Source organism: Eschscholzia californica, unplaced genomic scaffold (assembly GCF_041429995.1).
Source record: "Eschscholzia californica isolate CP2 unplaced genomic scaffold, dmEscCali1.0.p SCAF_5, whole genome shotgun sequence".
In the NCBI taxonomy this organism is placed as follows: Eukaryota; Viridiplantae; Streptophyta; class Magnoliopsida; order Ranunculales; family Papaveraceae; genus Eschscholzia; species Eschscholzia californica.
Genome location: NW_028238472.1, coordinates 16,236,380 through 16,380,558, shown reverse-complemented (window position 1 = coordinate 16,380,558; position 144,179 = coordinate 16,236,380). Strand labels below are relative to the sequence as shown.

General features: G+C 35.6%; 7 protein-coding genes and 1 pseudogene across 10 annotated transcripts; 4 read left to right on the top strand and 4 right to left on the bottom strand.

Moving 5' to 3' along the window:
• The first annotated feature begins 4,213 nt into the window (after positions 1–4,213).
• Positions 4,214–8,679, top strand: LOC147537462 (casein kinase II subunit beta-1-like). Of its 2 annotated transcripts, none has more exons than XM_086641621.1 (5): positions 4,214–4,713; positions 6,074–6,292; positions 7,047–7,156; positions 7,253–7,415; positions 8,078–8,679. In XM_086641621.1, the coding sequence occupies exons 1-5, from the start codon at positions 4,470–4,472 to the stop codon at positions 8,206–8,208; spliced, it is 867 nt and encodes a 288-aa protein (XP_086497747.1). In that variant the 5' UTR covers positions 4,214–4,469; the 3' UTR covers positions 8,209–8,679. The 2 variants fall into 2 exon arrangements, with proteins under 2 accessions (XP_086497747.1, XP_086497746.1); XM_086641620.1 differs by having other exon boundaries at positions 7,253–7,418.
• Positions 8,680–33,919: 25,240 nt separating this feature from the next.
• On the top strand, positions 33,920–38,019 carry LOC147537461 (calcineurin B-like protein 1). Of its 2 annotated transcripts, none has more exons than XM_086642130.1 (9): positions 33,920–34,267; positions 34,441–34,582; positions 35,726–35,808; positions 36,552–36,611; positions 36,789–36,897; positions 36,977–37,029; positions 37,294–37,374; positions 37,463–37,575; positions 37,706–38,019. In XM_086642130.1, the coding sequence occupies exons 2-9, from the start codon at positions 34,504–34,506 to the stop codon at positions 37,767–37,769; spliced, it is 642 nt and encodes a 213-aa protein (XP_086498256.1). In that variant the 5' UTR covers positions 33,920–34,267; positions 34,441–34,503; the 3' UTR covers positions 37,770–38,019. The 2 variants fall into 2 exon arrangements, with proteins under 2 accessions (XP_086498256.1, XP_086498257.1); XM_086642131.1 differs by having other exon boundaries at positions 33,924–34,251.
• A 6,947-nt stretch (positions 38,020–44,966) lies between these two features.
• Positions 44,967–47,229, top strand: LOC147537460 (secreted RxLR effector protein 161 pseudogene; annotated as a pseudogene).
• Positions 47,230–53,164: 5,935 nt separating this feature from the next.
• On the bottom strand, positions 53,165–80,185 carry LOC147537459 (protein FAR1-RELATED SEQUENCE 5-like). Its single transcript, XM_086642779.1, has 7 exons — positions 80,052–80,185; positions 71,436–73,580; positions 71,126–71,180; positions 70,364–71,053; positions 69,441–69,503; positions 53,452–53,464; positions 53,165–53,370 (listed from the first exon to the last, which is right to left on the bottom strand). Exons 1-7 carry the CDS (start codon positions 80,183–80,185, stop codon positions 53,165–53,167), a joined length of 3,306 nt encoding a protein of 1,101 aa, XP_086498905.1.
• Positions 80,186–84,989: 4,804 nt separating this feature from the next.
• LOC147537458 (phospho-2-dehydro-3-deoxyheptonate aldolase 2, chloroplastic-like) lies at positions 84,990–89,661 on the top strand. Its single transcript, XM_086639953.1, has 5 exons — positions 84,990–85,802; positions 87,429–87,706; positions 88,499–88,778; positions 88,875–89,120; positions 89,223–89,661. The coding sequence occupies exons 1-5, from the start codon at positions 85,323–85,325 to the stop codon at positions 89,484–89,486; spliced, it is 1,548 nt and encodes a 515-aa protein (XP_086496079.1). The 5' UTR covers positions 84,990–85,322; the 3' UTR covers positions 89,487–89,661.
• Positions 89,662–90,604: 943 nt separating this feature from the next.
• On the bottom strand, positions 90,605–97,822 carry UGLYAH (ureidoglycine aminohydrolase). Of its 2 annotated transcripts, none has more exons than XM_086639955.1 (13): positions 97,555–97,822; positions 97,341–97,469; positions 96,769–96,856; positions 96,606–96,682; positions 95,784–95,823; positions 95,621–95,687; positions 95,166–95,251; positions 94,546–94,627; positions 93,956–94,012; positions 93,738–93,776; positions 93,063–93,133; positions 92,350–92,403; positions 90,605–90,908 (listed from the first exon to the last, which is right to left on the bottom strand). In XM_086639955.1, exons 1-13 carry the CDS (start codon positions 97,601–97,603, stop codon positions 90,839–90,841), a joined length of 909 nt encoding a protein of 302 aa, XP_086496081.1. In that variant the 5' UTR covers positions 97,604–97,822; the 3' UTR covers positions 90,605–90,838. The 2 variants fall into 2 exon arrangements, with proteins under 2 accessions (XP_086496081.1, XP_086496082.1); XM_086639956.1 differs by having other exon boundaries at positions 97,341–97,463; positions 97,555–97,743.
• A 9,149-nt stretch (positions 97,823–106,971) lies between these two features.
• UVH1 (Restriction endonuclease, type II-like superfamily protein) lies at positions 106,972–113,956 on the bottom strand. The gene is made up of 9 exons (XM_086641889.1): positions 112,863–113,956; positions 112,344–112,567; positions 112,113–112,198; positions 111,145–111,312; positions 109,780–110,571; positions 108,861–108,971; positions 108,518–108,778; positions 108,067–108,290; positions 106,972–107,402 (listed from the first exon to the last, which is right to left on the bottom strand). Exons 1-9 carry the CDS (start codon positions 113,717–113,719, stop codon positions 107,192–107,194), a joined length of 2,934 nt encoding a protein of 977 aa, XP_086498015.1. The 5' UTR covers positions 113,720–113,956; the 3' UTR covers positions 106,972–107,191.
• A 2,322-nt stretch (positions 113,957–116,278) lies between these two features.
• Positions 116,279–118,027, bottom strand: LOC147537455 (phospholipase A1-Ibeta2, chloroplastic-like). The gene is made up of 2 exons (XM_086642778.1): positions 117,931–118,027; positions 116,279–117,849 (listed from the first exon to the last, which is right to left on the bottom strand). Exons 1-2 carry the CDS (start codon positions 118,025–118,027, stop codon positions 116,279–116,281), a joined length of 1,668 nt encoding a protein of 555 aa, XP_086498904.1.
• Positions 118,028–144,179: the final 26,152 nt, after the last annotated feature.

Below are 144,179 nucleotides of genomic sequence, written 5' to 3'. Positions count from 1 at the left end.
TTGGCCTAAAGAAAAATCTTGTGTCGGTTTCCCAAATAGTTGATACAGGGAAGTATGTTTTATTTGGTCCTGATAGTGTTCAAATACTTGGTAATTTCAAGTATGTTGTTACTGATGTTCTTCTTTCTGGGAAAATGAAGAATTCTTTATATATTTTATCTGCAAGCTAAGCATATATTCGTAAGACAAGTCAGAATACTAGCCCTCTAGTGTGGCATGCTCGGTTAGGCCACATCGGTTTCCAACTATTGCAACAGATTTCTACAAAAAATTTAATTGATGGTATACCTCTCTTTAAAGGTTTAAATACAAATGTGGTATGTAGTGGTTACCAATACGGTAAATCTCACCGACTTCCTTTTCAGAAATCGATGAGTCGAGCTTCCAGTAAGTTTCAGTTAGTCCATTCAGATTTGACAGGACCTTACAAAACTCCTAGCTACAGTGGTCTTCAATATGCTATGATTATGGTTGATGATTTCTCTCGTTACACATGGATTTATTTTCTAAAGCACAAAAGTGAAGCTCTTTCTAAATTTATCCAATTCAAAACAAATATCAAGAAAGAATTTGGCTATAACATAAAGTGTCTACGGTCTGATAATGGGGGAGTGTCTGATGACTTCTCTACTTATTGCGAGGAACGTGGCATTGAACGACAAATGACATGTCCAAATACGCCTCAGCAAAATGGCGTGGCAGAACGAAAATTGGCACATCTTGGTGCAGTATGTTTGTCATGGTTGCATGACAAGAATCTTCCTGGGGAACTATGGGCAGAATCTATTCAATGTGCTTGTCATGTTATAAATCGATTGCCCTCGTGGCCAGGTAAGGACGTACCCCCTTTTGAAGCACTTTATAACATTAAACCAAATGTAAATTACTTTAGAGTATTTGGATCAGTTTGTTATGTTCATATTCCTAAAGGTAATCGAACTAAACTTGATCCTAAGGCTAGAAAATGCATTTTTGTTGGATATGACCCTCAAAGAAAGGGTTGGCGATGTATGAATCCTGAAACAAAGCAATATATTGCCTCTAGGGATGTGATATTCGATGACGTGTCAAGTTATTTTCCTGTTTCTGATGTGGGGAACAATACTACCTCTCTTGAGCCATTTTCAAATGATACCACTTCTACACAAAGAGGAAGTAGTAGTCCATCAAGAGGAGTACATAATCAGCAAGATACACCTATTACTTCTACAGAAAAAAGGAGTAGCAGTTCATCACAAGGAGTACATGAACAACAAGATACAACTATTAGTCGAAGAACAACCAGAGAACGAAGTCAACCTGATTATTTGGCTGATTATGAGGTTCACTTGAACTACTCTACTGTGACCTGTTGTTTCTTGATGGGATTGACATGTAATGATGAACCTTTATGTTATAAAGAAGCTCAAAAATCTGCAGAAGCAAATGAATGGACAACTGCTATGCAGGAAGAAATTAAAGTTTTACACAAAAACGATACATGGGAATTAGTACCCAAACCAAAAGATGTGGAGTTAATAACTTGTAAATGGGTGTACAAGTTAAAGAAGAAGGTAGATGGAACGACGGATAGGTATAAAGCTCGCCTCGTTGCACGTGGATTTTCTCAGCAATATGGGTTGGATTATGGAGAAACCTTCAACCCGGTTGCTAAGATGGTGACAGTATGAACTATTATTTCATTGGCAGCATGCAATAGATGGAAAATGTGGCAGCTTGATGTAAAGAATGCATTCTTATATGGCGACCTTGATCATGATATCTTTATGGAGCAGCCACAGGGATTTATTTCACAAGAGTTTCCAGATCACGTGTGCCGACTTAAGAAGGCATTGTATGGCCTTAAGCAAGCTCCACGAGCCTGGTATGGTCAAATCTCACAACATCTATCTTTCTGTGGTTTTATTTCTTCAAACTCAGATCCTAGTTTGTTCGTCAAGGTCACCTCATCTATGTGCATTTTACTTCTTTTATATGTTGGTGATATGATTATCTCGGGAAATGATAATGCTGAAATTTCACGTCTTCGTGATGAGTTATCTATTCGTTTCGAAATGAAGAATCTAGGCGAGGTCCAATCTTTCCTTGGCCTAGAAATTGTCAAAACAGATGGATATTTTGTGTCTCAAGAGTTGTATGCCACCAATTTGTTGAATCGTTTTGGTACGGGAGACGCAATACCATCATCCAACCGATGAAACCACAACTCAAGCTACAGAAAATTGAAGGAGAGCCACTAGATGACGCAACAAAGTATCGTCAGATTGTAGGTAGCTTGTTTTACCTAACTATCACAAGACCTAACTTAGTATATTCTGTTGGAGTTGTATGTCAATTTATGGAGAACCCTTGTGTTGGTCACTTGATAGAAGCAAAGCGAATACTTCGGTTATGTAAAAGGCACATTGTAGTTTGGTCTCCTCTATAAACCAAATTTATCTTTCTCTTTACATGGTTATGTAGATGCTGATTGGGCTGGAGACGTCATAGATCGACGCTCAACTACAAGGTACTGTTTTGGTATTGGCTCTGCTGTAGTCTCTTGGTGCAACAAGAAGCAACAAACTGTAGCTCTTTCAAGCACAGAAGCTGAATAAATAGCAGCAACTATGGCCACTCAGGAATGTAAAATACAATAACTAGAAGCGATGTTTACATCCTATTCCTTATTGCCCTCCATCAACAAAAATAAAAACACTACAACATCCTTGTTCAACTTTTTTTTTTCGTCCACCACCCTTTAGTGCAGTAGTTGGACACCCCCTCTTACATGAAGTCGTGGGATTAGCTTCTCGGTGGAAACAGTTCGCCACCAAATTTATCTCATGTAATTTAGGCAATAAATATAATAAATAATGTAATAAAATTGTCTGGTTTTTTTGGCCTCTTTCATTAATAGTTTAATTAGGTGGTTATCGTGTTTATTACATATTCATGATGTATCAATGCTTTGTACTAACAACAACGTAGTCGATTTCTCAAACAAAAAAAAAAACTTTTTTTTCTTTAACATTTTATTTTCTTTACTTGCTAGTCTAGCTCCTTGGATAATCTCGAGGCAAAAAAAAAAGAGTTAATTCCTATATGGCCCCCTACTTTGTGACCAGCTTCCTTTATGGCCCCTTTTTTTTTGTAAATTCAAATATGACCCCCTATTTTCAAGTAAATGTCCTAATTGTCCTTCCTATTTATAATTTTTCAAAATAAAATTAAATACATTCCACCTCTATCTCCACCTCACATGTCTCTCCACCTCACCTCTCTCTCTCCACCTTTCTTTCTCTCTCTCTCCACCTTTCTTTCTCTCTCTCCACCTTTCTTTCTCTCTCTCCACCTTTCTTTCTCTCTCTCTCCACTTTTCTTTCTCTCTCTCTTCACCTTTCTTTCTCTCTCTCTCCACTTTTCTTTCTCTCTCTCTCCACCTTTCTTTCTCTGTCTCTCTCTTTCAACCTCTCCCACTTCGTCTTCCCCGGCAAGGTCGCCGACTGGAAAATTTTCCGGCCGGCGACCTTAAAAAAAAAAAAAAAAAGCTCTCATCTCTCTCTCTCTCTCAAAAGATTCCGGCGAAGGGGTTACCCTTCGCCGGAATCTGTTGAACCAGACCGGTCTGGTTCAACAGAACAGACCCTTTGAAGGGTCTGCTCGAACAGACCTTCGAAGGGTCTGCTCGAACAGACCTTCGAAGGGTCTGCTCGAACAGACCTTCGAAGGGTCTGCTCGAACAGACCTTCGAAGGGTCTGCTCGAACAGACCTTCGAAGGGTCTGCTCGAACAGACCTTCGAAGGGTCTGCTCGAACAGACCTTCGAAGGGTCTGCTCGAACAGACCCTTGAAGGTCTGTTCCGAGCAGACCTTCAAAGGGTCTGCTCGGAACAGACCTTTAGGTCTGGTTCAACGGATTCCGGCGAAGGGTAACCCCTTCGCCGGAATCTTTTGAGAGAGAGAGAGAGAAGTGGAGAGAGAGAGAAAGAGAAGTGGAGAGAGAGAGAAAGAAAGGTGGAGAGAGAGAGGTGAGGTGGAGAGACATGTGAGGTGGAGATAGAGGTGAGGTGGAAATGAGGTGGAATGTATTTAATTTTATTTCGAAAAATTATAAATAGGAAGGACAATTAGGACATTTACTTGAAAATAGGGGGCCATATTTGAATTTACGAAAAAAAGGGGGCCATAAAGGAAGCTGGTCACAAAGTAGGGGGCCATATAGGAATTAACTCAAAAAAAAAAAAAACAGGGAAAGAGAAGTCTTGTTTTCTTCTCTTTTTATCAGAAAATATCGTCTTCTTCTCCCTTAACAATATATTCGATTTTTCCTCAACTCATTTATCCTCCTAATCAGATCAAAACTAGGTTTTATCATTCGCTGTTATTCATATCCCATCTCTGAAAACACAGTTCGATTTTGTTCATCATTTATCATGTTAGGAGATTAAATTATAGAGAGAAAGAGGGGAATAAGAAGCTAGATAAAAATGTATAGAGATAGAGGTGGTGGAGGAGGAGGATCGAAATCTGAGATTGGTATTTTGGATCGTAAGAGGATTAATGATGCCCTAGATAAGCAACTTCAAAAATCATCACCATCAACTTCTAAGGGATTGAATACCAGCAAAGATAGATTAACTATACCTTCTACCTCATCTGGAAAACAACAACCGCCACCTGATCACCGAGACACTCGTTCAGCTTCTCTTTCCAAAAATCAGGGTTCCGATGGTAAGTTCATTTTCGTTCTCGTTTTACACTTGAAATTTTACTTTTTTATGTCATTGTTAATTAATTTTTTTAGGGTTTTCATTTGCTTGGTTAGGGTTATCAGTTGAAATCATGTTTGTATTATTTTGATTTTCGTTTTCTGGACATGAATGCGTTTTTTCTATCGATTTGTTTTTATTAATGGGTTAGGGTGATGAATAAGGACCTCATAGCCAGTTTCTGTTTAAGGGGTAAGCTGGGTGTTAATTTAAACTGTTTTTTAGTCCAAGGGACTGATGATTGATTGATTGATCTCTTTGTTGATAGAATCTTCTTTCAGTCCTTTACGACGCATTTAGGTTCCTTTGTTAGGTTTGTAGCATGAAAGATCAGCATTGCTTTCTATTTACTTTTTTAATGCGAGGAACTGGTGGAAGCGAGGCTAAGCTCTAGGCTAGTAGTGTGACATTGTAAATCCTCCACCTCCATTATTCTAAAGCCACGAGATGAATTACCAGAACCAAAGGGTCGACGAGAGCTTTAGGGGTATTCAGTGAGAACTTACAGTCACTTTATTGGAAAATCACCATATCGTTTCCATCTTGTTCTACTTTTGAATCCTAGCCTAGGAATGTGTGTTTTGTGGAATCTCGGTCTCAATTGTTTAACTCACCAAGTACGATCTTGTTATTAGTGGGAGAACTATAATGTTCATTGCGAACTTACAGGTTGCAACCCGCAGTTGGCTTCATAATAATATCTTAGAGATGTATCCCTAGTGTCTTACTTCACTCTGGATCGAGACACCTAAAAAAATTCTCTCTTTGTCTGGACAAATGATAGGTTTTCTGTCCGCTGTATGGTGCAACTCACTATGTATTGTAAGCCCTATGAGACTGAACGGATATCTCGACTTCTTAGGATTCTTATTTTAGAAGAAGATAGCTGTGAGTGTTTTTTGGTCGGCCTAGTAGATCCTTAGGAATCTTGCTTAAGTAAAACAATGATACAATAAAAAGAATCTAAGGGATGAATTGTTTAGAGTTTCAGTGGTCTAAGTTGTTCCAGGTAGTCTATTCCGAGTTTCAGTGGAGTTACATAGTTACATGCTTTTAGTTGTGATCTACTTGATGTTTCTAGGCCGTACATATAATTGCTTAAAGTTTCCACAATATTCTACATCATACTACGGGGTCAACCATTTTTTTACATGCTTGGAACATTGTCATCTCTAATCTAGCTTGTGATGCTGCGGGATTCTTTGGCATCAATCCATGGGAACAATACTTTTGTTCAATTGGTCACAGAATGAATTCTATTTTATCACAATTGAAAATGACTGCACTGATGACTTAGTTAAGGTTAATGTTGTGATTTGCAGAAGAATCTGAAACAGACAGTGAAGAGTCAGATGTTAGTGGATCTGATGGGGAGGACACATCTTGGATATCATGGTTTTGCAATTTGAGGGGAAATGAGTTTTTCTGTGAAGTTGATGATGAGTATATCCAAGATGACTTTAATCTTTGTGGTTTAAGCAGCCAAGTTCCGTATTATGATTATGCACTTGACCTAATTCTGGATGTGGAATCTTCTCACGGTATCAATTTTCTTCGCTCTCTGCCCTTTTGATGGTTTCTCTTATAGGCTTATAGCTGCATCAAACATGATATTAGTTGAACTTCTTGCAGACTTTTATGTTATGGCTGTTGATTTACTGGTTTATATATATAATATATCCATACATAACCTTTGTTAGTTTTTTTTTGTTGACAGAACCTTCGTTAGTTTAGTATTTAAATTCTTAAACTTTTAATTGCACAGTTTTTTATGATGTAGGAATAAAACCATTTGCAAACCTAACTTTATTTTTGTCAACTAAAACAATCATGTCTATATGCTCTTTCGAATATTTAAAAATGTTTAAACTTTAAACATACCAAATTTATTGATTATCCTGTAATTCTATTTTACAGTTTCATACTCAATCAAGTATGTCATATGTGCGCTTCTGTTACCGAGTCACCTTTAGCACGAATTTAGAGAATATTAACACGGCAAAAGCCACTAAAATAGATTGTCCATGTTGTATAGATTTTACCTAATTTACGCGTAGTTGTAATAGAATCGAAAAAACTAGGCTTTTATAGATTTAGCTTCTGTGGATAGGAGTTCTTGTTACTCCTCACTAATATTCCCAGAATGGTTAATGGATGTTTAGTTCAACTCGACATCCTTGTGACACGAGTTGGAAAAGAAAAATAAAACGGAATTTATTGTGCAATAGTGCCATCTCCTTTTCTCTTTTGCTTACTTCTTTTAGCAAGAAGTTTAATTACTTGTGGCTGGCCCAGGTGATATGTTCACTGAGGAACAAAACGAATTGGTTGAATCAGCAGCAGAGATGTTATATGGTCTGATCCATGTCCGATACATATTAACTAGTAAAGGATTAGCTGCTATGGTTAGTTCTTGCTTAAATTTTTCTTGCTTACTGTATTCATTGTAAAACTATACTCTACTAATTTACTAACATAAATTCTTCTGATGACTTATTTAGTTAGACAAGTTTAAGAACTATGACTTTGGGAGATGTCCAAGAGTTCATTGCTGTGGACAACCTTGTCTTCCTGTTGGACAATCAGATATCCCAAGGTCGAGTACTGTGAAGATCTACTGCCCGAAATGCGAAGATATATATTATCCCAGATCCAAATACCAAGGCAGTATCCTCATCTTTTTTTTTTTTTTTCTACTATTTGCTTCTAATTAACATCTTTTGATTGCATTCTGTGATTCATGTTTCCTTTTTTCTTTGGGTTTAGTTCCTTGTGTAGAGTTTTAGGCTGGAATGTAGAAAACCTACGGCACTAACGGGACAACTGAAAATTTGGAACTTTTTCCACATATTGCAAGTGGATTCTTTAGGTAGTAGCAGCCAGTAGATGAGTCTTTCTTTGTTTTGTATTCTTATAGGGCATCCTGAAATCTAAATCCGTCTTATGAACTCCCTTTTGTTAGGGTTCCCTTCCGATAAAGTAAAAGATATATATAGAGAGAATAGAGATAGTGAGAGAGGGAGGGAGGTTGACCCTTGTTACTATGTATATATGGTAGGTGTTGGAATGGATACTCAGAGCCCTAAAACGATAAAAAGTTCTCTCTAGATTGGTATCGTGTGTGTATATATATATATATATGTGTGTGTGTGTGTGTGTGTGTGTGGAGTATGAGTACTTCTCGGTTATAAGAAAGCAATTAGTATATATTACATGGATTGAGCCACGATCGCCTAAGGATTCGCTTCGGAGTGCATATTATTTATAATGATTTATTGATGTTCAGCATTTTTACCTCTTCATTGTGCTTTCCTAACTGGATTTAGATATCGATGGAGCTTATTTTGGAACAACATTTCCTCATCTATTCCTAATGACATATGGGCACCTGAAGCCACAAAAAGCATCTCAAAGCTACGTTCCAAGGGTTTTCGGCTTCAAGCTCCACAAACAATGAGCATAGAAGCTATTCATCTCTATTATATTGACTTCTGATATGCCAACAAGCTTCCATGTGATGTTGTTCTCACTTCCCAGGTAGATCCGATTAATGCCTCAAAATGATTCACGTATTTTAGATATTACTGGAAAGTATCGGAAAACAACTTGTCTGCTATCCTGTCGAATCGATGAAACAGGAACTAAAAATGAGCAAAATGAAAAAAGAAGATAAAAAGAACCTGCCCATGTTAAGTTATTTACTTTCAATCTAGCCTATCCTTCTTAGAGTTATTTTCTGTGATTTTACTATGTAAAGTTGCCCTGTATTGTCAGGATATTTAGTCTTGGATTTAACTTTCTGATTTTGCTTTGAAGTTAAAGATCCTTACTAGCCCTGAATCCAGGGATAGGACTTATAAATGTCGTCTCAGATTGTGTACCAGGTTTCCATTTTGATGAAATAGTGCAACTTTAATTTGTGTTGGAACTTGGAAGTATATGCGATTTTTGGTATCAGGTATCTTATGGGATGTTAGGTTAAACTAATGCAGATTTACCAAAAACTTCGAATTCTAGAACTGTAGAACTCGTCAGAGAGTCATTTGTTGTAATCAGAATATGTACATAGTCTGAAGGGTGGCGGATCCCCATTCTATTCTGGCTCGGGGGTTGGGTTGTGTGGTAGCCAATCCTAAGCCCAAGTACTTAGGTTGAACGGCTCTGTTCTCCTTGAAGGTGTAATCCCTTATTTAGTTTGATCTTTTATTTCAGCATTTTTGCCTTTGTTTAGAAAGCCTAAAGATTTTATGCTAATATGTGTTTTGGGATCGAGAAGAAATTAGTGGTAGGTGTTATGACAAAAAACAAGCAATCAAGAAAAAGCAGTAAAGAAAGTAAACGACTACATAATACGAGAAATTTATGTGGTTTGGTTGATGAAACCTCTCTGCGCCTGAATGGCGTCCTCTCTGAACCTCTAGGTTCTCTACCACCATACTAGTAACCTGCAGTAGTTTTGGTGAAAAGATTAACCTAATCTCAAGATGCAGTCACCTTCATCACCAACAAACCTACATCAAGAAAGATCCGGTAAAAAATCAAAGGAAGAAAAAGATTACGAAGTAGTGAAGTTAATGGGTTCTCTATTGAGGAAGAACACCAGACCTGTTGAAGTCCCCCTTTTGGATTCAAATGCAAAATCATCTTCTGATTGGAGGAAAACTATAGCAGTCCAACTCATAACAAAGAAGACTTTCTCCTTGAGTGTTCTGGAAGACATAGTACTCAAAATGTGGAAACCCTTGGTTGAAATAACAATTAAAGAATTCAATGGTGAATCATATTTTATCCAATTCGAGAAATTGAACGATTTGCATATTGTACTAGAAGGATCACCTTGGCATATTCATGATGATCTACTCATAATAGGTAAATGTGGAAAAGACAAACCACCAACATACTACTTGTTTAACAAAGTAGACTTCAATATACAACTCTATGGTTTACCTATAGGTTACCTTACAAAAGAAGCTGTATACAAGATTTTATCTCAAATAGATAAAACAAAGATCATTAAGGAAGAAAGATACAGTGAAATGGGGAAGATATGCAAGAGCTAAAGTTGAGATTGATATCACTAAGGAGCTAACTACTTCTATTTCTGTTAGCCTTACAAATGGTATGAACGGCAAAATTGACATAAGATGCGAGAAATTGACTAAGCTATGTCATTTCTGTGGAACAATTGGTCACATAATCAAATTGTGAAATTCGATCCCAATTACTCGAAGCTATATCAGAAGATTGGTCCGAGGAACTCCAAAAAAAGGCCAAAGAAATGCTCGCTCCCAATTTCAGTGATAACATTAAAGCAGACTTCATGTAAGATTTAATGAAGGTTACAAATATCGAAAGGCTAACGCTAGAGAAGACACCTACGCCTACCGGAAGTATGCTCAATCACCGGCACAGGGAGAGGAATCAATGAACAAATCACATGGAAAATCTTTGCAAGCAGATTTTGGTAAGTTGCAAGTTTTAAATGGGACAGAATCGGAAACCGAAACGTCGCAATCGAGGCACATCCAAAATTCACCGAGAATTAGCAAAAGTAAGAATCTTCAGAACTCAGGAAAGTCTGTTGAAAAGGAACCTCCAGGAAATCAATGTCAATCACTGTAACGCCCCAAGCCTTAGCAGTTGCCGATATTGTCCCCGCTTTAACCACCTCACACAGGTACGGGGTTTTGTCCTTGGCGAAGGCACCACAAGCCTACCCAAAAGGCCTCGGTACTTACTAAGCTTGAGCTTACACATATAGCCAGTCTCTGGACACTCTTGTGAGCAATGTGGGACTATTACAATCCCCCACCCTCAGCGAAGAGTCGTCCTCGGCTCTGATACCACTTTGTAACTCCCCAAGCCTTAGCAGTTGCCGATATCGTCCCCGCTTTAACCACCTCACACAGGTACGGGGTTTTGTCCTTGGTGAAGGCACCCCAAGCCTACCCAAAAGGCTTCGGTACTTACTAAGCTTGAGCTTACACATATAGCCCAGTCTCTGGACACTTTTGTGAGCAATGTGGGCCTATTACAATCACAAACCATGGAGGATAATGAGGGATTAGGAAATAATAATATACTCATTGAGAATATTCTCTTAGTGGAACCAACCCCAGCACCATCCGAGTCGAGATACGAGAAAGACATAAGTAACTCAGGGCTGGACTCACTGAAAGAAATAAGTACCTCAACCATGGAAATCATGGAAATCATGGAAATAATTAACAGTCAACAAGGAGAAAAGGAAATGGAAACGATTAGCAGGAGACCATCTTATGACTACTAAAGATGAGTCACACAACTTGAAAAGGAGACAGAGACAAAGCTTTTTAATCCCTCATTATCCTTTTCCACTGCCTTACTTTTGCTAATCCTCACATTGAAAGAACCTTTTTAGACAGATGGATATCCCTTTTTTGCCTCCTTAATTGACTTTTGGCCATCTAAATTCCATTTTGCATTGTGCTTCCGACTTATGATTACACTTCGTCTCTGGTCAATGATTTTATGAGGCTGGTACAACTTGAAACAATGATTTTTTTTGGGTTAATTCCGTTTTAGCCCTCAATTTGTGACCAACTGGCCGTTTTGGCCCCTAATTGTATCCGGCAGTTCGTTTTGGCCCCAAAAAATTCCTAAATGGCCCCAAATTTTTTCAACCTCCCAATTCTACCCCATAGCATTTCTGTAATTATTTTTTTTCTTTTTCTTTGTCCACCTCATCTAACAATTGACACATCACTCTGTCCACCTCACCCTTCTTCTCCGGCGAAAAGTTGTCGGCCGGAATAAAAAATTCCGGCCGGCCACTTTTACCAAAAAAAAAATAAATTCTTCATCTTCTTCATTTCCCTCTCTTCTTCATCTCCTTCTTTCTCTCTCTTCTTCTTCTTTATCTCTTCTTCCTCTTTCTTTACCTCTCTCTCTCTCAATATAACTCCGGCGAAGGGGCGGATCCCCTTCGCCGGAATTATAGAGAGAGAGAGAAAGGGGTTAGAGAGAAAGAAAGGTAAAGAAAGAGGAAGAAGAGAGATAAAGAAGAAGAAGAGAGCTAAAGAAGAAGATGAAGAAGAGAGAGAAAGAAGGAGATGAAGAAGAGAGAGAAATGAAGAAGATGAAGAATTTTTTTTTTGGTAAAGGTTGCCGGCCAGAATTTTTTATTCCGGCCGGCAACCTTTCGCCGGAGAAGAAGGGTGAGGTGGACAGAGTGATGTGGTGATTGTTAGATGAGGTGGACAAATAAAAAGAAAAAAAAGATAATTACAGAAATGCCATGGGGGTAAAATTGGGAGGTTGAAAAAATTTGGGGGCATTTAGAAATTTTTTGGGGCCAAAACGAACTGCCGGACACAATTCGGGGCCAAAACGGCCAGTTGGTCACAAATCGGGGGCCAAAACGGAATTAACCTTTTTTTTTTTTGTTATAATATTATTTTAAGCAATATTGACTGAAAATTAAAAAACTGAAACCTAAGACCCTTATAGACTTACCATTAAATTCTCATTGATTAATTTTATCCAACAAAGGTCATGAGACCAACTGACATGTTTATTTCTGTCCTTTGCTGTGTGACTTCATTATTAGTACTTTTTTTTTTGTTGAAACATTATTAGTACTTCCATCATCTAATTAAAGGCTTAATTCTAATTTGGTATTTAATTTGTGGTCAACTAAAAGTTTAGCTCTAATCTTATCCAGTGTTATAATTCGGTTCTCTAATACAATCTTTCAATTTGTCAAACTTAACATCGGATATTTCCCTTTCTTTGTTGCAAACGTTTCCAAAATTATTTAACTCGTTCTCCCCTTTCTCTTTCACTATTTGATAGCTGTTGCTGCTTGCCTATGATCGATCAGTAACCAAATTTCTACAAGAAATTTTTTCTTATTTTTTTGCACCACCACTATTCTTCTTTCCAGACCTCTCCTCTCTTCCTCTTTTATCTTGAATATATCTCCCTTCTTTTTTTTTTCTCTTTTTTCTATTATTTTTCTTTCATCTTTCTCTATATGTCTGTCTAGCACCTTGTACCAGAAGAAGGAAAGTTCGTCTAAGTTTCGATCATGTTTCAACATGGAGATGTTGACCAAATATTGGTTCAAAATGGTTGTTTCTTCAAAATTGTAAGAGTGCGGGGAAGTACGATAGAAAGGTAGATAGATGTCCACTGTTTGTTTCTTGAAGATAGAGATGAGGTGCTTGCAAGTTGGAGATGATGATTGTGAGAGTGCGGGGAAGTATGAAAGAAAGGTAGATGTCCACTGTTTGTTTCTTGAAGATAGAGATGAGGTGCTTGCAAGTTGGAGATGATGATTGTCGTCCGTGCGACCACAAAATGAATCTTTGTTATCCGCGCGATCTCAAAATGAGATTTCACCTTTCTTGAATAACATAAAAGAAGGCAAGCTAGAACTATTTGCTTGGACGACTTCGATCAATTCATCTGTTCACGAACTGCTATTGTTTCAGCCCACGAACTGCTATTGTTTGTGGGTTTTTCTCGAAACAGTAGCAGAGAACCGATACTGTTTCAGGGGTTTTGATGGTACATGAATTTGACAATGAAGTCTCTTTCGGGGGGGTTTTGATACTTGATAATGCTCTCTTTCGAGGGTTTTGAATCTTGTGACGTATTCTAAACATTTTACTCTGATAGAAAAAGGACAATAACACCCCTAAAACACCTCAGCAGACTGAATGGCCCTTTGCCTTTATCGTTTTTATTTCTTCCGGATCTTTTAACTATATAGGATGAATAGATTTTTCTTCTCATTCTCCGTGCACCAGTCAACAACGACTATCTTGACTCGAAAAACTTTAAAATTTGAGAAATATTTCTATCAATTCGTACAAATGGAGTATTGAAAAAATATATGATACGTAAGTAAGAAAACATACCCTCTCAGTTGTAAAGTGTTCACTTAAGTCAGGAAATTCAGCTCTTAAAGGTATGGCCTCGTCTCCAAGCAATGATGTTTTGCAAAACTCAACTTAAATCTCTGAGATGATGTGGAAGCATTTATCACAAATATTCCCAAGAAAACATACATATTTTCTAGTGTTTTATTAAGGATTTTTAAGGGGGTGATAGTGGTTTAGGACATTGGAGGACATTTACAAACAAAATGTCCCGTAAACATTTCCGGACATTTATGCATAGACAAAGTGTCTTTATAGACATTTCAAGACATTGAGTTTGAAGACAAAATGGTTTAGAGACATTTCAAGACATTTGGTCCATAGACAAAATGTCCTGGAGACATTTCAAGATATTGAATCTAAAGACAAAATGTGTAGTGGATATTATTATTATTATTATTATTATTATTATTATATCTCACGATTGAATGAGAATTGGTGGACATTTATCATTTTAATATTATCATTATTGTCTAATCATATGAAATAATATATTTGTACTAATATATCAAAAATATATATTTCGACTTTGTAGACATCTGTGGATATTGATGGACAATTGGTGGACATCTATATAATTAGTATTGTCTAATCATATGAAATAATATATATATGTACTACTATTTAAAAAAAAAAATTCGACTTTTGTAGACATCTGTGAATATTAATGGACAATTGGTGGAAATCTATTATTTTAATACTATTAGTATTGTCTAATCATATAAAATAATATATTGTACTAATATTTCTAGACATACGTGGATATCTGTGGACATTGATGGACAATTATGTTGGGTTATGGTGTCTCCTAGTGTTCTAAGCGGAATCTCAGACATCTAAAGTCTAACACTAGTATTCCCAGGATCTCATGCACAAGCTAATAACGTAACTAAGTTAATTAGTTTGGTGATTACCTTAGTCGCTAGCAGTTTTCCCTCGAACCTTTCCAATCGCTTGAGAAGACCAAGAGCTCCAATTGTAGCTCCTCTACTTGAGACATCGAACAATCAACTTGATCTCCTACCTTGTTGTTTGCTAGAACTCCAATGGTGGTTAGATGAATAACACTTCTTCTTTGACTAAATAGATAGTTGGGACTAATTCTCTTTTACTTACTCTACTTGATGTTGTAGAATAAGAGAGCTTCTTGAGAATTCTCCACACCTTATTCAAGTCTTCAGAGACTTTATATAGAACCCTAAGGTAGATTCCCACCCTAATTAGGTTTCCTAAATGTCCTTTTGAATAAGATTTAGGAAATAGTTGAAAATAGAAACCAGCTAGTTTCCATTTTTCTTGATTTCCTTAATTCGGCCGGCCAAGATATGCCCTAAAAGGGCAGATCCGGCCGGTCCACTTAGGCTGGTCGACCTCTATAATGGGCAGATCCGGAGTGCATATTATTTATAATGATTTATTGATGTTCAGCATTTTTACCTCTTCATTGTGCTTTCCTAACTGGATTTAGATATCGATGGAGCTTATTTTGGAACAACATTTCCTCATCTATTCCTAATGACATATGGGCACCTGAAGCCACAAAAAGCATCTCAAAGCTACGTTCCAAGGGTTTTCGGCTTCAAGCTCCACAAACAATGAGTATAGAAGCTATTCATCTCTATTATATTGACTTCTGATATGCCAACAAGCTTCCATGTGATGTTGTTCTCACTTCCCAGGTAGATCCGATTAATGCCTCAAAATGATTCACGTATTTTAGATATTACTGGAAAGTATCTGAAAACAACTTGTCTGCTATCCTGTCGAATCGATGAAACAGGAACTAAAAATGAGCAAAATGAAAAAAGAAGATAAAAAGAACCTGCCCATGTTAAGTTATTTACTTTCAATTTAGCCTATCCTTCTTAGAGTTATTTTCTGTGATTTTACTATGTAAAGTTGCCCTGTATTGTCAGGATATTTAGTCTTGGATTTAACTTTCTGATTTTGCTTTGAAGTTAAAGATCCTAACTAGCTCTGAATCCAGGGATAGGACTTATATATGTTGTCTCAGATTGTGTACCAGGTTTCCATTTTGATGAAATAGTGCAACTTTAATTTGTGTTGGAACTTGGAAGTATATGCGATTTTTGGTATCAGTTATCTTATGGGATGTTAGGTTAAACTAATACAGATTTACCAAAAACTTCGAATTCTAGAACTGTAGAACTCGTGAGAGAGTCATTTCTTGTAATCAGAATATGTACATAGTCTGAAGGGTGGCGGATCCCCATTCTGTTCTGGCTCGAGGGTTGGGTTGTGTGGTAGCCAGTCCTAAGCCCAAGTACTTAGGTTGAACGGCTCTGTCCTCGTTGAAGGTGTAATTCCTTATTTAGTTTGATATTTTATTTCAGCATTTTTGCCCTTGTTTAGAAAGCCTAAAGATTTTATGCTAATATGTGTTTTGGGATCGAGAAGAAATTAGTAGTAGGTGTTATGACGAAAAACAAGCAATCAAGAAAGCAGTAAAGAAAGTAAACAACTACATAATACGAGAAATTTATGTGGTTTGGTTGATGGAACCTCTCTGCGCCGGAATGGCGTCCTCTCTGAACCTCTAGGTTCTCTACCACCATACCTGTAACCTGCAGTAGTTTTGGTGAAAAGATTAACCTAATCTCAAGATGCAGTGACCTTCATCACCAACAAACCTACACCAAGAAAGATCCAGTCAAAAATCAAAGGAAGAAATAGATTATGAAGTAGTGAAGTTAATGGGTTCTCTATTGAGGAAGAACACCAGACCTGTTGAAGTCCCCCTTTTGGATGCAGGTGCAAAATCATCTTCTGATTGGAGGAAAACTATAGGAGTCCAACTCATAACAAAGAAGACTTTCTCCTTGAGTGTTCTGAAAGACATAGTACTCAAAATGTGGAAACCCTCGGGTGAAATAACAATTAAAGAATTCTATGGTGAATCATATTTAATCCAATTCGAGAAACTGAACGATTTGCATATTATACTAGAAGGATCAGCTTGGCATATTCATGATGATCTACTCATAATAGAGAAATGTGGAAAAGACAAACCACCAACAGACTACTTGTTTAACAAAGTAGACTTCAACATACAACTCTATGGTTTACCTATAGGTTACCTTACAAAAGAAGCTGTATACAAGATTTGTTCTCAAATAGTTAAAACAAAGATCATTAAGGAAGAACATTCAGTGAAATGGGGAAGATATGCAAGAGCCGAAGTTGAGATTGATATCACAAAGGAGCCTTACAAATGGTATGAATTGCAAAATTGACATAAGATACGAGAAATTGACTAAGCTATGTCATTTCTGTGGAAGAATTGGTCACATCATCAAATTGTGAAATTCGATCCCAATTACTCGAAGCTATATCAGAAGATTGGTCCAAGGAACTCCAAAAAAAGGCCAAAGAAATGCAGAAGGTTACAAACATCGAAAGGCTAACGCTGGAGAAGACACCTACGCCTACCGGAAGTACGCTCAATCACCGGCACAGGGAGAGGAATCAATGAGCAAATCACATGGAAAATCTTAGCAAGCAGATTTTGGTAACTTGCAAGTTTTAAATGGGACAGAATCGGAAACCGAATCGTCGCAATCTGAGGCACATCCAAAATTCACAGAGAATTAGCAAAAGTAAGAAACTTCATAACTCAGGAAAGTCTGTTGAAAAGTAAACTCCAGGAAATCAATGTCAATCACAAACCATGGAGGAAACGAGGGATTAGGAAATAATAATATGCTCATTGAGAATATTCTCTTAGTGGAACCAACCCCAGCACCATCTGAGTCAGAGATACGATAAAGACATAAGTAACTCAGGGCTGGACTCAGTGAAAGAAATAAGTAACTCAAGCATGGAAATAATTAACAATCAACAAGGAGAAAAAGAAGTGGAAACGATTAGCATGAGACCATCTTATGACTACTAAGATGAGTCACACAACTTCAAAAAGAGACAGAGACAAAGCTTTTAACAATGAAATGGGTCAAAATAAAAAACCTTGAAAGATTGTGGAAACAATGAGCTCGGGGGCAGTGGCGGCAAACCCGATAAGGTTGCTCGATCAATGTTAGTCTTCAGTTGGAATTGTCGGGGGGTGGGGAATGCCCCGATAATTTAGTCACTCTCAACTCATTCCTCCGCGCAACTAAACCAGCCATAGTTTTCTCGTCAGAAACTAAACTTTCACAAATCTCATCGAACAAATGGATTACAAAGATTAAGTACCCAAACTACTACGTTGTGCCATCTATTGGACTGAGCGGGGGGTCTTTGGTTGTTATGGGATGACGACACAAAGATCAAAGTTATTACATCTTCTAAAAACCACATACACGTCAAAGTTGAATTAAATGGAGAGCTTCACAAATGGGACATGTTGTGTATTTATGGTCCAATAAATACAAAAGATAGAGAACAGTTTTGGGGGTTCATGAGATCATTTAGTTATGAGCAGACTAACCCATGGTGCGCCATAGGGGATTTCAACGCTGTACAAAATAACAAAGAGAAATGTTGAGGCTCGGGATTTGACAATAGAGCTGCAACTTTGTTCGAAGCATGATCAGTGATTGTAATCTCGTTGACATTGGTTTTTCTGAACCTGCCTATACTCGAGCAAACGGAAGATACGCAGAATTTCACATTAGAGAGAGGCCAGACAGAGTATTTACAAGCATAGAATGGAGGTTGAAATACCCTGATGCACAAGTAAAACATCTGCCCCGTTTTCACAGCGATCACGCACCAATAATTCTCAATCTATCGAAAATAAAACTAAGAGGTAACCCCCCCTTTCGCTTTGAGGCATTTGGGCTCAACACTCCAACTTTTTGCAGATGATTGAGAAGGAGTGGACTGAAACAAGAGGAGAATTTCAAAACAGGTTTCCTGATCTAGCAAAGAGAATTAAGCTATGGAGCAATAATATAGTGGGAAATATATTCTATACAGTAGAGGAAACAAAAAGAAAACTTTTAGAAATTCAAAAACTGCAGCCAACACAAGAGCTCGTTGAAGAAGAACAAAAAGTAAGCAAAATTATCAGAATTATATATCATGGAACAGAAATTCTGGGGACAACGAGCGAAGAAGAGTTGGACCACAGATAACGATAGGAACACGAAGTTCTTCCACCTATCAGTCTTGAACAGACGTAGAAAAAATCGAATCAACAACATTCGGTTAGTTGATGGAAATTGGTCTTCTGATCCAGAAAAGATTGCAAACATATTAGTCTCACACTTCTATGAGGCTTCCAGAGCTGAGACAACTGCACCACTGCCGCATAACTTCACTCCCAACTCAGTACCTTTAGAAGAGATACAAAACCAAAGTATTGGTGCTCCACCGACCAAAGAACAAATTCGAAGTGTGTTGAACGAGATAGGATCATGCAAATCACCTGGTCCAGATGGGTTTTTAGCATTATTCTAAAAAAAATGTTGGAATACTATCGGCGACGATGTAACTTTACAGGTAAAAGGTATATTCGAAACAGGTACCTTACCGAACAGGCTAAACCATACGTTTCTTGCTTTAATTCCAAAGAAACATAATCGGGAAAACCTTACAGACTTTCGACCAATATCGCCGTGTAATGTTTTATATAAAGTCATTACCAAGATTCTAACAAAGAGAATCAGTTGTCTTTTGCCTAATTTAATTTCACAGGTCCAAAATGCTTTTGTCCCTGGGAGTAGATAACATCATCATATCTCAGGAGATCTTTCACTTCTTAAAGCAAACATCAGCAAAATCTGAATCATTTGCGTTGAAGGTTGATATGGCAAAGGCGTATGACAGAGTAAATTAGGAATTCTTGAGTAGGGTGCAACAATTAGTCGGAATCAAAGACAACACACATGACCTGATATTGAGTTGTGTGTCAACAACCACCTTCTAAGTCCTTGTCAATGGTAGACCAAAAGGCGAATTTCGAAGTGAAAGAGGACTTAGGCAATGTTACCCCTTAAGCCCACACCTCTTTATACTTTGCTAAAAAATTCTCAGCAGATTAATAGACAAAGCTGAACATGAAGGGATATATAATGGTTTAAAAATTAACAGGTACGCCCCTCTTATTAGTCATCTGATGTTTGCAGATGACTTATTCTTCTTTGGGCAGGCTACAGAAGATAATGGCGACCAGCTGAAGCAGATACTAAATAGTTATCCAGAATACTTCGGGCAATTGATAAATTACCAAAAATCTGCAATCCATTTCAGCCGAAACAGTCCTGCAGACAAGAAGAACCAAATCATGTCAATCCTAGGAGTTACAGAAATGCTAGACTCGAATAAGTATCTGAGACATTTTTTACTGAAGCCGAAACACTTGTGCTGCTCTTACGATTTTATTATTCAGAAAGTATCGAACAAACTGTCAGGATGGATGTATTTTCTGTCCTCTAATATAGCGCCGAAAAGGGTAATAAATGAACTGGAAAAATATCAAAGATCATTTTGGTGGGGGAATGAAATCGATCAAAGTAAGATGAAGTATGTAGGTTGGCATAAATTGAAGAAGAATTTGAAAGAAGGTGGACTCGGAATCAGGGGTTAGAGTAGTGTAAACATGGCGTTGGTTGGAAAACTTGCGTGGCGATTCTTAAACGAACCCACATCAATTTGGGTCAATCCGTTGAAGGCTAAGTATATCAAATAGGACAATTTTTTGGAGCATAAAAGCCCATCATTAGCCACTAACACATGGAAAAGCATGATGAGTACGAGAAGCTACATTGAGAAAAGAAGATGTTTTGTTGTGGGTGATGGCAAGATATAAAAGTATGGAGTGACCCATGGGTTCCCACCATTTTAAACTTCAAGCCGGGAAGGAACTTGCTTGATGAAGAAGCCCCACAAGTATTCTTAGTATCAGACCTTATTGATCAGGATACTTATAGTTGGAATCAAACCTTAGTTAGAAGGGGTTTGATGATATTTTGGCGCATGAAATACTCAAGATCCCTATATCTAGAATCCGGCGAAAAGATAAAGTCATTTGGACTCTTACAGAGAAGGGAGAATTTTCATCAAAATCTCTATAGAACAATCACGATTGAGCAAACGTCGCCTTCCAACCAACAAAGCATCACTGTCGACTTCCAATGGTGTAAACTTTGGCAAAACAAGAGCTTAGCTCCAAGGGTACTTTATTTCATATGGAGAGTTTTAAACAATGCAATACCGGTGAAGTCTATATCAATGAAATTCAATACAACATAGCCCAAGTTATGTGCTTTTTGTTTCGAGCATGTGGAAACATTAATTGACCACCTTTTCTTAAGGTGTAAATTCAGTAAAGAAATCTGGTTCAAATCTCCGTTGGGGTTACGTACAGAGGAAAATCATTCAGTTCAAGAAATGATAAAAGAATGGTTGAATAAAAAATGAAACGTTGAAGGGATTAAATTGGGCATGTACTTGCTGTGGCAGATGTGGAAATCAAGAAATATTTGATGGAGTAAAACTAGACGAGTCGTGGATAATAACAACAACAACGAAAATGTATTTTGATTATGAGGATCACCAAGAAAAGGAGGTTGAGTCATTAAATCCCAGAGAACTACCCTTCGTCTCAGAACCATGGAAAACACCAAAAGCGAATGTAGTGAAGATCAATGTTGATGGCGCTTTCTCGGCAGATCAAGGAGCAACAACATGTATAGCGAGAAACCACCAAGGAGAGTATTATTCTGTGAAACAAAAACGTTTCTAGCAAACACATCCATGGAATCAGAGTGTAGATCGATACTACTTGGGCTAGAACTAGCAATTCACCATCTTCAAATTTGTTTCTAGAGAAGGCAACAATGCAACCCATTCTTTAGCAAAATATGCTTTTGAGAACAATGTAAGCAACTTATGGATGAGACTTACTCCACCTAATTGTATTAACAACTTATGGATGGGACTTACTCCACCTAATTGTATAAAGGATGTTATCCAAAAAGATAATCATGTGATGTTGAATTCTATTGAATGAATAAATGCGAAAGTCAATTTCATTATAAAAAAAAAATACGAGGAACAATGATGTGATGATTTTCACTCGGAGAAACAATGTGGTGTTAAGTTTATATAGCTAAATGGAAATCCTTTTCCACTGCCTTACCGCCCCGCCCCTTTTTAATTCCGAAAACACATGAATATCATTTACATTAATAACCACTCTAATAAGGCCATATCAAACAACAATCGACCGTGTTGCCAATAATAGGTCTAAAAGTTACACAAAATGTTGTACAATGTATGATACATTTTTCGATGTATAGCATACTATGTACATTTGGCATATTTTGTAGTGTATGATACATTTTGCGAAATATAGCATGAGGGGCACTCGCGTACCCTTTCTTGGTTGTTTAAGCTAAAATTGAAGTTGCTTTAAGTAGTATGATTTTGGGTTACAGTTGTGAGGTATAGTTGCGACTTTCAACTATAGTGGAGTAGGCTTTGCAGTTTCCTAAATTGAAGTAGTCTTCCGTTACCCTACTTTACGAAAGGAAGTCACTATCAAAGAGCTCGCCCTGCTGAAGTACCAAAGGTGTCCTCCGCATAGTATGTAAATTTGGCATTGTGCAAAGTGCAATATGTGCACCTCACATTGAAAGAACCTTTTTAGACAGATGGATATCCCTTTTTTGCCTCCTTAATTGACTTTTGGCCATCTAAATTCCATTTTGCTGTGCTTCCGACTTATGATTACACTTCGTCTCTGGTCAATGATTTTATGAGGCTGGTACAACTTGAAACAATGATTTTATTTTGTTATAATATTATTTTAAGCAATATTGATTTGTTATCATATTATTCTAAGCAATATTGACTAAAATTTTTAAAAAATGAAACCTAAGACCCTTATAGACTTACCATTAAATTCTCATTGATTAATTTTATCCGACAAAGGTCATGAGACCAACTGACATGTTTATTTCTGTCCTTTGCTGTGTGAACTTCATTAGTACTTTTTTTTTGTTGAAACATTATTAGTACTTCTATCATCTAATTAAAGGCTTAATTCTAATTTGGTCTTTAATTTGTGGTCAACTAAAAGTTTAGCTCTAATCTTATCCAGTGTTTTAATTCGGTTCTCTAATACAATCTTTCAATTTGTCAAACTTAACATCGGATATTTCCCTTTCTTTGTTGCAAACGTTTCCAAAATTATTTAACTCCTCCCCTTTCTCTTTCACTATTTGATAGCTGTTGCTGCTTGCCTACGATCGATCAGTAACCAAATTTCTACAAGAAATTTTTTCTTATTTTTTTGCACCACCACTATTCTTCTTTCCAGACCTCTCCTCTCTTCCTCCTTTATCTTGAATATATCTCCCTTTTTTTTTTTTTTTTTTTCTCTTTTTTCTATTATTTTTCTTTCATCTTTCTCTATATGTCTGTCTAGCACCTTGTACCAGAAGAAGGAAAGTTCGTCTAAGTTTCAATCATGTTTCAACATGGAGATGTTGACCAAATATTGGTTCAAAATGGTTGTTTCTTCAAAATTGTAAGAGTGCTGGGAAGTACGAAAGAAAGGTAGATGTCCACTGTTTGTTTCTTGAAGATAGAGATGAGGTGCTTGCAAGTTGGAGATGATGATTGTGAGAGTGCGGGGAAGTATGAAAGAAAGGTAGATGTCCACTGTTTGTTTCTTGAAGATAGAGATGAGGTGCTTGCAAGTTGGAGATGATGATTGTCGTCCGTGCGACCACAAAATGAATCTTTGTTATCCGCGCGATCTCAAAATGAGATTTCACCTTTCTTGAATAACATAAAAGAAGGCAAGCTAGAACTATTTGCTTGGACGACTTCGATCAATTCATCTGTTCACGAACTGCTATTGTTTCAGCCCACGAACTGCTATTGTTTGTGGGTTTTTCTCGAAACAGTAGCAGTGAACCGATATTGTTTCAGGGGTTTTGATGGTACATGAATTTGACAATGAAGTCTCTTTCGGGGGGTTTTTGATACTTGATAATGCTCTCTTTCGAGGGTTTTGAATCTTTTGACGTATTCTAAACATTTTACTCTGATAGAAAAAGGACAATAACACCCCTAAAACACCTCAGCAGACTGAATGGCCCTTTGCCTTTATCGTTTTTATTTCTTCCGGATCTTTTAACTAGGATGAATAGATTTTTCTTCTCATTCTCCGTGCACCAGTCAACAACGACTATCTTGACTCGAAAAACTTTAAAATTTGGGAAATATTTCTATCAATTCGTACAAATGGAGTATTGAAAAAATATATGATACGTAAGTAAGAAAACATACCCTCTCAGTTGTAAAGTGTTCACTTAAGTCAGGAAATTCAGCTCTTAAAGGTATGGCCTCGTCTCCAAGCAATGATGTTTTGCAAAACTCAACTTAAATCTCTGAGATGATGTGGAAGCATTTATCACAAATATTCCCAAGAAAACATACATATTTTCGAGTGTTTTATTAAGGATTTTTAAGGGGGTGATAGTGGTTTAGGACATTGGAGGACATTTACAAACAAAATGTCCCGTAGACATTTCCGGACATTTATGCATAGACAAAGTGTCTTTATAGACATTTCAAGACATTGAGTTTGAAGACAAAATGGTTTAGAGACATTTCAAGACATTTGGTCCATAGACAAAATGTCCTGTAGACATTTCAAGATATTGAATCTAAAGACAAAATGTGTAGTGGATATTATTATTATTATTATTATTATTATTATTATTATTATTATTATTATTATTATTATTATTATTATTATTATTATATCTCACGATTGAATGAGAATTGGTGGACATTTATCATTTTAATATTATCATTATTGTCTAATCATATGAAATAATATATTTGTACTAATATATCAAAAATATATATTTCGACTTTGTAGACATCTGTGGATATTGATGGACAATTGGTGGACATCTATATAATTAGTATTGTCTAATCATGTGAAATAATATATATATGTACTACTATTTAAAAAAAAAAAAATTCGACTTTTGTAGACATCTGTGAATATTGATGGACAATTGGTGGAAATCTATTATTTTAATACTATTAGTATTGTCTAATCATATAAAATAATATATTGTACTAATATTTCTAGACATACGTGGATATCTGTGGACATTGATGGACAATTATGTTGGGTTATGGTGTCTCCTAGTGTTTTAAGCGGAATCTCAGACATCTAAAGTCTAACACTAGTATTCCCAGGATCTCATGCACAAGCTAATAACGTAACTAAGTTAATTAGTTTGGTGATTACCTTAGTCGCTAGTTATCCCTCGAACCTTTCCAATCGCTTGAGAAGACCAAGAGCTCCAATTGTAGCTCCTCTACTTGAAACATCGAACAATCAACTTGATCTCCTACCTTGTTGTTAGCTAGAACTCCAATGGTGGTTAGATGAATAACACTTCTTCTTTGACTAAATAGATAGTTGGGACTAATTCTCTTTTACTTACTCTACTTGATGTTGTAGAATAAGAGAGCTTCTTGAGAATTCTCCACACCTTATTCAAGTCTTCAGAGACCTTATATAGAACCCTAAGGTAGATTCCCACCCTAATTAGGTTTCCTAAATGTCCTTTTGAATAAGATTTAGGAAATAGTTGAAAATAGAAACCAGCTAGTTTTCATTTTTCTTGATTTCCTTCATTCGGCCGGCCAAGATATGCCTAAAAGGGCAGATCCGGCCGGTCCACTTAGGCTGGTCGACCTCTATAATGGGCCCAAAAGTCCCTTTTAGTGTCTGACCCAATTTCCCTTTATTCGGGCCTTTGTACTATCTTTGCCCCATCTTTTTTTAGCCCTATTGGACATATTTGTGGATCTCACCCATGTTCATATGTCTCATCCCTCTAATTATATCTTCCGATCAAATTGACACTCTTTGGTGTAACCCGATGTAGGATCCAGTCGAAGTTAGCCGCGAATTACCCCGTAATTCGACGATCGTAGTTGGTTTCTAGCTAAACACTACGATCCCTTAATCGTTCGGACTTGATGATCTTCATCATTAATTGTCCTATCCGACATATCGTTCGCATTGCATCTCTGGTCGAAGGGCATCTCCTTCAAATTTGTGAATATTTATTATTGGCCGCGGCTTTGGGGAATAAAGAATAATCTCCGAGGAATAAAGAATTTGGTCAACAGGATTTACCTCAAGAGTATCTTTACTTTGAGTCCAAAACTCGACCTCATTATAATTTGCTCCCCACTCTTTATCTTCTTATTTTATTTTCTCTCTCTCTGTCTCTCTCAAATTCAATCTGAGATCTGCTTGGATTTATTTCTCCAATTCAAAAAATGTTGAAGAAGATGACTAAGGAGGAGTATATGATATTTTCATGTCTGGGATTTAAACTATAGGGATTTGGGTTTCTCAAAAAGTTCCTATGGAAAGATTTCAAGAGATTTTAGTAAAGATTAAGATAGAGAGAGAGAGAGAGAGAGAGAGAGAGAGAGAGAGAGAGAGAGAGAGAGAGAGAGAGAGAGAGAGAGAGAGAGAGAGAGATGCTACAAAAGCTGCTGAAATGGCGAAATCCAAATGAAGTAGCTTTTATCACTCTCTAACCAGTAATCATCACCTTCTCTCTCGAAGAGGAGATGTTACTCATTAATGGGCTAACAATAGTTGATTTAGCTACTAGGAACAAACCAGAGAAATTGCATTAGGATCATTCATATGGTTTACCTACAGTAGGATTTCACGTTTTTTGGGTCATTTTTTGAGGAGTTATGCCTGGTTTAACCCTAGGCTTGATGTCTTTTGGCTTGGTCGAGTACAGCTCCTGTGGAGAAGAAGCTGCCATGTTTAGGGTTTAATGTTGTCTTTTATTCGATTGAATGCAGTTATCCATGAAGCGATTAAGAAACAGAGATGAGATTACAAGACAAGGAGATGAAGCTTTACCAGAGGGGAGGGGAGAGAAAGAGAGAAAAAAATGGCGGTGATGGTGGCAATGGTGGCCGGAATAAAGGTGGAACGGTGGTCGGAATAGTGGTGGTGGGAAGTTGTGGTGGTGAAGATGATAAAGAAGATGGAGATTAGGGGTCAATGCTTGATCAAGTGAGTTTTTGGACTAAAATAAAATATTCCCCCGAGAATGTACAAAAAAGAATGGATTCCCTAGAGAATTTATTCCCTGGATATTATTCTTTATTCCCCAAAGCCGCGGCCTTATTATTTTAGTATTATCATTATTATTTTGGTTGATATAAATTTCAAATGTAAATTTCAAATATCCGTGAATATCTGTGGATATTGATGGACATTTGGTTGATATTATTTATTTTAATATTATTATTATCCGATCATATGAAATAAAATATTTTTATTAACATTTCAAAAATATATGTTTCGACTTTCGTAGACATCCATAGATATCTCTGGACATTGATGGACATTTGGTAAATATTAATTATTGCATATTATTATTATTATCATATGAATGAACAAATTTTTATTAATATTTCAAAATCATATTATTTTTTTTTTACTTTTGTAGACAACTGTGAAAATTGATGAACAATTGGTGGATATTTGTTATTCAGTATAGTATTGTAATATAGTAATATAAATATAATAATAACACAATAATATAGTAATATAATAAGAAGATAATATTATAATAATATAATAATAGTATAATATAGTAATATTATTGTATATTATTAATCTAATTAATTATTATTATTTTTATTATCTTCCTTACCGAAATGTCCCCAAGTGCCATCAAGTCTTCCAAATTTTTAGAAACATTTCTCTATCCAAAAGTTCTCCAAAAATTTATACTAAAATATCCCCAAATGTCCTTGAAGCTAATTTGTCTTGAAATATCCATAATTTCGTGTCTCAGACGAATAACAGAGACAGTTCGAGACATTTGAAATGTCTCAAACGGACAACACAGATAATTGGGGACATTTGAAATGTTCCTAATCAATAACATGGGCAATTGGAGACATGAAAATGTCTCCAACCAATAACATAGACATTGGTGGACATGAAAATGTCCTCTAATGTCCTGAACCACTACCACCCTCTAAGTGACACCTAAGTAACACAATTAATCTTATAATCAAAATACAACTTTTAGAGTTTTTATTAAGGTTGTGGGTGATTGTGGAGAAAGAAGAAAAAGTTTCTCTAAAAATTAAATTTTCGTGTGTTTGATGGTAATTTAAAGGATAGTGACATTTTCCAATTTTCTCTAAGAACAGGGGAAACTCTGACACTCCTCTCACTTTAGATTTTCTTCTCCTAATCAATATGTCATAATTATATGTTTTTCTTAAAATAAAACACATATTTTTCCTTCTTTTTGTCTCATTTTCTTCTTCTTATGTCCCTCTCCACCCATATCTAATGGAAAAATTATTTAGGCTTTTCCAATGATAAGATGAATATGAGTATTTTATTACCTTTATTTAATATTTTTCAAGTTTACGGTGATGATTTTCTTACTTGAAAATTTATAATTCCAATGAAACGGTCATTCCAAACATTGAAACTTCAATTGCAGAAGCTCAGAAAAAGAAGAACCTACCGGAAGTACTTTGGTTTTGGTATAAAATTGTCAGGAGAATGATTTATTTTATTTTATTTTATTTTATTGGAAATTGATTGCGATCTACAATAGTGACTACAATGGCTTGATACATCAAGGATGTGATAAGCACGATAACCACCTAATTTAAACTCTTACAAGAACGGGCCTAAATCTTAACTATGGCCTAAGGTCCAACTACAATATTTATATCTTAATAATCTAAATTCAATAAACCATGAAATCCACCTCCTATAGGAATTAAACTTGAGACCTCTAGGGTTTTGAATTTATGTCAACATTATTGACCACTTAAGCTACCAAATGTTGACACCAGAAAAATGATATTAACAATGAAACCTAAAAGATTTAAATTTTCATAAAACAACCAATTTTTTCACTCTGAACCAAAAAACAAAAATATGAAAACAATTCTCAAGAATCATCACTCTTAAGAAAATATTTCACTAAGAAATTTTACCCAATTATTTATCTTTTCGCCTTACTGTGATCAAACATAACCTAAGCGTTGCATTGGAGAAGCCTTTTTATAAGGTATTTCATAAAAAAAAAAAGTAAGACAAGGACCATTTACATATTCACTTTTCACGCTTGACATGTAAAATTTTTAGAATTTTTCTTGAGTGTTACATCGGAGATGCTCTGAAAAAGAGAATTTTCATTGAAATTTGTCATATTAGTTACTGTGTATAAGGTTAGTTCACAAGACCAACTACTTTGTCGTCTGTCGTCTGTGAACGATAATCTTTTAATTATGAAGACTATTCTTAACAAACGCTTATGTATTTAGATATAGTTGAAATAGAGAGAGTCGTAGGAAAAGAACATCAATAGGATGGAACCGACAAAGGACACCTCAAAAGGGAAAGAGCAAAATTACGAGAGGGAAGGGATGAGAACTAGGGAGGTGAGATAAAGGTGTTCTCTCGGCCAAACAAAAGAAAATATTTTAGGTAGAAATAATTTGGTTTCTCTTCGCGCACGACAAAGATGGAGGCAAGCTATTATTGCTGGATTATCATTCAACTTTTTTTATTTACAAAATTTTCTTCTTCCTATTCTCTTCCTAGAAACCACCACCTTCACTTCCAACCACCATCATCTCTCTCTCTCTCTCTCTCTCTCTCTCTCTCTCTCTCTCTCTCTCTCTCTTTCTATATATATATATATATATATATATATATATATATATATATATATATATATATGTCAAAGGGGAGCATCTCTTTTGCAGGAACCAAGAGAGGGAGATAGACTGGCAGTGAATGAGAAAGAGAGATGAAAGAGAAAAGAGAGATAAAAAGATTTTATTGTTTTAGGATCATCGACGATTCTGGAGACAACTCGATGTCGTGAAAAGAAGGGTGGTCAGGGTTTGAAAAAAGTTGGATTTTCAATACAAAAACATCATACCCAAATTTTTTTTATTTCCGAAAATACCTCTCATGAGATAATTATGGGGAGTGTGAGTTTGATTTATGACAAGAAAAGATAAGAAAACGTCGATGATTCAGGTAAAAAAAATCACGAGGTATAAAAAGTAGGGTGAATTTTATTTTGTTTCTTCAAAACCCCCTCCACTACTTTTTCTCTTTACACAAGCAAAGAAGAATAAATAGATTTAATTTTGGATGCTACTATATGCAACTTTAATTTTACTAAAGACAACTATTGGACAAAAATACTCAAATAAAACTAATTAAAATAGTGCCCTAAATTGCTAAACAACACCATAAACAAAAATCAAGTATAACCGAATTATCCTCCATACTATACACAACTCTATTTTACTCAAAAAAAAATTTTGGACAAAAATAACTAAATAAAACTAGTTTTTTTTTTTTTTTTTTTTTTTTAATTTTTTTATAAATAAAACTACTTACATATTGTCCTAAATTGCTAAACTAACACCACAAAAAAATCTAATATAACCGAGTTTTTCTCTAAAATCTAGGGGTTCAAATTTTTATTAGCATAACTAATTGTTCATAAATAAAATTTAATCGAACACTAAGCTAAACATTAATTAAATTTTGACAAATATTCAAAAAATATTATATTCCAATTAGAGCATCCCAAGCTGTAATTCGAGGTAGAACCCAAAGTCTCATTCGAATGCACAAGGTTGACAATACCGATTCCAACTAACATATAATCGTGGAACTGAAGCATTTTCTTTAAAAATTACCTTCACAAAGTGATTTCCCTTCTCAGATATTTTAAGTGGAATAATTTTTTGTCGTGCTTGGACCTTCCCTCTTAATGATAGATTAGTTAAAGAAAAAAAGATAGACTGTGTGCAGTACAAAAATCCGGAGTTTTTGTAACTTCTTTCTTCAGTAAAGCCGTTACAACAAACCCAAGAAATTGGCACCATTTCCCGCGCCTACAATTGGGGTTTTATAAGGACCTTTATTTTCCAAACGCCGTTACAAAAACCAAAATAATCCTGCCACAGTTGACGCTGGTGGCAAAACAGTTGTAACGGCTTATAGCCGTTACAAAAGGTTCCTATTATAACGACCCTCTTGAGTATGGCCGTTATAAATGTGAAACACCTAAATTAGTAGCTATTTCGTTTTATATCTTTCATCTTCTCTCCCTAACCGTGAACGCTAAATCCGATCGCACGAGAAATCTCGGTCTCCCTCTCTCGTAGTTAGGGTTCTATCCTGGTAAGATCTCTTTCTCTCTCTCTCTCATCTTTACTCTCTGGCCGTGATTTTTCTAAAAATCTTATCTCCTTCTAATAGTTAGGGTTCCAGGGAAAAGGGGCGAAAGGTCGATCTCTTGTTTTTCTTGGGTTGGTATCCAGGTTTAGGTCGATCTCTCGTTCTTTTGTAACGGTTTCTGCTCGTTACAGTTTTTGTTGCCACGACACTTATTGTAACGGCTGCAATATCTATAGTAGCGACTTCAAGCCGTTACTACTACACTTTTTGTAACGGTTTTTCCCTTGTTGTAACGGCTTTAAGCCGTTACAACTAGTCCGTATTTTTGTAGTGGTTATAGTCAAATTAGTAATCCTCTTTAAAACGAATTTCTAAAATACAAAATAGATTGTATTGGAATCAAATTAGTATTCATTTTTAAAAAGAAATTCTATCTATTTTATATTTATTATTTTCTGGTTTTATTTGGAGTGATATTTTTTTAGATTCTCAACAAAATATTTGCTAGATAACACCAATAAAATAAATTTTACTTTTTATTTTTAATAATTTAACAAACGAAAAAGTTGTTTCTAGTAAACAACTTTGTAGAATTAAAACATAGTTGTATTTAGCAATTTAAGATTCAACAAAATATTTGCTACATAAAACCAATAAGTCAACTTTTGGTGTCGTTTAGCAATTTATTTGAAAAGAAAACGGTTGTGTCTAGCAAATAGTTGTGTGGAGCGATAATGCAGTTTCGTTTAGCGTTTGTCTTAATTTTTCTTTTTTTGAGAAGTCACCAAAGATTACAGTTTATGGGCAAATTTTGATAGCGTGAAGTGAAGAAGTGATATTGACGGCTTCGTGAAAAAAATCTAAAATTTTCACCCAAAATCTTTTGTACTTCGTCACTTTTCTCCTAGTGCGACAACTTAAGAAAAGAGTAATTGTTTGGAAAATATAATAAGAAATCAAATATAATATTTATCTTATAGATATATAAGAACATAAAATACGAAAAATATATAGTTAATTCCTATTTAGCCTCCTACTTTGTGACCAGCTTCCTTTATGGTCCCCTATTTTCCGTAAATTTAAATATGACCCCATTTTTTCAATGTAAATGTCAGAACTACCTTTCTTATAAATATTTTTTTAAAATAAAATTAAATAAAAAACATGAATTTCCACCTCACTTCCCTTTCCACCAAACATCTCTCTCCACCAAACATGAAATTCCGGCCGACGACCTTCAAAAAAAAAAGTTTCTCTTATCTTTCTCTCCAAGTCACCTATCTCTTCTCCGGCAAGGTCACCGACTTTTGGCCGGCGACTTTAAAAACTTAAAAAACAAACTCTCATCATTCTCTCTCTCTAAAAACTCCGGCGAAGGATTTCCCCTCGTCGGAGATCTGTTCTTCAATAGATCAGATCTCCGGCGAGGGAAAACCCTTCGCCGGAGTGTTTAGAGAGAGAAAGAGATGAGGTTTTTTTTTTTTTTTTTTTTAAGTTTTGGAAGGTCGCCTGGTGAAAAATTTTCCGACCGGCGACCTTGCTGGAGAAGAGATAGGTGACTTGGAGAGAGAGATGAGAGAATTTTTTTTTAAAGGTCGCCGACCGAAAAATTTCTGGCCGGCGACTTTCGTCGGAGAAGAGAGTGGTGAGTTGGAGAGAGATGTGTGGTGGAAAGGGAAGTGAGGTGAAAATTCATGTTTTTTATTTAATTTTATTTTGAAAAAATATTTATGAGAAAGGTAGTTCTGACATTTACATTAAAAAATGGGTCATATTTGAATTTACGGAAAATAGGGGGCCATAAAGGAAGCTAGTCACAAAGTAAGGGTCAAATAAGAGTTAACTCAAAAATATATTACTTTTGCTTTCTTAAACCATAACTAGAACATAATAGAGAAAAGAAATAATGATCTTTATCTTAGATTAAATTTGAACATAACACGAAATATTAATTATCTATTTTCCACCTAAGTAGAAAATTGGAAAAAAAAAGATCACGAGTTATAAAAAGTTGGATTTTCAATACAAAAACATCCTACCCAAATTTTTTGATTTCCCAAAATACCTCTCATGAGATAATTATGGGGAGTGCGAGTTTGATTTATCACAAGAAAATATAAGAAAAGGTCGGTGACTCGGGTAAAACAAATCACGAGGTACAAAAGGTTGGGTGAATTTTATTTTGTTTCCCCAAAACCCCCTCCACTACTTTTTCTCTTTACACAGGGAAAGAAGAATAATAAGATTTAATTTTTCTTTTTTTGAAAAGTCACCAAAGATTACAGTTTATAGGCAAATTTTGATAGCGTGAAGTGAAGAAGTGATATTCAAGATTTCGTGAAAAAAATCTAAATTTTTCACCTAAAATATTTTGTGCTTCGTCACTTTTCTTCTCGTGCGACAATTTATGAAAAGACTAATTGTCTGGAAAATATAATAAGAAATAAAATATAATCTTTATCTTACAGATATATAAGAACATATAATAAGGAAAATATATTACTTTTGTTTTCTTGAACCATAACTAGAACAGAGAAAAGAAACAATAATCTTTATCTTAGACTAAATTTGAACATAACACGAAATATATTAATTTTATATTCTTTACCTAAGTAGAAAATTGGAAAAAAAATCTCTCTATTGTAAGTCAAAATTTCTTTAAACAAAAAAAAAGTATAATAAGAGAAAACATATTATATTTAAACTCAGGAGATCAGAATTAGAACCTACAAAAGAAATAAGTTAATGAAATCAAATTGGTAATTATTTTTCTACCATATTTTAAAGATTTTGTTTTAGTATCTTACCAATGAAAAAAAATCTTTGTTAATATCTACCACCTAAACTTTATAGTAAAATTTTTGTTCTCTTTCCTCTTTAAAATATACAATAATTTTGGTGTATTTAATGTTTTCTTGCAAGAATTTAAGTCAAAATTGGGTTGAATATCATTTCTTTTATTTTTGTATTTTAGCTAAAATATCGGATGATATAAATTGAAACAACCATAGCCGTTGGATGACCGACACTTAGCATGATATAGTTTCGTCAACCAAGCCCTAATAACTGACTTTTTATTGTTCCTTTTCCTTTCTCTCTCTCATAAATATGACTCTCTTGTAAACCTAAGCTCCCCCCATTTTGTCTCTCTCTCTCTCTCTCAATCTCTCTCTTCTTTATTCGAACAAAGAAGGGAGAATTTCTATCCAATTTCTTGTTCATTCACAATTGTTGATTTCTTTACCGATCAAATTACCGTCTCAGGGATCGTTCTCCTTCCTGTCGGAATTCGGATTCATAGCATTTCACTTGGTGTTTCTTCCATTTCAAACGCTGTTTTCATCTAATTCCGGTTGGAATTCCGTCTAGTAAGCTAATTTCTACTTTTTCAATCTCTTAGTTGTTTTTTTTCTTAGTTTTGATCATAATTTGAAATTACTAGTGATTATTGAAATTTGAAGGCATGATTTCATTTTTGCTGCTAATTTGGCTACAAAATTAGTAGTGGTCTAACCTAATTTTGATTTTTTCTTTGTTAAAGGGGTTTTCTTTAGGTTAATTGAAATGTTTTTGGAATACTATACTGAAGCCTAGGCTTTGGTCAATGGGCTGCTTCCATTCAAAGGTTAAAAAACAGTTCCCTGGTCATGAGGACCCTGTGGTTCTCGCCTCAGAAACAGCTTGTAAGCATTATTAAACCTTTAAATTCTTCATGTAGGCTTATTTTTTTTTGTCGAAAAGGGGTTCGTGTACTAGATACACTTGTTTATTTACTTTATTTACCGATTTATTACTTATTTTTTTTTTTGCTTATGAAGTGAAAAAGATGTCATCTAAATACTATTTTTATTCTATGGAAAAAAAGTTCGAAATTGTTATTGTTATCTTATTATTACGTTTGTTCTCCTACAAAATGCATTTCCATTTTATCGTCGTATTATTACGCTGAAAATTTGGAAATGCTTATACTTTTGACCTGGGTTTTTCTTAATTTGAATCAGGTTCCACATTCATTATATTAGATCAGGGTTTCGCTGCCATGTTCTTTCACAGTTCTATAAGTTGATTTACCTTTAAACATCAAAGAAAAATGCAAGTAGTGAGATGATTTTCTCACATGTGATGTAAACCTTCTAAGAATGATGTTTGTTTTCACTAAAGGAGGAGAATATGGACTATTACAAACTAGAGAACCTAAGAGTGGACTGAATTAAGGTTCTGGCAAATGATGCGTCACGTGTGTATTAACTATTTAGAACTAGAGAAGCGGTAATTTTTTCTTGTGAACCCTCAGACAATTAGGTTTGGAGGTACCCTTTAGGAATAATCCTTTTATATGCTAATGCTTGTTAACGTATTTTCTTGTGAATGGCGATGTACTTGTTAAAACCAATAGGTTGAGAGGCCACTCCAGTAGTCCACTAACGACAATTTACTGTTGCTAAAATCTTTATTATGGAAAGGTGAAATAGTGATCTTATGTTATTGGAAACTCTATCTTCGTACGCGTACCAACTTCCGAATTCCCTTGTCCGTTTTTGGATACTTTGGTTATTCAGTTCGCTAAATTTGACCTTAGCCTTGATTTACCCGTTTTTGGGTAAATTTCTATGAATGAACTAATTTCTAATGTTTAAGATTTAATCTTTTATGGAGATGAAATTGTTTGATAGATGAGCAAAGTGATTGTTAGTCATGTTTTCTTACTAGGAAAAAGTGTTTTTGGTATGGTGAATATTGCTATATGGGAGTAGCGGTTGCTACCTTAGTGGCTGCTGTTATTTCCAGTAATTGGACATCTGATCTTACTTCTGCTTTGTTTTCAGTCAGCGTCAGTGAAGTTGAAGCACTATTTGAGCTGTTCAAGAGCATTAGCAGTTCTGTGATTGATGATGGGCTAATTAATAAGGTAAGTTGTATTGAAATGTTATCTCGTCATGATTTAGATTTATTAAGGCTTTATCCGTCATTTATTTTTTAATATCATCTGTAACTCCAAACGTTTTATAGTCATATTAAGTTTGAGGATGATGGATGTCAATATAAAGCATGGCTAGGGAAAGATTTATATTGTTGTGATTATTCATAATTTTGTTTTTCTAAGTGGTGAAAGTTGTGGGGATGCTGGGTTAAGAATTTCAGGATATCTATTATTTGTGGCAACACACGAGGACAATTACTAAATGTTGACAACGAAATTGGCTCAGGATCTTGCTTCGTAGAACCATTGAATGCCTAATGGAAGTAAACTAGTTTAATAATTCATGGTCGAATATAATAATTCATTTTGGTATTCGTGGTTGAATACCTCAAAATAACACATGCTAGTTCTGGTGCTACTATTCGTGGTTGAATACAATAATTCAGTTTGCTATTTACTTGAACGAAACAGTTCCGGTTTATATCGAATTGTGGACATATTTCTTCTTTGTTGTGGAATTATTTGTCTTCGTTGTTCTCCCACTGAATCTTGTGATGGTGTTGTGCTTATTTATGTCATCTTTCGAAACGTACGTTGTACATCTGCTATCTTCATATATTTATAAAACTGAACTATTCTAGTCCTAACTGATAGAAAGAGCAAACCTTGCCGTGTAATGTTTTTACTAAATAAAATTGTGACATCAGATGTCATTTCTTTGCAATGTGCAGGAAGAGTTTCAGTTAGCTCTGTTTAAGAACAGGAAAAAGGAGAATCTGTTTGCTAATCGGGTACATTCTTATGTCCCTCATTTATTAGCTGCCATGACAAAATCGAGTACATATTATTTATTTATCTTCTTTATATTGTTAGCCTGCCTTTATAATGTCTCCTTACACTTCAATTTTCCCTCCGAATGTTCATAATTCTTATTGATGTTTCATTTGGTGAATACTCACACGATGTAGATATTTGACCTATTTGATGTTAAGCGAAAAGGAGTCATTGATTTTGGTGACTTTGTTCGATCTCTTACTGTCTTTCATCCAAATGCGCCTATAGAAGACAAGATTGATTGTAAGTTGAACTAGTTAACTATTTCTCGATATACTTTCTAAACTTGTCTATGTTTTCTAAACATCGTTCGGAACTGCAGTTTCATTCAAGCTTTATGATATGGATGGTACAGGCTTCATCGAGCGTCAAGAGGTATGTTTTTCTTGAATTAATAATTCATCTATTTAATCATGTCGTAGTTATTAGGTTCTTTACTTTCTTACTCAGAATGCTACAACTGTATCACTTGAATTTACATTTTAAGGCAGATGTTAACCTAGAGTAGTATCCCCCAATATTCCCTCTCATTCAAGTAAATGCGCTACAAGAGTATCTGAGTTTCCAAAACGAGGATTTGACACGTCAAAAAGTATCCAGGTTAAACATATGTTAATATATTGATTCATTGAGTGGCAGGTAAAGCAGATGTTAATTGCACTTCTATGTGAATCGGAGATGCAGTTGGCTGATGAAACAATTGAGATAATACTTGATAAAGTAAGTTTGACTATTACCAAAGAATCACCACAATACCCGATAATCTGATATATTATACTATTTTATTTTGATTTACGTATGCAAACAGACATTCATGGAAGCAGACGTAAATCAAGACGGGAAGATTGATAAAGATGAATGGCTCAACTTCGTTACAAAGAATCCATCATTAATGAAAGTCATGACCCTTCCTTATCTAAGGTAAAAGAATGTTCCAGTCGAGAACCTAACTGAATTTTTGTTCATAAATTTGGGTATGAAATTTTAGTGAACTAATAGTAACACCAGATCTAACTAGCACTTATTGTATTTCCTTTTCTGTAAATTACAGGGACATAACTACAACATTCCCAAGTTTTGTGTTTCATTCAGAAGTAGACGATATTGCTACGTGAAAGTATCAATTCGTCTTCATGGATATCTCAAGGAAGAGAAATGGGTGGCTATTTTCATTTTTTATGATAATGCTTATGGAAAAGAACATGATAAAAAAGGGTTAAACTTAGAAGGAGATGGTTTTTATACTCTTCGTTTTTTTTTCTTTCTTGTTTTTGTTTTTTTTCTTACAATATTGGGTAGAGGGTGAAGTTGATGATTGTGATTGAGGTAGAAAAATGTGATATTAAAGAGTTTGCAGGTTTTTCACTCCACTTTTAGATTTCACTTCGGAAGAGAAGGAGTTGTTGGGGTCTCTCCTTATATAAAAAGGATTCTTAATTGAAATAAGATTTCCATTATTCCTGATTTGAGGAGAAATAGAAGTTTCTATTTCAAGTCTAAAAAGGAATCCTATTTCTATTGGAATACCTCCTTATTTATCATTATAAATAAGGAATTAAAGGGAAGAAATTATTCATACTTTCAAGTAAGAGAGTATCATACTTTCAGTCCGAGAGTATCATACTTTCAGGTTAGAGAGTATCATACTTTAAGTCAGAAAGTATTTTCCCAGTTGGGAGAGTTACCGAAGAATGTTTAGTTTATCCACCATAGGTTTGGTGAAGAGTCGGTTAACCCTCTATTTGTTTAGGGAAGAGTTGTTATCCAAGAGTGTTTCCACACACCTTGAAGAATTGGTTAATCCTCTGTTTGTTTAGGGAAGAGTTTGTTTAGGGAAGAATTGTTATCCAAGAATGTTTCCACACATCTTGAATAGTTGGTTAATCCTCTATTTGTTTAGGGAAGAATTGTCCAAGAGCGTTTCCACACATCTTGAACAATTGATTTATCCACCATAGGTTTCGTGAAGAATTGTGTAACCCATTATCTAATCATAGTGAAAGATTTCTGGACTAGGTCCCGTGGTTATTTTACCTTTTATCTTCGAGAGACTTTTTGTCATGTTAAATAATCTTGGTGTCTCTGCTATTACTTTCACATCGTTTGTCTTCATATTCTTAAACAAGTTAATTAGGTTATTTTTCCTAACAAGTGGTATAGAGCTAAGGGTAGATTTATCGTTCAGAATTCGTGAATAAGAGTTGAATGCAGTTGGAATGTGAAAATTCAGTGGGTCTAAGATGTCCTTGAAGAAGAAGGTGTTGAAGATCAAGAAAATCCATATAGAAGACAGTACTTCAAATATGATGACAAAACCATTGCCTAAAGGCAAGCATGAACTATATAGTAGTATTGCTGGCGTTGGAATGGTGGATTTTTTCATAAGTCGGGAGGGGAGTTTGTTGGGGTCCCTCCTTATATAAAAAGGATTCATAGTTGAAGAAGGATTTCCCTTATTCCTTATTTGGAGAGAAATAGAAGTTTCTATTTGAAGCCTAAAAAGGAATCCTAATTCTAGTTGAATACCTCCCTAATTATCATTATAAAAGGGAATGAAAGTGAAGAAATTATTCATACTTTCAAGTCAGAAAGTATCGTCCCAGTTGGGAGAGTTACCCGAGAATCCTTTCAGATCATATCCTCTTTCTCCCCAAATAAGGAATAAGAGGATATGGAAGAGTTGTTATCAAAGAGTGTTTCTACACATCTTGAAAAATCAGTTTATCCACCATAGGTTTGGTGAAGAATTGTGTAACCCATTATTTAATTATGCTTTTTAGATTTACATCTTTTATCTTCATATTCCTGAACAAGTTAATTAGGTTATTTTTTTTTCTTAAAAAGTGGTATCAGAGCAAGGCTAGTTTTATCGTTCAGAAATATGGAAAGAAAACAGTAGTGCACTTTACACATATTTCAGGCGAATTTGTGTGAACGGGAGTTGAATCTAGTTTGAATGTGAGATATTAGTGGATCCAAGACATTATTAAAGAAAAAGTGTTGAAGATCAATAAAATCCATATAGAAGACAATACTTCAGATATGATGACAAGACCATTGCTTAAAGGCAAACATGAGCTATATAGTAGTATTGCTGGCTTTGGAATGGTGAGTCATTTCTATGAGTTGGGAATAGGAGTTTGTTGGGGTCCCTTCTTATATAAAAATGATTCTTAATTGAAATAGGATTTCCATTATTCCTTATTTGGGGGGGGGGGGGGGGGGGGGGGGGGGGGGGAATAGAAATTTCTATTTCAAGCCTAAAAAAAGAATCCTATTTCTAACGGAATACCTCCTTATTTGTCATTATAAATAAGGAATGAAATGGAAGAAATTTATTACTTCAAGTCAGAGAGTATCATACTTTCAGTCTGTGAGTATCATACTTTCAGGTTAGAGAGTATCATACTTTCAAGTCAGATTAGAGAGTTACCAGAGAATCCTTTCAGATCATATCCTCTCAGATTAGAGAGATAGAGATCAGAGAGATGAGAACAGAAAGAGGTCAGAGAAATAGAGATTTCTGAAGTGGTTCTTTCAAGAGAGACTGAAAGAAAGAACATTGGTTTGAAGAAAAGAAAATTATTAATCTTGTGAAGCAATTTAGTTTGTGTGAAACTTCTTCACGCTTTGTGGTAATCTAGGATTTGATCAAATCCCAAGGAGTAAGAAATCTTTATAGTCCCTTTCTTGTTTGATTTATCCACCATTGGTTTGGTTAAGAGTTGGTTAATCCTTTATTAGTTTGAGGAAGAGTTGTTATCAAAGAGTGTTTCTATACATCTTGAACAATTGGTTTATCCACCATAGGTTTGGTGAAGAATTGTGTAACCCATTATTTAATTATAGTGGAAGATTTCTGGACTACGTCCCGTGGTTTTTACCTTCTATCTTGGAGGGGTTTTTGCCACGTTAAATAATCTTTATGTCTCTGCTCTTACATTCACATCTTTTATCTTCATATTCCTGAAAAAGTAAATTAGGTTATTTTTTTCCTAACATGAATGTGAGAGAAAAAAAAACATAGTTTTAGTACAAGTTGCTTTGAGTGTAGAAATTGAAGTTGATCATTTATCAAGATTGTAAAAACGAAAAGTTGAAACCATTTTTTAGAACAGTTTTGAAATCGAAGGGAAGAAGAATTTTCCTTAGCGAAATGTTTTAAGGCGAAATTGATTCCCCGCAAAAACCTAGTCACTCCAAAAATTTATATTTGGAGAGAGAAAATGAGATAATCTCATATCCTCGCTCATTAACACAATCCGCTGAACTGCTAAGGTGAAGGTCGAGTGCTCCACATTGCATATAGAAACAAAAATACTTACAAAACTGTGCAACTTTTCAACAAAAATATTTACACCTCAGAAACAACAATTATATGTATGAGACTATGGAATGGAAATTTATTTGGAACATAAATACTACTTCGAGAATCAAACTATTCCTTTGGAAATGTTGTACGAACAATCTGTTGGCAATTTGAACCATTGCCTTGGTTCAACCATTGCCTTGGTTGAATTAAAATTAAAAGAGACACATTCCTAGGATCATGTCTCTCCATATAGATGTCTCTCCATATAGTCACAATCATCTCTATATATACATAATCCAGATTTCATTTTAGATAGAGAGAAAAATCAATTAGTTTTCTGAGTTTAGAGTTTGCATTAGAAGTCTAAGGAGTTAAGAGAGTTCTCTACTTATTTGGTTCGAAGTTTCTTGAAGAACGAAGTGCTGCGCTTCAAGAAGGTAAGACTGTTTTATCCTGGGAGACGATTCGTATATACAACCCGGCTTAGCACCATTGCGGGACGAATAACGTCTTAAGGAGAGAGTATCCAATACTCGACTCAGTCATAAAACTATTACTTGTTATTCTACTTACTTGATTATATAATTTGTCGAGCGGAATCGTTATCGAATTGTGTATTCGAGAAGGACAATTAAACTAATTAGTCCAACAATCTTAAGACGTTATTCCGTGTATCGGATTTCGCTCATCAAATAGTTTTACGGCCTTCTAATAATCATTGAAAACAAAAAGGAAAACAATTTACTATACCCTCTCTGTCTCGTTATTAGGAATCCCTGATAGTGACTCAATTCCATGAATTATAGGTAGACAGTGGCATTTCTCAATCTATTATTAGTTCAAATTAAAGCATACATATAAGTTTAGTCACTGTCTTCACTAAATCAAAAACCCCCATTGGCTATTGGACGAATACTATTGTTGTATGTTGAATAGGAAAGACACTGTTATAACTAAGGGAGTTAATTACTTTGCATGTGGGTATTAATTAATCTTGTTGTATTTGGGTCTGTTGATTATATTCAACTCAAAAGGAGTTACTTTGCATATTCACATACAATACTTTTGGAACCTAACAAGGGTAGTATTCAACAGAATAACTAAATATCAAAGGGCGTCAAACACATAAAACAGTAACATCAGTTTCCCTTGACAAAGGACGATATTTGCCTACATCCAAATTACTGTTTCTGTTCCTTATTTTTGAGTCTCATTAATATCTATGTATGTAATCAATCTTTATAAACATAGAGTAGTCTTATTCTTGCATACAACAATTTGAGAACCTTGTTGTTAGTATTTTCTGATTTGTATTACATATTAGAAGAGAAAGAATATAAGTGAAGCATCATCTTCTTTAAACGTATTCATTATTTATTCTATGGTATGAAACAAACATTATTTGTTATAGATAATAGATTGATCTGAGTTTCTGTTAATGTTTGTAAGTAATTCATTTACTTTGTAATTTCATATTTGGAATTATTATTTATCATCAAGACGGTATACAATTAAGAAAAGTGTACAATTTATTACCTTACTCTTATTAGTCTGTGAATTGTGTATTCAACAGACAAATGGCAAGCAATATTGGAAACAACATTTCTGTCCCTCCAACTCACGGAGAAAATCCTGAGAAGTTTCGTGGAGGAAAAGAAAAATATCAAGGGAACTCTAAGAAGTTTAAAGGGACTTGTTATACGTGTAACAAGAAAGGGCATCATGTTAAAAATTGTCGCTCCAAAACTTGGAAGAAAGTTTTCAAGAAGAAAAAGACAAAAGACAAAGTGAGTGATAACTTGTCTGATGATATTAAGGTGATCGATTTATGTGCCGTTATTTCTGAAGCAAACTTGGTAAATAATCCAAGAGAAAGGTGGGTAGACACTGGTGCTACTCGTCATATTTGTTCAGATAAAGGAGTATTCTCATCTTATAAAAAGGTGGAAAATGCTGAACCTTTACTAATGGGAAATTCAGCAACTTCAAAGATTGAAGGGAACGGGACAGTCATTCTGAAATTCACATCTGGCAAGGAAGTAACTCTGAAAAATGTGCTTCATATACCCGACATCCGACAGAACTTAGTTTCTGGTTCTTTATTAAGTAAGAATGGCTTTAAGCTTGTATTTGAATCTGATAATTTTATTCTTACTAAGAATGGGATGTATGTGGGAAAGGGATATTTAAGTGAAGGTCTATTCAAGATGAATGTAATGACTGTTATTCCTAAGATCAATAAAATTAATAATTCTGCTTATATTATTGATTCTGACATGTTAATAATGATTCTTTAAGAAGATTAATTAACATGGACCTTATACCTAAATTTGATTTAAATACCAATCATAAATGTGAAGTTTGTGTCGAATCAAAAATGACTAAGTCGTCTTTCCATTCAGTTGAAAGAGACACAGAACCGTTAGAACTAATACATAGTGATATATGTGACTTAAAAACGGTTCAGACAAGAGGTGGGAAAAAATACTTCATCACATTTATAGATGATAGTACCAGATATTGTCATGTTTACTTATTAAGAAGTAAAGATGAAGCCGTAGAAAAATTTAAAATATATAAGAGTGAAGTTGAGAATCAACTCGATAAAAAGATCAAAACTTTACGAAGTGATAGAGGTGGTGAATATGAATCGCCATTTGCTGATATTTGTGCTGAAAGTGGTATTATCCATCAAACAACGGCTCCTTATTCGCCTCAGCAAAATGGAGTCGCTGAAAGAAAAAATCGAACTTTAAAAGAAATGATGAACGCATTACTTATAAGTTCAGGATTACCCCAAAATTTGTGGGGGGAAGCTTTGCTTTCAGCAAACTATATTTTGAACAAATTGCCCCATAAGAAAAAGGATAAAACTCCTTATGAGTTATGGAAAGGAAAAAAGCCTTCTTATAAATACCTCAAAGTGTGGGGGTGTTTAGCAAAAGTGGCGATTCCTACACCAAAGAAGGTCAAAATTGGACCAAAAACTATCGATTGTATTTTCATAGGATATGCACATAATAGTAGTGCATACAGATTTCTCATACATAAATCTGAAATTCAAGACTTGCATGTTAATACGGTAATCGAGTCAAGAAATGCTACATTTTTTGAGGACATATTTCCATGTAAATTAGACGATGAGAAAAGTTCTCAAAAGAGGAAATTTGAGAATATTAGTAACAATGAAAATACAAACCAAAATGATAAAGAGAATATGGTTCAAGAACCACAAGCAGGAGAAAATAAAGAGGAACTCCGAAGAGGCAAGAGACAAAAAATTGCCAAAACATACGGTCCGGATTTCCTCACATATTTGTTAGAACAAGAACCGCAAACATACAAAGAAGCAATGTCTTCTCCTGAATCTCAATTTTGGAAAGAGGCCGTAAATAACGAAATTGAGTCTATCCTTCAGAACCATACATGGGAGTTAGTAGATCTTCCACCGGGGTGTAAACCATTGGGTTATAAATGGATTTTCAAGAGAAAATAAAAAACGGATGGTTCTATAGACAAGTACAAAGCGAGACTTGTCGCAAAAGGATTTAAACAAAAGGAAGGATTAGACTATTTTGATACGTATTCTCCAGTTACGAGAATAACATCAATTCGGGTATTAATTGCTATAGCATCTCTATATAATTTAGAGATACATCAAATGGATGTTAAAACTGCTTTCTTGAATGGTGAATTAGAAGAAGAGATCTATATGGAACAACCGGAAGGGTTTATAGTACCCGGTCAAGAAAAGAAAGTTTGTAAATTAGTGAGGTCACTGTATGGGCTGAAACAAGCACCAAAACAGTGGCATGAGAAATTCGACAAAGCCATGTTGTCAAATGGTTTTAGTATTAACGAGTGTGATAAATGTGTCTACACTAAATCTACTACCAACGGAGTTATAATTCTATGTTTGTATGTAGACGACATGTTAATAATGGGTAGCAATTTAGATATGATCAAATCTACGAAGAAAATGCTATCAAAAGTATTTGATATGAAAGATTTAGGTCAAGCAGACTTAATTCTTGGAATCAAGATATGTCGAACTTCTAATGGAATAGTTTTATCTCAATCACATTATATTGAGAAAGTTTTAGAGAAATTCAACAAAAATGATAATCAAGTTGTAAAAACTCCAGTAGACCTTAGTCTACATCTAACTAAGAATACGGGTCATAGTACTAACCAATTAGAATATTCTCGGATAATTGGTAGTTTGATGTATCTAATGAACTGTACACGACCTGATATTGCATACTCAGTAAGTAAATTGAGTAGGTTTACGAGCAATCCAAATACAAGTCATTGGAGTGCTCTAATAAGAGTTCTTAGATATTTAAGATATACTAAGGAGTATGGGTTACATTTTACCAAATACCCTGCAGTTCTTGAAGGGTATACTGATGCAAATTGGATTTCAGATACAAACGATTCTAAATCCACAAACGGTTATGTTTTTACAATAGGTGGTGCATCAGTTTCATGGAAGTCCTCAAAACAAACTTGCATAGCAAGATCAACCATGGAGTCAGAGTTTATTGCTTTGGACAAAGCTGGAGAAGAAGCTGAATGGCTTCGTAATTTTCTAGAGGATATTCCAATTTGGCCAAAACCAGTGTCTGCTATTAAAATACATTGCGATAGTAAATCGGCAATTGGCAAGGCACATAATAAAATGTATAACGGAAAATCTCGACACATACGTCGAAGACATAATACCGTTAAACATTTGCTCTCAAGTGGAATTATAACAATTGATTATATAAAATCAAAGGATAACCTAGCGGATCCGTTTACAAAGGGGTTATCGAAAGAGCAAATGTACAAGCTATCAAGGGGAATGGGCTTAAAGCCTAAAGTAAATGAGTAGATCACAATAGAAACCCAACCTAGTTGACTGGAGATCCCAAGATCTAGGTTCAAAAGGGACAACATAAATGTGAAATACTCGCTAGTAACACTGAAAGAGTCATTCTCTTACCCATTCCTAAGTATCAGTGTTGCCTGTCAGGTGATAGGATAAGCGATGCTTTTAATGATGCCTATATTCTTGAAACAAGTGGGGTACGTCAGGGTACTCTTCATAGGACATCACCTATGTGAGTGTAGAACTGATGCCGGTTCTATGAGAATGTCTTAAGGCGGAATTCTCTAAAGCACTCATGAATCCAGGAGTTGTCCAGGGCCGAAAAGGACACAACCAAAGAATCAAATATGTACGGAAGAAGTTGTGTGTTGGCTATTGTATCGACTTACTGCGAAAATTGAATAGTTCAAGACATCATGTTCACTAATCAATTAGTAAGTCCGGTAGTCATACACTAAGGAAGGTTCAAAGCCAAAAGCCACCTCTCCTGATGCAACAACTTCCATATGAACTCTCTTAGTCTGTATGCATTGTCAGTTTGCATAGTCTTCATATAGAATAAATTTTAATTCATGTGGGGGATTGTTGGCAATTTGAACCATTGCCTTGGTTCAACCATTGCCTTGGTTGAATTAAAATTAAAAGAGACACATTCCTAGGATCATGTCTCTCCATATAGATGTCTCTCCATATAGTCACAATCATCTCTATATATACATAATCCAGATTTCATTTTAGATAGAGAGAAAAATCAATTAGTTTTCTGAGTTTAGAGTTTGCATTAGAAGTCTAAGGAGTTAAGAGAGTTCTCTACTTATTTGGTTCGAAGTTTCTTGAAGAACGAAGTGCTGCGCTTCAAGAAGGTAAGACTGTTTTATCCTGGGAGACGATTCGTATATACAACCCGGCTTAGCACCATTGCGGGACGAATAACGTCTTAAGGAGAGAGTATCCAATACTCGACTCAGTCATAAAACTATTACTTGTTATTCTACTTACTTGATTATATAATTTGTCGAGCGGAATCGTTATCGAATTGTGTATTCGAGAAGGACAATTAAACTAATTAGTCCAACACAATCTACCTGTTAGAGACAAAATAGGAAAGTACATTGGTAACCTGTACAATTGTGTGTATTGTGACAATACTGAAACGATTACCCATGCTTTACTTCACTGATGTCACTCCCGCCCTATTTGGTTTCACTTCAATATTATTACGGATAACCTCACCAGCCTCCGCGATTGGATTCTTCAATGGAAGGAACTAGAAATGGAGAAAGTGAGACTTTATGCGAAAATATTATGGTTTATATGGAAAGCGAGATGTGAAAAATGCTTTTTCTTCGCAGGATCAATTGCCAATGCAGCTAATCAAGAGAATCAATAGAACATCAACAAGTGCGATTAACAAAAATACTAATACCCCCGTAGCAATCTCACCGCCCTGGAAACCACCCACAACCCCATTTCTCAAAATTAATGTCGATGCATCCTTCATCGCTATGTCTGAACCAGCAGGTATAGGCTGCATTATTCACGATGATCGTGCAGATTTCATCGCAGTAATAGCAGATACAACCAGGGGTCAAAATGCAGAAGAATGTGAATGTCGTGCGATCATTTCTGCTCTGCAGTGGGCAACCGAACTCCAAATTGAACACATACACATTGAAAGCGATAACCAAAGCTTGATTAGACACCTTTACAACAACAACGCAGCGACCCAATGGCAGTCAGACAAACATATCGACATCATCTATCACCTCAAGGATAATTTCGTTAGCATCATCTTTTCTTACACCCCTAGGCACAACGACGGTCATGCGGATAAACTAGCGAAATGGGGCAGACAGCACCGATGCATGCGCTCATGGCACTCCCTCCCTGATCTCTACAACTCTTTAGCATCCTAGACTTTCTTTCTTCTTCTCTTGCTTGTCGTTCTTTGTTGGTTTCTTTCAATCAAAAAAAAAAGATGAGTTTTCCCATAACTTCAAAATAAAAAAATCTAGATTGGGAGTTTCAAACTCTCTGAGATCTCAATTTTTTTTCTTTTTTGCTTCTGTCCTTAGTTTATTTTCATATACACCTACATAGTTGTGCCTTTTTTGTAAAATAAGTTATGCAAGTAAGGAGAGCCAGAGTGATATTCTGCCCGATCAATATCTCGGTTGGGGTATGTGACTCGCATGATTTAGATAGAGAAAACGTTTTAAATGATTCAAACAGGATTCTTTTTTGAATTGTCCGGATTCAGACGAGATATTGCTTGGGAGAGGAATGTTTTTTCGTAAGAGCAATCCCAACATTAGGGGTTGAGGCTCCTAAATTTAGTGTTTGGGAGCCCCAACCCAAGGCGCTCCAACCAGGCAGCCGAAGGGGCTGAGAGCATTGTTTTGGTGTTTCTAGCAATTTTCAATATAATCTTTCAATAAACTAAACTTTTACCCTTTCATATAGGTAAAAGTAGTTTTAGCTTTTCTCATGTATTTGAGGCTGAGATGACTTTGCCTTTGTAACTTTACTAGGTAAAACCAGTGCACATAAGATAAGAAAATTTTCGTTAATTACAAAGGGTATTGGGTATGGAATAAAATTTTGGGAATATGAAATTAAAATAGTTTGGAATCCAAATGAAGTTGGTGATCTTCATAAAAAAAAAATGAAGTTGGTGAACACCTTAAATTCACAAAATTGATTTTGATATATTAAATCTATTATACAAAAAATCAATATGACTAGGACAAAATAAATACTCCAGGTGATGATTGGGCAGGCACGTGTACATATGTCATGGACAACAATTATCTTTTAAGTTTTTTTTTTTTTTTTTTTTTTTTTTTGTTGAACTAGCTTACATAGATTAAATAACAACGTTATTACAATACTTATTAACTAAAATACAAGGTACATTCTTCCACTCTTTGCTCGCGTTTTTCTTCCTTGCCCATTTAGCTAATTTGTCTGCGCTGGAATTGAGTTCTCTTTTAATATACTTGAATTTCACTACTTCGAATTCTTTTCTGCTTTCTCGAATTCTCCGGATGTGGATTAAAGATTGCCAGTGGATAATGTGATGTTTATTGTGAAGATGTTTGATGAGATTGATATTGTCGCTTTCTACAATTATATTCTTGAGTTGATTAGCTTTCGCCCATTCGAGGCCGAGTAAGATTGCCATCGCCTCTCCTTCTTCACTGTTTCTGGCTCTAGTGGATTTTACTTTCGCTTCTATGAATTTCGATTCTGCATTGTGAACAATCAAGCTAATTCCCACATTGGAGGTTATATTAGTAAAAGATGCATCAACATTCACCTTAATAAAATTCTGGGGCGGGGGTTGCCATTTCTCACTAGAAGTATGTTTGATTTTCTCCTCTTTCATATTGATTTTTGGGAAGTTTTCGATCATTCTGATTATTTTATTTAGGTCATTGATTTCATATTGAAAACAATGGTCACACCTCACTTTCCATAAAATCCATAAAATGGTCGAAAAGTGAATATTTTCTCTAGTATAGCAAAGATGAATATGATTTTCCCAAGAGAAGATCCAGTCAGATATAGACGTAATATTTTCAGATATAATATTGTAGTTAAACCAGATGTTTTTAGCCAAGGCGCAGTGTAAAAGAGCATGTTCAATAGATTCTATACTAGTGCAGTTGGGACAAGTGGTATTATTGTCGATGTATTTTCCGATTCTTTCCCTAACAGGGAGAGCTTTGGTGCAGATTTTCCAGATGAACATTTTGATTATCTTTTAAGTTATTCCGTTCAAAGGAAACCTCAAAGTTAGTAAGATTAATTATGTTTTAATCGGCGCCCTTCAATCATCTTAACGGGTTTATACCCAAAATTCTTCTTCTTCTACAGCCGATGAGTCTTCCTCGTTCCCCTTCAATTTCTTTCAAGCTTCTCAACCTTCCACAACCCTCTTCCTCTCTCTTTCCCGCCAAGCTTCTTCATTCTCAGTTTTAGAACTCTTCTGGTTTGGCTTCAAAACAACATCCTCAAGATGTACCTGGGAGTAGTGTTATTTAAAATATCCACCCTAAAAAGAAATCATCCACAACAAACCCAATTGAAATCATCCACTTCTTGATTTAACGCGAATGATAGTTTTTTGTTTTAATTTGTGCTCTCTGACTACCAGGAGACTTAATAATTCCATTGAAGGCTAATGAAAGAAGAGAGAAGATGAACTACCATTACCAAATATGTTACTGAAGTTCATAAAATTAAGCCAAGTAAGTTTCTCTTGATCATTGTTAGCCAGTTTTGTGATTTCTGCTTCAAATATGTTCTTGCTTAATTGTTATCTACGGACAACTTGGTTATTCATGGTTAATTTTAAGTGGTTTAGATACAATGTTCCTTGTAATCTTGGCCAATCTTGGTGAATTATTTTCCTTTTAAGTTAAAGAACCATGTTATCAAATTGTTCATATTTACATAGAAATTCAACCTTTAATATTTATGCATCTTCTGGTAAGTACATACCAAAAGGTGTTTGATGAAATACCTTTGTAGATGTATGGCCATTGTTAATTGATTGGTAATAATATAAAGTTGCCAGTTTGATGGAGATTTGTTTGTTGTTGAACATATGCTAATTCAAGGGTTGAACCTAACCAATAAACAACTTTATTTAGGTTTATCCCATTTTGGGCATTTTGATATTCATGGTTGTTCAATTTAGCTCGCGCACATTTCATCCTGTTTCGTAACTTTAATGTGTTGGGTGGATTACTAGGGCCTGAAACACCAAGAGTCAGTTTTACAACTCAATCCGATCAACATCTTGCGGTTAACTCAATCTCTTATGGTTGAATACTTATTTATCTTCCTCTTTTAGCTGTGAAAAAGCTGCACAGGTAATATTTCAATATAGGGATATTTTGTCTATCTATATACTTAAAATGAAGGTTTATTTCCCAAATAGCTCCCAACTTTGTGACCGGTTTCCTGCCTAGCCTCCTACTTTATCAAAAATATCCAGATGACCCCCTTTTTCAGATTCCGTTATAACACCGTTAACTAGTCACCACCTCTCTTTACCACCTCATCATCTTGACTGGCGAAGGTTCTCGGCCGACTAATTTTCCGGCCAACGACCTTCAAAGATAATATTTTTTTTTTAACTCTCCTCTCTCCCTCTATACAACTCTGGCGAAGGGGAAGAGCCCCTCCGTCGGAGAAACCAAACCTTGAAGGTCTTGTTTGAAACCAGATTCGGTCTGGTTTGAAACCATCAGAATCTGGTTAAAACCAACATGATTCGGGCCTGGTTGGTTTTAAAACCAGACCATAATCTGGAAGTTTTCCGGTCTGGTTTTAAAACAAACCAGACCGAAATCTGGTTGGTCTTAACAAGATTCCGATTTGGCTTCAAACCAAGCGGAGATCTGGTTTAAAGAACCAGATCATGATCTGATTTGAAACCAGATCTCGGTCTGATTTCAAACCAGATCGGAATTTGGTTGGTTTTAAAACCAGATTCCGTTCTGGTTGGTTTTAAAACCAGACCGGAATCTAGAAGTGATGATGGAGAGGTGATGAGTTGGATGAGAGAGAGGTGATGGCTAGTTAACGGTGTTGTAGCGGAATCTGAAAAAGGGGGCCATCTGGATATTTTTGATAAAGTAGGGGGCTCGGCAGGAAACCTGTCACAAAGTTGGGGGCTTTTTGGGAAATAACCCTAAAATGAACAATCATGGAAAAATATCAAACAACATTTGGAAAAGGGTAAAAAGAAAATACTACCACTAACAACCATCCTTGTAGGGGTTCAAGTGCATAGAAATCAACTTCTAATCGTTTTAGCTTGTAGGATGCTAACATATGAACATTAACGAGGCTCATCTTTCTCAAATTCTTATTTTCCTTCCTATTTTGAACAAAAGTTCAATACTCGCACAGTTATAAATATTTGTGATTCTTTTAGATGCATGAATTCCATTATAACCAGGACATAAAGGATGAAATAGTTTTTCATTTCTTTAATCTTTAAAGTTCTTTTATGTACCTCGATAACGAAGTTCGGTCAATGTGATTGTTGCTCTTATACAAGCCACCCATGTATTATAAACCAAATTTCTAAAGAAAATAACATATCTAGACCAATCCCGAATAGGATCCTTCAAACATGATAGATCTGGACATTTTTCTTGCATTTGTAGTTTTCTCCAATATTTTATTCTTTTGGTACTATTTGAAAATCAATGGGGAAACAATCTTCTCTGTTGCCAACAAATTCTAAAGAAATTGTTTTTGTTACAACATGTGGGGTTACAAGTCCATGCGTAACAGTATTTTCTGCGTCAGAAACACTATTGGTTTATTTTCAGCATTTAACGAGTATAAACATTATATTGAAAAATGAACTAATATTCATGCTTCATACATTATTGAAAATTATTTTCGCCTTATTTTCCTCCTTTGCTTTGCATGTTCTTGGAATTGCATTAGACAGACCCTAATCAAGCTAGGTGTGTGTCAATTCATTTATAATTTTTAGGATTTTTGAGTTTAAGGTCCAAAAATAGGGAGGGTAATGAGTCATATATCCACTCCTAAATCGATAAATAAAATAAAACCAAAATAAACCGAAAATGTAAAATAAGTCCTAAAATCAACAATTTGATGGGCCCCATGCATCAATCCTTTAATCATCTCTCATTTTTGCCCTTTCTTAAATATTTTTTAACCATTGGTAAACCAAAGGTTTATACTGGTTAAGTTAATAACTCTTTCCATAAATATTATGAAAGAATATTTATGTTGAATATTTAATACCAATCTTTATTTCCATAAACTCCATAAATGATTAACCAAATAAGTGGATATTTAACAAAAAAACAAGTTGTCCTCTCAAAAAAACCAGTTTCTATCTATGTAACTCTATATTCTTTGAATTCAAGAAAGTATATTATTTCTAAATCCGTTGTATTTGATTAAATTAACCTACCAAATCAATGGATATTTACCTAAAACGAGATGCTCAATCCCAAAAATAAATTTCTCTCTCTGTAACTCTTTGTTCTTTGAACTTCAAGAAAGTATGAAGTTTTGATTTGCGTTTTATCTCTACCTCGATCTAATTAGACATCTACAAATTCGTTTGTGAGGTATGTCCAACTTAAATTGATCGTTGGAATCTATAAATCTCTATTACTACAATCTTCTTAAAAAAATTATTTATTCTAACAAAAAACTTATATGTAACATTTTTTATCACTTTTTCGTGAAAAGTGAATGTTGAAATCTCTATCAATTCAATATTTTTCAGAAAAAAGTTTTATAAAGTGAAATTGTATTTGCTACATTTTCTGTATTCTACTAAAAGACAGCCGTGACGAGATCTGAACAAATCCATTTTGAAACTGGATTCCATCTTCATAGGTATGAGTGGTGACGACAGAGCCTGTTCTTCCATTCCAATAGCTCTTTTGGCGTTCAACAGCAGGACCAGTAGAAGATTCTACAGAGGCAAAGGCGGCTTCAGCAACAACACCCGTTGAAGCATCTGTTATGAATTTGTTACAACAGGTTAAAGAAACAAATACTATTTTGTTAGCATCTTATTGATTCTAATAACATTTTTTACATTCTATTAGCATCTGTTAAATGTATTTATTACAGTAGGTTAAAATGCAAATACTATCTTTCTAGCATCCTATTGATTCTACTAGCATATTCTACATTCTATCAGTATCTGTTGAATGAATTTGTTAGACTTGGTTAACAAATACTTTTTAGTAATTAAAATGTATAAGGTGAAATTGTTTTTGTTACATTTTCCGTATTCTACTAGCATTTTATCGATTTTAGTGAAATCTATTATGAATTTGTTACTGTAGCTTGTGTATGAGGTATGCTCATTTCCTACCCACTCTGTCAATCTCATTGATCTCACATGTAGTTGCGGTAGGTGGTCGATAGATGGTATCCCTTGTCAACGTGCCATGTTGTGCATCAAGAATTATGATGGTGATACGACAAGTTTTTTTGATCATTTTCACCAAACAAGCGTTCGTCAACATTTATCACTATTATGTCTACCTAATAGCAAATTATGATGAGCCAATGGAGTACAGTGATGAAACAAGAACACTACCTCCGTTAACAAAGAGAAAAACCGGGAAGACCAAAGACAGTAAGAAGAGAAAGCTCAGGAAACATACCCAAAAAAATGAGGGTTTGCGGTCGGTGTAAAAAACTGATTTATCACAATAGTGCCTCATGCACGACAGCTATATAATAATTAAACTTGAATTTTGATTATGCAGGTTTACTTATTCTGCTAGAAACATAAATATTCTACGTATGTCTTTTATTTTTTTAGAGAATTTGATCAATGTTACCAGATTATCGTATTTAAACAAGAGGATTTTCCTATTTCCTATTAAATTTTATCAATGGTTACGATATTATCGTAGTTATACTCATAGGTATTTGGATCAATGTTTCAGTTGGTATTATGATTTGGCTAGAGTAAGTTACACAATGTTCGAAAAACTGAGAAAATGCTGGTAGTTTTGGTGAAATTTTGTCAACATCTTACTGGTATCTTAATACATATTGGACCATGCTTGAAAAATTTGTTTGATGTTTCTAGCAATTTAGCAATTTTCAATACAATCAAAGCAGGTTGTTTTAGCCTTTGTTATATTTTAATCAAAATGTCCAGATTTTTGATATATTTTTGAACGAACTATTTGTTTCCTTAGTTATATATGTTATCAATGGATTCAACATTAAGTGTTTGAGTTCATCGACTTTGCCCTACCACGTATTATATGTGTATAGTTTCAGTAGTGTCCAAGAAATTTGAGTAACATCTTTATCGTATCTATAAACTTGTTGAACGACATCTAAAATATAATATAATTGTGGTATTATAGAACATTGATAAATAATCTCATAACTGCTCAAGATGTTATTCAAACTTAAAACATAAACATGTTTGCTACGTTTTATCACATAGCCTGTTACAAAATACAAGTTAAAGTACTTAAACATTTTTTTCTCCATATATCCTTCGATTCATTCAACAACAACCAAGTTAGTTCACCCCTCTTCCTTTGCGCTAGTGTTGTCCAATCATCTTTTGGCATCTCGTTAGGAAAATGTTTATAGTTCGATTCGATATAAAGTTCTTCCATGTGCAAAATAACATAAAACCCACAATCAGGCCTGTCAAAGTTCAAACAACAAACCAATTCAACATCTTTGTGTTGTAACCATTTATGCGTTTCTATAAGAAACTAAAAAATGCTAGTCAAACAAGTCATTTTTCTTATAAAACCAATTTTGAACAGTAACCATTTCAAGGTTCTATGATAAACTTCAAAATGCTAGACAAAAAAATGACATTGTTTTTACAATCCAATTTATTCTCTCATTTTTTTCCCATATCACACCATGTAATGTTCTATGGTTGTCAAAAAATCAGGTTTGACAGGTAACCATTGATAAAGTTTTATAAAAAACTTAATAATGCTAGACAAAATATTAAGTTTTTATTGAAAGTAACTATATTCTGGATCTAACACTATGCTTGAAAGTCTAAAATACAAAATCCTAAATTAGATAGAACTCTAAATTGTCGGTCTAAAATAAAAAATTTAAGCAGAAGATGTAGTAGTAACTACAATTTATAAAGAGATCAAGCTTCATATGTTATTTCTTCAAAGAAATTACACAACAACAGAGACAGGGTAACCATACAAATTTTTTGTTGCATGCAAAAAGAAACATACTCTTCACCTTGAACTGATTTAGGGTTTTGAAAATAACTTCCATTAAACTACTTCGAAACAACTAAACCCTAGAAATTTCTTATTAGCTAATAAATTTCAGAAAAATAAATCATACTTAAAGTTGTAAAAATCAAAACCTAATTCGTTTTGAGTTGTAGAAATCAATCTAAATCATAAACAAAGTTGAAGGAACAACAAAAATGATGAAAACCAAAATAACTTACTCTTCACTGTTGATGATGATGAACGAATCCAACAATGGATTCTCCCTCTCTCCTACTTGATGTTCTCTCTCTCTCTGTTAGGTTTATTTTGGGTGTGTTTAAGATAAGAGTTTCCCTCTCTCTCTCTCTCTCTTCGATTTGATTTTTGAGGAAAAGGCAACTTTTTTTTGGTTATTTTTTAGAAACAGAAAAGGCTACTTATTTTTGTTATGCTAAACGGAAAAGGCAAATTTTTCCGAAAAAAGAAAGTTTGTTTTTGAAGAAATAATTTAATGAATCTCTATATATTATGGTATCTTTTATTTTGGGTTGTTTTTTTTTAACTTAGGATAGGTTAGGCAGTAAAAGAGAATAAGAGGATAGACATATAATTTACTTTGAGTGGATTTATTTTCTATTTCAGATTATCTTTGGTCTCTAGACTCGTTGATCATGCGATTTTGGATTTAAATCCCATCCCCTGTAATTTTTATTACAATTATTTTTCATTTCCTTTCTTTATTTCTAACCACTTCATTAGATCCTCTCCTTACACGTCTTGCGTTTCTTTCCTCTCCACCCCCTCCATTTTTCTCCAACTCGCCTCAGCTATTCCTTTACCAGTTATTTCTTATTATTTCACCAGTTATTTCTTATTCTTTCACCATTTCATCAACAGGGTTGTATATAGAATATTTCCTTCCAAAGTATCATCACAAAAAAGTAGAAATAAGTTTTTCAAGGTTTGCTATCTCATCTTTTTATGGGCTCCTATAAAAAATTAGTAATATTTTTACCTAATCAGATCTGCTTACTTTCGATTCTTCTTTTAGGGCTCTTTCTCCTGTGATCTCTGTATTCGTGGATAATAGGCATCGAGATTGATGGTGACGATCTTTTCAAAAATGTAAAAGGGGAGAAGAAGCCACACTGACTGCAACATTACTCTATTCATCTTGCGAAACTATCTTCCACGTAAGAATTTTTAATTAGGGTTTAGTTGTTGTTCATGTAGATCATAATTCTCTAATGTATTATATGCGTTGTAGATTATGAAGAACGGACATGAAATCATCTATATGTAAATCTTTACTTTGTTTTAGGGATGAAGTCTAATAAATGAATGAAATCAAGTCTATATAGGATTGTGCATTAATATTAGTATAAATAACTTTAAGTAAGTTTTTTTCCGTGTCTTGTTGGTGATGCATCACGATAACTTAAAGAAAAAGGAGTGTCGTGTGTTTTGTAATTGGTCGAAGGTTATTGTTGACTCTTCAAGCTATGGGTTCTTATGCCCTATTAGATTCTTACATTGAAATTAGCTTCTAAATGCACTATTCTTATGGAAAGTAAGTAAACTCGTTCTTAACTTATTTGAATTTTGTAGTGTTAAAGTGAGTGACAGTCTTCAACGAAGAATTGCATAATGAAGCACTTCTGGATTCTTGTAAGTTATTGACGACGGATGTGGTGCATACTTGAATGTTTGGTATTCAGATGGTCTTCCCTCTTTAGAATTAATTATATTAGCTATCAACATATTCTACTGATCCATGTTGTAATGTTGTTTGGTATTTCTTTCTTCGTTTTATAATTCCTTATTTTTGTACCCCTTTGACTATAAAATAGATTCGACATGTAGTTGGATAAAACTATATTTGTATGAACGTCGGTCTCTGAGTTACATTATTTTATTGGTCAAATGTCAATCTCTTCAGAACCCCACTCTTTTCTTGACTAATCGAACTGGATGATTTCACGTACATCGATGAGGATGATTGAAAAATGAATTGCACAACACACTAATGGTAGTATTCAACCTTTGCTACATTTTTGTATGGTAATGAAAGCTTTGACAAGTGAAATGTGGTGTTTGAAACGCAATATTTTTAAGTATTCCGGATGTATTCATACAGCTTATGATGTGAAAATTTTGCATTTGTTTTGTGATTTAAGACATTAATTCAACATGTGTAGATGAATAGAGATATGGATTTTGGTAAAAAAAATAAAATTGTTTATCTGACATTGGTATGTTTCAATTTGGTGCTTTTGGTAAAAACTTCTTAGATTGAATTTGTATGTTAGTTCTTTATGTTGCGTAAATGACATTTCCCCGCCCGTAGGGAGGCGGGGGGTTATGCCTAGCAACAAACTTATAATAAAACTTATAATAGAACTTACAGGAAAATCACAATTCGTGGAGAGACATCGATATGAACAATAATAACCAACGAAATATATAAAATGTTAAACGATTCAAGCATTTCTCATTTCATATTTCCAACATGTAGTAGTGAGATAACTAAGCATCAAATTAAGTGCAAATCACACTATTGATTAATAAATTTTCTAAAAGGTTCATTAAAATCAATTCCTTCTCTACGAAGGATCCGTAAGTTAAAAACTCAAACTTTGGGATAATAGAAAACCAGGCAAGAAGTTATAGATGTGGCTTGAATAAAATGACAGTCAAGAAGTTATCTTACAGATTAAGACATCAATTTTCATTTTTCACGGTCAGCCTTTGATACTCGTAAAACAAAGATTAATTTTTTTTGAACTCAAAGCGTGTTCTATTATCACCAATGAAGATCATAAAGAGAGATTTAAGGACTAAATTTCGGTATGAAGTCAGAATCTTATGTCGCCGAACTATCTATTATTAGTTTTTTTTTCTTTTTTGAATGTTTGCCTGAACTTTCTCTGATTATTTCACAAAGTACGGAAGAAATCAAAGGCAAATTAGTAAGAATCCACCTTATCAATCAAACCAGCTAAATCTACAGAAATAAAAAGTAAATCTGAATTTTAAAAGGAAATAAATTATGTTCTAATATATTTCATTAAGTAGAAATGGAAATTAGTAACCATTACAAAAATCCGTGAAACAATCTAAATAAATAAATTTAAAAAGCATTAAAACTGAATCAACAAAAATTTAAGAGGATTTTTCTTAGTTGATTTCTTTTTCCGAAATTGTAGCTTGGCGGGCTTCGTAACTCTATACCAAATACAAAACGAATAACCAAAACTATAGATCTAAGAAAGATAATTTTAGGTTCAATACAGTAAGGTAAGTTAAAGTAGAAAGTACCTTGTAATCCATCCTGAAGATACTTTAACTATTATTTGAAGGATAAAATATAAGGACCACAATAATCAACATGAAAGTTAGAGAGAGCCAAAAACAAATCAAATTTGATTCAAAATTGAACACAGAGAAGCCAATGATTGAAATAGAAGGAAGAGAAAGAGACAAATCTAGAAAAATAAATTATAACCTATTCATCCATTATACTAAGGTAATTATAGAGAAAATACTCAAACTCATGATCATTCCCAATAATATAAACATGTAAAAAGTCTTATTATACATATAATATTAACAAATCAGAGTGACTAACAAAAAAAACTAATACCATCAAGTAAGCAAGCAAATCAAATGATAAAATAATCAGTCTATGAACTATAAGTTTGATGCTGGATCGAGTTAAAAAGAAGAAATATCTTATGCTCAGATCTACTCCCCGCTCGAGCAACTAATCTTATTCTTTCTTTGATTCGTGAGATCGAGAAGAATATTCAGAGGAAAGTAATCATACAATCTTATTAATTTTTCTATCGTTGGGAAGAAAGTAACAACTGAGGGAGAAAGTGTACAAAATAAAATTGAAAATAAATATTAATTGAAAGAGATTTGTCCAAATTATTTATGGCCAGCGCTTTGGGGAAAGCTAAATAGTTTCCGGGGTGTGAAATTTTAAAGGGAATATGTAAAATTTTAGAAATTTTCCGGGGAAATAAATTTTAAGGGGAGATAAAAAAACACACTCCACCTCACCTCACTCTCTCTCTCCACCTCACCTCTTTGTCTTCTCCGATTATGTCGCCGGCCAGAAAATTTTCCGGCCGGCGACCATAAAAAAAAAAAAAAATTTCACTCTCTCTCTCTCTAGAAACTCCGGCGAAGGGGTTTCCCTTCGCCGGAGTTCCGGTCTGTTGAGGTGGAGAGAGAGAGAGAGCTGAGGTGGAAAGAGAGAGAGAGAGCTGAGGTGGAGAAGCTATGTTGCTTTCCCCCTAAATGAAATTGTCAAACAAAATTGACCAATTTTTGACCAAGTCTTCACACTCCGGAAATTATTTAGCTTTCCCCAAAGCGCTGACGTTATTTATTAGTTAGTGTAGACATTTTCAAATTGGGCCAACAACCCTTGGTTGGAGTGTAAGAGGTATAATCTTCCACCTACATGTCAAGGGTTCGAGACACGCTGAACAATTAAAAAAATATATTGGTTCCAATCACGACATTTCCCAATTCGTTTCCAAATTAGCTGAAAATTGATTTCCAACCGAGATACTATAAACTATTTCCAAATTGGTTTACATAAACTTAATTTTGATATTAATTGAAAATTGGTATATATGGCCATAAAAAAGGACAAACTGAGATATATACTATTTCCTATAAGGATTTACATTGTGTGTATTGAGAATTATTTATTACCTAGTTTCAAATCAAGGTGATATATACTATTTTCGAGATATCTCAGAACCAATCTTATAGTTCACATATATGGGTATTGGCTATTAATTTAAATTAATTTATGTTGGTTTCCAATCGAGATATATACATTTCTAAATTGGTTTCCATCAGTTGGTATTAATTATGAGAAATTGGTATATATCGTTTTGTATAATAAATTTGATTTAGATATCTGAATTGTCCAAATTTATAGAAAGGGATTTTATTGTAAATATCAAAGGGCCTCTAGACAATATCCTTTATTACAAAAGGATGTTTGTCCCAATCATTGTTTTCCCTTCTGCTTTATTATATAGATGTAATAAATGATATTAATGCTGGAAGAGTTCCTACGTTGTGTGATCATTTGTTGTAAATTGATTTTTACAAAATTGGAGAAGTTCACTTCAACATTGTCTATTACAAAAGGCCAGCGTTTTGGGAAAATCAAAATAGTTTCAGGGATGTGAAATTTTAAAGGGAATATGTGAAGTTTTAGAAATTTTCCGGGGAAACAAATTTTAAGGGGAAATAAAACATTGTTTCTTCCTCTTCTTCTTCATCATCTTCAACTCGGCCACCATTTCCGGTCACCATCTCCGGCCACCACTTCCGGCCACAACCACCACCAGTTTCTTCCTCCTCTCCCCACTCTCTCTCTCTTATAGTTTGTCTCTCTATCTCTGCCCATCTCTCTCTTACCGTCTCTCTCTTAGAACTTCAAAAATATACCCTAACCCCAAATACCGATCTCTCTCTCTCTCTCTCTCTCTCTCTTAGTTCTAATGGGATCTTTCTCTCCCTCTGCCCCTCTCTCTCTCTTACCGTCTCTCTCACATACACAGTCCGGCGAAGGAAAGCTCTTCTTTTGCCAGAACAAGACCTCGAGGAGGGTAGACCCTCCTCGAGGGATTCTTGCGTCGACAGACCCACGAAAGTTTTCCTAAACAAGAACAAGACCTCGAGGTGGGTTTCACTAAACCCTCCTCGAGGGTTTCGTGGGTCTATCGACCACAAAACATTTTGTGGTCGAAAGACCACCAAATTTTCATGGGAAGTCGTCCCACGAAAAGGTTGTGGTCGACAGACCCACAAGATCTCGTGGGTCGGTCGACCGCGCACCATTTCCTGGCCCGACTGCCCCACGAAATCTGAAACTGTTAGAGAGAGAGTTTAGGGTGAATGAGAGTGAAACTAGATATTAGGGTTTGCTGATTGGAGAAATCGAGATTCAATGATAAAGAGAACGAGATATAGTGAGAGAGAGGCAGTGAAATCAATAAAGAGATAGAGGGAGAAAGAGATAGGAAAAAGAGAGAGGGAGAGAGAGAGAAAGAATCAAATGATGATTGTGGTGGCCGGACTTTGGTGAAGATGGTGGTGGCCGAATTTTTGTGAAGATGGTGGTGGCCGGATTTTGGTGATGATGGTGGTAAATGGATTTTGGTAAAGATGGTGGTGGTCGGATTTTGGTGATGATGGTGGTGGATGGATTTTGGTAAAGATGGTGGTGGTCGGATTTTGGTGATGATGGTGGTGGTCGGATTTTGGTGACGATGGTGGTGGCCGGATTTTAGTGATGATGGTGGTAGCCGGATTTTGGTGATGATGGTGGTGGCGGGATTCTGACAACCCTTGCGGGAATTGATGGGCCTAAAAAGTTTCCTAAATAGGTCTACACCCGCAAGTGCACGGGTGTCAAGTTGTAATAAATTCTGGTAAGACCGGTTCGTTCCTCAGAGACTAGTTGAATCTATTCTAAAACTAGGAAGTAATAAGATTTTTAAAATGATTTGGTTTTGGTTTTGAAATGAATAAAATATTAAAGTAAAATTACGGAAAGAAAATAATTGCAAATGATACAAGGAACTCAAATGGGGTAGAGCCTAAGGTTTTCTGAATCCGTCCCCATAACAATTCTAACGACAATTTATTTGGATTTGATCAGCGAATTCTTTATATAACTCAGATTCTAGTCCATGAACGGTCTAAAAACCCGGAAGATTTTATCATTAAAAACAGTAAAACTTATTAATAAATTGTACCGAGAAAATGATTATGATGAACTTCATCAAGACCCTAGATAAAAGAGTTATTTACTCATGGCAATTATAATAAAACTCGAAAATTAAGTAAGAAGTGAAAGGAGAAAACATAACTTTTTCTAGCTGGAAACAATTTCTTTCTGATTTTCCCCTGGCAGCCAAACGCACCCCTGAGGGAAAGCGATTTTCTCGTCTTCTCGGAAAAAATTTCTCAAGGGAAAATTATTTTCCCAAAGATTTTCTCGTCTTCTCCAACTCTTTTTCTCTCTCTATAACTTTCTGAAAGCTCTCTTTTATCTCCTTCAAAACTGTTCCTGTCTCTCTCTATAACTCTATGTTTCTTGATTTCTCTCACAAAAATCAGAAACACAATAGAAAAGAAGAAGACAATGATAATACTGTTGGAGATTAGAGGTATAGATACTTCAATACACTCAAATAAACTCAAAAGATTCACATCAACATACTTTCATATAATAAAGCTTCTTTAAATCTACACAATCTCATAAAACAAGAGACACAAAGTTTTGTCACAATATTAAACTAGATATTGAAGTTAGTTCTTACCTTAAACACAATATTCATACTAGATCTATGTCTTCTTCTTCAAGTTTCTTGTATACTATTCTCCTTTTACTTTCTCTCTCTAGATTGTTCTTGAACTTGACTAAGAAAAGAACTCTCTACACCCTTTTAATTAATTTCATGAGGCTTTTACTTTTTTACCCCTTCTAGTTTGGTAAACCATTTACTCAAACCCACACTTTTATATTGGGCCCAAACCCAAATTTGGTTTAAAAGCCCCCTTTTCAACATCCCCCCTTAAACCAAATTTCCATAGCTTCTCATACCTAACATCCACTTCAATCTCTCAAAGACATCATGCTTCAAGGGCTTCGTAAATATATCCGCTATTTGATCTTGAGACTTGCAATACATCACTTCAATATCACCTTCCTTAACATGTTCACGAATAAAATGGTAGCGTGTATCAATGTGCTTGCTTCTTTCATGACAAACGGGATTTTTGGCTAAAGCAATAGCCGATTTGTTATCAAGGAACACTTCGGTTGGACCAACTTGAGGGCATTGAAGATGCTTCAACATATTTCTTAACCAAATTGCATGACAAACCATAGAGCTAGCGGCTACATATTCCGCCTCACAAGTAGATAAAGTCACAATGGGTTGTTTTTTAGAAGACCAAGTAAATGCCGTGTAACCCATAAAAAATACAAACCCCGATGTACTCTTTCTTTCATCTAAGTCTCTACCCCAATCACTATCGGAATAACCGATAAGCTTAAAATTTTGTTCACAAGAGAAAAATAAACCATCATTGATCGTACCTTTAATATATCGAAGGAGCCTCTTTGCAACATTAAGATGAGATTCATCCGGTTTCTCCATGTACCTACCTACTCACTAGCCCAACTCCATAAAGAATATCCGGTCTTGTACATGTAAGATAACGTAGACTTCCAATCAAACTTTTGAAATATGTAGGATCGACATCACTTCTTCTTGAGCATTTTCTCAACTCCACTCCACTTTCAAGAGGGGTGTTTACCGGATTACATGACTCCATTTTAAACCTTTTAAGAACTTCCTTAGCATATCCACTTTGAGAAATAAATATGCCATTTTCCATTTGCTTCACTTCAATACCAAGGAAATGACCCATCAACCCAATATCGGTCATATCAAATTCCTTAATCATGCTCTTCTTGAACTCATCAAATAGTCTTGAATCATTACCGGTGAATATCAAATCATCAACATAGAGACAAACAAATAACATACCTCCACCTTCTTTCACTTTCATATATAAAGTGTGCTCATGAGGACACTTTTCAAATCCATTTTCTTGAAAATACTTATCAATTCTTGCATTCCATGCACGTGGAGCTTGCTTTAACCCATAAAGGGCCTTCTTCAACTTATAAACTTTATCTTCTTTGCCCTTTCTAACATACCCTAAAGGTTGTTCAACATATATCTCCTCCTCAAGGATACCATTCAAGAATGACGACTTGACATCAAGTTGATAAATTTTCCATGAATATTGAGCCGCTATAGAGATTAACAATCTAATTGTTTCCATACGAGCAACGGGAGCAAATACCTCACTATAATCAATGCCGGCTCTTTGCTTGTAACCTTTAGCTACAAGTCTTGCTTTGTATCTTTGGACTTCTCCACTTGCATTCTTCTTTGTCTTATACACCCACTTCACACCAATAGGTTTGTATCCTTTTGGCAAATTTGTCAACTCCCAAGTATCATTTTTTTCAATTGCATTAATTTCTTCATTCATAGCATTTTCCCATTTTTCTTCTTGGATGGCTTCTTCATAACTAATAGGATCACAATCCATGAGAAAACAACACAAATTTAATTCTTCTTCATTATCCACAACTTCATATATCTCTCTCAAACTCCTTGTTTTCATTGGCCCTTCATTAGAACTTCCCCCCGATGATGAGGATGATGGAGATGAGGACGATGATGTTTGTGGGTCTCTTTGAAATTCTCTTGGTGACACTTCTTCTTCTTCTTCTTCTCCTTCAAGTCTAAGTTCAACTTGAACAATTTCTTTTCCTTTCCATTCCCATGCCAAATCTTCTTCAAATACCACATCCCTACTAAATAGAACTTTATTGACAATTGGATTAAACAACTTGTAACATTTCATTTGCTCATTATACCCAAGAAAGATACATTTCTCACCTTTGTCATCAAGTTTTGTTCTTCTTGCTTCCGGTATCTTTGCATAAGCAATACATCCAAATATCTTTAAATGAGATACACTAGGCTTGTAATAACCCCATGCCTCTTGTGGGGTCTTCATATAGACACTTTTAGTGGGACATCTATTCAACAAGTATACGGCACATGCAACGGCTTCACCCCAAAATTCTCTAGGCAAACTTTTTTCTTTTAACATGCTTCTTGCCATGTCTAATATGGTGCGATTTTTCCTTTCGGCAACTCCATTTAGTTGTGGTGTGTATGACGGAGTAAGTTCATGAACAATCCCATGTTCTCTACAAAACATATCAAATGCTCTTGAGGTATATTCTCCACCTCTATCGGACCTTAGTTTCTTTATCATAAAACCACTTTGTTTCTCAACCATGTTCTTGAGCTCTTTGAATGCCTCAAATACTTCGGATTTATTTTTTAGGAAATAAACCCATGTTTTTCTACTAAAATCATCAATAAAAGTGAGAAAGTAATTGTTACCTCCATTTGTCATTGGCTTCAATGGACCACAAACATCGGTATGCACAAGCTCCAATATATTAGATGCTCTCCACCTCCCTTCTTTAGAAAAACTTGTGCGATGATGCTTGCCAAAGATACACCCTTCACACACTTTGTTTGGGTGATCAATACATGGTAAACCCTTTACCATATTCTTGCTTGCCAAGGTCTTCATCCCATCAAAGTTTAGATGTCCAAGTCTCAAGTGCCACAACCAAGATTCATCTTTCACAATAGAGTTTAAGCATTTTGCATCACCATGTTGAATGTTCAAGGGAAATAATCTATTCTTTGCCATCTTTACCTTAGCAATTAGAGTTCCACTTCTATCTCTTAATGTGAGATGAAGATCCTTCAATCTTATATCATAACCTTTTTCTAAAAGTTGTCCCAAACTCAAAATATTATTTTTCATTGCGGGAACATAATAGACATCGGAAATATAGTTATGTTTTCCATTTTTTAGTTGAATGAGGATATTACCTTTCCCTAGCACCGGTATCTTTGAGGAGTCACCGAACTTTACACACCCTTTCACACTTTCATTCACTTCAACAAATAATTCTCTTTTTCCACAAATATGATTACTTGCACCGGTGTCGAAATACCAAGTGTTTGTTTGTGATTCGTCAAGACCATCACAAGAAAATAACAATGTAGGATCAACATTAATTTCTACTTCATCTTCAACAAGGTTTGATTCTTCCTTAACTTCATTTTTATACCAACATTCATTACTATAATGCCTGAGCTTGTGACAATTATAGCATTCAATATCCCTTTTGTCTCTACCTTGGCTATTATAAGGTCTAGTAAAGTTTCCTCTACCTCTTCCTCTTGGTTCATTTGTTCTTCCTCTATTAAAAAAATTTCTTCCTCTTTGGTTTCCAAAGCCTCTTCTACCATTATCATAACCTCTACCATAACTCTCATAGCCTCTTTCTTTTTGGGGTGTATATTGTTTTTCTTCTAAAGTGAGTTTTGCTTGAAGTACTTGATCAACCGAACAATTTGAAGAGGTTGCGACATTTCTATTCACCCTTTGTTCATGGATTTGCAATGTTCCCATCAATTCATCTGCCGTCATGGATTCCAAATCTTTTGATTCTTCAACGACAATAACCACATTATCAAATTTAGGTGTCAAAGACCGTAAAATCTTCTCCATCACCCGAACATCATCACATTTTTCACCACACCTTTTCATTTCGTTAACATTAGACAATACTCTTGAAACATAATCGGAGACAAGTTCTCCTTCATTCATACTCAATCTTTCAAATTCACCACGCAAAATTTGGAGGCGAACCTTTACCACTTTATCAACTCCTCTAAATGAATTCTTGAGAATATTCCAAGCCTCTTTCGATGATTTTGCTTCGGACACTTTTTCAAATGTAGGACCTTCAATTCCTTGATAGATAAGAAATAAGGCTTTTTTATCCATCTTTCTTGAGTCTTTAAGAACACACTTTTGTACATCATTCATAAAACTCTCTTCTTCTTGAGTTGGTTCTACATAACCATTTTGAACAATATCCCACAAATCTTGAGATCCCAATAATACACTCATTTGAATACACCAATGTTCATAGTTCTCTTTAGTTAACCTAGGTATTTGAGGTTGTATCATATTTGACATTTTCTTAAAAGATCCCCAAAAATTTCACAAACCCTAGATCTCAAAAAATGTTGAGAAAGCTTGAATTGATAAACTAATATGGCTCTGATACCAATTTGTTGGAGATTAGAGGTATAGATACTTCAATACACTCAAATAAACTCAAAAGATTCACATCAACATACTTTCATATAATAAAGCTTCTTTAGACCTACACAATCTCATAAAACAAGAGACACAAAGTTTTGTCACAATATTAAACTAGATATTGAAGTTAGTTCTTACCTTAAACACAATATTCATACTAGATCTATGTCTTCTTCTTCAAGTTTCTTGTATACTATTCTCCTTTTACTTTCTCTCTCTAGATTGTTCTTGAACTTGACTAAGAAAAGAACTCTCTACACCCTTTTAATTAATTTCATGAGGCTTTTACTTTTTTACCCCTTCTAGTTTGGTAAACCATTTACTCAAACCCACACTTTTATATTGGGCCCAAACCCAAATTTGGTTTAAAAGTCCCCTTTTCAACAAATACTTCTGATTTTATTGAATTTCTCTTTCTCTCTTCAACAACTCTTTCTGTTTCTCTCTACAATCACTCTACAATCACTCTATTTCTCTCTCATAAAGAAAATAAAACGATTGAATATTATTTAAAGAATGAGATGATGAAGAAAATTAGATGATAATCTCTGTTAATCTCTTCTTCTCTGATTTAATCTAGTTTGGTTGAGCTTAATAGAAGTTGATCCCCCATAAACCGAGATGTGATCATCCTCACTTTGTCTATAACTCTCTGTTTTTATAGAGAGATGAATCCAAACTCAATCCATCTCCCTCTCTCCAGAATATCTTTCATTTTCTTTCCTTCTTCTCTGAATATATTGTCCAATCTCCAGCCGAGAGGTTTCTCTCTCTAGAAATTATCCAGCCATCTCACTTTCCTTCTCTGTCTTCATGATCTTTCTCAATCTTCATGATTTCTAGCCGAGTCGCACTAAATCTCTCTCGGTCATCTCTCTCTTTCTACAACTATATTATCTTCACATCTTACCTTCTTCAATGTATCTTCTCTACATTCTTTAAACTCTTTCCATGTCTGCAAGTATCTCTCTTTCTCTCGGTTATCTCTCTCCATTTTCTCTCTCACCACATTCTGTTCCTTCTTTCCCTTTTCTTTCTCATTCAAATAAGGGATCCCTACAAATAATATAAGTTAGTTAAGAAAAGAAAGAAACAGATTATGGGAACTAATCGGGTGTAGATAGCTGGCTTTTATAGGGAGTGATTCGGTGCTTCACGGTATACTTTAAGAAGCTGCATCGCGCTACAGGTTGACGCGCATGTGTGGGAAGCTTCCGCGGCCGTCCGATCAGAGTGTTAGATGCACGTGGGAGCACCGAAGATATGAGGCGCGGAAATACCTGATCTGGTCCTGATGAATCCCGAATCGTACCGCTCCATTGGACCGAAGTTAGCCAGAAACCCATCTGAGCCGTTAGATTTGTTGCCACGTGTTGCTGAATAGATATATGCTGACCTTGGTCAATGGCTTTTGACTCGAACTTCGACCTTTTCTATTTTGCTCATCCGGACTCCGATTCGACTCCCGTTTTTGCTGTTCGATTCGTCTTGGACTCTACTTTTCAACCGAGTACTAAAATTTCGCGAACACCCTAACCTCCAAATAACCAAAATGCCCTCTAATATGTCTTTATCCCGATTTTATCCGTTTTTTCACACTGAACTCCATAAAAGACACCTGGGAAAGAGACATACATAATTCATCAGAGTAACAACTCGAAATAGACTAACTAACCCAAATTAAGAGATTCAAATGAGGCATTTTCATGACTCATCAGGAATGGAGAAGAAATGGTCAAAACATTTGCTTTCCCTCTAACAATTAGAAAATTTACTGGTCAACTAAAGTTGACCAATTTTTGACAAAGTCTTCACACCCCGAACACTATTTTGATTTCCCCAAAGCGCTGGCCTTACAAAACTTCAACAAATTTTTAAATGTTGACTGCTATTACAAGGTTTCTAACAAACACGTACATGTACACCATATCCCATCTTCAATTGTTTTCTTTTGTTTCTTATCGGAGATTCAACCATACTCCCCTTAATTTGTTGGTGATAAAGTCCTTTTTCTAAGACTCACTCGCACTGTAGGTGTGTCTGGAGCACGATTCTTCATAGCACTCAAAGACCCACCATCTACGCTCTGTTTGGTCAAAATGTTAAACGTCACCATATTTTTAGATCTGTAAAATGTTGTCCAAAAACAGAAAATCGGGAGTTGGGTTGTAACCAAGTATTAGGTTTTATCAAAACTTTCAAAATACTAAACAAAAAAATGGTATTAAAGCTAATATATTCTAGAAATAATAACTAAATAAAAATTATCAAATTTAAAACTTTACCAAAAATAGTACAGTTGAGGGATAGGTTTTTTACCAGAATCTGTAAAATACTAGAAAAAATAAAACAAAAAGGTGATTTAATGAGCTCAAGCTCATACCCAAGGGTATGAGCTTGAGCTTATTACCCGTTGGATTTTCTAGATATCCTCAAAGATATCTACAAAATAAAAGTACAGCTGTATTTCCTATATTAAATGAGGGGTTTTTAAAGCAAAATAATAAGGCACATCCTACTTCCCTAATTACATAAAGTGCCATTGAAGTTTCGGACAGAATGATGATTTTCAGTGGTGAGTTATAGTTGGAGAAAAAATTCTATTGGAAGGAGATAATCCATTAAACAAATTATTTCTAGAATTACTACATGTGCCAAACTACAATAAATTAGAAAAGAAAAATACTACAGAAGTTGGTCATAAAAAAATTTAACAATGTTAGACCATAATCATATAGTTCATAAATTAAAATTAGTTGGAAACTGAACTCATAAATTTAACAAAGTATTAGTGAAATTCTTGAGAAAATTAATTAGCTACTAGAGAATTCCATGCCTCACTTTTGGGTCCAACCCAATGTGCCCATTGAAATGCACAAGGTAGACAATATCGATGCCAACCTATATATATATATGAGGAATTGGAGCATTTTCTATTAGAATTGCCTTGACAAAGTGATTTTTCGTCTCGGATATCACAATTGCAATAATCTTTGGCTCTTCTGGAATACCTCCCCTAAGCGGCGGATATGTTACATTTTGAGTTTCTGATAGCACACACAAAACACAATTGAAAGTAGTAGCAAATAAACAACCTATATCAGGTAAAGTAAACCAATGTCCCTTACCACAATATTCTTCATAATAGTCAAGTGCTTCTCTAATATATATGTACTGATCAACACCCAAATGCTCAGAGAATAGAACTTCATCTTCTTTTAGTGTCTCAAGCATTTTCTTACGGACAATTACCCATCCATCTTCTTTGTCCAAGTGTAAAAGTTCTGCACAACACTTGTATCCACAATGACCATCACCTACAACATCCTCTAACCTTTCAATGACATGTTGCTTAACCTTTACTCCCAACTCGGACAATAAACTCTCTAACACCCATTCATCGGACACATCTTTTAATATGAGATTTTGACTAACATAATCCGTCTTCTTTGTGTTTAGGTTATGACAACTAAACAACTGACCAGGATCTTTATCAATATCGGAATAGAAAGAAATTAAATCCATGTCCCACTGTGAGGTGTTGTCTTTTGTTTCAGGTGGAAGATCCTCATTAAGGTCTGGTAACAGAATTTTTTTCTTCTTATTCACTGCATAAGCATCAACTACGTAGGGACCCTTCAAATAACGAAGATCATTAGCAAATTTTAAAAAAAAATCGAATTACGTGTAACTTAAAAATATTGTTACCTGACTCATAAAAATGTTGTCGATTGTGCTAGAAAGTATGTGTCTATCATTACCACTACGACATATAATATAATTTATTAGTTAGTAAGATTTTCGTTGACTCTAATAAAATTTGTACTATCTTATAATTAATACCTGATTGGGTGTTGAAAGATTTCCGACTTTTCTTCTTCTTTTGTGATATGATGAATCTTTTTTGTTATTGTTTGCATGCCATGTGAGCTACAAAAAATTTCAAGTAAAATTTGTCAATATTTTAACACACTATGTCAAGATAAATAAGTTATTAGGGACAATAAATTAACATTACCTCCTTGCAACCCCTTTAGATTTTTTTTTGACACTTTGAACAACATTCTTCTTCGGTAACTGATCCATCCAGGATTTTATTCTTTTTCTCCGGCCTTTGTGCTTGACAATAGGTGGTTCTAACAATTGCATTTTCTCCTTAGATGAATTGTTAGTCATATTTTCTTTAGATATGTTAGTGATCTCATTCTTCATTGCACATTCGACTTCTTTCAAAGCATTATGTAAGCTATTCATTGTCACCTTATACAATTTCATAGATGTTGCACCCTTAGCTGCAATATTAATTGCCTCTTGACAAAGTTTACTATATCTAATTGCAACACTTTCATTCAAGTCACCTATCACTTCCTTACCTTTTTCATCAATCACCGGTCCATATTTTGCATATCTTGTCCACCTCTTTAGTATGTACTGGATTGGAATACTTTGAACATCTTCAACTAAAAAAATCTTAAGAACATGTCTACAAAAATAGCCCGCAAATTCTAAAAGTTGACAACTACAGCTTGTAGTCATGTCAAGAGAGTCAAAAATGACCACACGTGTTGCTTGTTTGTATTCTGATCTCCATAGAAGATATCTAGATTTTGTCCCTTCTCTCCCTACCAATTCATATCGATATGAAATACCTTCGAAAAGTTGACTTTGAAATTTTTGAAAGATAGTTCTTGTGTAAATTTCTGCTGCTTGTTTCTCAATATTTATTGAAAATCTCAAAACCCTTATTTTATGATTGGTCTCGTAGTCTTCGTCATTTTCTGCTTCTCTTCTAGCTAATACCGCTCTTTCATATTCTTTAATAAATTCAGCTAAAGGCAAACTCTTTTTCAAGTACCCATCGAAGAAGCAATTGATACTCTCACTACGTTGAGTTGTATACATTGCTGCACAAAATATATCTCTTGTATAAACTGATGCCCATTTTTCTTTTTTTTGAAATAGCCTTGTCAACCAATTATTGTTTTCTAAACTATATTTTTTCAACATTGCTTCCCAATTTGAGTGAAATTCTCCAATTGTCTCGTTTCCGTACAAACAATTATTAAAGTCACGAGTAAAACTCTTATGGTCATTAATAATATGAGGTAAATTCTTCATTGCATTTCTACATATATGCCACAAACAATAACGATGTCGCGTACCTGGTAATACCCTCGCAATGGCTCCCCCAATAGCAGATTCCTGATCAGTAAGAATCACTTTTGGTTGTTTACCGTTCATTGATCTCATCCATGTTTCCATAACCCAAACAAAAGATTCTTCTGATTCATTATAAAGTAATGCACCACCAAATAATATTGTTTGGTAATGATGGTTGATGCCAACAATTGGGACAAAAGGCATGTCATACCTGTTAGTTCCGTATGTAGGATCGAAACAAACAACATCTCCAAAGTAATGGTAATCCATCCTTGACCTAGCATCAGTCCAAAAGAAATTTGTTATTTGACTTTCTGAATTAACTTGGATAGAATAAAAAAATGATGGGTTCTCCATATGTTGACGTTCAAAATAATCAAGTAAAGCTTCTGCGTCACTCTTTCCATGCTCTTTTTTCCTCTTTGCATTAAAGAAATTTCTCGCATCCCTTTCTGTAAATCCAACATTGCGGATACCTCCAGCTTCACGCGCCATATAATTCATCACAAGATTTGTTTTCATACCTGCTGAACGCATGTTATTCAAAAGTACTCCTTGACCTTCTGTTATCTTTCTATGTGATCGAAGCTTATGTATTTTGCTATGAGGTACAAGATTGTGATTGTGTTTTTCTACAAATTGAGAGACTTCCCATTTAGATTCCGCTCTCAATCTTATAAAAATCATTGCTTTGCAATCCGTTCTTGTTTCACAACGATTCTTTTTCTTGTCTTTGAAATTATCAGATGTATTAGAATTACACAATCCTTGTAGTGAGCAACAATATTTACGACCTATTGTTGTGTTGGTGCGATTAGACTTACTTGTCGAAGACTTTCGCACACTAAATCCCATCTTGAATGCATATTGGTTGTAAAAGTTGTAAGCTTCATCGGGAGATTCAAATTCCATGCCAACATATGGCCTTAATTCATTTATCTCATTATGAATATCATCATATTCTTCTTCAGGTACATGTTTATCTAATTCTTCATGTTCTTCTCTGATTTCATGATTTAATTTACATTCATCATCTCTCTCATGTGTATTGTAAATCTCATCGTTTTTCTCACTATCAATATTTATTTTCAGGGATTCATCCTCATCAATATTGAGAAACGTACTTTTTTGTGGAAGCATGTTCTCGAAGATAGACGAGTTTGTTTATTAAAAACGCTAATTACTGTGAAGAAGAAGAAAAAAAAATTGTATAGTTAAAATTTAAAATCGTATTACAATTTAATCTGGTATGATTTTTTGGTTAAAGAAACTCTCTCAAATAATGAAAGAAGAAAACAGAAACTCCATAAATTAAAAAGAAATAAAATCTCAAGTTCTGTGTATAAAAATACTCATGGTTTTGTCAAATAGAAACAAATTGTTACATACAAACTTCAATATCTCCCCCCAATAGAAATTTTTCTTCAACTATGACTCGCCATTGAAAATCACGTTCTGTCCAAAATTTCAATGGCACTTTATGTAATTAGGGAAGTAGGATGTGCCTTATTATTTTGCTTTAAAAACCCCTCATTTAATACAGGAAGTACAGCTGTACTTTTATTTTGTAGATATCTTTGAGGATATCTAGAAAATCCAACGGGTAATAAGCTCAAGCTCATACCCTTGGGTATGAGCTTGAGCTCATTAAATCACCTCTCTTTTTTTTTTTTTTTTTTTGTTGAAAAATTAAATCACCTCTCTTAAATATGATAAATTCCAAATCTAAAAAACCTAATTTTAAGATTTCAAGTTTACGATTGTAACTAAAACTTGCATAAAATCACTAAAATTATAGTATAAAAACCTTTATAAGATTGTTTACTTTTTAGTCTACTTAACTACTCTAGCCGTTATTGTTGGACTAAGTTGTAACTTCCTTCATCAATGAATAACTTTCTCAAAAATAAAAACCTTTATAAGTAAAAAAGCAACCATAACCTAGAGAGCTAAACAAGAAATAATCTAAAAAAATGCCAATAACCGATCACTATCCCATTTAGTTTAGAAAAAAAAAGTTTCGATTTTGGAGACCTAAATGAGACAGATAGAGAAATGTATGTGTTGAAAAAGAAAATTGAGAGAAGAGTTACTAGTACCTAGTATATATATAGAGAGAGAGAGAGAGAGCTTTATCATCTTACTGCGGCAGGTGAAGTGGAGATTGGAGAAAGAGATGGACAGAGAAGCGATCAATTTTTCGAGAGAGAGAAGTGCGGCCGGTGAAGTGGAGATTTAAGAGGTTTTAAATAAGGGAGATGCTAGAGTGACTTAGTGGATGACTCAGAGAGTGACATAATGACGTGGAATTCACTAAAAGACAAGATTTTTTCAAAATTTGACTACGGTGAAGACCGTTTTTGTTTCCAAATGAGGAAACATGTCATCTTCTAAGTACCAATTTCTATGTCACTCTATCATTTCCCTTTAATTAAGTTGTAGAATAAAGGGAGAGATAGATAGAAAATTTGAAATGACAATTTTTTTTTTCTAAAAGCATACTTTCTTATTAATATAGTGAGAGAAAAGTTTAGTTCTTGAATTAATTTCAAGAAATTGAATTGGCCATTTTCATCTTCTAATTTGAGTTGGTTTTTAACTTGACGATATGTTAAGAAATAATGAGTAAAAGAGAGGTCAGACATGTAATTTACTTCTGATGGACTAATATTCAAGTTCAAATTATCTTTGGGCCCTAAACCAGTTGACCCAATGATTTGGACCCTAAACCCACACCCCTTCGTTATTCAAAACTTTTAGTCGTCAAAATAGTTTTTTCATTGAAAATTTGAAAAGTTTTGGTAAAATTCAAAAGAAATTTTTTTAATTTAGAGCCAATAAATTTCATAGGCGAAAATCAAAATCAAAATCACACACACGTAATAACATATTAAAATGGATTGGCATCCCTGTTGAGAGCCCAGAATTGAAAAAGTCAGGGAGTCCCAAAAATCAACGGCTCCCAAAATTGGAAGACCATCCCAACACATTTGGGCTTGCACTGTTGGTAGTTGAAGTTGTCTTTACAAAAAGAATCGTGATTCAATGAACTCAAACTCATACGATGAACTATGAGCTCAAGCTAATAGTCGTTAGGTTGTGTTTGATACCAGAGAATTATTTCCATTAAAATAAAAGATTTTCCATGGAAATAAGAGTCTTTTCATTTGGTTGTCATTTATTATTCTGTAGAATTACAAATTCTGTTATTTGACCGACAATTAATTTTCACAAATATTATATTCAATAAAAAAAATTATGTACCCCTTATGTGGTCAAAATAACACTTTTACCCTCATGTTGCCAAAATTACATGTTTACTCTTACGTAATCAAAATGATATTTTTACCCTTATGTTGCGAAAATTTCATTTTTACTCTTACGCCACATAAATTGCATTATAATTCTTATTTTAAAATAACATTTTTATCCTTACTTTGTCATTTTGGTATTATAAGAGGGTAAAATTGTCATTTTAAAAACATATAGGTAAAATACGAGGTTGGTATTATACAAAGATAAAAGTGTAATTTTGGCAAAGGCTAAAATGTCATTTTGACAACGTAAACGTAAACATGTTATTTTGGTATTATGGAAGGACAAAAATGTCATTTGCCAAAATATAGGTAAAAGTACATTTTGCTAATAATGATGGGTAAAAATGTCATTTAAACAATAACTTTTTGATTATTTTTTCCTTCCGTGGAAACTAATTCCTTGGAGGGAGCAAAGAATGAGAAATAAAGAATTTCATGGAAATAGATTCTCTAGAGAATAAAAGTCATGGAAATTTACTTAGTATCAAATGGAAGAACTATATGTTTCCACGGAAACTCTTTTATTTCTATGGAAATAGGTATATCAAACACAACCATAGATCTTTCAAGATCATATCATAATTCAATTTATGGTGCATTTGGTTGCAGGTTTCCTATCAAAAATAAGATTTGGTAGGAATCAAGATTCCTTGGTCTATTTGGCTACCAAGGATCCTATAACTCTTGAATCCTAAGAATTCCTAAGTCCAAATTTTGTGTTTGACCAAAATCTCACCCTAACCCCTAATATTTGCTAGGGCTTTAGATTAATAAAATCGACAAAAAAAAATTCTCTTATTACCATATTTTTCTACAAAATAATTTCTTAATTTTTTTTTTTCAAAAATCTTTTCTTTCCCTGAAACTGATATTTAGAAATAATTCTTTTCCCCAAAACTGTTAATTCCTGAAACTACTTTGCCTTAGTAACTTTTTTTTTCCCGAAAATCGATTTTTTCCCCGAAACCCGTTCTTTTCTAAACAATCGTTTTTTACGAAAACTGATTTACCAGCAAACAATTTTTTATCGTAAAACATTTTTCCCCAATTATTTTTCTTGGACCAAAATTTCATGAAAACCATGTTCCCCAAAACAAGCATTATTTTTCAAAAATCGTTTTCTCGATAACAGGAATTTCATGAAAACTTTTTGTTTCATGAAGATCGTTTTTCCCAGGAAAAAAACGCTTTTGGAAAAAATCGATTCCGTGGAAAAATTATTTTTCAGAAAATTTCTGTTATCGAAAAAAATATTTCTGAAAAAAGGAATTTGGGGGAAAAATTGATTTTCGAGAAAATCAGTTGAAAAAAAACTGTTTCCGAAAAAAATAACAATTTTTTGGAAGAATGGTTCTGAAAAAATGAGTTTCGAGAAAAGGGTTTCTTCAATTTTCTTAAAAGAAGGGTTAAAAAACAAATAATAAAAATCCTAGGATTGTTATTGGCTACCAAACAAACGAAAAAAAATTACTTGGGCTCATGAATCCACAGATTATTGATTCCGTCGTCCAAACACACCCATTAACAGATAGGTCCTCCTTGCTTTAATCCTTGATTTAGGGTTTTGGTATGAGAAGAGCATTTTTTAGCAAAGGCAGTGCATTAGATAGGGAGAGCACTCTTTTTAGAATAGGGAGGGATAAACATATTATTTTTTAAATATCTCAAATTTATACTTTGGTCCCTCCCATCAAACTATTTTGGACCAAAAGAGAGAGAAGAGAGTATCTTCCTTGTCGACTAAAAACCTTCGAGAGAGAAGAGAGAATTTTGTTCGACCTAAAACCTTCGATCAAATCAAAGAGATATGAGAGATAAACATCGTAAAAAATCCTAAATCTGTTTGATTCTATCAAAAAGAGAGATATAGAGAAAGAAACCTAAACCCTAAATGACTAACACAACACTCATCTCCATAGAGAGGTTGTAATTCTTGCTATTGCTTAATTTCTCCATAGATTTTTAAGGTTTTAACACTAATTAAAGTAATTTTGAAGATTTCAAGTATCAATATTTTTTTTTGTTGAAATTTCAAGTATCAATATTGCAATGAAGAATACAAACAAGGATGTAACTTGAAAAATATATAAGCGGCTATTTATTAAATGATCCTTATAATGCCCTCCTTAAACTAATTTGGTAAAGGAAGAGCAACTACATAAATTGACTTTTCTAATGCACGGCCTTTACTAAATAGTGCTCTTCCTATACCAAAAGTCTTGATTTATGGAGTAAGTTAAACCAAAAAATAATAACCATAAATATTTTCTTTAGATATAACTTTCCGTACTTTAGTGCCACTCTCTTTGTCTTCTTTCTAGTTTTCTTTTCTAATGGTCGCTTTGTGTATCATCAAACTAAAACATTCGTGATTAAGAACAAGATAATCGCACGAAGAAATGTGAATTTCTTTTTCTATAGATTCATAAGCCCAAAATTTATAAGTCTCTTTCAAAGCTCGAAATATGAAAATTGAAAATGAAAATCAAATCATGTTTGATCCTATTCTACGATTCTGGTAGATTTGTCCACCACCCTTTGGTGTAGTGGTTGGACACCCCTCTTAAGCTCATGAAGTCGTGGGATCGGATCTCGGTGGAAGCAATTTTCCGTCAAGACTTATTCCATGTATTTAGCCAATATATAAAGTAAATAATATGATAAATTTGTCGGTCTTTAGGCCTCTTTCATTATGATTTAAATTGGGCGGTTATCGTGCTCATCACATCTTCATGATGTATCAATGCCTTGTAACGACAACAAGTTGTACTATTAATTTATGAACCATAACAACAAACTCCTTTACTTTTCAAACAAAACAATAGGATTATCTGAGATTTTCTCATAGGATTATCTGAGATTTAGAGCATCTTCAATGCGAAACTTAATCTTAGGAATTTAGAGTGTCACATAGGATTATCTGAGATTTTCTCAAAAAATCATCTTAAATGCAAAACTCAATTAAGATCTCAAAGATAATATGTGTAGGGTAGAATAAGATATCTTCTAGAGTGTCCTCTTGAGATATCTCTAATTGTCCAACTCATTAATGTATAAATTTCAACCAACAGAAATCAAGTCTTCGTATATTTCAAAAATAACTAATTATTTTTTTTACAAAAATAACCATGCCATATAAGTAAAAAAAGTTTAGAGTTTTGCATTAGAGTCATACAAGAATTGAGGATCTCTATTTTCGCCACCTAAGAGCATCTCCAATGCAAAACTCAAAAAAATCTCTATTCATTCTATGTGTCAAGTTCTAATTGAGATTCTCACTCCTAAGTGGCGAAAATTAAGATCCTCAATTTTTTGTGTCTCCAATGCAAAACTCTAAATTTATCTTATTTACATATGTGTCATAGTTATTTTTGTAAATATATAATTAGTTATTAGAAAATATAGAAGACTCGATTTCTATTGGATGAAAATCAAATATTGATGGGTTGGACAATTAGAGATATCTCAAGAGGACGATCTAGAAATAGAGTGTCCAAACCACCCTTGACACATCATCTTAGAGATCTCCATTCCACCCTATTGGACAAATGGCTGAAAATATAGATGACTCGCTTTCTCTTGAGATATCTCCATTCCACCCTCGACACGTCATCTTAGAGATCCAAATAGAGTGTTGCATTGGAGAGACTCTAAAAATTATATGTGGCACTCAGAATTTCTAAGATTGAGTGTTGCATTAGAGATGCTCTAAGAGCATCTCCAATGCAAAACTCAAAAAAATCTCTAAAAATCCTAGGTGTCGAGTTCCACAGGTGAATCGCTAATTTTTCTCTTTCCTATTTGGCGAGATTGAGATCCCATATTTGAAAGACTCAAAACTTTAATGATGTGGCATTTTTTGATTATAAATTAAAATTCGACAAATTATCAAATGGGCTCCAATGTTGCCACCCAAACCAATTTCATGAGGAAAGAACATATCCTTGTTTATAATCTATATAACAAAACAGAGTGGGTTAGTGGTGACTGGGACAAAATAAATGTTCCTAGAGGTTTAGTTGGATGCACAGCCCCATAGTCATAAGACAACCAACATTCTTATCTTTTAATCTTGGTCGTTCAAACTAATCTCACAATTATTCAGAACCTTCGATTTAAGGTGTGAATATACACAACGGCGACTCAAGGGCAATTGCTCTCCCTCAATCAAGCTCGAATCTGCTCCTCCCCAGCAATCTTTTTCATTCACCGCAAAAACTTTTCGGTTTTCTCTTTCACTTTCCTTCTGATTGAATTTCTTTTGGACAGTTACACTCTCCACCATCGCCATATTCATTGCTCCATTTGTCTCTCTTCTTTTCTCATTAAATCGGGAAACCAAAAGAGTGAACCCCAAACATTGAAACCAAAGATACATAACTTTTCAAGAACCCTAATAGACACAGAAGCACTATCATCAACTGTTGGATTCAGAAAAATCTATGTCACCAAACAAATTAAGTGGGTTCTGAACTGGCGTGTCTCCTCAATTCCTAATCAAAACTGTTTTGTCTTCCGATTAATATCTTTGTCATCTCCATGTTGGGAGTGACGGACACTGGAGAATAATGGTTGAAAATCCAGTCAGGTCGTGGAGGACATCATTTCTAGCCCTAAGGGGTGAAACCCTAAATTCTACTTCTCCACCTTCCATCCACTCTCTTCTTCAAAATCCATGCCTCCCCTCATTTTCCTTCTCACGAGGTACTCCTTTTTCTCTCTCTACTTGTATGAATTGAAGATGTTTTAATTAGGATCAATTGTCATTCCCTTATACGAATATAAAATTTGAATGTCAGGTTAAGTCGGATTTGATGCTTCTGGTGGAATTGTTGAAGCATGGTTGGGAAGGGGAAGATGAAGTTGATATCTACTTTTATTCTTGTCACTTGGTAAATCACTTTTCAATTTGATTCTGAAATTATTAGAAGATAGAAAAAAGATCCAGTTTTCTTATTAGAATTGCTCAGTTTTAGTATAACATAAAAATTAAAATTAAATCTTTAACTAAAGAAGTACTAAAATCTTCACTTTTTATATACATGGTTGTGTGCTCACGCTAAATTTATAATTTCAGATACATGGTGTTACTTGTTGAGTTTGCCTGCAAATAAATTCATCATTTTGGTTTATTATGTTGGATTTTCTTGGAGAAGTGGTGCAACTATGTATTGACAAAGCTGAATCTAAGCAAGTTATGTTACTAGGAAATTCTACTAAAATGAAAGCCTTCATGGAGGTGGTACAAATTCTTAAGTGAGTTCTTCTATTTCATGAATATATTGTTTATGGATATAATAAGATTTGAACTCTGGTCGTGTTACCACCCAATCTAAGTGGGTTTCACAAAGTGAACCCGACATGACCATATTCTATATTGTTAACTTTGTTCGTATTCAAATTTCGGCTTCAAATTTTTCAGTAGTTAATGTTTACTCGGTACGAACTCTTGGCAAGATTGGCTGATGAAAATCCTCTTGTAATTGTTTTCAGATACATGGATCATAGATATGGTAGAAAGTGTTCACTCCTTGAAAGCACTCAGTTAGTTAAGCTGCTGCACCACATTGTTGTTTGCTCTCATTCAGAATTGTATTAATCACTTTATTTAAGTGCTAGCAAACAGTTTCATGTGGCCGAAATTGGGATTAAAATCTCTAAATGCGAAAGTTAGTGGGAGGTTCAGATAATTGCCATTGTTATGATTAGGGGTGTACTTGCGAGACTTGAATCTTTTGTTTCAGTAGAAATATGGCAAATGATAGTTGAGGTATGAGTGTTCTCTTGTGCAACAATTACATCTAATTATTAATTATAAGACCACCTTAGAGTTTCTATTGTGAATTAGGTTTTAAGGAAAGTAATTGACGTGTTGGTAGCTAAGAATGTGCTTGTGGAAGACAATCTCATGTCCAGGTATACAATTTCTTAGCGGCTAAAACTACCCGAACTTATGCTACCAGTCTATACCTTACTTTCATTTTAATAAATTGTAAAAATTAAGTTCCCTTATGACTGCTAGGTTTTATACGTCTCTTCTTCAGTGCTTGCATTTAGTTTCTATCACAAAATCAAGTCATCTTATGTTATTTTGTTATTTACTTATATAGTTCTAACGTTTTCAGGTCGCAGGGTTTGTAACCGCACTGCGAATATTTTTTGTATATGGATTTTAGCTCCTTAAACAATAATACAAGATTGGTGGATTCCACGAGGACTGAATCTGGTGCATACCGACCCCCTCACCTATGCAAAAGAGATTCCCGATCTTCCTCAGATAATGAGGCTTTTGTTCTTGGTTTTACGTCATCAGATTCAGAGCCCAGTGATAATGATGGATCAGGAACTAATAAGGACTACTTTTGAAGCTCTCAGGCTAGAATAATTGCTATTATTTGCATACAGGTACTACTGTTCTGTTTAATTTTATTTTGAACTCATTTGGTTGTTGTGTTTGGATTTCCATCATGTTATTTTCAATTTGTGAGTTTCATCATAATAGCCGTTTGTTTAGGTTGGTTTTGATAGTGGTACCTTAAGCAGTATATTCACTTACTTAAATAAAAAGTGAATTAGAATGTCTATTATAGTGTTAATGAAAGCTCAATATACAATTTTAAATAAAAGGCTTTACAGAATTGTGTGTAAGTACACTTGCGTTTAGATAAATCCCTTAATTTTTATCTTTTTATTTTTGTCATTTGTGTTTTTTAAATTTTAAATATATAATGGCTTAGTATTTTATGCAAAAGTTAGGATACTATGCCAGGAACTTGTTGGAGAGATTATTTTAAGTATATATTTGTTTATTTTGTCTATAACCTTTCTGTTAAGTGGATATAATTTTCTACATTTGACAGTTAGAATAAGAAGACTATGGAAAAAGTTCAAAAATTGAATATGGTAATGAATATCATGAAGATTAGATAATGAAATGGTTGAGTGTGAAGGGATTTTGTATTTGGTTGCTTTACTGTTAGTATTGCTCTTTTAATTGATTCATTCAATTGACTTAGATTTTGAAAGAATGTAGCATTTGGCTATTTACTATAATGTAAAGCAGAAATGTTGGTCGAAAAGTTACTTGTTGACTATAAGTGTTAAATATTTTGTGTATCATTTATTTTTGTATGTTTCTTAAAATTTTATTCAAGTTCAATTTTCACCGTGCCGGAGGTACGGGATATACCTAGTTATTTCAGAAATGAGAGAGAATCCAGTTTTATGAGAGTGACGAGAGGGAAAGAGAAGAAGCAATCAAGCAAATAATTGTAGTAGATAATGAAGAAGGCGTTAGATTAAGAATTACCATCCGGTTTTCTCTACATTGAAGAAACTTGGTCCGAGTAATCTCGTATTCTTTCTAGCATTTGTTTATTGGTACCAAACTTCTTTGTTAGTTATCTTATTCTACTTTCAATTTCATTTTCAACTATTCTATCATCTAGTTTGAGTTCAAAGGTAGCTTTATAATTCTATGGATTCTTTTTCGCATGTTGAATTTTAATGAACATTGGTTTTGATTTATAGATTGAAGGACCAATATCTTTAGGTAATCAAACTTTGTAAGGATTTTTCCTGTCAAATTTTTCGATCCTCGATTAGGTTAAGTTCTCTACCAGATAATACAAATACGGATAAAGATGAAGGGAATAATCAACTAGGACCAATATGTAATAGAGTCATTGAACTAGAGTTTCCATTACAATGTGGAAATCAGAAAAGAAGTAAACGTGTGAAGATTGAAAATTCTACAAAGAAATAAGGGGAGAGAAATTTTATTATCAAGTTTCCGTACATCACTAGAAAGGGAAATTATACCTTCTTTGTTTGATTGAAAAATCGATGAGCAGTTTTGTAATCTGATTTCAGAAGTGGAGAGGAAACAAAAAATGATACCTTGTAGTTAGAAGAAGAAGAAGAAGAATAAGCATAATCAATCTAGGTTAAGAAGTACAGAAAGGTGAAGAAGATGACTAGGTGAACACAACGTATAAGGACTTTTTTTTTGATGAGAGAACGTATAAGGACTTGGTAAATCTCTTTTAGTTAATGTCATTGTAAGTATAAAAAGAGTTGAGAAAGATAAAATCTATGAATATAATCAATAAATTAGATCAAATTCTCTTTTTTATTTTGCAAAAAAACCGAGTGACCTGTTATAATATGTAGGAATATCATCATCGTTATCATTATCATTAGTATTAATTTGTTATCATTTGCAATATTAATATACATAGGGAGCAACGCATGTATGCCACTTAGAATGAAAATCTTTTTAACACAACATAATAGACTTGGGACTTGTCACACCTCAAACTATGTACCCCTAGACATATTTAAGCATAGGTCATTCCCAAACAATAGTTGCAATGTAGTAATGACTTTAAAACCTTGTAAATCACACTTTTAAATGGAATCAACCTTCTTTCTTCCTTAGATTACTACAAGAATTGGGCGGATCGACTTCGTCTACTTAGTTTGACACAAATAGGATAATGTAATTAGTTAACCCTTAGATGCATTATAAGATTTATTAGGAGATGATTCTGAAATGGTAATCAGAGTATCCTCACTTGAAATCGGCAAGATAATCTCAATAGCAATCGAAATATTCTTACAAATAAACGTTTGTGTAAGAATCATGAAAAACGTAAAGGGCCACGTTCTGGTAACTCGCTTCGGGCCTCCAAAATGTCAGGGCCGGCCCTGGAAGATGTTAAAGCCGTGAAGAAGAAAAGAAAGGGAAAAGCCTAAGATTTGAAATTCATCCGTTTTTTGAAGAATAGTTCTTTGTATTTTTGGCACTCAAGAACAACTTGGTAGTTTCAAGAGCAGTTCGGCAGAAAGAACAGTCCCTTTCTGTAACATTAATTTAGATTTTTTTTTTTTAATATAAAAAATGTTAAGTTGGCACTTAGAGATATCTTAAGAAGACACTCTAAAAATGGAATGTCCTCTTGAGATATTCCTATTCCACCTTCGACACTTCATCTTTGAGGTTTTAGTTCAATTTTGCATTGGAGACAATTTAAACAAAAAAAAACTCTAAAAAGTTTATGTGAGAATCTCAACTAGAACTCGACAAATAGGACTACTAGACATTTTTTTTTTTTTAGTTTTGCATTAGAAATGATAGTAGGGCCTTACAAGGAAACCAACAATCTAAAAGCAACCCTCATATAGTAGGAATATTTCCTTTTCCAACTGTCTATCTGAAGTAAACCGAAATTCTAGAGAGAGAAACAACAACTTTCCATCACAAATTGTTTCTTTGTTTACACCTGTAGAATCACTCTTATCTTCCTCATCTCTCAAACAAATACCATAAAATCTCACCACATAATAAAACAAACAATAAACAAGAAGAAGAAGAATTTTCATTTCTGCCCATTTTTCCACAGAGCTTCTTTCATTCATCCACGGCTATGGCTATGGCTATGGTGGGTTCAAATAGTATCATCACTACAACAACTACAACCACATCTGTACAAAAACCCACTTTGAATCTTTCAAAACCCTCACGAATTTCAGCAGTTCATTCAACTGATCCATCTAAGAACCTCGATTCATACGTTACAGTTTCTTCTTCATTGTCATCTAATTGGGCAATTGATAGTTGGAAATCAAAGAAAGCTTTTCAAATTCCGAGTTACCCAAATAAAGATGAATTGGAATCGGTTTTGAAAGAGTTAGAACGGTATCCACCACTGGTTTTCGCCGGTGAGGCAAGGAAGTTGGAAGAAAGGTTAGCTGATGCAGCTGTTGGGAAGGCGTTTTTGCTTCAAGGTGGTGATTGTGCTGAGAGTTTTAAAGAATTTAGTGCTAATAATATTAGGGATACTTTTAGGGTTTTGTTGCAGATGGGTGTTGTCTTAACCTTTGGTGCTCAAATGCCTATTATCAAGGTTTTCATCTTTTCTCCCTCTTTTCTTCTTTTTCATATGCCATATTTGTATTACTTTTTCTCTCTTAGGGTTTCATGCTATCAAAAAGCTCCACTCTTGGATTAATTAGGTACATTTCAGATGGAAATATGTTTTAAGATCTAACTCGATTAAATTGTGTTTCTACGTCAAGGATGCCTTTCTCTAGATAAATTAGAAGTAGTACATAAAATCAATAGAAGAAATTAGAATGGTTATGAGTAGGATAAACTAAACGCCCATGTGCTGACTAGGACAGTGCTGACTAGGACTAATAACACTGTCCGAATCTCAACGTCGGGCGAGAATAAGGTGATTGTTTTTTCTTTTTGAATGGTAGTGCAAGAGAAGATTCCCACCATTGATAATTTGAGACGACGAAGTGGGGTCATGCCGAATTGATGGATATTGTGTAAGGCGGCTGAGAAATCCACTAAGCATCTTTTTATGCACTGTCCTTTTATATGGAAGATTAGAAGCTTGTTTCTTGATGCAAGGAAGGTTGCATGGAGCATTCTGATTTCCGAGAGATGTTAATGATCTTTATTACTCATGGAGAAGGGTCATAGTTTTCCCCATTTGATTTTTCGGGCGTACGGAAAGTGCGCATTGCAGTAATTATCAAAGGAAATAAAATATATTGTCATAATGCAATTAGTAATCGCCGATTACTATACCTTTCAGCAAAAAGGAAACATTGGACATCACTTCAGTGTCATATATAGATCTCATCCTTAATTGGGAGGCAATGTTTATTACGGTGCAGCCATCGGGTTTTATTTTTTTTCGGGGTGGCTTGGATAACATGTTAGACGTGCTTCTCTGTACATCATTATAATTGCCACATTCTACCGTTGCTTGAACTACCCACAGCTTAACAAAGTCTCGTAACTGCCCAATTCTCATTTCCTAAAGTAACTACTTAAAAATTATAGACATTTATATTATGTGATACAATCGTATCCCCGCTATCATCTCCTTTAGCTAATATTGTAAGTGAAAACATAAACTACGTGAATCCATTGCTCTCTGTTTACTGAGGCAACTCTACACGGTAAACTCTAAGTGTTTTGTTGCTGACTAAGAACCTGATCAGTTAAGCTAAACCGTTTTAGAATTTGGTGATCATATTTGCTGAGTTGTATTATGTGCACTAGTAAATAAGTGTAGGGGATAAAGAGAGAATTACAGGCAAAATCTGCCACCAGATAAAAAGTTTAGAAGGAAAAAGAGAGAAAAGAACAGATAGGAGATATTCCTATGAGTTGAATTAGGTTCCTCTCGTTCACCTAACTTTATGCAAGTTGGATAACTATGCTCCATGTCTTAAATGGGTACTGATACATAAATCTGCTTTCTTGCTTTGTGTTGTTTAATCATGTTATTGAACCACAAGTAACAGGATAGATTCTTAGAATCCAGAATACACTGTCACCTAACCTTTTCGTTTGGGAAAGAAATATCATAACTTATTGACTGGTTGTGTTTCAGTTGCATAATTCAATATCGATTTAATAAATTGTCATCAATATGTAAATTCTTCAAGGGTCTTCAGCAGTGACGAACAATCTCTCTGACTCGAGCTTTAATTTCTTTACTGCACAACAGGTAGGAAGAATGGCAGGGCAGTTTGCAAAACCAAGATCTGATCCATTTGAGACCAAGGATGGAGTAAAACTTCCTAGTTACCAAGGAGACAATATCAACAATGACGCCTTCGATGAGAAATCTAGAACCCCAGATCCTCAAAGGTTACTCGGAGCCTACGGTCAATCTGCATCGACATTGAATCTTCTCAGAGCATTTGCTTTTGGTGGATATGCAGCTATTCAAAGAGTTACCAAGTGGAACCTTGATTTTGTAGAACAAAGTGAGCAAGGGGATAGGTAAACTCTATATCTCATCTTTCACGTTATCAAAAGCAACCAGCAGCACCTCTATAAGTAAGGTGTTTCTAATTCGATTTTAAGGGCTAAGGCTCCCCTTCTACCCCCCCCCCCCCCCCCCATCTTTTCCCACCTGGCCGCCCCTTTCCCTATCTTTCCCTCCTGGCCGTGTGCGGGCCACACTTCAGAAAGGCTCTTCAAGACCTTCACTTGTGTGAGCCCCCTGCCCGCTCACGTTCCTTACCGACAAACCGGCTCTTTGCCGGAATACATCATTCAAAGCATTACTTAGTGAAGTTTTTCCTCTTTTCTTTTCCTAATTAAAAAAACAGAACCCATTGAAGTTAATGGACCGGTTTAAATAGCATCAACATCCAAATCAGCAATCAAGAATGTTAGACCATAAAGAAGCTATCATATCCCATTTAAGTTGGGCCAGCCTATTTGTGGGGTTCCATACCCTGGGACTTTATGTTCATAACGATGTGATCACGCTTTTGGTATTCCGAGAAACAAATCTGGATGGAACCCGTATTTGCCCAATGGCTAGAATCTGCTCATCGTAAGACTTCATATGGCCGTCCTCTGGAAGACTTCCGTCCGAGTGACTTGTTCCATAAGGAGGCAATGCACATTGTGGTGGTGGTGGTGCCTGTTCTGCTGTGGTTGAGTCTTTGTTCATTCGTTTATATAGGCAATTCAATTGTTCAATAGCTATCTCGGAATCATTCTTCTTTTTTTCATATTTCCTTGATCCCTATATGAATGAAAAATCTTTTCGGTATGAGACAGGTACAAGGAGCTTGCACATAGAGTAGATGAAGCTTTAGGGTTCATGGCAGCGGCGGGACTCACCTCGGATCATCCTATAATGACCACTACTGAATTCTATACATCCCATGAGTGCCTTCACCTTCCTTACGAGCAATCATTAACAAGGGAAGATTCCACAATGAACGGGCTCTACTACGATTGTTCTGCTCACATGCTTTGGGTCGGTGAGCGGACTCGGCAGTTGGATGGAGCTCACGTTGAATTCCTACGTGGCGTAGGCAATCCTCTTGGCATAAAGGTTTCTACTTCTAACTAAGTAACTAAAACAAATGGTTCTCTATCTCATCACTATCTTTGGAGTTTATAACTGGTTCTTTTTATCCTGGTGTCCTAGGTGAGTGACAAGATGGATCCAAGTGAGCTCGTGAAATTGTGCGAGATTTTAAACCCTCATAACAAGCCCGGAAGGCTTACGATAATCACAAGAATGGGAGCCGAGAATATGAGGGTTAAGCTCCCACATCTGATCAGAGCCGTTCGCCAAGCAGGTCTAATCGTCACATGGGTGAGTGACCCAATGCACGGGAATACCATCAAAGCCCCATGTGGTCTCAAGACACGTTCATTTGACGCTATTAGGGTAAGTGAAGTACAAAATTGTGGAACCCCGTGATAATTTCAATTTATTCATTCTTTTATTCAGAAGGCATTCTTTTGATTTTCTATATATTTCTGGATTCAGTCGGAGTTGAGGGCATTTTTCGATGTTCATGAACAAGAGGGAAGTCATCCTGGAGGAGTTCATTTGGAGATGACAGGGCAGAATGTGACGGAGTGCATCGGAGGGTCAAAGACGATAACTCTTGATGACTTGAGCTCTAGGTACCACACTCATTGCGATCCTAGACTCAATGCATCACAGTCTCTAGAGCTTGCTTTTGCCATTTCGGAGAGGCTGAGGAAGAGAAGGATTAGAAGATCATTAGTACAAAGCCATCACCAGTGAGGAGTTTCTTCTACCCAATTTTGCTTTTATATGCTTTCAACTGCAGCTATAGTTCTATGTTTTTTTCGTTGAATTGCTATAATGCTAAGGAATAAATCAGAAACTAAATGTCCAGGATAAGAGTTGAGGTTATAAATAAGTTAAGTTTGATCTAATCAAATTTATTTTTCTCCAAGCCTTAGAAAATATTCAAATTTTTTTGGAGATAAACAACTTTCGGGCTTCTCCAAAATTTTATTTATTAATTTTGTAATTGCAAAATTTGTTACAAGAATAACCCCGAGGGCAAAAAAATAATTGTTGTAAATTTGGAATATGACAATAGAAACATTAGTGTGTGAAATATGTGTCTACAAATCAATAATACAGAGTTGTGCTCTTCTTTTTTGTTGCGATAAGTCTTGCTCTTGTAGTCTTGTACAAAGCTCATTACGATTCAAGGCCCACAATATTTATTGTTGTAGATCAACAATTCTATAACTCGAACACGAACGAAAATTTCAAGCCTGGTGTTTGTTTTCACTAGGACATTGCTCATTTGCTTAATTGTACTTTTGACCAAAATACATGTACTCTCATTAAGATCTACAAACTTAGTTTGATGGTGCAACTTCAGTTTGCAAGATCAGCAGGTCGAGATTGCATTTTGTAATCTGAGTTTGCAAGATATGCAAATTGAGTTCGCATTCTGGTAACAAAGTTCGCGAGATTTGCAAATCCAGTTTGCAAAGAAAAGGAAAAAAACGTTGTTTTGCGTGGATTTTTTCTTTAGAGAAAGAAGTATTGAAAGTGGATATTGTTTAAAAGATAATTTAGAATCCTTTCTAAATATACAAATTCGCAAGACCTACAAACCGAGTTTGATGGCACAACCTCAGTTTGCTAGATCAGCAGGTCGGGTTTGCATTTTGTAAACTGAGTTTGCAAGATATGCAAATTGAGTGCAAACAGAATTAGCGAGATTTGTGAATCTAGTTAGCAAAAAAAAGGAAAAAAAACGTTGTTTTGCGTTCTTTGAGAGAAGTATTGGAAGTGGATCTTGTTTGAAAGATAACTTAAACTCCTTTCTAAAATACAAGTTTGCAAGATTAGCAGGTCGGGTTTGTGCATTTCACTTGTTCCTTGTAAATGACAACTGCATCGCTCATAATTTAGGTCATGAAGAGTAGTAACAAGATCAGTTACAGTTAAATGCTAAAAACCACCATGTTTTAGCTAAATGTAAATTTACATACCGAAATGATCAAATTTATCTTCTGCAAGCAAGACCCCACTTTCTCTGCCACAAAATAATATGTTTTCGCTAACATGTCAGCAGGATCTATCACTTCTTGCACATGGTAGTATATGCCTTACAACGGATTCCGATTCACATCCTTGTATAGTAAATATCTTGATCGGGTTTTCCCAAGTGCAGCATACCTAAAACGATTTAGAAAAAATGAAGACGAGTACAACAGTCATGGAAATCTTCATATATGGAATGAACTGGTGACGTGAGTCAGAAAGGTCACGTGTGTTGGTACCACATTGCTTAGGAAGACTTTTAACATCTAGGTCATAACATAACAACTCAGTGTTCACATTTACTATACCTTTTGCAAAGAAGATTGGGCGCTGAGCTGATGTTGTTCAGAATCCTAGGGCTGTCTAAGACACGCCCATGCCCAGAAAAAAAAAGAGTTAATTCCTATATGGCCCCCTACTTTGTGACCAGCTTCCTTTATGGCCCCCTTTTTTTCGTAAATTCAAATATGACCCCCTATTTTCATGGAAATGTCCTAACTACCCTTCCTTTAAATCTTTTTTCAAAATAAAATAAAAAAAACAAACATAATTCCACCTCACTTCCCTCTCCACCACTTATCTCTCTCCACCTCACCTCTCTTCCCAAATCATCTTTCTCTCTCTCCAACTCACCTCTCTTCCCAAATCATCTTTCTCTCTCTCCAACTCACCTCTCTTCCCAAATCATCTTTCTCTCTCTCCAACTCACCTCTCTTTCTCTCCAACTCACCTCTCTCTCTCTCCACCTCACTCTATCTTCTCCGATGAAGGTCGCCGTCCGGAATATTTTCCGGCCGGCGACCTTCAACCTAAAAAAAAAAAAAAATTTTTTTTTTAACTCTCATCTCCCTCTCTCTCTAAAAACTCCGGCGAAGGGGGTTCCCTTCGCCGGAGTACGGGTATGTTGAAGAACAGACCCGATCTGGTCTGTTCTTCAACAGAACAGACCAGATCGGTCTGTTCTTCAACAGATCGGAGCTGGTCTGTTGAAGACTTCAACAGACCAGATCGGGTCTGTTCTTCAACAGACCCGTACTCCGGCGAAGGGAACCCCCTTCGCCGGAGTTTTTAGAGAGAGAGAGGGAGATGAGAGTTAAAAAAAATTTTTTTTTTTTTTTTTAGGTTGAAGGTCGCCGGCCGGAAAATATTCCGGCCGGCGACCTTCATCGGAGAAGATAGAGTGAGGTGGAGAGAGAGAGAGAGGTGAGTTGGAGAGAGAGAAAGATGATTTGGGAAGAGAGGTGAGGTGGAGAGAGATAAGTGGTGGAGAGGGAAGTGAGGTGGAATTATGTTTGTTTTTTTTTATTTTATTTTGAAAAAAGATTTAAAGGAAGGGTAGTTAGGACATTTCCATGAAAATAGGGGGTCATATTTGAATTTACGAAAAAAAGGGGGTCATAAAGGAAGCTGGTCACAAAGTAGGGGGGCCATATAGGAATTAACTCAAAAAAAAACCCCAGTAACCATTTGGGACTGGCTGAGCGGGCTTACGTGTACCTAAACAAGGGGCAATCTATCTGGTATTGAGTCAGGGTGTTACATCAACAAGAAGCGGCATTTACGAATCTTCACTTACCATTGGGGCACGAAAGGTGCCATCCAAATTGTATCACCTGCTTGAACTGGGTACCTATATCAAGAATGAGGGAATGAGAACTATAATTGAAAATAAATAAATCATATTATGATGAATTGAAAAAAAAGAATACAAGATAAACACACGAGTCTAGGAAGGATTTTGTATTGTCTAGCAGATTGATTCCAAGTGTTGTCTCTGCCTTGGGTGATATTTGTGGTTTATGCCAAATATAAAGGACAGAAAGAGCCAACGATGACAGTGGTAACAGTTATCCATTCTATTGCTGAAGTTCACTATTAAACCGAGAATTTCAAAGTTCTTTACAAGACCGAACACCCAAGAAATCTTCGATTTCAAATGATTCTTGATTTCTTCCTCTACTCTAGTCTCCAGGTATTCCTTTACATAGTCAGATTTCAGAATCATATTTCGATTCCGTTGATCGTCCTGTTGCACCTAAGAAAGGAAAGATGTAGTCCCCCCTATTTCAAAGTTTATTTCGTACTATTCCTGTTCTTTCTCATTGAAGTCATTTATCACCTCTTTGTTCTCTGGATCTTTTTCTGTTCTAAAAGATCTTATGAGTTAATGGTGTTGAAATGCTAATGGAACTAAACTTGCTCATTTCAACAAACAAAAGAAGTCGAACGAATTAGAAGCTAATTCAATTACTTTTCGTATTCATAATAACTTTGGAGTCGAATCATTACCAGCTGTCTCCCAAGCGATATATTCCTTGACCTTCTAATAGCAACAACCCATGCTGATTATAGTGCACCTCCTGCAAAAACAACAATAGACAAACGGCATGACTTCTTACTTCTATGAAATTTAAGTTGATCTGTTAACACCATTTATAATTTTGGCCATGGTATATATTTTCGACTGTGCAAGAACCAATATAATGTAACTATAACTTAGAGCGGATATAATAAACATTTCATGGAATAGAAATATCAGGCAAGGTATATAATAGATGGAAAGTATAACAAAAAACTTGAATATCCTTTAGGACCTTTACGTGCCAAAACCGAAATATATTTCACTCGTATAAATTTAAAAATAGCACGCGCCGTACTGCTAAAATAAGACATGTAAAGTCTTAATAACTACTACATTAGTATACGTATAATTACTTTCTGGTAAAAATAAAGAACAATTTCATAAAACGATATCAACTAGATCAAGAATATTTTGCTTTTTATTGTTTTTGTAATATTTTGGTGGATAGGAAACTTATTGTTTATTAGAATATTTCAGTGATTCCAAAGAATTTTGACTTTTCCGACTGGTACAGGCAAATAGACATCATGTGTTATATTTCATGTTGATTAGCCATTACAGAAAAACTGAGACAGTTATGACAAGTAACAAGAAAACCTTACCTTCACATTGAGATACTCCCCGGGTTGGAAATCCATTATCTGCAATTATACAAGATGAGGAAATTAAGGTTCCTTGATCAACACTGACATCCATATCACCATGAAGTGTCAGTATATACTATATATGAATCTTTAAATATGCCTAGTTGGATTTTCTCAATATGAAAACACTATTACAAACTACGACTAAACAAACTCATGAATTATAAAACACGCACGTGGATATTGAAGTCATAAGGAGCTGATGTTGGTAGAAGCTTTCTGAGCTCAAAAACCTGAAGAACAAAAAAGATAAAGTCAAATAGATTCATTGACAAATTGGTTTTTGTTTATTTATCACACCTTAAAACTAGTTGTTGTGATATACAAGTAGAAATAATATGCAAACATAAATTATTAACTTAATAATCATAATATTATGGTGCGGCTAAGGTTTTATTAGCTTAAGTAAGCAGATCAAGCTTTAATTTTTCCACGAAGTAGTTACTCTTATTCATCTTTTGAACTTAGAAGAAAAGAAACAAATAAGTAGGAGAAGATTTGTAACTACTTAAATGATAAACATGCATTCTTTGCAAAATATGCATGCACTTATTTTAATTGTCGGAAATGCACTTCCAGAACACATTTCTTGTATGTACACACCACTTGTTGTAAGAAATTGCACATATAAACTTTACAAAGTTTATGAAAGAATGAAATAAAACAGGCATAAGAATTCTCTTAGCATAAGAGGAACCTAGCACTTCAATTGGAAAAGCAAAATATTAAGAGGACTGAGGGCATAAAATGATTTACAAGAATTTACCTCGCCTGGAGTTTCAAGAAGTGGTTGATTATCTGTTGAACCAACAATCTGCTCAAGAACATGATTTTGAAGATTGACATACCTAAAAGAGAAAGAAAATAGTCAAGACAATTTCAGCACTCCAGGAAGCACCACTGGATTTCCAATGTTTAGAACTAAAGTTTTTCCCTTAGAGCAACCAGAAAAAGAAGCGTGGTTCTGAAACACTGAGGATTTCTGTTGATTCGTGACAGAATGAAATTAATCAATAGGCATTAGGTGCTTACATAGCACCCGGTTATCTGTAAGGGTTGTACAAGACTACTTATTCGACAGACACTTGCAACTTATTTCTCAGGTTTCCCTAACAATGAGATTGTATTTTACTTCAGTAGTTCAGTTCCACCACAGCTGGGGGGTTTGGGGGGAAGTCTGATCCCAGTGACTAACTCGGGAAGAGACGGCTGTTGTGTTTATATTCTAATATTCTATACAAGTAAGCTTCTTCGTCTCTCACATTTTTCTCTCTTCGATAAAACCTTAATCGTAGAGGAAAAAATAAATCAGTTAAAAGACTGAGCCTTTCCTAGACATGTAGGATGATATTAAAGAACCAAATGTATTCACTAATAAATCTTAACCTTCGCTCAAACACAATAAGAGTAGCTGACACTTCAGACTTCACTGAATGTTCTAAATTTGCAGGTAGATATGCATATGAATCAACCTGCATTTTGAACATTGATGCCATCAGTATCACCAATATTTATCAAGAAAGAAAAATATAGATAGTAGACGAAGTAAAATTCAGGATTTTCGTCAAACATGTGAATGGTAAACATAAACTTTACAGAGATAACAGGTAAAACCTAAAAGAGTGGCAACGACATAACATGCAAAATCGGAATATTAGATTTGATAACTTAAATACAAATATAGGTCAAGAAGTACAAATGAATTAAGGGTGTAGCGTGGTAGTAGCGTAGTAGCTGCTCAGAAAAATTAACTATAGTTTGGAATCACAAAAGACAGCAAAATGTGACTCGGACATTAGGGTAAACCCCTTAACAACTAACAACTGAATAAGGAACCTTACATGTAAACTGTGGCTAATGCCGGAAACATTAGTGAGTGTAACAGTTCCATCAACCACAAACAAGAACCTGAAGATGACGACAAAAGCGACCATGTTAAGGGTGCCCAAAATATTAAGGAATACGATTCAAGCAAGATGTCAGAATATCACAGAAGTGCCAAACCTCTCAACACCATGGGAAGGGAGTGCTGAAACTGAACCTTCTGCATTGTAAAATGAGAAATTAAACTCGTACACAACAAGTAAAACAACACAAAACTATTAGTCTAGATTACCATATTCTTACCTTCCATCGGTGATATGAAAAATAAATACCAGATATAATTACAAGCAGTCACACTAAAGGAGCCGCACTTCAGCTCAAGCTGTTGCTGCTTTTACAACCCTCAAGCTTCTTACATTCCGATAAAATGTGACAATAGAACCTTCAATGCATACCCAAATAGCATCACCTCAAACTATATCGGAAGCGGATAATACGGTAAAGCGTATCTAAGTTTTCTATGACAGTCACATTTACACTGGACTCCTCCAACACCAGTTTGACTACTTCCATATCATTAACTTTTTTTATGATATTGTGTTTTCTAGCCCATATAGTAGGCATTGGGTAGGATCCATTCGATCTTCCCAATCAAAGTAGGAAGCTATTTTATTTGGGAAAAAAAATTCAAACGACTTCTGGGGTTTTTCAATCCATTCATACTAAAAGGGTTCTTTGTTCCAAATAAGAGAGTCCAAGTTAGACTCCATTTGTCTATAAATATAAATATAATAGGCTACTGAATTAGTGAAGTAATAAATTAAGAAGAGTTAACGTAAGAGCTTGTGTGTTCATCGTGTTGATTCTGAACAACTGGGATTCCTTCTTCTAGTGCATCATTGTTCTTCTAGTAGTGTTTAAGGTAAGATGGGAAGATTAATAAAAAATGATTCTGCTGATATATTCAAGCCTATCCACATAAATATAATAAATGAAACACACCTTGCATCTTTGCAAGGTACATCACGAAATGCGAGCCCATTGCTGGAGTAATTAGATACGCCCCTAAAGTATTAATCCTGTCAAATCATTATCAAAGATTACATACGAGGAGAACTTATAATCCAGCTCAGACCATAGTTGAAGAACAAGTTCTTTATCGTACCAGTCAGGTAGAGGGCTAAATACATGACTTTCGGGCGTAATTAGAGCATGATCGCTCTTATACACACTTCGCGTAAAACCCGGCAAATCTGTCAAACAAAGAGTTAGTTAAAACTAAAAGTATGAGTATGAAACTAATCTCTTCCCCGAAGTAATATACATATTGTATCATGTCCAAACCTTTATAAAAGATTGATATACATTATTTTATTGAGAAAACAAAAGGAAAGCATTGTTCTTGAATCTTGATTACTATGTATAAACAAACCAACTAACCATGTCTGATTTATAACTTTTAATCTAGTTATTTTCGATAAGAACCAACTAATTTTGTTCTAGGGTCTAATATTTCAGCAATTCAGCTCACCATTTTAGTAAATCATCAAACAAGAATTTCACTAGCTCTAATGAAATCAACAACCCAAATTCATAAAACCCACAATAAAATGATAAATTTGGGTCTATAAGACAGACAATTGGGCATGACCCAGACACTAAAAATTCATTATTAGATTAAAGATCTTCTTAAAGAAATTTTTGAAGAGGGGATTAGAAATAGAAATAGGTTTAAACCTTGAAGATGAATAGGAGAAAGTGTGGGATTAGTGACTTTCCAATAAAGTGATTTTTTTGAGTTAGAATCAGTATTTGAAGGAGGAGCCGAGCAAAATCCTTCTTCACCAACTATGCATTTCACTATAACTGAAAGGAACAAATAAATGCGTTAATGTCTGAATCAATAATAAAAGCTAGAGAGAGAGAGAGAGAGTGTGTGTTTAGTGCAAACCTAGGATGATGATGAAGAAGAAGAAGAGTGGTAAGGAGGAAGTTTGCATCTTTGAATTTGCAGAGAGGAGGAGGTCTCAGAGATTTGGGGTTTGGTAGACTGACTGTGTGGGGTCTTTAGTTTTGTGATTCCCTTTGTGGTATTAGTTTTTTGTTTTCTTTTTCCAGTCAGTGGAAGATGATGTGGTCTGAGAAATATAGTGGATGTGGAATTGTGGATTGTAGTTTAAGGGGGGTGGTAGTGGAGGGACTTGCATTCATGGGAGGACAAATGTCTCTCAGACATTTTTTTGTAAAAAAATTCAGATATTTATATATAAATAAAATGATTTTTTATGGGTATCTCAAGATATTTTATAGATAAACAGTTTTAGAGACTTTAAGACATTTAGTTTGTAGACAAAATATTTTGTAGACATTTCAAGACATTTGGTCCATAGATTAAATGTCTTAGGGACATTTCAAGATATGGAATCTATGGCAAAATGCTTAGTGGATATTTTATTATTATTATCATCTCTTCAATGATTGAAATTTATTATTTTAATAATATGATTATTGTTTAATCATATGGAATAATATATTTTTACTAATATTTAATAAATATATTTTTAGAGTTTTCTAGACATTTGTAGATATCTGTGGACATTAATAAACAATTGGTGAACACTTATTATTTTAATATCAGTATTATTGACTAATCATGTTGAATAATATATTTGTACTAACATTTCAAAGATATATTTTTCGAGTTTCGTAGACATCATATATATATGTGGACATTGATGGACATTTGATAAATATTTATTATTTTAGTATTGTTGTCTTGTCATATGAAATAAGAAAATTTATTTATATTTCGAATATATATTTCGTAGACATCTGTTGATACCAGCCTTTCTTCGAATTTTAGCTTATGTTTCTAGTTTAGATTTTTTTTCAGTAAGAGTAGTTCTCTTTTATTATTTAAATCTAGTGATTAATCAATATTTTTCTCAATAGTATTTGGTTATGATGAAGATTAACAAGAAGAAGAAAGATCAAAACACGAATAATTTGTTGAAGAAATCAAAAGATAAGCTCTTAAATGATCTCAAGCATTTCAAAGAATTTTTGAGCTTATAGCCCAAAAAACAGCCCCTAATAGGACTTTTAATCCTCTCTAATCCAATAAAGAGATTGAAAACCAAAATAATAATCTAAATGGATATCTAGTCCATTTGGGTCCATCTAGAGAGAAAACACAAATCTCTATAATACTTAATCTTTCTTAATACCGAATATAACCTTCCTTATCTAATGTAACCGATTAACCATAAAAATCTTAGCATATCTCTTTTCCTTTTTTATCTCCCTCATTCTCTCTCCAATCACATTTCTATTCAAAGTAATCTTTACCTTCATTATATTCTGTAACGGAAATTTTTTATTTTCTCTCTTTTAAAATCGAAGTTAGTTGTTAAACCTCCATTAATCTCAGAACTTTTCTTTCATCTTCATTAGATTGCTCGAAAATAATTCATCTTTTATAAGGTTTAAAATTTTCAGTTTTGTATTAACACCATTGTTAAGATCTAATGATGATTCTTTTTTTCCATTATCAGATTACGATGCTCTATTATTGAACATATTACATTTGTGATCCAACTACATAAGATCTGTTTCCATCTTAACTACCTTCGAATGGAAGATTTATATTTTCTCTCTCTAAAACTTTCATAACTCTTTAAGATCTTTGATGTTTATTTCTTATTTAATGATGTGTTCAATGTTAGTATGTTATTTCTCCTTCCAATGTTCATTGTATATTTCTTCAGATCTACGTTAAATCCTCTTTTTTTTTTGTTTTTTTTTTGCAGATCAGAATCATCTGTCCGTACAGTTCTTGATCTTTGTGATTATCCACACTTATTCCTTTAACAGAATATAAAGGACAGGTACTTTACGATAACTTTCCATGTTTTCTGATACAATTTGCTAATAATATATTGATGTTTATCCTTTCTGATTCTTGTACCAGAATAAAAATTACAGTTAATTGACGATAAATACCATACTTTCTGATACAATTTGCATAAATTTCACATAAGATGATAGTATTAATGAACAAAGGTGCGTAAAGTATGAAAAATTTGTCCAACATTACACGTCCTTTTTTTACCAGAACAGTGGTCATGACAAGCATATAAAACTTCTCTTAACCTAATAAACAATTGTACTTTTCCATACATTATACATAATTTATTGATCTGTACCTGTTATTTATGATCCAACTCATTTGTTTTTTATTAAATGTTTCATTATTAATGTATGTAAATTTGAGTATAAATTTTTTTTAACTAATATATATGTTTTTTTCTTGTAGTAAACCAGCACTGATGAAATTTTTTACAGAATCATCACATAAACTATAGAAGTATAAATTACGCTGAAGAAGATTGTTTCTATGATCCTGTTTGGACAACGGAGTCTTACGTGAAGACTTACAAGGAACATATAAACCCTGCCCCTAACTTCGATGAACCATGTACATTTAATGAAGAGTCAAAAACACTACCATGTTTGATTCGCCGTAAACCTGGAAGACCAAAGACAGTAAGGATCGAGGGCTCGGGCAACATTCTGACGGAGTTTGTTTTTAAGTTACCTAGTCTAATATGTTATTTTCATTTACAATAAAACACAGATTATTGTTCAATAAAATTTCGTTTCAGTCGTACAAAGGTTGTGTTATTTACTATACAATATGCATAATTTATGATAAATCACGTACTTTATAACAAAAAACATGATTTCAGATTTACATTTCCTAACAAGTTACTATAATTTATGGTACATAATGGACATGTACGCGTAAAAAACAAGTAATTTATGTCAGAAAATAATCTAAGTATTCAATGGTACATAATGGATGACACACACACATATGATAAATTACGTTGTATACATGACAAATGATGGTTTCCTCGTCATAAATAACACATAATTTACGAACTTGTTTCATAATTTGTATTCGATGTGTGTTTATGTATGAGTAAAAAACGAAAGTTAAGTGAGAGAAAGTTGATATATATGTTTTGAATATTAACCCCCAAATCACGCTATTTGATCTCAGAAAATATACTCATTCCAAATCTGAAAATTAAGTGAGAGAAAGTGATATATAGATTTGGTTTCCAAATCTGAAAGGACGAGAGAGAAAATCTGTTTTGGCAAATATCCGTTTTTCAAATCTGTTTTGAAAAATCTGTTTTGGAAAATATCCTTGATCCGTTACTTCCTATTAAATCTTTTCAGTTTATAACCTAAATATCTCCCCCAAATCACGCCCCCTGGTTTGGGAAACTTTCCGGATTCATTCCGAAATTTAAAAACCCCGGATTTTTTAGACGAGGGACATGGAGGGTATTTATCAATAAAGTATGAGTTATTTATGCCCTTATTGTAAAAGGACTAAATGTCCATATTTTGGGAAGATTGGTCTATATACCTATTATAAAAATGATTTTGGTCTATATACCCATGGACTCCATTTCAAATGCCTCAAATTCTCCGCGACATGAAACCTATGTGCATCAACGATCTATTAAATGAAACTGTATTTGGGATGAAGAGAAATTGGAAAGCTATAAGAGAGTGGGAAAGAATTCATGGACTTATTATTAAAATAGTTATTTACCCCATGATTATCTTGAAACGAGACTCATAGTTTTCCAAAATTTGATATACTAAATGATGCACACCAAGTGCTCGATAGAATGCATCAAAGAAATGATGCTTATTTTCAAAGACGGTTTGCTTTTGATGTTTTTCACATATTCATGGGTTTGTTCATGGCGAGCAAGTTCGATCTCTTACTTGATTTGACATTGGAGTTATGTATAAAGAATATTGATAATGGTGTATGTGATTTGCCTATATTTCTTATATACAAGTTGAGAACTCTCAAACATTTGTTCCGTTAGGTAGTTACTTTGTTCCGTTAGGTTTTCATAAGTTCAAATGAAGAGGAGATAAGAGAGAGTATAAAGAAGAATAGAAGTGGCAAAATCCAGAACGATGACTGCCAGTGCTTATGTTTAACAAAGAATAAAATCAAGTAGATCAATGGCTTGAAATTTATTACATTGATGATGTTGGAGCATGCATCATGTGTGAGGGTTTTTAAAACCAAGGGAGGAAGGACTCCAAACAAAACCGGATAATGGATAGTAATTGCAAAATCTGACAATAGTGCCAACTTTTCTTCAAATAGAGAAAAGACAACAACAACAAAACACCTTGCAATGGTGCCACCTTTTCTTCAACAACAACAACAACGACGACGACAACAACAAAATACAAGATACAAATACATGAGCAACCTCACAATGATGTCTCCATATTGATAACAAGTCAAACTCTACAAATATTTAGCAAACTCCTGAATTTTTGAATAGCAAAAGTCATTCTGAGGGAGAATGTTAGAATAGTTATATAGTCCCACATAGTGCAATTGTTAAAACTTGTCTCTTGTAAAACTCTTTATAAATATCTTATGTAATAGCTAAGAATATCTAGTCAATTCAATACAATTCTCTTTTCTTTCACCCTCAATATCTTCTTCTTTTTCTCTCTTTTCGAAACTAAACCACTTTTCTTCTATCTTCTGTGAAATTTTTAGCTGAGAATCCACCTTCAAACATACCTCCATACCACCTACTTCATGGTTATCTACGTCATCATCTTCAACATGTTCTCTCTCTCTCGTCAAATTAAACATCTTCTCTCTTAAAATCACGTCATCATTATTAAGATTAAACTTCATATTGTTTTTTGTTTTCAATAGATTATTAATAAATATAAGTTTGTTGGTGTGACGTTTTTAATTTTTTAAAATATAAAAATATACAGGTTTGGTTTACTTTTTTTATTTTTTCTTTCAACAAATTTTGTTTTTCAGCTAATATCATTTTCATGAAGAAATATATATTTTGGTTTTTACGAAAGCTTTGTTGCTTTCAACAACATGTTATTTGCTATCGTGACGAGTGCGTGTGTACGATTTCAATTATTAGTTTTTGCGCCATGCCTCTATCAGCCACTTGATTGGACTTTTGCATAACAGTTTGAATTTCACACCAACCAAAAAGATATTCGAATATTGTGTTAAGCAAAATAGAAATTGGTAGTGACATGAATAACATATTTGCTCTAACTAATTCATAAATTACTCATCAGCACAAAAAATAAAAATACTGTCAACAGTCCACATAGTTTTGGGTACAAAACATTTTTTTGCCCATAGTCGTATTGACCACGATATTACCCAATATTTCGTTGGGTAATTTAGGCGCCCCCTATAAGTGTTATAGGCGCCTCCCTGAAGGAAAAATTGGGAGGGAGTTTGTGAAGGAAGGAGGAGCCTGTAACACTTACAGGATACCCCTATAAAACTTTCCTTCCATTTCATTATTCAATTTTGAAAGACCAATACATGTTTTGCTCTGACAATACAAATACTTACCGGACATAGTACATTTTTTTCAATAAAATAACCAATCGTTTTAGGAAGATTTATACGATTTCGAGGCTTAAAACTTTAAGATAAAGTGAAGGTTTCCATTATAAGATATAGTTTTCTAGGTTTAGAATTTAAGGTACATGTTATAGGTTTAGAGTTTTTAATTTTGGATAGGTTATAGGTCTTCCGATTTGGAACTTTAGGTCTCCGGCAAAATAAATAGGGTAATATCCTTAAAATAGAGTACTTTGCATAAAGTTTATGGTTTAAATCATTAGTTATAGGGTTCTAGGTAGGGCCGACCCTGACTTTTCGGTGGCCCGAAGCGAGGTCTGAAAATGTGGCCCTTTCTATCAAATTGTAAAATGTATAAATGTATTACATGAAAACTGTTAGTACTGCAAAATATTTTCATCATATTTATATAACAAAATAGTTTTTTTGATGATTAGAATCACTAAAATTATGTTCTTCTTAAATTTTTCGATGCAAAGTCACTAATAGTCGTCGAATAATCAAGACTGTCAGCCATATCCTTCTCAATAGATAATATTGCTAACCTGTTAACATAATTCTATAAGACTTAATCAACTTCAACTTAGAAAAACTTTTTCCTGCAGAGGCAACAGTAACTGGTATCGTTAACATAATTCTATAAGAAACCAATGTGTTCGGGTAACAACCTTTCTTATCTTTCAAAAATCTAGCACTTCAATTGGTTTTTTGATCTCATTTGGTAAAAGACGCTTCAACACTTTCAGTGCAGAAAATAAGTCTAGTCCGTCTATGTCATATGGCTCATTATGCTTGAAAAAGGTTTCAAGGCGAACACAGGAATCTCTCAAATCACCATCATCTTGGGAGTTTAACTTTTTTAACTCAAACACAAAACAAAATATTTCTTTGTACTTCTGAAATTGCTCAAATCTGCTCCTGAATGAACAAAGAGCATAATCTAATATGTATATGAAATAATTAACTCTAAATGTTTTTTCAGGCAACATTGATGGATCTTCAAACACATTCTCATCAAACTGTTTCTTTCTTCGAACAATACGTTTTTTCAAAATGTTGCTTCAACTCCCATCTTAATGGCAATCTCTTTAGCTTCAATCATGCCTCCTTCAAATCTCACTTCTCTGTAATCTTCAAGATAACGAATGAGTCCGTTTAATTTCTCTAATGCAACATCAATATTTATATCTTCAGTTTGAAGTGTTTTGCTAATAGAGTTTACCGTAAACAATATATTATGGCAAATAACCATGCTTAAAAGGAACTCAAAATTTTCAAAGTCTTGTTCTAATATATATTCGACATCATGAACTGTTTTTGAATCATCACTTTTCTCCAGCAATTCTTCTAAAGCTTTTAGTAATGAGGATTAAATATTAGGTTTTCATCATTAGTTTTTGGTTAACTTAATAAACCCTACACCATCTAAATATTGTCAATTTTGTTATTATATATAATTGGAAAGAGAGGGAGTAAATAAATGGACATTTAGATTTAGATGAATTTAATAAACTCTACAACATCTAAATATCATATATTTATATAATAAGAAGGAGAGAGAAAAAGTAAATGAATAGAAAATAAGATTTGTTCTATCCTAAATAAGGCAATAACTGAATGACTTTGAAGAATCCAAGAAGGGAAGGTGACTAGGTGAGATGAGTAGATGATAATGGATCCCTCGTCCCGTAGTGGAGAAAAAGAGGTTTTTCTCGGGTCTGGTTTGACACTTTGGCTTGAAGAAAGAGAAGGATATTGGGATTTCATGATTTGGATATTTAAAAAGCATTTTTTTTCATAAGAGCATCTCCAATGCAACACTCAATCTTAGAAATTCCGAGTGCCACTTAGGATTTTTAGAGTTTTTTTCTTAAAAATCATCTCCAATGCAACACTCTATTTGGATCTCTAAGATGACGTGTCGAGGGTGGAATAGAGATATCTCAAGAGGACACTCTAGAAATAGAGTGTCCTCTTAAGATATCTCTAATTGTTCAACTCATCAATATTTTATTTTCAACCAATAGAAATCGAGTCTTCTATATTTTCTAAAATTAACTAATTATTTATTTACAAAAATAACTATGCCACATAAGTAAATAAGATAACTTTAGAGTTTTGCATTGGAGACACACAAAAATTGAGGATCTCTATTAACGCCATCTATGAGTGAAAATCTCAATTGGAACTTGACACACATGATGAATAGAGATTTTTTTGAGCTTTGCATTGGAGATGCTCTAAATCAAATAAACTGTTGGACCCACCATTCATTTAAAGATGGGATATTTTGTAAAAGGGGCAAAGTAATGTTCCAAGTGATGAGTTTGGAGCACAAATTTGAATTTTTTTTGAGTTTGGAGCATTGACTAACTTTGACTTAATTTTTCATCTAAAAGTAACAAAAACTAACTTTTAACTTAACTTTCCATCCAAAGTTAATGGAGACTAACGGATGTTAGGGTCAATTTTTCACGACTCACATTAATTTGCATAAATGGTCGGAATTGATTCATAGTTTACGGCCAAAACTTTTTCTTTTGTAGAAGAAGTCCACTTTTAAACCAATGCAAATTCTATCAATTCATTAAGAAGTGACACCTAAATTAGTAATCAAGGTGGATGCAACCCTGACTAATTTAAAGATTGTTATTTTTTTGGACGAGCTAAGTTACTTTGATTTAAGTGTTTACGGTTGTAATTTTTTGACAAAACTAAATTCCTAGATGGATGAATGAATGTGAAAAAGTGTTGAGAACATTTATATAAAACAGAAAAAGTTTTGGTAGTAAACTATGAGTTAATTCCGACCATTTGATGCAAAATAATGTGAGTCGTCGATGCTAGAAACTAACGGTAATGAAAAATTGATAGTAACATCCGTTAGTCTCCATTAACCTTGGATGAAAAGTTAAGTTAAAAGTTAGTTTTTGTAATGTTTGGATGGAAAATTAAGTCAAAGTTAGTCAATGCTCCAAACTCAAAAAATTTCAAATTTGTGCTCCAAACTCATCACTTGGAACATTACTTTGCCCCTTTTGCAAAATATCCCTTTAAAGATCATTGAATTTGGTGACCCTTTTTACTTAATATTTGTTAAATAGGGCCCTTATAATTTTATTAGAGAGTTGGCTTCTTATATATTTCTTAAAAAAATTAATGTCTTGGTGGCCCCTAAAAGCTGGTGGCCCGAAGCGACGCTTTGTTCGCTTTGTCCCAGGACCACCTCCGGGTCTAGGTTGCAAAATTCTGGGTTAGAAGATTAATGCTGCGAGATGTGGAGGTGATGGAAGTAGCAGATTGGCTATAGTAACAGTGAGAAGAAGAAGAAAATTAATACTGCGAGATGTGGAGGTGATGGAAGTTGCAGATTGGTTGTGTAACTGTGAGAAGAAGAAGAAGCTAGTTGTATTTTCTTTTTTAAATCTAGTATATTTGTTTTATAATAGTTGTGCTCATTCATAGTTTAATGTTTGAGACCTTTTTAGTTTGTGTCTTCCAATTAAGTAAAAGTCAACTATGGTAGACTTCCACCGATTCCGATAGTTCCGTCCATATAAATTTTTTATTTGTCGATATATTGGCCACTAAAATGGGGCAGGACTACAAGTATTTACGACTAGCTGCGCATTTCAAACACACGGTACCGTCTGTCATCCATAGTTTTTCCCTCACTTGGAATTTCGCCTAGTTGAGAAAAAGACTAAATACTCCCATAGAGATATGAGAGATGATATCAGAAATGTAGCCTTATAACAAAAGGCAAAATAAACTGAATGCAGAAATGTAGGCTTGAAATGGATATCCAATTCTGGCCCTAAAAGGAATCCTAATGCCACAGATGATTGGATATGGTCAGTGTTGAGAAGTCGAGAAGCATGTATCTTCATAATTACATCATAATAAAAACCGTCTCTCTTTTACTTAAAGAAAAAAATTACAAAAAAATGTTCCATAAATCATCTTTCGAAAAAAAATAGTAAACTACAACAAGCAATCGAAAAACAACTACTCAACAGCTTCGGATCAAAATGATCTGAAGACACGTTTCTTGTGATTCTGCAACTAATAAGAATCATGTTTAAATTAAATGAATGGAATATTTACATGTTCTTCAAACTCACAACATTGTCGGGAACTTGGCATCGAGGAAGTCTTTTAGGGTTCGAGCTGCTTTTTGACCACCCATCAGTTCGGCAAGTTTATCGATGGGAAGGAAAGCAAGTTCAGCTAGGTTATTACATCCATCCATTAAAGCTCTGTAGTTTGAGTCTGTAACTCCAGGTAGCCGTCTCAAGAATTCAACAGCAGAAGTATTATAAATTTCAGCTCTGTAATAAATAACACCATATTAGTCATCCTGTATTACTTGAGATTTCGGAAAAAGAAAGATAATACATTATTGAAACTTCAAATCTGAAATATATGTAGTAAACGTCACCGTAAGGAGACAAAAAGGAGCAACAAATGAAACTAAAACTAAGCCCATTGCGGATACTGTCGATTCAGAAAGCTTAAGTGCAGACTTTGAATTATCTGTGCAGCTAGATGGTTGCCTGGTCGGTCTGGCATGTAACTTGTAAGAACCGCGTTTGGGAAACTCGGCTGAGTTTACAACCAAACCACCCCCCTCAATTGTGCTATTTCATTCATTTTCCTCTTATCTAATATATGGAAATTTGAAACGATAATGTAGATGTATATTCCCCAAAGGCCCAAACAAAAAATAATTTAGTAATGTATGTAGAAGTATATCTTTACTATTTAGAAACATATATGTCGAGTCCAGTTTCTGGCACACTGACTTGTATCCTACAAGCACTCTGGCACTCAAAAGGAAGTGAGATGCCTAAGCTTCCTTCTCATGCAAAATAACATGCTGGTTATGATTCTCTAGATAACAACGTAAAAATTTGATTAAATCAGCCCTTATACATGCCAAACTTCAGATTTGGGTTGCAGGTCCCAAAATAAAATTAGTTTTACATTGCTTACCTCAAATCATTTTCAACAATTCCCTCATCTGTGGGGACACCAACTCTTGACGCCTTCTCGGAATCAGGTTCATCTTGATTTGCTTTCAGTGATGCAAATATTTCAGCGGTAGCATGCAAACTACGGGACCAGACAAGGCGAAGGCGAGGAAAATGCATTACAAGAAGCGTCAGCTTAGATATAATACTTGTCGGAGTAACATCTTCGCCAATATCACTCGCAGACTGCAAATGTGCCAATGAGAAAAAAGAGGTAAGAACATTCTACGAGTTGGTAATGTGGTACATATAGTTCAACATGATTCTTTATCTTCATAAGAATCAAAACAGGAGCAGATCCATCTGTAGGCTAGACACTCACAGGAGTCACAGCCATGCAAATTATTTTTTAGAAAATAAAACACAGCATGCATTAGTATGAGGTCCTTGGGTAATGATCTAACTTTGATTACCTGGAAAGAAAAACTCTTGTCTTGTGAGAACTCGATTAGAAGCACGGGTATCCGATAGTAGCGCACCATTGTTTCCACTTGATGATACAAGCGACCAGATGCAAAGCTTTGAAAAAGATCCGAAATACTCTTCCTCTCCACACAAATCAGTGGTGACAGCACATAATCTCCGACGTCCAAGGTCACAGGTATAACGTGCATGCCCTTCTGGTGGAGGACATTAGGTAGGCTGCTCATGAACTCCCTCATGTCAACTATGACCTAGAAAACATTATACAATATCATCGATAATTCAGAGACGATATGAGAATTTCAACCAGGGAGACACCAAGCTATTCATTACCTGCATTACTTTTTCCACTTCTTTTCTTCCTCCTGCCTTTCTAGTCAGTGAGTTCTGTAACGTTAGAGCTTGTGGCTCACTAGAGGTTGCCGGTCCAAGACAATGCCCATCCTGGAGAAAAACCACAAAAATTAAATAAAAATGAAAACTTAGCTACTTGTGACTCAGGATCTTTATCTTCTTCATGTTATGGGAATCATGGGAAGAAGAAAGCCGTAGGAAAGAAACCAACAGAAAGACAGACGACATGAGAATCTCAAGGAGCAGCAGAATTGCATGTGGCGAATATGATTTAAATTAATAGAAGATAGTTGGTGCTTAATAATATACGAATATATCCACTGCCTAGTAAAAAGAGAATAGTTGGTGCTTGATAATGTACGAATATACCTAGTACCTAGTATTAAGTGAATATATATTGAGCGTTCATAGAAACATGATATGGAGTAGAAGTTTTGCATTATCAAAACGAAAAACAAGAGATAGCAAATCATGGCTACTAATGAGGGAAGGAAAATGAAGTTGAGAAAGAACAAAAGAAGAAAGCAAAATAATTAATCTACTTGCATATACTATATACTTCTCTGTTCAATCAACACAGTGGTCAAGTTTCTTGTCTCTGTACATATCATTGTCCTAAAGTTCCTTAAGCTGCAAAACTGCAAAACAATATGTTCATTTCTGGAATTCCTTTAGCCTAAGGTCATGTGTCTTAAACGAGACGAGACTGTTGCAAAAGTATATATGCCACTCATGAAGAACATGAACAAATAGCTGTGTACTAACTAAATGCGAACCAATCTCAACTAAGGCTTCTACATCAACCTATCAAGCAGAAAGAGGACAGTTTTATTCATACTGAACATACTAAAAATTAAGAAGGATATCCATGAATTCCGAAAAGCAGAAAGAACCATACCTGGTTAGCAGGAATCATCATTAATGACTTCTGCCTGATCAAAGATTCGAATGCTCTGTTTTCTCTTTGAATACAAGCCTCAAACTTTTGCACCTCCGTAGATTCTTCATAGAAAATAAAATAAACTTTCAAATTCTTCAAGGGATTTTCAGCTTTATAAATTTCAACTTCCCTGACAAAAGTCATGTCTGGGTGGTAGACAATGATAACATTCGGCTTTATTATATCAAGGATATGCTGACCACTTTCCAGAGCAAAGAAATGCACTGGAGGAAGTGGCTTGACATGTCTACCATTAACATCGCCATTGTGTCTTGGTAATCCTCTATCGCTCACAAATTTACTTTTTTGTATAGCTTCGCCAACATCTACCAAATTATTTTCACTCCTTCCGCTTTCCATTGTTGAATCAGGTATATTTGATTTATCATTTCCTGCTTTCTTTCTATTAACTTCAATAAGTTTAGGAACTCCAATATTTTCTCCAACTTCATTACTTTTCCCCTTCCCTTTTCTCTTTTTGCATCCTTCTCTGCGAGCAGAATCTTCTGGATTATCTCCAATAGTTTCTACTTTGCCTAGAGTACGTATCTTCGAAGCTGCTGCCATCAGGGCATCACGCTCTACCTTATTTAAGCTGCTAGTTTCTGCATCCTCTCTAGGCATAGCTACAACCATTCCGTCCAGTAAACCAAAACCTTTGCGGCTATTAGACTTCTTTCCTTTTCGTGTTTGCAAACCATGCAGTGCTGATTTATCCTGCAAGTACTTCTCCCACTCTTCACGCATAACCTAAATAGAGAAACACAAATAGTAGTCACTATCTAGTCCCTCATTGGATAAGGTCACTGTGAATCTGACCCTATATATCAAATTAAGACATGGTTTTGTTAGAAGCATTGCTCAGGGAGCAACATACGCATGATAGCAACTTTATGACCCAACTAACCTATCTAATGTCCATACTCTGGCTCATCATTTCTCTTAAACAACATCAGCAATTGTTTGTGCTACCATGGCCTTGGAGAATCCTATTAGCAAAGTGTAGAAGGTGATCATCTATTTAGACATAAAGCAAGGTCACAAACTTTCTCGCCGTAGTCATCCAATCAAATCAGAAATCACTGATTCAATTTCTTGAAAATAAGCTAAGTTTCTATTGTTATGTAGAAAGAATAGTTCAAAGTAGATTTTGTGTACTCTCGGTACAAAAATCTTAGGTTATGTCTGTAATGGGTCTGAATCAGGGTATGAGATACAGAATGATACGGAAAAGAAGGACCTGAAGAAGATAGGGAGAAGTTAAATACTTCACTTGTGGAGGAGGGTTGAAATAACAACAGGAACATTAGAAAGCATACACACCTGCTCTGGGCCCTTCAAGACACAGTCGTTCAGCTGCATGCATGACCGTTCATCCTTGCAAGCTACTAAAACGATGCTATTATCAACCTCTGCAGCCCCAACCATTTCTTCACCTTCTGGTCCCAACGCTTGCTTTTGTCTTTCATCTGCAATCTCCTCAAGTACCTCCTGCAGATAAAACACATAAAATTAATAGATATTCAACATTTTCTGTTCGTTTTAGAAGTGGGAAGTGATTGCTTAAAAATCTAAATGTTACCATGATAGACCCTCAAATACATCATTCGCAACCACCCCCTCACTCTCAAACCACATCTGCCTGCCTATTGATATATCCATATAGTCTAACCAATGTGACACTTACATATGCCAGTTCTAGATCCTCATTTTTTCCCTATCCATAACTCAAGTTAATACAGGCAACACCGTCCCATAATACAGTTAAGACTTATACACTGGTCAGTCACATAGAAGGGTCTACCACGGTAGCATTTAGATTCTTAGCCTATTGAAATATCCAAGACTTAGACTAGGTTACTCAATTAGATCTATGTCTTCCAACAGGTTTTTTTTTCATTTATACGGAAAAATTACAGAAGGTTCATTAATGCAACAGACAGAAAACTACTTAACATGGGTACTCTCCTTTTCAGTAATTTTTGTTTCTCAGTCGGGTTGGATCGGATACTCAGAACTTTTAAGGTAATATAGTTTAACTGTAGAGTCATAAACTTGTAAGAACTGAATCGTAGGACCAAGACAGACTTCACCGGTTGGAGTACTAGATATAACTCTAACAGTATAAATCCTACTAAAATTGAATCTTGCAATAAGATCCACAAGTAATTTGGTCATATAACTGTTATACAACATTGGGACTAGTTTTGAGTTTTGACAACGGTTTTGCTTACACGAGCGGAAGTCACTTCAAATGTATCACAAAGACGTTATAAGACTCACTCACTCACACGTAACACCTTCCACTTGGGTGCTTCTTCTAAAGCTTCCTCCAAAACCACTCCACCATTAGCATTTGTAGAAGAACCCCCACTCTCTATTCAAGCATGAAAAGAAAGGAAATTAGCAAAACTAAATAATCAACTAGTACGTAGGACTTGTAAGAGTACAAAATCGACTTCCCTAATATTCTGAACCAAATTAAGAAAAATAAGCTAATATTTAATCAATATAACCATCACCTTCCTTCTCATCATTGTTTTTCACATTCAGTTTCCTCTTTTTGCTAGCCGCACTTTTAGTCTTCACAGTCAGTTTCTCGCCATTTGATTGCACCAAATGATAAACCCGCTTTTTGGCATACTCAAAGATCTTCTGGCTCGAATCTGCAAAAATCCAAATGGACCGAACACCTTCTGATACTCTTAGAGTATCCAAATACTTCAAGTACGTCACTGCATCATACCTGGTTAAATCCGAAAGAAAATTTTCATATTGGATACTTAAAATTCACATTACAGCAAAAACGCCAATGAATAAATAAACGTATAAAGTAGTCAAGAAGAATTTATTATATATTCCATTGTCTCTCATGTTAACCTATATATCTCTTCGATGTTAACCCAAGTTGACAAATTTCCTCAATGTTAATGTTATTGGATATCTTTACAACTACAATGTCTAGAATTCGTATAAATCAAAGTTCTCAGTAAGTACAAATAAAAAGATAATCAACCACTGACTCCAATTGTGTAATATACCTGACAAGATAATCGAGCAATTTCCTCAAAGTTTTCAAATCCATTACAAGTTGTTTAGTCTTTTTCCCCAAAATATGCCAAATGGGATCCAATTGACGCCTCACTATCTCATCAAATGACTTAAACAACCCATTCTCAACTGTCAAATCCTCAACATCAACTTTATTAGTCTTCCTCAGCTCCTTCAAACAAGCATCCATGGCTTCAATCACAGCTTTCTGAATACCCTTCATAAGAGGGGAAAGGGGAACCCTAATATCAACAACAGTAGGTGGATCCTTCTCCAGGGACTGTGAAACATAAACCTGAAATCTAGGCCACAAATGCAACTTCCTAATGAATAAACACTTCATTATACGTTCCGTTTTAGAAAACCCAGAAACCATAGAATTAGGCTTATCAGAAAAAGCACGAATATAAGCCGTCCGATTTAGGGTTCGAAAAATCCGAACAATAAATGCTTCTGTACATGTTTCAGATAGATTATGTGCGTTAAGGATGATTATACCGGCAATGTTGGAAGTGGGGACTTTGGAATTAAGAAGATCAACGATGAGGATTCGAGAAGTGATGAAGAAGATTAAGGAAGAAGAGTAGAGAGAGTGCCGGTGTTGGAGAGTGAGATCAGAAGTGATTTCAATAGGAAGATTAGGGTTAGGGTTTTGGAAAGATTGTAAAATTGAAGATCTTTGGGAAGGGGAAGAAGAGAGGATAAGAAGAGTACCTTGAGAAGAAGAGTGGAGGAGAAGGAGAGAGGAAATGAGTTTGTGAAGAGATAGGCCTGAAGAGAGGATTACTAATCCTCCGGTTGGATCTTCTAATAGGTCTGAGATTATGTGCTCGTGAAACTCCACCATCTCGTGGTGATGATGGCCGTGGAGGAGACGGCGGTGGTGGAGGCGGTGGTGGTGGCGGACGAGGAAATATGGCGGGGAAGATTGTTGACCGAAGAGAAGAGAGAAGGATAGAGAGAGAAAGTGATGTGAAATATGGCGGGGAAGTTTTATATTGTCAACCGCTATTTAGTTTAGTCGGTTGTTTTTTATATGGTACTCAAAAAACGGCCGTTATAAGAGAAAAACAGCCGGTTTTTCAGTAAGAGCTTAAATTGTTGGGGGGTGGGGGGGGGGGGGGGGGGGGGGGCCTAAATTTGAATTTCCAAGCTCAGCCGGTCCTTAATTAAGGGCTGGGTGAACGCCCCACATGACCATTGGAGAGGTCCTCTACGGTCATGTTGGGGATCGACAGATCTAGCCGGTGGAGCAATCCAATCATTAGGATTGGGATCAACCCCTATAAATAGGTTGAACCCCATCATTTCTTTATCCCACCCTCTCTCTCCCTCATTTGCATTCAATCTCTCTCATTTCTATTCTCTCTAACCTCATCCAATCTTCTTCAATTTTTTCTATAAAGTTTCTCATTCAATCTTCTTTAATGGATTCCTTGAATGATAACGAAATGATTAGCCAAAGTTTTATGGATCTCATTCAAACTCCCGGTTATCCGTCGACTCAATTATCAAATTACGGAAGTTTGGATAATTCTTCACGGGTTCCCTCCACGGTAGATGAAACTTTGGATGATTCTTGTGAGCAAGACGACACAACTTCAACCAAGATAACTAAACGGGTTGGTATGCACGAGGTAAAGATATTTTACTTGCTAATTGTTATTTGAAAATCACATTTGATGCGGTTGTCGGAAATTGTCAGAAATACTTGTATTTTGGCAAAAAAAATAACGGATGAATTTAATGCGAGTGCAAAGAATGAACGCTCGCTCAAGAGTTGTAAATCTCGTTTCAGTGACATAAGCCTTGAATGTCAAAGCTTTAGCTCTACTTTGAGGATAGTAAATAAAGTTCCAAAAAGCGGGAAGAACGACTATGACCGGGTAATTTTCCTTACTTTTAATCTCTTTATTTCTATCTTTTCATTTCATAATATAAACTTTAAATCAATTTTGTCCATTATTTCAGTTACAAAAAACACTTGAAATGTATAAAAAAATCACAACGGAAAAGGCTTTAGATTCCAACATGTTTACAAAATTTTGATGTCACATAACAAGTGGATGGCAGACATGCCAGGAGAGTCAACATCCGGGAAAAGAGATTCTAATACCAATCCACCGGAGGAAAGACCAATTAGCCGTAAACAAGCCAAAGCAAATGCAAGAGTCGGAGAAAATTCGACACATTCAACCGCTAAAGACAAAGAAGTCAGTGATGCTACGACGGGGGAATATTGACAAAATAGACAGGAAGAATCTCAACAGAGATTAGTATCAATGAAAGAAGCTCTACAAATTCAACAAGAGTTTCTACAATTTGATAAAGAATACAAGAACCGAAAATATGCGATGTACTTATTGAAGATTGATGCTAGGGTTCTCGACGAACATGGTGCACGAATGCTTATAGCAGTTCGAGAAGCTTGGTTTAACGGTCGACCACAAGACCCCAAAAAACCCACTTTTAGCTATCTTTAATTTTTCTATTGTTGTTTAGTCGTATTTAAGTAGATTTCAATTTTTAATCAATTATTAGTTGCAATCAATATTGTTTAATCGAACTTATTTAAGTAAATTGGCAAATTAAAACTTCAAATTTTAGGGCCCCAAGAGAGGTTGAAGCTGGATTTTAGGGGCTGAGCTGAGCCTGTAAATTTTGAGTGAAAAAGTGGTTTTTAGGGCCTGGGACAGGCTGAGGTTGGAGTTGCTCTAAAAGCGCCAATAATAATTACCCTAAGCACCCAAACACTTGATTATGATGTAATCGTGATTACATTTTAATAGATGTATAAACGGATGATCACTTCGACAAAAGCAACTCTAATCTTAAAATAGTCATGACAAACAACGGTGGACATCGGACATATTAATTTTAGAGTAGTTCATTTTACGTGTTTATACGTGTTTATGACGAAAAAAATTAATAGCAAAATGTTTATTTTTAAATAAATTTTGAAAATTTCTCAATTTTGTCGTACGAATAGTTTTATTTTATTCTAAAATCTCAGATTTAAAATTCTAAGTGAGGACATAGAAAGAGTTTAGACCAACTCGATTGGGTATGACTAAGTTTGGTCTTGTACTTCTAGGAATCTATTGTCAAACCCAACATAACATATTTCATGGTGTGATGTGTTTTATATTGAAAATAACTAAAATAAACTTTAAAATAACAACCGTGAGAAAATTGAGATGACCTAACCAAACTCTCCGAGAGAGAAAATCAACCAATGGAGAAAAGTAGTAATAGAGAAAACTCCATATCTTTGATTTCTTTATAACTTTTGATGAGAACTATAAAACAGAAAAGAAGAACAAAGAACTTTTTTGACAGAGAAAACTAATAAAAAGAATGAAAGAATATCTAAAAAGCAATATATTTGACTTTGATATAAATTGGGTCAAGAAGGGCTAGGTAGACATTTGGACATCACCATTTCATCACCATTTTCAATATTATTCAAACTCAAATTCATCAAAGACTTTGCCTTGCTTATATATAATTTCTTTACATTAGATCCTTGTTCATGCAACAACTTTTCAAGACTTCTCTTTGCATTCACTCTAAAAGGACAATTGGATGCGGAGAAACCGTCAACCAAATGTAAATACGCTTCTAAATCATGACAACATGCTACATCCGCATTTGGTTTTAGATATGGTGACATTTTACTGTCAACTCGTAATTCGCTCCCCACGTGAGAATACGCCCATGGCATGTTGTTGTCTAAAATATTTAATACTGAGTCCGCTTTTATTTCTTCTCTTAATTTATAATCTAAGTCTTCGTTAACAAACAATCCTGGTACACGTGTGATCATATCTTGTGAATTTACAATACGTAGAACTTTTACTTTGTTTTCTTTAATTTGATTAGCAAATCCTCTGTTTCCAATACGTGGCCCACCGAAGGAGAATACAGCTATTGGTGGAACGGAATTGGAGTTAGTAGAGAGTTGACTCAACTCGTCAGCCGCTAATACAGACAAAGCTGCCCCAAGGCTGTGACCAGTGATAGTTATGCTTAATTGTTCGCCTTTGTATAGTTCAACGAGTCGTTGAACTTCCTTAAGCACCGACTCAGATAGACTCGGTATGCGAGGTCCACGACTTGTTTTGTATAGATTCCAAAACCCGCATTCTACTTTGGCTTGTAAGTATTCATCTTGTTGTCTGAGTTGGCTTGAGTCAGTTTTTTCTTCCGAGCCATTATCAACTCGAACTAGAAGGTCTCTAACATTTTCAGCCCACTCAAGACACGTGGAAGTTCCTCGAAGAGCGATGACTATATCTCTTCTTCCCATTCGTTTGATCTCTCTTTCGTCATTGCAAACTGCCACGTAACCAATCCAACTAGATCGTTGAGTCATCCAACCCAAATCCGGAGCCACATCATCAACCCACTTGGGAATCTTAATGGATGATGTGGCATACAAACTCTTTGTCACTTTGTATGATGTGTCAGGTAACGAGACATGACGTGGCAACTGTTCTCCATATGCTGACGTGGCAGGATTTTTGTGGAAAGCATGATAAGCCGCCTGAACGAACTCACCGTATCTGATAATTTCTCGCCGGAGATTCTCATCAAGAGGATCTAAAAGACCAGCCCAGTCATTACTGCCATGATATTCCGACCACCGACTAGCCAAATTATTCCGAGGAGAGTATTCCGGCGACGTTAAAAGTAGCCGTTGTAGATAATTGAGATCTCTTGGTGACATCTCTTCAGCAGCAGCTTTCACTTCCGGCAGCCAAATTTTACTCAAATTTAAACTTTCTAAGAAACCCTTACAATGTCTTCTTCCTCTGTTTTTTCTCTCTCTAGAGTTATCTTCTTTCTCTTGTTTCTTTTGTTCCTGTTGTTGATGTGGGTCAGATACCGGTTGCTTCTGAAGTAGTTTATCTAAATTTGCAAGGGTTTTAATGGATGATTCAACTCGGGGTCGAAGATCAGGAAGATAATTATCGAGTCTAGCATGAAAACAAGTAAAATCTATTCTAAGTTTGGGTCTTAGAAACGTAGATTGAGATGAAGTTCCTAATTTTAAATGAGAGTTTAATGGAGAACTGAGAGGACAGAGGAAACTGGAATATTGTGCACTATAATTACCAGACGGAGAAGGTAATGCTGAAGCCAGGTTCAGCATGGGAACATGAATATTTTAGAGAGAGAGAGAGAGAGAGAGAGAGAGAGAGAGAGAGAAAGTGGGAGATTTTGTAACTAATGAAACAAGGGAGTTACATATTTACACCTATATATATAGAGGGATTGATGGTGATTTGGTGATTGGAAACTTCTTTGCACTAGCTATGAAGAGTTAATTACAGTTTGCCCCCCTAAAGATGATTTATTTCCCAAAATAGACCCTTAAAGAAGACCAACTTTTACGATAATATCCTTTTACAAGTTTCCGCGAGTCAACAATTAGTAATTTCCTCAACAAAAAAAAACAATTAGTCAATTTAATAGTTGCAACTCTATTTCGTCGAGGAAGACGAAGGGGTGTTTGTTGACCTGTTATAACAATGAAGATGACAATGAAGACGAAGGGGCTTCTCCCTTCGCCTTAATCTTCCCTAGTAGATCACTAATCTGCTAGCAGATTTAGAGAGAGATAGAGCGGCTGGCGGTCAGTGACGAGGCCAGAAATTTTTGCGTGTGGGGGCACTTTTTCGTTATAGGTAATGAAAGAATTTCATAGTATCCGATCAGGCAGGAATCAAAAAGCAAATCTTCAACAAAAATTTGTTTATAATTAAGATATTCCATTGTGATTTTGGCGTATAACAAGCACTCTCTTTAATTTTCTCATCAATATGGTTCGAAAATCTTTCCCCCCAATTAGATTCCCAAATATATCAAAATAAAAATCAAAGACAGCAAGATGAGAGACAGTGGTGTAGATTGAAATGAAACGATGGTGGAGACGATGAAGAGGAAGGGATCGTAATGGAAGAAAAGATAAAGTTTTCTTTCTAATAACATGTTTACTATGACAAATCTGACAAAGGTATAGAAAGACAATTTTTAATTCCAAAATACAAGTCACCTAAAATCTAACAAGATTAAAATGTTGGGGGTTATTTAGAAAATTTATCATCTCTACGAGGTCATTTTTAATAAGTTGGTCGTTTTGAAGAGGTCAAAATTGAGTTACCCTAATCAATAAGAACTGATTTAAGCCCAACATGACCTTAAGATAAATAGTAAAAAATCTAGGAAGAAAAAAGGGTTATGAGCAGGGCTCGATCCCTAGACCTTAACTATGTAATTCAAATCTTTCACCACTGAGCTAGGCAAAGAATTTGTGTGAGAAACAGATATGAATATATAATACACTGGCTAATGCTCTATAACACAGACGAGCCACTTTAGGATCGTGGGAGCAAGTGCCTCTATGTGGGCTCGCCTCTGCTGGCGGTGGTGACGGCGACCAGAAGGTGGTGGCGGTGTAAGGAAAAGGGAGGAGGAAAAATAAGAAGAAAACCATTTTTTTTATGTGGGTCGTTCGTAGGTGGAGACCAACCAACTGTTGTGAAGAAAGTTAGAAGTAGGATAAAAAGGTGAGTATTTTCTAGAAATAAAGGTAAAAGGGCAAAGTAAAAGTTAGGGGTTAGGGGTGGGAATCGGTCCGGGTCGGGCCGGTCGGGTTCATGTCATTCATCGAGTCAGGCCGGTCGGGCTTTTGAACTCTCTGTCCATTCGGGCTTTCGGGTTTAATCGGGCGGGTTATTTAAAAAATCCTAGTGTCCAAACTCGTCCACGTCCGTCAAACTTTTCGGGTTTCTCGGGTATCGGGTGGTCGAGTATCGAGTTTTCACCAAAGTTTCGAAAAGTCCTAGTCATTCAAGCTCGAATCTTATTCGTCTAGTCAAAGATAGTTTCATGTAACCGGCTCGTGATGCCACAGTAGGGTTATAGATGTGTCTAACACACTTTTTGTAGTGTTTATTGTGGAATCTCAAACATCTAATGTTAACACTAGACTCCCAGGATCTAATTATACATGAACTAATCAATGAACTAGATATGGAAAGATGATTACCTTTAATCGCTTTCTCACGAACAAAATTCCGACAAGATTCGGAAGATCAAAAACTCCAATTGTAGTTCCTCTACTTGAGACACAGAGTGTATGACTTGAACTCCCTCCTTCGAGTTAGCTAGAACTCTCTTGAAGGTTGAGATGAAGAACACCTTTTCTTGACTAGATAACCGAGAAAACTCCTTTTCTCTCTTTTGGCTTTTCTCTCTAAAAGCTCTCTTGAATTGTCTCTTGATTTCCGTACATAATTATGTCTTAAGGAGGTCTATTTATAGGGACCATAGAGAAAGTATTTGACCCAAACTAGGATTCCTAAAATATCTCCTTCAAGACATATCTTTTTGTGTCCCATATGAAACCCTAAAAGGGTTTATGTGTGGCCGGCCAATATAAGCCTCTATGGGCTTTATGGCCGGCCCACACAAGGGGTCTAACCGGCCATGTGCTGGCCGACCCTTGCTAAGGTCGGCCATCACATGGCCGGCCCCTTTATGGGCACCCCCGGGCTCCCTTTTTAGCCCGGGGTTATGTACACTTGTCCGGACTTTTCCGAACTCTTCTTGGCCTCAAATAATGGATCCAATCCACTTATTTTCCACTTTATATCTAGTCAATATCTCTCCGTTCAAACCATTACTCTTATGTGTAACCCTTATAGGATCCGGTCTATGTTAGCCGCGGATTACCGAAATTATCCGACGATCGTAGTTGGCTTCTAGCTAAGCATTACGACTCCTAATTCGACCGAACTAATGATCTTCCAAATAAGGTCATTATGATCCTATTCGCCAAATCGTATGCATTGTCATCTTAATCGAAGGACATCCATTAGAAGGATACCATTCCTTCGGACCGAGGGAATATATCCTTCAGTCTCCCACTTGTACATTAAACAAGTGCAATGCTCGATTCCCATGTCTTTTCATATCTCATCTGATATGTCATACTTATCAGACTTTCTTGATCCCGAGAACAAACTATCAAATCAAATGATTAACTCTTAATCCATTTGAGCATGGCCATGCATTTTCCAGTTGTTTCTCATCAAGTGGCCCGGAGATATTTTATCCTTATTTTACTCAGGAAGACATATTCCATTCCTGTACTCCCACTCAATTTTATGTCTATCCTGTCTCCCCCAGCAATCCGCCTTTATAACCTCCTTTTACGGCGCGGCGTTTAACGGTGCCAAAGTTCGACATTCCTTACACAAACTGAGTGAGTACTCATGTTTTGAGGAATCTCTCCGATTTGCTAAATGAGAGTTATGACATCTCATGACTTCTTCTCTCGAAGTACTCTCACTTGGCGGGTTTCCAGTGTATGAACTTATACACCCATGAAGTTGACTTTGAATACTCCTATTCCCATAGCCCAAGAAACAACACTATCTCGTCTATCACTCATGCTAGTCTTCTTAAGTCATTGTTGTCCAACCAATGACCTGGATTAGGGATTCTTATAATGGTGGCCTTCCATGTTCACTTAGTAGGGTTTATTTAATTAGATCACGCATCTAATAAACCTACCTGGAAAACTCCATTATTTTGGACTGTCATCTAAATTCTAAACCATGATTTAGACGACGAAATAAACTGAGTTTATTTCGGAGAACAAGAGTTTGTAAATATTGAGCACCGCGTAAACTCTTTTACGTTTCTCAATTTTACAAGTCTTTTTAGGATTTTTTTCTTAATCCTAATTACTTAGAGCCGTTCATTGATGGGCCTAGAAAGTTATGTGCAGGGCTCGCTCCCGAGACCTTAACTATGTAATTCAAATCTTTCACCACTGAGCTAGGCAAAGAATTTGTGTGAGAAACAGATATGAATATATAATACACTGGCTAATGCTCTATAACATAGACGAGCCACATTAGGATCGTGGGAGCACGTGCCTCTATGTGGGCTCGCCTCTGTTGGCGGTGGTGACGGCGACCAGAAGGTGGTGGCGGTGTAAGGAGAAGGGAGGAGGAAAAATAAGAAGAAAACCATTTTTTATGTGGGTCGTTGGTAGGTGGAGACCAACCAACTGTTGTGAAGAAAGTTAGAAGTAGGATAAAAAGGTGAGTATTTTCTAGAAATAAAGGTAAAAGGGCAAAGTAAAAGTTAGGGGGTAGGGGTGGGAATCGGTCCGGGTCGGGCCAGTCGGGTTCATGTCATTCATCGAGTCAGGCCGGTCGGGCTTTTGAACTCTCTGTCCATTCGGGCTTTCGGGTTTAATCGGGCGGGTTATTTAAAAAATCCTAGTGTCCACACTCGTCCACGTCCGTCAAACTTTTCGGGTTTCTCGGGTATCGGGTGGTCGAGTATCGAGTTTTCACCAAAGTTTTGAAAAGTCCTAGTCATTCAAGCTCGAATCTTATTCGTCTAGTCAAAGATAGTTTCATGTAACCGGCTCGTGATGCCACTGTAGGGTTATAGATGTGTCTAACACACTTTTTGTAGTGTTTATTGTGGAATCTCAAACATCTAATGTTAACACTAGACTCCCAGGATCTAATTATACATGAACTAATCAATGAACTAGATATGGAAAGATAATTACCTTTAATCGCTTTCTCATGAACAAAATTCCGACAAGATTCGGAAGATCAAAAACTCCAATTGTAGTTCCTCTACTTGAGACACCGAGTGTATGACTTGAACTCCCTCCTCCGAGTTAGCTAGAACTCTCTTGAAGGTTGAGATGAAGAACACCTTTTCTTGACTAGACAACCGAGAAAACTCCTTTTCTCTCATTCGGCTTTTCTCTCTAAAAGCTCTCTTGAATTGTCTCTTGATTTCCGTACATAATTATGTCTTAAGGAGGTCTATTTATAGGGACCATAGAGAAAGTATTTGACCCAAACTAGGATTCCTAAAATATCTCCTTCAAGACATATCTTTTTGTGTCCCATATGAAACCCTAAAAGGGTTTATGTGTGGCCGGCCAATATAAGCCTCTATGGGCTTTATGGCCGGCCCACACAAGGGGTCTAACCGGCCATGTGCTGGCCGGCCCTTGCTAAGGTCGGCCATCACATGGCCGGCCCCTTTATGGGCACCCCCGGGCTCCCTTTTTAGCCCGGGGTTATGTACACTTGTCCGGACTTTTCCGAACTCTTTTTGGCCTCAAATAATGGATTCAATCCACTTATTTTCCACTTTATATCTAGTCAATATCTCTCCGTTCAAACCATTACTCTTATGTGTAACCCTTGTAGGATCCGGTCTATGTTAGCCGCGGATTACCGAAGTTATCCGACGATCGTAGTTGGCTTCTAGCTAGGCATTACGACTCCTAATTCGACCGAACTAATGATCTTCCAAATAAGGTCATTATGATCCTATTCGCCAAATCGTACGCATTGTCATCTTAATCGAAGGACATCCATTAGAAGGATACCATTCCTTCAGACCGAGAGAATATATCCTTCAGTCTCCCACTTGTACATTAAACAAGTGCAATGCTCGATTCCCATGTCTTTTCATATCTCATCTGATATGTCATACTTATCAGACTTTCTTGATCCCGAGAACAAACTATCAAATCAAATGATTAACTCTTAATCCATTTGAGCATGGCCATGCATTTTCCAGTTGTTTCTCATCAAGTGGCCCGGAGATATTTTATCCTTATTTTACTCAGGAAGACATATTCCATTCCTGTACTCCCACTCAATTTTATGTCTATCCTGTCTCCCCCAGCAATCCGCCTTTATAACCTCCTTTTACGGCGCGGCGTTTAACGGTGCCAAAGTTCGACATTCCTTACACAAACTGAGTGAGTACTCATGTTTTGAGGAATCTCTCCGATTTGCTAAATGAGAGTTATGACATCTCATGACTTCTTCTCTCGAAGTACTCTCACTTGGCGGGTTTCCAGTGTATGAACTTATACACCCATGAAGTTGACTTTGAATACTCCTATTCCCATAGCCCAAGAAACAACACTATCTCGTCTATCACTCATGCTAGTCTTCTTAAGTCATTGTTGTCCAACCAATGACCTGGATTAGGGATTCTTATAATGGTGTGCTTCCATGTTCACTTAGTAGGGTTTATTTCATTAGATCACGTATCTAATAAACCTACCTGGAAAACTCCATTATTTTGGACTGTCATCTAAATTCTAAACCATGATTTAGACGACGAAATAAACTGAGTTTATTTCGGAGAACAAGAGTTTGTAAATATTGAGCACCGCGTAAACTCTTTTACGTTTCTCAATTTTACAAGTCTTTTTAGGATTTTTTTCTTAATCCTAATTCCTTAGAGCCGTTCATTGATGGGCCTAGAAAGTTTCCTAAATAGGTCACCACCCGCAAGTATACGGGCGCCAAGTGATAGTTCCGGTAAGACCGGTTCGTTCCTCAGAGACTAAGTCAATCTATTCTGACTCCTATAACTAATTTGGATTTTCTTCAGATTTTGATTTTCTTGCAATTTAAACAATAATACTAACAAAGACAAATAATAATGGTAAATGATTTTATGGGAGAAATAGCCTAGGGTTCATAATCCATTCTAATCATGCATAGACCTCGAATTAAATTTTATATCTTTTATGAATCAAAATACTAAGTTCTTATCAACTCTAACTATTATCTATCAACTAGCAAGTATCTACCATTAAAGAACCTAACCTAAACATGGTGGAGCAAGCTTCAAGAAGCATAGGTAATGAAAGACAAGTCACGATTCAATGATCGACTAACAACTAAGAAGTATAAATCATTAAAGGTGTCACTCTAAATATGATAAATCAACTCAAGAATATTAATCGATGAATAAATCATGAACAAAGTTTGAAAAAAATCAATACATGAAGCATTTAGTTTATCAAAATAATTGTCTAATATGCATAATTAGAATTTTATCAAAACCCTAGACTAAAGGAAAATTAGCTACTCATCACTAAAGAGATCATACTCATGGTAGGAGAGATAAAAATCAATAAAATAAGTGAGGGAGAAAGAATTGGAGAACAAACAACATTTTTCTCGCAAATTTTCCTTCTGATTTGCAACCAAACAGACCCTATAGGATGTATTTTCCTACTGTTTTTCCAGAATTCTGCCAAACACACCCTCAGGGAAAACAATTTTCTCGTCTTCCCGGGAATGGATTCCCTGTGGGAAAATTATTTTCCTCACCTGGTTTTTCTCTCTCTCTACTGTTTTCTCCTTCTTTCTCTCTCTAAACTTTCTCCTTCTCTCTCTAATACAATAATATAACTCTCTCTTTCTCTCTCTAACCGAACAGTAAAGAAAGAAGAAGAAGAAGATAAAAATAATGAAATTTTATAATTAATTCAATCTCTCTCTCTCTACAAATCAGTAGCCTTCTCTCTCTAGCTCTCTTTCAATCTGATCTTCTTTCTCTCACAAAGAGAAGAATTAAAAGATGAAAAAGAAACAAAAAAAGAAAAAGATTCAAACTCTCCCTCTCTCTTTAGCTCTCGGTTTTGACTGTTAATGGCCGTGGGAAGATAATCCACTCCTTCCTTCTGCTCTCTGTTTTATATCCCTTTATTTTCTAACCCGAGATCTTGATAATGGTCTCCAACCGAGTGCCTAAATCCTCTTTTTCCTTCTCGGTCTCCAACCCTCTCTTTAATTTGAATTCTTTCCAAAACTCCATGATTCACTTTCCATCTCTGTCTCCCTTTCCTTTCTTCTCTCTCGACAGCTCACGGTCCCTCTCTCTCTCTCTACTGTTAGTAGAGAATTTCCTTCTTCACGGTTCTCGTTACAGAAATGAGAGATAGAGGGAAAGGGACGTTAGAAAGGATATTTGATTTCGACCAATAAATGGCTGCCAGGCTGGTTGTTGACGTGTCGGTTGTGGATTCGGTGTGTTCCGACGGCTGAGAGACATGCCATGAAACACGGGATCCAGGCGCGTACTTATCAACCGTCGGATTTTTACGCGGAGTACTGGAGTATCCTGCACAGCATACACCGGATCTGAGCCATTAACAATCCCATACATCGTTCCGCAAAGCCCACCAATGTACCGAAACTTTCACGTGGCCGTCAGATTTGCGCCACGTGTTGTTGGAGGACTTGTGTTGGCCTTTGGTCAACAGATTTTGACTCAGACTTTGACTTAGGCTAATCTTCTCATCCGGACTCCAATTCGACTTCTGTTTTCCCCGTTAGGTTCATCTTCGACTCTTCCTTCATTCGAGCAATAATATTGACCAGAATACCCTTGTCATTAAAATGACCAAAATGCCCCTCAAGTATGTCTTTATCACGATGTTTTCGCATCGAACTCCGTAAATGAGACCTGAGAAAGAAAATCAAACAAATCATCAGAGTAGCCGCTCGAACTGGACTAACTAACCCGAGTTAAGAGATTCAAATGAGACAGTTTCATGTCTCATCATTCATCTTCCATGTCCGTTCTAAGGTGACAGTTTAGTTTATGTTTTTAACTTCGCTTATTATTATCATGCTTCAGAACTCCTTCGTAAGCTATTATGATAATGTCAGTTTCTTGAACTGAAATCAGCACTTCCTAAGTTCTAATTCTGGTTTCTTATCTAGTAGAGTTAGCAATGACTCCCAGCATGAAAACTCATTTTCATCTGTTCGCCCTTCCTAAAAGATTCTTATCTTTATTTTCAGAAGATTGCTTTTATGACTTTCTTCAACTTCTGTTTTCAGAGACATAATTTTGAATGCTCTCAGCACTCTCGGTCCTTTCTCTGACTTTCATGGGTGACGACATCTTTTGTACTCTAAGTACATTTTAGATGTGCGGGTAAACATCAATCATCTCCATGATCGATCTTATGTTTTCCTGACATAAGTATTTCTCTCATGTTCTGCTTTCGCTTGTCAGGATTTCCAAATTCCGAGTTTCGCTAGGCAGGTCTCATGTGAGATGGGTGGAAACTCTTCTCCAAGAGTTCTTGATATCTTTCAAAACTTCTTTTGAAATGAGTCTCTACATCACTTTAATTTATTGACATAGATTGTGATGCCCTAATAAATTTACCCTCGTCTCTTGTCCTATTGAGTCAGTGCTCTAACCGTTTTTCTCAATCCCAGTATGTCTCCACATACAGGACTTTGAAACGATATTGTTTCACTCCCACTTACCTTCTTGTCGAACAAGACTATTTATTCTAAGAAATTGACTTCGATCAAATTTCTTTGCGAATGTTAGAGCCCCACTCCTACTAGATCTCATCTCTTTAGACTCTTAGTCTAAACTCGGAGTAGTTTTGCTATAGTTTCTGTGAATCTTCTCTAAGACTCACTCGGGGTTTTGAGCAATTATCGAGATACCTTCTTAGTTTCTTTAAGAGGTTTCATCGTGAGTAATTTCTTATTCTCGTTATGGCAAGTAACTCCTTACTTCTAATAAAGCGAGTAACTCTTTACTCCTATTTGTTGCTCTTTTTATTCGAACTTCTTTCGAATGTTTTATTTCCTCCCACTTGTTCGATTATCAAAGAACGCTTTCTTTTTAATAGGACACCCTCGAGAGCAACAATCTAATTGTGTTTCGATGATTTGTAGAAAAACCCCGTTATTCTTCGCTTGAAGAATCTGTGTCTTAAAGGTCTTTAGACTTGGAATAAAAGATCATTTTAGAACTCTTCTAAAATCCATATTCGTATGGAATCCTTTTATTCACTATAGCTTTCTAGGTCTTAGTGGTATGGCTTTTGTGCATTTAGACTTTTGCTTTCGGAAGACTTTATGACTTTTAGACTTATGATCTTATCATAATCTTTTAGTCAGATTTGATCCTTATTTGATTCAGGTTTAGTCTACAAGACTTCCTTAAATATAGTATTTTATATTCCAGTCACATTAATCACTTTCTTATGTCTAACATAAGCTTTTAGTGAGTAATTGACTCTTGAGATCTTGTCAAGTACATTTGTTTGAACCATGATTAACTATCGTTGAGGGATACGAGATCACTCAACTTTTAGCTTCATCCATGTTCTTTCAAATTTGTTTGACTAGATTAGAATAACTAAATTGGATTCTTTGGTATAATTCTTTAAAAGTTCAGTAGGAATCTTTTAAGAACATCATAAAATACTTAATATTTTATTTATCTCCATAATCTCATTACAGAGTCAATGTTCAAAACAGAAAAAGGAAAACTAAAACTAATTTAGAGTTATCCCTATAGAGTCCATGATCCTTCTCTAGCTTTATGCAGCAACTATTGCTCCTTTTAGCTTTTGATAGGTTCATCTCCTTATTCATTAAATACTCAGCTTCCACTTGTTCCTGTCATTCATAATGAAAAGAACAATTTCAGGTATCCAATACCTTTTATGGAATTGTATTTAATTGAATCAACTTTTAATATATTTTACCGTGACCGGAAACCACATTTCCATTCTTTTTATCTTCCAGGAATTTGGGACAGTTTCTCTTCCAATGGCCTATGCCATTGCAGTGGAAACAGTTGGGAATCAGATTGGGCACTTCTGTTTTTGGCAACTTGTATGCATTTCCATTTGCCATCTTCTTCTTGAATCTCTACTTTCCTTCCTTTTTAAATCCCTTTTCCTTTTGAACCATCAGAATTTCTTTCTTAGGTTCCACCACTGCGATATTCTCTTCGGCTGTCTGGAGCATAGCGTGTAGTTCTTCCAGAGATTTATCCCATCCATTCATGTTGTAGTGCATTTTAAACTGTCTGAACCCATCATGAAGTGAATGTAGGATAATATCCGTGGCAAAATCTCGGCCATGGTCGACTCCAAGTCGAGCTAGTTTCTCAAAATGACTAATCATTTTGAAAACATGTGGCCCTACAAGCTTTCCCTTCTCAAGGCGCATATCCAATATTGCCTTTGAAGTCTCATACCTTTCCATCCTCCACTTCTTTTGGAAAAAAATCCTAAGTTTTCGAATCATCGTGTAAGCATCCATGTGAATGAACTTATCCAGAGGATTAGGTTCCATGGTTTGTAACATAAGGCATGTTACCGGTTCAGCCTTCTTTCAGAGACTTCTTTTTGAATCTATCTCCTCATCAGTCGAATCTTCAGTGATTATCGGAAGTGGTGTGTCTAGAATGCTTGCCTTGTTTTCGGATCTGAGAACGAGTTCCAGATTCCTTTCCCATACAATGAAGTTATCTTCGTTCAGTTTTTCTTTCTCTAGTAGCCAACGGATGTTGAAGGATTCTTTGGTTGTCATAATTAAACTACATGTAAGAAACGCGAAGTGATTTAAACTTGTTATCCTGGCATAATTCCTGTATGCCTATATTATTCAATATTTGTTGTCCTCTAAGGATAATATAATTCCAAGATCCCATTCCTCCGGAATTAAACGTACTAAGGCACTACCCTTAATCCATCGTCCTGGGTGAGTAACTCCTTACTGATCATACTCCTATGATTCTTGGTTGACAAATTTTACACTTGTGTGTCAAATTGTCCTTTTGCCTCGAAATCCAAAACCCTTTTGGTGACTCGTTGAGAATAACAATTTGGACATGTAGATCTCTGCTATAGATCTACCCGTATTGTCCCGAGGTAAAAGATGACACTCTACGAAGGCTCACCCACCATCGATGAACAAGGGACAACAGGTGTCTTAATCTGGGTAGGCATTTACTCAAAATTCTTTTTGGGCCTTTTTACGTAATTTATCAAGTTGTGTTACTGTGAACTCTGACATAACTAATTATGATTTATTACGTAAAGTTTATGTGGGTTTGCGTTAAGATTTCTTACATCTTTTAGTATTACCCCTAAAAGATCTCATCTTTTAGGTTATTTCTTGTTCGCCTACGGTTCGTACGGATTCTTATCCTTGAACCACCATTGAGTACTCCCACTCGAATCATGATCTCATCATTCGATTCGTCAATGGCTACTTAAGACCCTATACTCTAAGTATTATTCGGGCACTTTCACTTGTGCTTAAGAACAAGAAACGTTTACCTAACTAAAGGTATACTAAGCTACGCAATCACATAAAATATACATACATCCAGAAATATGACAATCATATAAGATAATGTATGTATCCTAGATTCGTTTCTAGGTTCGCTATATCTCGTATAGCTAATTGTGGGAAATTGTGACATTCCTATGTCTAACGTGAGTTCTAAGTCAATTTTCGTAAAATACGGACTTATAACATGTTATGTTTCTTCCTTAATGATTTCTAAAATCGATTCAAGGAAAAACTCTGTTTGGATCATCCGATGGCCCGGGTCAATTTCGAAAAAATAAGTTTGAAATTCGGAGAAAAAGTTTGAAAAACTCCCACTCGGGTCAAGATCCAAAATCATTGAGTCAAACTCAAAAATGGACCCAAGTCAACTTTGGTAAAACCCTGGACAGACCCTTGGTCAAACCCTGGTCAAACCCTTAGTCAAACCCTAGTCAAACTCGGTCAATGGACCTTTGACCAGTCAAGGATGAACCAAGGTCGGTCAAAGTCAAGGTCCGGACCCGACTTTTTTACGTTCCGAGCCGTGTCGTGTCCCTCGGGTGGACGCGTCCTGGTCCTAGGCCAGACGCGTCCCATGGACCACAGACGCGTCTGGACGCGTCCTTTGGTCATAGACGCGTCTGTCCGAGTTCGTAGCATCTCGGATCGCATCTGAGATTCTAGATGCGTCTGGAGTCGGCCAAGAAAATCGCATCTCGGTCAAATCCGAGACGCGTCCGAAGATATCGAAGGTCGCGTCTCGAAGATGCGACCTTTCCGAGATATACTCGGATATCCCAGTCCGACTCCCAGTCCGTGTCGGACTGGGATGCGTCCGAGACGATCTCGGAGTCCCAGTTCGAGACGGACTGGGACGCGTCCAGGGACGCGTCCAGGCCAGTCCGACCCGGGACAGACTTCATCTTCCTCCTATTTTCTAGCTGTCCCTCGATTTTTCTGCTGTTCCTTCATGATTCAGCTGCTGTTTTTTACTGTTTTTGATGATTTTCATCATCAAAACAGTGGGTTTTGACCCTTTTTTGCTAAATTTCAAAACCCTAAAACTAGTTTTCGAAAACCTTTTTCAAAAAACTAAAGTTTTAGTGTATTAAGCTATTGAATCTACATTCAAAACCCTTTTTTCATGTTCAAATCTTTATTTAACAATGGTGTATTCTAGTCATTCAAGCTCGAATCTTATTCGTCTAGTCAAAGATAGTTACATGTAACCGGCTCGTGATGCCACTATAGGGTTATAGATGTGTCTAACACACTTTTTGTAGTGTTTATTGCGGAATCTCAAACATCTAATGTTAACACTAGACTCCCAGGATCTAATTATACATGAACTAATCAATGAACTAGATATGGAAAGATGATTACCTTTAATCACTTTCTCACGAACAAAATTCCGACAAGATTCGGAAGATCAAAAACTCCAATTGTAGTTCCTCTACTCGAGACACCGAGTGTATGACTTGAACTCCCTCCTTCGAGTTAGCTAGAACTCTCTAGAAGGTTGAGATGAAGAACACCTTCTTTTTGACTAGACAACCGAGAAAACTCCTTTTCTCTCTTTTGGCTTTTCTCTCTAAAAGCTCCATTAAATTGTCTCTTGATTCCCGTACATAATTATGTCTTAAGGAGGTCTATTTATAGGGACCATAGAGAAGGTATTTGACCCAAACTAGGATTTCTAAAATATCTCCTTCAAGACATATCTTTTTGTGTCCCATATGAAACCCTAAAAGGGTTTATGTGTGGCCGGCCAATATAAGCCTCTATGGGCTTTATGGCCGGCCCACACAAGGAGTCTAACCGGCCATGTGCTGGCCGGCCCCTTCCTAAGGTCGGCCATCACATGGCCGACCCCTTTATGGGCACTCCCGGGCTCCCTTTTTAGCCCGGGGTTATGTACACTTGTCCGGACTTTTCCGAACTCTTTTTGGGCCTCAAATAATGGATCCAATCCACTTATTTTCCACTTTATATCTAGTCATAACTCTCCGTTCAAACCATCACTCTTATGTGTAACCCTTGTAGGATTCGGTCTCTGTTAGCCGCGGATTACCGAAGTTATCCGACGATCGTAGTTTACCTAAGTATTACGACCCCTAATTCGACCGGACTAATGATCTTCCAAATAAGGTCATTATGATCCTATTCGCCAAATCGTACGCATTGTCATCTTGATCGAAGGGCATCCCTTAGAAGGATACCATTCCTACGGACCGAGGGAATATATCCTTCATCGGGTACCTGTGAAGGGTTTCGGGATTGCGGATTTTTTCCCAGCTTGGGAATAGGGCGGATCCGGTCGGGCTCAGATTCTTTGAACGCGGGTACGGGCAGATCGGGTTCTACGGTGTTGTGTTCGATCGGGTTCGAGCGGATCGGGCTGGACACATTTACGTAAGCTTGTGCGCGCGGCCCGGTTTTGCCTGAGAACCCGATCGGGCTCGGGCGGACGGTTCATGGGCTCTTTTGAATAAAAAAAAAAAACTTAATTAAAGATAAGGTTTGTTTTATAGATTCAATACATGATTCTTTTTTACATCATTTAAAATAACAAAAAAGACTAAGTGCATCCATCATATAACAAAAAGAAAAAAAATACAATCAATAATGATGGATCTCTGTAACATACATGATCTGTTTGATCAAACAGATCCAACGGTGGAGATCTGTTTGATCAAACTGACCTTTAAGATAAGGTTTGCTTCAGAGATTCAATACATTAATTTCATTTAACATAAAAAACTATATAGTGAGATACAATAAATTATACATGATTATATCCTTCATTTATTTCATTTAACATAAGCTTTAGGGTTTGTGACTTTGTGTAAAGAATGGCCTCAAATGGATGAAGTGTAAGCCTTAGGATTTGTGACTTTGTGTAAAGAATGGTGGAAATGGTTGTGTACTTTGTGTAAAGAATAATGGAGGAGGTGAGGGTGGAGGTGGTGCGGTGAACGATGGAGGCGGAGTTGTGGATTAAGGTCGCTGTAGAAAGTCGGCCATTAGGGTTGTTAAAGAATGAAACAAGGGTTTCTGAGTTGTGACTTTGTGTTTAAATGATGTTTAAAGATTTGTTGTTTAGAGCTTTAAGGTTTTTGAGTTGTGAGTTTGTGATGGTAGAACCAAGCTTTAGGGTTTGTGTGTAAAGAATAATGGAGGAGGTGACTCAGGTGAGGGTGGAGGTGGCGCGGTGGATGATGGAGGCGGAGCGGTGGGGGTGGTTGCTGTTGGAGCTTGGAAGTCGGCCATTAGGTTGGGGTTAGTAAAAGATGAAACAAGGGTTTGGGACTCTTTTCATAGATGAGATATTTTGATCCAACGGCTGATGATGTTTGTTCAATATTAGCAGTTGGATCATATAATCTGAAATGATCTAACAGGCGGGTAGCATGATATTTCGGGCGGGCGGGCGGAGTGGTATTTCGGATGGGCGGGTCGCGTGATATTTCGGGCGGGCGAGTATCGGTTGCCTAACGGGCGGGTCAAATGGGTCGGGACTCGGATAAGACACCTTACCCGAGTCCCGCCCACGCCCGACCGATATTTTGGGCCGGGTACGCCCGAACCTGGTTCTTCTCGGTTGTCACCGGTTTGGGCAGTTAGGGTTGAGTTTCGGATTTCCGAACCGTTTCCCCTGTCCTAGTAAAAGCTAAGTTAAAATTAACTAATAGTTCATTTGCGAAAACATAAAAAAAAAACTATTTTAGAAGGTGATAATCTTAGAAGTTATTTTAGTGAGTTAGCCATTTTTAGGGACGAAAATAAAATTTACCCAAATGTTAACAAGGTAGTGTGTCTACGTACTACATTAATGATAATTGACGACGTACATTATTATAAGGTTTTTTTCTTGCAATATTATAAGGTTTCATGGAAGACAAAATCTATTTTGGTTGAATCCTACTGTGTGAATAAATTTGTAAGGTACTGATTTTATTTGTTTAAAGATCTCATTTTCTATACCCACAAAGAATATAAAAATAAAATTGTCCATCGGCCCCATCTAAATCTCGGCGGAATCCCAAAAGAGTATATGGACGAAGAAAGTATCATCATTGGTATAAAAAGAAGAGTTATTTCTCAAATAGCCCCCAACTTTGTGACCAGCTTCCTGCTTAGCCCCCTACTTTGTCGAAAATACTCAGATGGTCCCTTTTTTGAGTTTCTGTTATAACTCCGTTAACCAGTCATCATTTCTCGCTCCTCCATCTCGTAACCTCTCTCTGCCACCTCATCTTCTCGCCACCTCATCATCTTCACCGGCGAAGGTCGCCGACCAACCAATTTCTAGCCGGCGACCTTCAAACCTAAAAAAAAAAAAAATTATCTTCTTCTTCCTCTCTCTCTCTCTCTCCTATTTTCTCTCTCTTCTTCTTTCTCTCTCTTCTTCTTTCTCTCTCTTCCCCTCTCTTCTCACTCTCTCTATGTACTAGCCGGCGAAGGGGAGAACCCTTTGTTGGTCGTCGGTCTGGGAAAACCAGACCTTCAGATTTGCGAAAACAACCAGACCTTCTCGGTCTGGTTTCCCAGACCGACGGCCGGTGAAGGGTTCTTCCCTTCGTCGACCAGTATATAGAGAGAGAGAGTGAGAAGAGAGGGGAAGAGAGAGAGGAAGAAGAAGAGAAAATAAAAATTAAGTTTGAAGGTCGCCGACCAGAAATTGGTTGGCCGGCGACCTTCGCCGGTGAAGAAGATGAGGTGGCAGAGAGAGGTTATGAGATGGAAGAGAGAGAAATGATGACTGGTTAACGGAGTTATAACAGAAACTCAAAAAGGGGCCATCAGGGTATTTTTGACAAAGTAGGGGGCTAGGCAGGAAGCTGGTCACAAAGTCTGGGGTTATTTGGGAAGTAACCCTAAAAAGAAAGAGGATATTGAATGTTACTGCTAAACTAAGAGCATCTCCAATGCAACGTTCGAACTCTAAATCTTAGTATGCCACATACGATTTTTTAATCCGTCTCCAATGCAAAACTCAACATGAATCTCTAAAGTGATGTGTCAAGATTTATTTTAGATATCCTCAAGAGGACACTCTAAATTTAGAGTGTCCTCTTAAGGATCTCTAAGTGCCACATAAGCAAATCAATTAGTTTTAAACCAAAATGTAAGGTTTTAGAGTTTCTCTTGAGTGTTGCATTGGAGAAGGTTTTGTAATAGAGTGTCTCTAAATGGCCAAATAGGAAAGAAACCATTTTTTTTTTTTGCTGAAAGGGAAAGAAACCATTTAGAGATCCATTTTTCACACTTGACACATAGGATTTTTAAAGTTTTTCTTGAGTTTTGCATTGGAGATGCTCTAAGAGCATTTCCAATGGGCCACTCAAACTCTAAAATTTAGAGTGTCACTTAGAATTATTAGAGATTTTGTCAAAATCTTCTTGAATGGGACACTTTTTTTGAAACCCTAAGATGATGTGGAACATTTAATATAAAGTCTCTCAAGAGAGAGGCTCTAAAATTATAGTGTCTTCTTGAGACTCTCTAAGTGTCCCTATAAAATTATAACCAATAGAAAACTTTACTTTTTAACTACCTTTTCCCTATTGAATTCAAGGGTGACACTTGTATTAAGTAGAGGTATTTTAGAGATCTCCATTGGAGACAAAAATGTTTAGAATGTCTCTATTTTGTCACTCAGGAAAGAGAAGATTCATTGAAACTTGACAACTAGGACTTTTAGTGTTTTTGTTAGTGTCCCATTGGAGATGCTCTAAGACGTTCAAACTTTATAACTTAGAGTATCACTACGGATTTATAGAGATTTTTGTTAAAAAAACCTTCTCCAATGAGAACTAGACACTATGATGATATAGAACATTTATTAATAGGGACTCTCAAGAGAGACACTGTCTCCTTGAGACTCTTCAAGTGCCACTCTAAAATTTTAACCAATATAAATTTTTGTTTTTTAACTATTTTTTATCTATTGGATTTAAGAGTGACATGTATATTAAGTAGGTATTTTAGAGATCTCTATTGGAGATAAAAAAGTTTAGAGTGTCTCTATATTGACACTTAAGAGTCTCCATTGACACTTGAAAATTAAGACTTTTGCAGTGTCGACACTGAAATTGCTCCAAGTCGAGGATTTAGTTCGGAACTAAGGATTTTAGAATTTTCTTTCAAGCCAAAAAAAAGGATTTTAGAATTTTGGGTTTGATAACATCCATAGTAACCAAGCTAATACAATAAAAAAAATGATAGTTGACCTGAGCAGGTCTAGGCCAGTTGGTGACGTGTCCCATCAGGATGTGCAAAATATATGAGATATATGGCCATTCAAAGGCGACTATGCCAGCCATTGGTCCGAAGTTTTAGCCAACTTCGTCAAACCAAGTATAATAGTTGGATTTGGATCTTATCGTTATTACGAGTGTTTTTATTTGTTTTGCGGATATAACTATTTTTTTTTTGTTAAGTTGTTTTGATCACATTAAAAAATCAAAGTGTTTTTACAGTACAAAGGAATTAAAAAGAAAGGGATTCTACTCCAAGATTCAGATTTATTCTTCTTCCTCGCTCGCTTCGCAAGCCTATCTGCTGGCAAGTTAAATTTCCGATTGATATAGTTGAATTTTACTCTATTGAATTTGTTTTTGATTTCCTGGATTTTCTTGATGTGTACTCGTGATTGCCACTGAATCTCATGTTTGGGGTTCTGGATATGTCTGATGATATTTATGTTATCACTCTCTAAGATGATGTCTTTGTACTTATGTTCAGCCGCCCATATAAGACCGTTAAGGATAGCTATTGCCTCCCCTTCTTCGCTATTCCTGCTTCTGGATGTAGAAGTATGAGCTTCAACGAAATTAGCCCCAGCATCATGAATAATTAAACTTATACCTGTCATTTCATTTACATTAGTAAAAGATGCGTCTACATTGATTTTCAGCCAAGAGGTTTCTGGTGGATTCCATTTAGTGTTCATGGGTTTGATGTTTTTATTATTGGGTAGCGTATGTTTGGGGAATTTATAGATCATTTTAATGATGTGTGAGAGATCAGTTATTTCGTGTTGAAAGCAATGATCACATCTAGTTTTCCATATAATCCACAAAATCGTAGATAGAAGATTCTGATAAGATGCATCGTTTAATTGAGGGGTGTGTTCCCATGAAAATATCCATTCTGTCAAGTTCTCTATTTTCTCAGATATAATGTTAAAATGGAACCAAATATTCTTAGCTAGTGGACAATGTAGCAGAGCATGTTCAATAGATTCAATCGCATCACAATTAGGACAAATAAGATTGTTATTGATATATTTCCCGATTCTCTCCCTCACTGGGAGTGCCTTAGTACAAATCTTCCAAATAAAGATTTGAATTCTAGGTACATTAGGGATGTTCCATATAAACTTCCAATTGGGGATACAATTTATGGGAGAGTTAATACTCGTACAGAGGTAGTTATACATGGATTTAACTGTGAATTTACCCGATTTTGTTAGTCTCCATATCCTCTGATCTGTTCCATCCGTGCAGATCGGGATGGCTTTTATAAGATTTTGTGTGTGTTGATCAAAGGTATTATTAAGCGTCATGTCATCCCAACTATTATTATTAATTAATTGTGCCACTTTTATGATTTGTGTATTGCTAGAAATATTATGCATAAGATTATTACCTGGGATCCAGTTATCTGTCCAAATATTAATTTGGGAACCATTATGGACTTCCCAAGTCGTTAACTCATCAATCTGAAATATATGTTTATATATAGTTTTCCATAGCCAAGAGTGATGAGCTTTTAAAGGTCCTGGGGACTCCGTGAGAGGGTAATATTTGTCTTTCAGAAACCGGACCCACAAAGCATTAGGCTCCGTTTTAAGTCTCCATGCAAGTTTACTAAGCATAGCAGTGTTATCTAGCTCAGTACGATGTATACCCAAGCCTCCCAAGGCTTTGGGGAGGCAGATGGACGACCAAGATTTCGTACATATACCTCTAGACTTACCCCACCAAAACGACTTATGAATAGTCGTAATGCTTTTGCTGATGCCTTTAGGAATGGCAAAGCATTGCATTTGGTATCGGGGTACGGCGGCTGCTATTGTTGAAATAACAATAGTGCGCCCAGCTTGAGAAAGGAATGAGAAATTCCATTTCTCTAGTTTATTCTTAATATGCTGAAGGAGATCCTGGAAAGCAATCCGCTTGTTAGCTCCGATAAACAGGTGTGCCCCCAGATATTTATCCGAAGGAGACGCGTATTTGACCTTCAGAGAGCGCATTATCATACGCTTGAACTTCGGATGGGAGTTTTTAGAGTAGAAAATGTTAGACTTCTTATAATTGATCATTTGACCTGAAGACTCACAGAAAGCCTTAAGGATGCTCTTGAGAATGTAGATGTTGTCTAAAGAGTTCTGACCGAATATTATACAATCATCAGCAAATAGGAGATGAGAAATTGTCAGTTCCATATTGTTGGTTGGGAACCCCTTAAAAGTCCCTTGATCTTGATTAGATACCAATAATCTACTCAGCCCCTCCATAGCTAAGATAAAAAGGAAGGGGGACAGGGGATCACCTTGACGAATACCTCTGGTCGGATAAAAGGTTCGCCCGGGATGACCATTAATTAGCACCGCCATTGAGGAGGTAGAAATGCAAGTAGTAATCAACCTAATCCAATGTTCGGAGTAACCTAATTTACTCATAATTTCTGTTAAGAAATTCCATTCTATTCTATCAAAAGCTTTGGACATATCAAGCTTCAATCCAAAGTATCCCGCTATTCCTTTCATCTTTTTCATGGAATGTATAATTTCCTGTCCTATTATAATATTATCTGAAATTTGTCTACCCGGAAGATTTTGCGGATATAACTATACGCCACTTATTATAATGAAGTTTGTTTATTTAATTTTTGCCAGTATATGAATTCAACGCGCAGAATTGTATGCATGGTTATAAGAATCATCCACACGTATGATTACAAGAATGCAGATCAAACCAATACTGATAGAATATTTGCCACTAATTATGATGAAGTCTTTGTTTATTTGTATTTGCGGGTGCGTCTATTTAATAGGTAGAATTGTATGTGTTGCTAAGATTTTACACACATTCACATTTAGTACTTAGACCATCTCCTATTTAATTATGAATGCTTGTTAAATTAATTGTCATGGGTAGGGTATAAGTGTTGGAATCGGAGCCTATTTTGGCTCGAGCCGACTCGTCAAACTCAGAAACGGAACGCGCCATTGCGTTCATCTCGTCGAGCTCTACAATTTAGAGCCAAGAATCACTCAAATCCGATTCCGGATGAATGAGAAATTCAAGGTTAAAGTTTGAACGAAAAATCGGTTGAAATAGGTACTAAAGCGTCAAAGAGGACAAGTCAAGTTGAGGGGCATTTGCGCGAAGAGGACGCGCGCCAATCTGGACGGTCAGCGTTCATCGCGCGGGATTTCGCGCGATCCGACAGCTGGCGTTCGCTCCGCGCGCGGGCACGCGTCTGGCTACGATCTAACGGTCGTTTGGATCAACTGTGGGACAATTTCGGGACAGATCACGCCCATCTAGCGGCTGCTGTTTCACCCGAGTTTTTGAGCCAGATCTGATGGCCAAAAATTCACCCGAAAATCCCAGTTATATAACCAACTCTTCCCAAAGAGTTGTGTCCCTAAAAACCAAGAGTTTTGTCCCCAAAACTCTAAAGATGTGTCCCAAAAATTTATACCTATTCAATTCCTATAAATACCACCCAAACTCACTTCATTTTTCATCAATTCAATTCATTCTCTTCTTCTCTTCCCTTCTAACAATTAGAGGTTCTGGTTAGCCTAGAATATCTAATTAAAGAAGTATTTTCTAGAGGTTCTGGATAGACTAGAATATCTAGAAAAGGAAGAAAGAAGTCTCGAGTGAAATTTGAATTTCAGAAGCATCTAGAAGTTCATCCGCATTAGTCCAAGAGCTCATAATACTGACAAAGGTTCGTCCGCTTTCAGAATATAGAAGTACCATCTTAAAATTCTGAAAGGTTAGTCGTTGTATCCCGAAGGCATTCACCCTAACGTTTGGTACTGTTACGGGGGTGTAAAATGTCTTAAGGAAAGAGAATCTATTCTCGCCTCGACTACATATTTAGAAAGAAGGAATATTGATATATCATTATTCTGTAATTATTTATTTCTCTATAAGTTAGAGAAAGGAAACTCTGTCTAAATCAAGCCAAGACAGAAATCGACTTATCGATTTGATAACCAGAGAAACAACAATCTTAAGACATTTTATATTATTTCTCTAGTTATAAGAAATTGATTTGTTTTAATTTCTGTGTGTTTCAGAAATGGCAAGAACAAGAACCACTCTACGGGTTATTCCGCCTAACACCACGAATGGGGAAAAACCAGAGAAGTTCAAGGGAACTGACTTCAATCGTTGGAAATTGAAGATGATGTTCTACCTCACAACATTGGGCCTGGTTAAATATTTAACCGAAGAGAAACCCACCTATGCAGAAATAGAGGATGAAGCACAGCGTACCGCTGAAATAGAGGCGTGGAAACAAGAAGACTTCTTGTGCAAGAACTATATCCTGAATAGTTTAGATGACGGGCTCTATAATCTATATTCGGTTATAGAAACATCTAAACAACTGTGGGACACCCTTATCAATAAGTATAAGACTGAAAAGGCGGGTGTCAAAAAGTTCATCGTAGGACGATTCTTGGACTACAAGATGACTGATTCAAAACCAGTTATGACCCAAGTCCAGGAACTACAGAGTCTCCTACAGGAACTACAGGCAGAGAATATGATAACGAATGAACCTTTCCAGGTCCGAGCTCTGATTGAAAAATTACCCACGGGGTGGAAAGACTTCAAAAATTATCTCCGCCACAAGAATAAGGATATGAGCCTTGAAGAACTCATCTTAAAGCTTCGAATCGAAGAGGACAGTCGCACTGCCGAGAAGAACTCTGAAAGACTCTCGAATGTGAACGTCGTAGAGACCGGTCCAAGTAAGAAGCGTAAGCATCTGTCTAAAGACGGAGGAAAGCCGAAGAAAAAGACGAGGCTCGGCCTATGCTACAACTGTGGCAAACGAGGCCATATGGCAAAGGATTGTCGCTCCAAAACCGGCAAAAGACATAAGAAGTCGAATGACCAAGCCTCGCTGATAGAAGATACCGAAACTCAGAACCTATGTGCTATGGTTACTGAAGCCGAAGAAGTGACTGAGAAACTTCAGAACTTGAACCTCTGTGCAGTGGTATCTGAAGTCAACCTGGTTAACAACCAGAGAGAGTGGTGGGTCGACACCGGAGCAACTCGTCACATTTGTGGCGACAAAGGCCTCTTCTCCTCTTATACCGAAATAGGTGAAGGAGAAACCCTGTTCATGGGAAACGACTCAACCACCCAGGTCAGAGGAAAAGGGAAGATCATACTAAAGTTCACTTCAGGAAAGGAAGTAACTTTGAACGATGTACTTCATGCTCCAGATATCCGTAAGAATCTGGTTTCTGGTTCTCTTCTAAGTAAGAATGGGTTCAAGCTAGTCTTTGAGTCAAACAACTTCGTCTTGTCTAAGAATGGGATGTATGTTGGGAAGGGCTACTTATGTGGGGGGTTATTTAAACTAAATGTAACCTCTGTAACGCCAAAGGCGTCTATTATTATTAATAAAATTAATAATTCCGTTTATATTGCTGAGTCCTTTAATATTTGGCATGAAAGACTAGGACATGTGAATAACAAGTCATTAAAGAAATTAATGAACTTAGAGTTAATTCCGAAAGTCGAAATTGATTCAAAACGAACATGTCAAACATGTGTAGAATCAAAGATGACTAAGACATCGTTCAAATCAATAGAACGAGACACAGAACCTCTAGATTTAATTCACAGTGATATTTGTGACTTAAAGATGGTTCAAACCAGAGGTGGTAAAAAGTACTTCATCACTTTTATCGATGACTCCACTCGGTTTTGTTATGTTTACTTACTAAGGAGTAAGGATGAAGCAATCGATAAGTTCGAGCTTTATAAAACCGAAGTGGAAACTCAACTTAATAAAAAGATTAAGGCTTTGAGAAGCGATCGAGGTGGAGAGTATGAATCTCCTTTCGCCGAAATATGTGCGAAGAATGGCATAGTTCATCAAACAACGGCTCCTTATACACCTCAACAAAATGGTGTAGCAGAGCGGAAAAACAGAACATTAAAGGAAATGATGAACGCGTTCTTGATAAGTTCTGGTTTACCTCAGAACTTGTGGGGGGAGGCGATATTATCGGCGAATCACTTATTAAATAAGTTACCCCATAGAAAAACCGGTAAAATTCCATATGAATTATGGAAAGGAAGGATGCCATCCTTTAAATACACGAAAATGTGGGGGTGCCTAGCAAAGGTATTAGTTCCTCCTCCTAAACGGGTCAAGATAGGACCTAAAACTGTGGACTGTGTATACATAGGGCCCGCAATAAATAGTGGCGCCTATAGATTTCTAGTACAGAAGTCTGAAATCGAAGATATACACGTAAACACCATTCTGGAATCGAGAGATGCTAAGTTCTTTGCACACATCTTTCCTTTCAAACAGAATTCAGAAGTCTCATCTGAAAGTAGAAAACGTGTAAGAGATGAGGAAGAGGAAAATCTAGAAACATCTAAAGAAGATGATATGGAAATCGAGGAAACAACACTCGAACCTCGAAGAGGCCAAAGAACAAAGAAAGCTAAGACATTTGGTCCTGATTTTCTAACCTATATGGTAGAAAATGAACCTCAAACTTTCACAGAAGCAATGGCTACTCCAGAAGCTCCATTCTGGAAAGAAGCTGTTAATAGTGAAATAGAATCCATCATGCAAAATCATACATGGGAGCTAGTAGACCTCCCACCGGGTTGCAAGCCTCTAGGCTGCAAATGGATTTTCAAAAGAAAATTGAAAACAGATGGATCTATAGACAAGTATAAAGCAAGACTTGTCGCAAAGGGATTCCGACAAAAAGAAGGGTTAGATTATTTCGACATCTATTCTCCAGTTAGTCGAATCACCTCAATAAGAGTGTTAGTAGCTATAGCATCCTTATATAATCTAGAAATTCATCAGATGGATGTGAAAACCGCTTTCTTAAACGGACAACTCGAAGAAGAGATTTATATGAACCAACCAGAAGGGTTCATAGCTCCGGGACAAGAAAAGAAAGTGTGTAGATTAGTGAAATCACTATATGGGCTAAAGCAAGCTCCAAAGCAGTGGCACTTAAAATTTGATGACACATTATTATCAAACGGATTTAAGATCAACGAATGTGATAAATGTGTCTATACAAAGGTAACTGCTAAAGGATGTGTTATCCTATGTTTGTATGTGGATGACATGCTAATTATGGGAAATAATTTAGATGTCATCAATACAACTAAAAAGATGCTTTCGAAAACTTTCGACATGAAAGATTTAGGGAAAGCGGAAGTCATTCTTGGAATTAAGGTTTCCAAGACGGCTGAAGGGATAAGTTTATCTCAAACGCATTACGTTGAGAAAATCTTAGAAAAATTCAGCAAAGATGACCTCAAAGTGGCGATACTCCGATAGATCCAAGTATTCACTTAATGAAGAATACAGGGAGCGCAGTAAGACAATTAGAGTACTCTCGGATTATTGGAAGTCTGATGTACCTAATGAACTGTACTCGACCAGACATAGCCTACTCAGTCAGTAAGCTAAGTAGATTTACGAGTAACCCGAATAACACACATTGGAACGCCATAACGAGAGTGTTACGGTATCTAAGAAAGACGAAGGAGTACGGACTCCATTATACCACATATCCCGCAGTCTTAGAGGGATATGCAGATGCAAATTGGATATCAGATACCGACGACACTAAGTCAACCAGTGGATATGTGTTTACACTGGGAGGGGCTGCCATATCTTGGAAATCTTCGAAGCAAACGTGCATTGCTCGATCAACAATGGATTCAGAATTCATTGCTCTAGATAAAGCAGGGGAAGAAGCAGAATGGCTGCGACAATTCCTTGAAGATATTCCAATATGGCCAAAGCCGGTGCCTGCAATCAACATACACTGCGATAACCAAGCAGCGATTGCACTGGCACAAAGCAAGATGTACAACGGTAAGTCTCGACACATTCGTCGGAGACATAATACCGTTAAGCAACTTCTCTCTGAAGGGATCATAACTATAAATTATATAAGATCCAAAGATAACCTAGCGGATCCATTTACAAAAGGGTTATCTAGAGAGTTAGTAGTTGCATCATCAAGGGGAATGGGGCTAACGCCTAAAGTAAATGAGTAAAGGCATGGTGAAACCCTACCTA

Bases quoted from the DNA above. Each gene is read 5' to 3' on its own strand.
- LOC147537459 (XM_086642779.1), bottom strand. From the start codon at position 80,185: ATGGCGATGGTGGAGAGTGTAACTGTCCAAAAGAAATTCAATCAGAAG. The intron at 73,581-80,051 runs GCAATTGCCCTT...TCATGAAATCAG, and splicing joins TCGAGCTTGATTGAGGGAGA to AGAAGAACATGAAGAATTAG. The intron at 71,181-71,435 runs GTAATGTTAATT...TATATGTCGTAG, and splicing joins TCTAAAGGGGTTGCAAGGAG to TGGTAATGATAGACACATAC.
- UGLYAH (XM_086639955.1), bottom strand. From the start codon at position 97,603: ATGCAAACTTCCTCCTTACCACTCTTCTTCTTCTTCATCATCATCCTA. The intron at 96,857-97,340 runs GTTTAAACCTAT...TTTGTTTGACAG, and splicing joins TTCTCCTATTCATCTTCAAG to ATTTGCCGGGTTTTACGCGA. The intron at 90,909-92,349 runs GTAAGTGAAGAT...AAATCGTTTTAG, and splicing joins GCACCTTTCGTGCCCCAATG to GTATGCTGCACTTGGGAAAA.
- LOC147537462 (XM_086641620.1), top strand. From the start codon at position 4,470: ATGTATAGAGATAGAGGTGGTGGAGGAGGAGGATCGAAATCTGAGATT. The intron at 6,293-7,046 runs GTATCAATTTTC...TGGCTGGCCCAG, and splicing joins GGATGTGGAATCTTCTCACG to GTGATATGTTCACTGAGGAA. The intron at 7,419-8,077 runs GTATCCTCATCT...AACTGGATTTAG, and splicing joins CAGATCCAAATACCAAGGCA to ATATCGATGGAGCTTATTTT.
- LOC147537455 (XM_086642778.1), bottom strand. From the start codon at position 118,027: ATGCTGAACCTGGCTTCAGCATTACCTTCTCCGTCTGGTAATTATAGT. The intron at 117,850-117,930 runs ATTTAAAATTAG...TTCATGCTAGAC, and splicing joins CAGTTCTCCATTAAACTCTC to TCGATAATTATCTTCCTGAT.
- LOC147537461 (XM_086642130.1), top strand. From the start codon at position 34,504: ATGGGCTGCTTCCATTCAAAGGTTAAAAAACAGTTCCCTGGTCATGAG. The intron at 34,583-35,725 runs GTAAGCATTATT...CTTTGTTTTCAG, and splicing joins TCTCGCCTCAGAAACAGCTT to TCAGCGTCAGTGAAGTTGAA. The intron at 35,809-36,551 runs GTAAGTTGTATT...TGCAATGTGCAG, and splicing joins ATGATGGGCTAATTAATAAG to GAAGAGTTTCAGTTAGCTCT.
- LOC147537458 (XM_086639953.1), top strand. From the start codon at position 85,323: ATGGCTATGGCTATGGTGGGTTCAAATAGTATCATCACTACAACAACT. The intron at 85,803-87,428 runs GTTTTCATCTTT...ACTGCACAACAG, and splicing joins CTCAAATGCCTATTATCAAG to GTAGGAAGAATGGCAGGGCA. The intron at 87,707-88,498 runs GTAAACTCTATA...GGTATGAGACAG, and splicing joins CAAAGTGAGCAAGGGGATAG to GTACAAGGAGCTTGCACATA.
- UVH1 (XM_086641889.1), bottom strand. From the start codon at position 113,719: ATGGTGGAGTTTCACGAGCACATAATCTCAGACCTATTAGAAGATCCA. The intron at 112,568-112,862 runs GTATATTACACA...GGATTTAACCAG, and splicing joins TTGCTCGATTATCTTGTCAG to GTATGATGCAGTGACGTACT. The intron at 112,199-112,343 runs GTGATGGTTATA...ATGCTTGAATAG, and splicing joins AAACAATGATGAGAAGGAAG to AGAGTGGGGGTTCTTCTACA.